This window comes from Toxotes jaculatrix, chromosome 19 (genome assembly GCF_017976425.1).
Source record: "Toxotes jaculatrix isolate fToxJac2 chromosome 19, fToxJac2.pri, whole genome shotgun sequence".
Lineage (NCBI taxonomy): Eukaryota > Metazoa > Chordata > Actinopteri > Toxotidae > Toxotes > Toxotes jaculatrix.
The window spans coordinates 8,185,189-8,329,367 of NC_054412.1; the positions used below are offsets into that span (position 1 = coordinate 8,185,189).

The 144,179-nt window shown below is 42.0% G+C and overlaps 6 protein-coding genes across 9 annotated transcripts in view; 4 read left to right on the top strand and 2 right to left on the bottom strand.

Moving 5' to 3' along the window:
* Nucleotides 1-6,132, bottom strand: part of ostm1 (osteoclastogenesis associated transmembrane protein 1) — an 11,798-nt gene extending 5,666 nt beyond the window's left edge. Inside the window, exons 1-6 of one of the 3 annotated variants that reach the window (XM_041065213.1) lie at nt 5,663-6,132; nt 4,825-4,939; nt 4,427-4,524; nt 4,214-4,324; nt 3,412-3,577; nt 2,592-2,661 (exon numbers count right to left, since the gene is read on the bottom strand). In XM_041065213.1, coding sequence (XP_040921147.1) covers nt 2,606-2,661; nt 3,412-3,577; nt 4,214-4,324; nt 4,427-4,524; nt 4,825-4,939; nt 5,663-6,049 — 933 coding nt within the window. In that variant the 5' untranslated portion in view covers nt 6,050-6,132 and the 3' untranslated portion in view covers nt 2,592-2,605. Of the gene's footprint in view, nt 1-2,154; nt 2,662-3,411; nt 3,578-4,213; nt 4,325-4,426; nt 4,525-4,824; nt 4,940-5,662 lie in introns of those variants that run through there. The other 2 variants (XM_041065214.1, XM_041065212.1) reach the window with 2 other exon arrangements.
* Nucleotides 6,133-21,054: 14,922 nt separating this feature from the next.
* Nucleotides 21,055-27,910, top strand: nr2e1 (nuclear receptor subfamily 2, group E, member 1). Of its 2 annotated transcripts, none has more exons than XM_041064608.1 (9): nt 21,055-21,115; nt 23,966-24,111; nt 24,890-24,977; nt 25,584-25,819; nt 26,350-26,496; nt 26,743-26,839; nt 26,995-27,144; nt 27,367-27,472; nt 27,748-27,910. In XM_041064608.1, the coding sequence occupies exons 1-9, from the start codon at nt 21,055-21,057 to the stop codon at nt 27,908-27,910; spliced, it is 1,194 nt and encodes a 397-aa protein (XP_040920542.1). The 2 variants fall into 2 exon arrangements, with proteins under 2 accessions (XP_040920542.1, XP_040920543.1); XM_041064609.1 differs by having other exon boundaries at nt 21,058-21,082.
* Nucleotides 27,911-29,646: 1,736 nt separating this feature from the next.
* On the bottom strand, nt 29,647-42,206 carry snx3 (sorting nexin 3). Its single transcript, XM_041064891.1, has 4 exons — nt 42,017-42,206; nt 34,167-34,262; nt 33,667-33,791; nt 29,647-30,459 (listed from the first exon to the last, which is right to left on the bottom strand). The coding sequence occupies exons 1-4, from the start codon at nt 42,176-42,178 to the stop codon at nt 30,354-30,356; spliced, it is 489 nt and encodes a 162-aa protein (XP_040920825.1). The 5' UTR covers nt 42,179-42,206; the 3' UTR covers nt 29,647-30,353.
* Nucleotides 42,207-43,046: 840 nt separating this feature from the next.
* Nucleotides 43,047-67,898, top strand: afg1lb (AFG1 like ATPase b). The gene is made up of 13 exons (XM_041064434.1): nt 43,047-43,161; nt 43,395-43,711; nt 46,495-46,546; nt 46,694-46,795; nt 47,048-47,175; nt 51,742-51,841; nt 54,371-54,429; nt 61,306-61,388; nt 62,155-62,225; nt 62,807-62,907; nt 64,115-64,255; nt 66,173-66,280; nt 66,658-67,898. Exons 1-13 carry the CDS (start codon nt 43,047-43,049, stop codon nt 66,802-66,804), a joined length of 1,524 nt encoding a protein of 507 aa, XP_040920368.1. The 3' UTR covers nt 66,805-67,898.
* A 2,725-nt stretch (nt 67,899-70,623) lies between these two features.
* foxo3b (forkhead box O3b) lies at nt 70,624-110,472 on the top strand. Its single transcript, XM_041064152.1, has 4 exons — nt 70,624-70,811; nt 71,184-71,911; nt 105,508-106,985; nt 107,139-110,472. Exons 2-3 carry the CDS (start codon nt 71,354-71,356, stop codon nt 106,954-106,956), a joined length of 2,007 nt encoding a protein of 668 aa, XP_040920086.1. The 5' UTR covers nt 70,624-70,811; nt 71,184-71,353; the 3' UTR covers nt 106,957-106,985; nt 107,139-110,472.
* Nucleotides 110,473-129,869: 19,397 nt separating this feature from the next.
* armc2 (armadillo repeat containing 2) overlaps nt 129,870-144,179 on the top strand; it is a 15,628-nt gene continuing 1,318 nt past the window's right edge. The window contains exons 1-15 of the mRNA XM_041063754.1: nt 129,870-130,087; nt 130,187-130,259; nt 130,640-130,805; nt 131,506-131,626; nt 134,609-134,676; nt 135,342-135,449; nt 136,479-136,663; nt 136,807-136,909; nt 137,120-137,334; nt 137,977-138,122; nt 139,293-139,392; nt 140,445-140,778; nt 142,623-142,745; nt 142,880-142,993; nt 143,335-143,467. Coding sequence (XP_040919688.1) covers nt 129,870-130,087; nt 130,187-130,259; nt 130,640-130,805; nt 131,506-131,626; nt 134,609-134,676; nt 135,342-135,449; nt 136,479-136,663; nt 136,807-136,909; nt 137,120-137,334; nt 137,977-138,122; nt 139,293-139,392; nt 140,445-140,778; nt 142,623-142,745; nt 142,880-142,993; nt 143,335-143,467 — 2,207 coding nt within the window. The remainder of the gene's footprint in view (nt 130,088-130,186; nt 130,260-130,639; nt 130,806-131,505; nt 131,627-134,608; nt 134,677-135,341; nt 135,450-136,478; nt 136,664-136,806; nt 136,910-137,119; nt 137,335-137,976; nt 138,123-139,292; nt 139,393-140,444; nt 140,779-142,622; nt 142,746-142,879; nt 142,994-143,334; nt 143,468-144,179) is intronic.

Consider the following 144,179-nt stretch of genomic DNA (forward strand, 5'->3'; position numbering starts at 1 on the left):
TTCAGCCCCGCTTAAGGACCCGGTGTGCCTCAGAAAAGCAGCGAGGCTTAGCGGGAATCAAAGCTGTCATTCTGGAGCTCCGGGGCCGCGCCGCACACGAGCCGCTCAACACACCTCACTGTGCGGGAGCGCAAATGACAAAAGCCCGTGTTTTCAGCCGCTCTGCTGGCCGCAACCGGATCATATGACTCGGCATATCCGTAATGCTCTTAGACCTGCTGATGGCCAGCAGTGGCTGCGCTCCATAAGACCAAAAAGCCAAAGGAGTTTAAGGGATGTGTTGCTGCGATTATTCGGCCAAGTATCTTTATCCCACATTTAGATTAGCTGCTAATGACGGAGGAAAAGCCGCGTTGCAAGAAACACAAGGCCACGTAACCTGAGAACAAGGGCCGTGCCTGTGTGAAGAAACGGCTTTAACCACAGTACAACACGGGCTCATTAGGCAGAATGGAGCCGCAGTCAGAGCACTGGTGCTGGCTCTTGTTGGTTTTGGAAAGGACAGTTGTTTCCAGTGATGGAAGAAGTATTTAGACCCTATAAGAAGCCTACCGATGCAATAATATTAAATACTCCAAGTTCTGCATTCAAAGAAGAGAGATATTATTATTATTATTATTAGTAAAAGGTCTCATTATGCATTATGATTGAGTAAGTTGTGTTATTTTACAGTCCATAATATTGCATAAATATTGCAGATGCAATAACATTTTAAAGTTTCGGTTGGTCAAGGTGGAGCCAACTGCAGCCTTCATACACTGTTAGGTACTTTAATGGATTCAATTGCATCATATTTTATAAGATAATAATAGGTCTGGGTCAAATTCTTAATTTGAAATGTAACGAGTAGTTGTTGCATAAATGTAATGCAGTAAAAAAGGGCAACTTGAAACTTGGAGTGGAAGCATAAAGTAACACAGAATGGAAATGCTCCAGTAAAGCACTTGAAAATTGTACAGCTGTCCTTGAGCAAGCAAAAGAAGAGAAGGAGGCCTATTTATAGCTATATTCAAACTATCAAAAGTACAAGTACACACTGAGCAGACTGGCCTCACTATATCATAATAAATCATTAATAAAATTCCTTTTTATACCTGTGGTTGGTGGAGCTGATTTTAATTAGTTCATATACCGCTGGGTAGTTTTATCAATAAAATCACAACTTAGTTTAAAATATTCTTCACAGGATTTGGATAAAAAGCTTCTGAAATGCCACCAGTAGGTGTAAAAAGTGCAATATTTCCCTCCGAAATGAAGCAGTATAAAATGTAAGTAATTTTGTACACAAGTACAGTTCTTGAATAAATATACTAAAAAAAATACCATCAGCACAAAACTGACTGTGGTTGAATAAGAGTACATGTACTATGCTTGTGACATAGCAATGTTTTTATTTGGGTTTGTGCATTCAAAATTAAGGTTTACATTACTTCACAGCAAATGCATTTTTAATAGGCAAATTCATCAATTCGACACTCGGAGCTCATAAAGGAGACTCCACCGTCATGAGGAGTCGGAAACTCTTAACAAATTAAGTTAAACATCAGTGGAAAATGGCAACAAAGCACATTAAAAGCTTTATGCAACCACAAAAAAACACTGCCTGGAAAACAGGTAACAACACAGTGTGGTACTTTGGAGTGCTCTTACATTATGTGTGTTATGTCTTTATTTACCCCCACCCACCCACCCCACCCCGCTGATGTGCACCCCCTCTTCTTACAGCAGATACATGTCACCACTAATGGACATCAAGTGCTTCCTTTTTGCAGCTCTCTTCTGGACATATATTAGAGACAGAAAACCCATTTCTCAACCCAGTCCCATAAATAGAGCACATGCACACATCACCTCACCTGCACACACACTCACACAGCATTCAAGCCACTCACTCTTTCCAGTGACAGCCGAGTGTCTCAGACCACAAGATGCGCTGAACAACCTCAAGATTGTTAATGAGTTGAAAGGAAAGGCAGGCTAGGGTCTGTCTGAGGATTAAGAGCGTACCGCACAGCAACGCAAACAACCATCTGATTAATAGTTTACAAAGTTAGATACACATTGATTCCAAAACAGGTCCCATCTCAAGTTTAAATCTGACAAATTTCACAAAACAAAGATCTTGAACTTTAATTCTGGCAGGAAAAGACAGACTCAAATACAGTCTGTGGAGAATTTCTATTTTTTTTTTGTCTTTTTTTTTCTGTAAATCTGAGAAAATCTGAAGCATCTGCATGTTTTTATTTTATGTTTTCCAAGACCATTTGCTACATTTTGAGACGTTTGTAAAGATAAGAAAGCAAATATTTAATGTGCCCAAAGTCTGTTTTGTGCAATACAAAAAGTTCCAGTGCATTTCACTTTTTGTTTCATTTATCTTGATCCTTGAAGTCCTTTCAATACTGATGGGTATCACAGCCCCCTGAAAGCAACCAGTAAAGCTGCTGTTGAGGGCTCTACATTCACTGAAGGTTTGTCAAACCCCAGGCACAAGGCAGTGAGAAGTCAAATCTACTCCCAGGTTGTAACTTTTAATAAAAAAAACAAAAAAAAACAAAAAAAACAAAACTGTCCTTCATTTCAGTGATTACCTCTGTTCTCTTCTTCAGCTCAGTTTATCCTGAATGTTCATCAGGCTGGTGTATGACCTTGCTCGCTTGGCTGTAAAGAGAGAATTCCGTTACTATACAACCTCTGAAAAAAATAATCAAAAGTGATCAAAGTTTATTTTGAGATATGCTAGTTGCTAGTCTGATGTTTAAATTAGTGTTTGTTAATCAGAAAAAATTCAAACCATTATGGTGAGGAAACATAATACTAATTTAGCATTCCGTTTATTTTATTTATTTATTTTGAAATAACTCCAAATTCATTTAGATTAAGGTGCTATCGTCTTCAGGTCAAGCAAGTGTTTTTCCTCTTGTGGAGCGAGGAAATCTATCTGTACATCGTTCAAAGGACAGACCAGACTACTCTGAAATTTTGTTCATACCACAGAGGAAATTCCAATTCTGAAAATATGCAAAATTCTCTTAAATCACTCAATGTTTAAGAATAAATGTATTTGTATGAGTGGTTCTTGCACGAGGGTCAATGTGCACTTGACCATCGCAAGCCATTTGTTGCACACTCAACAGCACCCCACCTAAAAAAAGTTCTCTGATCCTTCAAGGCACCTGCCATCCACCAAAATAATCCTGCAACTTAGTCTATGATCCAGAGGTTTGCAGGACTATTCTTTAGAGCAACCTAGAACAACCCCACCTCCTTCCTCATCCATCCCAGCCAAACTCCAATATCACAGTCATTCCACCCCCCCTCCACCCCCTCCACAAAGAGCCCAAACTCTTCAAAACCCTGTCAAAAAATCTCTCTGTGTGTGACAATGGGCGAATTAAGCTGGTTACTCACGGTGTATGAGCTTGCGTTTCTTTTGTTCAGAGTGAAGGAAGCTGCTCAAGTAGAAGATGATGGGCAGAAAGAGCATGAAGCTGGACACAGCGATGACAGGCACCGTCTCCTCACGGGGGAAGGAACAATTGAAATTCTTACTCCACAGTTTGCGTGTCACATTCATCTGAAATGAGGCAAAGTGCCAAACGCAACATAAACTTCAGCTCAGATGATGGCAATTACAGGACAGTGTTACTATTATTTCAACACTCTTGGGTTTCCGTTCTAAAGCATTTACTGTAGCCAGGGGTTTTTGGTTTGAGGACAGAATAACTTGATGCGCTTAGTGACACGTTTCCTGTGTTTATAATCACATTTCTGAATTAAAGAATCACAGATGCAAGTTCAAGTTTCCATCATTTTCATGTTATTATTTCTTTCATAACACTACCCTCTAATATGTAAACAGCAACCACTGGGACACTGTGAATCACCAAACTTAAAAAAATGGAAAAGAACGTCTAATTCCATAATCAAGGATAAAATATCAATTTTTGACAAAAAAAAGCATCAGGAAAGGCACACTTCTTGTCTCAACACAAACCACCACAGGTCAAGAGTGAACCATCAAGTTTAATGATTAATGTAACTCAGTACAACTTTTGTCCGTGACACAAACATTTCCAGAGCTCATCGTCTTGTCTGCAGTTAAATGTGGATGAAGAAGGCTCTGACTAATTTTCCTTTAGTGTTTACAGATTCCTCTAGGGGGTGCAGCTTCCTCTCCTCATACCTTAAGGAGGAAATCTCTGATACATACCTCATCCTCTATGTCGATACACAGAGTCTGATTCTTCTCCATTCTGCTGTACAGCTCATTCAGGCCTTTGTATGTGCTCTTGCAGTTTTTGCATAGCTCTGTGTGATTCCCCTGTGAAGAGCATTTGAGAAAAGGACAACAGTCCTCGTGGTCAACTTCTGAACATCAGCTCATAATAAACAGACCACCATTATTACCTTGTGTAGGAAGTACCTCTTTATATTTCTCAAAGCAGGTGAGAGTTTGATTGAGATTTGCCATGAAGTAGAGCGTGTCATTGGTCAGGCTCTGATATCCCTCAGTGATACAGTCTGCACATCAGGAAATAAAAACAAGTATCAGTTTGGTCAGTTGAATAAATGTGGACAAGTGAAATCAGATCCATGACTGCATTTCGTGAAGGTTTCACCTTTGTATAATCAATGACTTTCCTGTAATTTATCCATGATTTTAACTAACTTTAAATTATTTTGGTTTAACAATACAAGTGATAATTACATCAGCTCCTGCATACTGCTAAATGTTGTAGGAAAAGAGGGCACATCATCCAGTGTGTGTCAGAAGTTGAAACAGAGGCACAAAATTCCTTGCAACACCGACAGAAGACTTACTTTTACAGCCTGAATCCATCCACAGGTGTTCCAGGTTGATGTACAGCATATAAACCAGCATCAGCCGATCACTGCGCAGAAGACTGTCCTTGCAGCTCACATTACCAGGACCCATCTGAGGACACAGAGCCGCGGTTTAACAAGCAGAAAATACATATATTGTTGATTTTAAAATGAAAAGAAGCAAATTCAACCTCTGCAACAAACAGACATTAAAAAGTGAGCCTTTCTTCAAACACTAATCCATTATTACTTTTTATTTCATGAAATTAAAACATAGAAAACTATTAAAACAGCAATTGTGGCATGTACAAAAGTCTGGGCACCCCATTAAGACAGTACTTTGCCAACTGTTAAGCATGGGGGTGGAAATATTTAGCTTTAGGGTTGTGTGGCAGCCACGGGCGGTGAGGGAAGAATGGATTCAACAAAATGTCAGCGAACTGTGGATGAAAATATCCTGCAGTCAGTCAAGAAAGTGAAACTGAAAGGAGGCATCAGAGCTTTTCCAACAGGACCAATGATCCATCTATAAAAACTGTTAGCATTTAAAGAAAGGCTCAACAAAATGGCCAAACTTTTCCTTTCAACTGTATCTACAAAACCTGCTACAGGTGATTGCATTCCTGCTTGACTAACAGATAAGCTAAAAAAAAAAAAAAAAGGTGCTATTGATAAGAAGGCAGATAAAGAAGTGAGAAAGAAGAATTTAAAGTCGCATTTCCTCTAATTTGTCACCAGTCAGTCACATTACATGACTCGTGACTCTTGAGACGACTGCGCATTAGTGAAGGCCTGTCCTAAAGTGAACTAAAGTGAGCTTGTGTTTAGCTCGTACCTGGTCTGATGAGATGTTCTTGTAGATGTCACCAAGGCTGCTATAACTGGAGAAACAGTTCTGACACACTTTGACAGGCCGAGCAGCAGGCACCAAACACTTCGCATAGGCCTCGTACCGCTGTCCGAATATGTGGAGCAGCTCGCTGCAGTACTCGCTGATCTCCAGGTCCTCTGGAAAGGAAGACAGCAAACTCAAGGAGAGGGAAGAGTCCAACGCAGGCTTGAAAACAGGAGAGTTGACCACAACAGGGCTCAGAGTCGGGATTTGTCTCAGTTTGTTCGCTAAGTCTGAAGCGCCGAGGTTTTGTGCTCCGACGACGGACAAAAGAGAGCAAATGTTTATCACCAACAAAACAAAAAACGAGCAGTTTTTGGAAAGAGACATGGTTGAAAACGGGGATTTATGGCAACAGATCCTCTTCTTTCACTCCAAACAACCCATGATTTCCTGGTTGACCGTCTCCCAACCTGATCATGTGACAGCCCGGAATCTCGCGAGATCGCATGCCTCCGGGATCAGAACAGCACACGTCCCTGTGAACATGTTAAACTTGAACTATATGAAAATTAACATAAAAGGATGTGGCTTTTGATATGTTTAATTGCGGTATAGTTTACCATATACAATAATTACACCGTCTCCATAATATTTTATTACACTTTTATCACTTACCCAAAACCCATTCCTGCCCATCTCCTTCTACTTAGTTTACATTCATGTGACTTCTGCTCTGTGTCGCCAATGTGTCTATAAAATGTTTTCCACGAGAAGTCTTCAATTTGCACCACGTTTGCCACTTTTATTAGGAAAAAATGCACCCCCGTAAAAAACAGAGCATCTTGTCTTCATAATCATCACAATTTAAACTTAATTCATCTTTATACTGAAATCAGGTTCCGGTCTTTCCGAATTAATCATTCATTATTATCATCTTATTGAAAGAGAAACTGGTGTCCACTTTGTGCACTCACTGACTGCACAGATTCATAGAAATCAATCCGTCTTTTTCTCCAGGGCCATAATCACAAGGTCCCCTCCCATTGCCCCTTAGAGAATTCTGAGCAGACCTCTAAAATGGGTTCATTATTTGGATTTTCTTTTACAGTAAATGTATTCAAACCATTACAATTGTCTAAATTCTGTTTTAAACCCGTCTACACTGGAAAAATAGGAAAGTCTGTATCTATTTGTTTGTCACAAAATGTACACAGATTGAAGTATCATCTAATTTAAGCCACCATAAAATCTATCTACAACACAAGTTTATCTCAGAAGGAAAAGCTGATGCTATTTACGTCGTAGTGCAAGTCACTGCCTACAGTTTGTGTACGGGGTGTGCGTGTTGGAAAGCGAGAGCCGTTCGTCCTGGTCTCCTCATTATTTACGGGTTTTTGACACCATACAATTTTGCAATGTGCGCTCGGCTCGGAGCAAATAATCACGGAGTCAAGGTAAACGATCTGGGCTCCAATCCTGATTGTGAATATTGTCAAAAACCCCCTCGAATCAAGCAACCGCAGTCAATGGTCGTTAATGTGAAATTAGTGGCTCTTGATAACTTGCGGGCCGCATCAATTCCGCAGTCATCAGAGCCTAATGAAAATGAGGGGGGAGAGAGTGCGCGCAGCATTAGCGGCCTATTCTGATGCCTGCGCACAACTCCAGTGGTAAATATGGATTCTGGCCCCTAATGCTCCTCTCACTGCACATGGCACCGGCAGCTCATTAACTCTTCTTCTCCTGACCAGAGTTCACCTAATTGTTCAGATGTTCCCCATTCCTTTATTATTTTCTAGTGCGGCTCTCAGAAAGAGGAACTGATCACAACCTAAACCCTCTGCTTTTTTTTTTTTCAGCTTGTCGTGCAGTTATGGATGTCCACTCGGTTACGCCTAATAAATACCTCGAAGAATAAAGGAAAAAAGCACACATCTTTAAGATTATTATTATTATTATTATTATTATTATTATTATTATTATTATTATTATTATTATTGCTGTTGTTGTCATGCATGCGTCAATAAAACGTATAGGCCTATAGGTGAGTCTCAGTTTGCACTGATCACATTATTAAACAAGTTTTGGATGTCTGTCCTCTGAGGGCTAATCAGCAGAGCACTGAGTAAAATCGGCATATCATTACTATTTGAGATGACCGTTATTGTCAGATGGCAGAAAACGCCTTCATTAGCATGTGATAGATAGAGAAACCAAGAGGACAAAATCACTAATTAGGCCCATAAATTAAATGATGGTGGCGATGAGGGCTCTTCAGGAGTGATGGCAAGACTCAGTCCAAGAAGCTCCTCTTGATTTGAAGCACAATATAGGCTACAGTATGACCACGTAAAGAAGAAAGTGGTCAAAAGAATATATGTACTTTTACAGTATTGGGGGGGACCCATAGATCAAAGCTATATGGCCCCCATAAGCCTAAAACGTCTATATAAGCAAGACCTTTACCAAGGAAGTATTCGGATCTTTTACTCATGCAGTAGTAACAACACAACATGTAATAATACTCTATTACAAATAAAGATTCTGCATTCAAAATCCTATTTAAGAAAAAGTACATAAGTATTCTCAACAAAATGTACTTGAAGTCTCAAAAGATGCATAAAATGGCCCTAATGAGTGCCTCATTATTAATTGACCTGTAACAGTATTAAACTGTTACTGTAATACTGAGGCATCGGTATGTAAGCAGAATTTTGCTGTTGTAAACCGCAGGTCGTAGCAAGTCCATGTGGAGCTGGTTTTAACTACTTTATATGCTTATAGGTGTGTAGTTAATCCAAAAGGTCCCAACCTGGGGGTTGGGCCCCTCTAAAAGGACACAAGATAAATCTGAGGGTTTGTGATAAGGACTAATGGAGTATGGAAAAGAAGAAGAAGAAAAAAAAAAAAACAAAGTTCTGCTTCATAAATTCATACTCATTTACGGACTTTCCTCTATTTTTTTTCATGAAATATAACACTTTTATCTCTTTTGTTGTCATAAATTATTTAAATAAAGCCGTACAAAAAGTGTAGATTAAATCACTCTTGGAACTTTTAGTCAAAGATACCTGTAACATGTCAAGGGTCTTCAGTTTATTATGTGTTTTTTCATGTAAAATCTTAACTTGAACTGGTGACTAGTAATTGTGGCGGTATCAGACTGGACAATCACAAAGGGGTTAACTCAAACCAGTTCAGCCTTAAACTTGGCTCTTGGCGTGGGGAGAGAAAATAGCTGTAAAGTTATGCAGAAGTTATTCTTCATCCTTCGGGCCGTCCCTAATCCGCCAAAAACCTCATTCTTTCATCGGAGAACTGTGCCTCCTTTCTTGTTCCCCCCTCTCTATACAACATAAAGTCAGACTGCATTTAATGGTTATGTCGGGATGGGAGAGGGGCTTTCTTCTTCCCCTTTTCTCCAGAATATTGCCCTTTTCGTCGTGTGAGTCTCCCAACCCGCAGGGACCCCCATATTCTTCCCTCCGCGTCTGACTCGAATCACAAACTAACCCTGATTTTCACCACTTTGCTGGGAATTGCTGGGAGTGATAATAGAGATTTCGCTTTCATTTTATACGCTTGACTTGGTTATTGTTGCTTTTCTCCTCTCCCGTGATTCTCCCCTTTTCCAGGGATTAGCCCTGACTTCGCCCGCTATACTGGCCGCCGAAGTGCCCCTGAGCCCCGGGATGACAATTGATGCAGATCAAGGCAGGCCTATTCTGAGCCTTTGAAAGGCACAGATCTGAGTCGGGTTGAAATGAAAGAGTTTTAATGGTAGAAACGGATGCTCCTCGGTTTGCTACCCACAAGTTAAATGTTTAATTTCAGATTCAGAGTTTTTAGGTTGTTGTGTTGGATGATGTTGTTGGCAAAAAAAAGGAATTTGATAAAGACTGAGCTGTAAGTAGACCAGCATAGTCGAGATAGACTCAAGACTGTATGGTCACGATGGTTCCAGTAAGGATAGAGGTGGTGAGATTTGTGAGACACAAATCTGTGTCTAGTTGGGGCCCTTCTCATGTTTCAGATGCTCATCAGTTGTGAGCAGCTCCACCAAAGAGACATTTCCCCTTTAAACAGTTTGTAGCTCCACTGCAGCTACGACATTAAAATGCTGTTTACACACTGACTCATCATTACTGTCATTAAATGTCATGTTTAATAATGTGTCAATGACAGGGACAATTTTCTGCAAAGTGAGTACTTTCAGTTTTGATGCTTCAAGTACTGTAAACTTCTAATACTGGTGTACTTTTACTTATCTTAAATGTGGGACCTTTACTTTTATTGACATATTTTTCCATTAAACAAAGGATAAGAGTTAAAACAGGGTAAAGACAGAGAGTGTTGGAGGTGCTGACTGTGATGGTGATACAGGTCTTGCGGTCTATTAGCTCTACAGGTGTCACTGTCTCAGCAGTGCAACAGTCTGACTGTCTAGATCTGTTCATCACTGACATGTCACAGAAGAGAGGGTTTCGTGTATTTGCTGTGTCTCCCCCAATCAGACATCTCCGCAGCACTGTGAGAAGTTAATCTTTGTTGACGGTGTGTTGTGCACTCTTCCGTGGGCCGGGTTTGGTTGGGATCTCTCCTGGAAAGCCCGGTCTGTGCTCATATAGAGGGGGATAATTACCAAACACGCAGCCGACAGCAGCGACACAAAAGCCGCTTTGACTTCCTCACTGCTGGTCGCCTCCAGGGGATGGTCCCGCTCCCTGCTCACCCTGCTCACCCAGACCACTTCTCATCACTACTGAGAGGCAGAGACGTCTTGTTCCATAACAAGACACGAAACTGACTTCTTTCAGCTCCAGTGAACTGGACATAAACCCAGTCTGACAACCTCCAGTGCCCAAACAGAACAGAGAGAGGACGGGTGGGCTGGGACAGAGGACAAGAGAGGGGTGGGGGCGGCACACTCTAAATAAAGTTGTTATTCACTTTAATCTTACATCTTGGAGAAAAAAATTCCAAAAGAAATTTCCTTAAAATCGGACGTGCCATGTTCCAAAATGTAATCTGTGGCATCCAACATTTTTATCTGTCTGTTGTGAACCAAATGTTTATCAGCTTTTTTTCTCCCTGATGAGTAAATTTATGATTTCTCTTCACGGTCCCCTCAGAGCCACCTTCCCCCTTTCAGAGTTCAGTGTGTTACAGCACTGAAAGCACGACGTGCTGTAAATGTAATGGGCCGGGAGTGATTGTTTCTGACAAGCAACAAAATACGCTGTCCCTCCCCTCAAATTAGTCCCCCAGGAGGAGGTGGGGTGAGGGGTTCATGCCACAGGAGACGCATGGACAGGACAGCATGACAGCATGTAGTGTGAACATGCATGTGTCTTTCAGCATCATTTCTATTATGGGTGCATTTTCTTTGCTCTTTGATTGCTGCAGTGATTTAGTGTATAAATGTGGCTCACTGTGACCCACAGCTGGTGACTAATATTAAGAAACAACAACGACCGTAATCAAAGTCCGGCTAGTTTATATTTTTTCATTTTAAATGGCTGCTGACTGGTGTAGTGTTTTACAGTATATATGATGTGAAGGGCATAAAGAGTGTTCTTCGTAACTGCTTACTAAGAAACATCATTCTTCAACTCAAATTATCACATACAACGACAAAACAGTACAGCACACCACCATGGAGTCTTAACGAGTCACTTAAGGTAAAAATTTTGTGGTTTTGCTAAACCCCCAACGCCACATCAAGTCCACTGCCAAATTTAAGCTAATGCTCTCACTTTTAAGCATTACATTTAATACTGGTTTCACTCAGTTTATTCACTTTTGTTCTTCATTTAAAAATGAATGAATTCATTTCAGTCCTCTGGGACTGAAATTCAAAAGCGGAGAACAGATCCTGGGACGGCTTATGCCAGAAATTAAATTAATTTCTGTGGTAATGCATGCTGTTACAGAAACTAAAGTGGATGTTTAATAAACCTTTTGCTCCTGTAAGTATCTTTACATTTTGAATGTTTGAATGAAGACAACAACAGAATCCTAAAGAAGAAGTAGATAGCTGGTTATGAAGCTGTGTGATTTACAGTGGGCTTTGATATTTGGAAGTTCTTGGTAGAAATCCTTTTGTTTTTCAAAACTTGGGCAAGAAATAGTCTATAATAAAGTTGTCTTTATTTGAAATCTGTCCCAAATGCTTTAAATCTAATCCTGGTTTAAATACAGAAGATTTTTGACAAAAAAAATGTAAAAGGTGACGCTTGTCATGCCAAAGTTTGTAAAAGCAGAAGAGCAACATTACAGCTCCATGTGATCCAGCTAGATTATTCATAGTGGGCCAGGGATGAATAGGCAGTTAGCTAGTCAGTTAGCGAGGGGTTAGCTTTAAAGCAAGCCTTGATTTGTGAACGAGGGAGTAGGAGGAGTGGTGGAGGGCTTGGCGTTCAGGAAAGCCTCTCCTGGGCCAGAATAAAAGGATTTGGCCCAGATGCAGGCAGCGATGTTAACTTTGAGTGGCCCCTGTGGCTCAAGCTCAGTACCCCCCCTCTCCTTCTTACTTCCCAAGCCCCCAGGTTGCCTTTGCATGACATCATCCCCAAACTATGCCCCCCATACCCATGTGAATCTGAGCTGTCACAATCGGCAGCCACCCCCCCATTAAACTGTACTGCGCTGCAAACCCATACGTTTCTCTTTCCCCCCCCCTTTCCCTCTCTCCCTCTCTTCTTCTACCACCAATCTCCTCCCTTCTTCTTCTTTTTTAACCCCCAGAAAGGCATTGTTTGAGTCAGGGCTTGATCAAAAAACTGTTGCCCGCCAACCACAGGGCTTTCTGTAAATTCAATAAGGCCACCTTAAAGATTTTCCTAATTAATGGATGACATCTTTGGCTGGAGGAGAGGCGAGGCATTCTGCTCCAGCTCGCTCTTTGTTCGCCTCCTAATTAACTTTCCTAGGTCACTCAGGTCCCCGCAACCTGAGAGTGAAGAGCCCCCATTGAGGAGGGAGTTGTAAACTTACTTTTTTTGCCTCGGCACTTAAAAGGGGAAAGCAACTATAGGGAACAGAAAATATCCTATTTAAGTCCTTTGTGAGTGAACTGCTTGCACATGTTCCAATAAAGGAAGTCTTCTAAATAAGCTGCCATGTTGCTCTCCGCTCCCCCCCCTTTCTCCCTTATCCCACCTCTTTCACTCCCAGCTCCACAGAAAGGTTATGAATGATAGCTCTGGGTTGAGGGGGGTAAAGGGCCAAAGGACAGCATCTGGGCATTGTGGAATTGTGAGCATCTGAAACTTTGAGGGAATTTGAGGATGGGAAAGCACTGAGCTGCTGGGTGGTGGGGTGGACGACTGAGAAAATGTGGTGAATATGAGGGGGAAAAAAAATAAGTGCCTCTTTGCCCTCATCATTGTGTGGGTGTTTCTAAAAGACCCCATGTCTCCCAGCTGCTTTCATCACTTCTCATCTTTATCTTTATAAAGTAAAAAAAAAAAAAACACAACCACATGTGAAAGGCCTTCACATAACAACACAAACCAATCTGTTACTGCCATGTCCGTTTCTTTACTCATAATTGGACACAGATAGGGGCAATGTGCTTTACACTGCCTTTTGTTTAATTATGAACAGATATAATCTAAATTCAGTCATTACATTTGAACCGTGTGTACTAGGTGTGGTTTTAAGCCCAACCTTGATGTTATTAACAGCAGAATCAAAGCAATGAAAGCTGGAAAAGGAAAGCACTTATCCAAAATGATACACCTACATTATTCTCAAACGCTCAATCATTTTTAATTTGTTGTGTCACAACTCATAATCAGGCAGTGTATTTTTTAATGTGTACAGAGGTGTTCCTGTGTGGCACAAACAAGTGAATAGTTTAAGCACAGACCTTGATCACAGACAGCCAGATAATTAGTGCAGGAACGTCAGTCTCCCTTAGTACATCTGTAACCACACAAGGAGGGAACACTGTGTCAAAAATATTAGGAAACACATAAAGTATCATGGCATGTAACTTCAAAACGTCAGGTTTTCATAAGCAAAGAAAAAAAATCAGATAATCCAGTGGGTTTTTAGTTGGTTTGTTTAGTGTAAGCACAAGTTTCTTTAATTCTTCAGTTTATCTGAAAAAATCGAAATCATCAAATTTTGTGATTCATGATTTTCACTGTACAGCAGATGGAAAAATTGTACAGTAAAAAGATTTAAGGGAAAAAGAAGGGATGTGGGCTTCATTTGTCCTATTTGTTCTAAAAATCCATATCTATAGAGAACATGTTCACACTCCCATTATCTTTAGTAGAGTTCATTCACCAACTTATTACTCACAGAGGCTAAGGAACACTTTAAAAGACACATTCACGTTTACACAGTTAAACTCAGTTTGTATCTGTGGCTGGCAATATTGGTATTGTTAGATATGCGTCAGCCAGAAACTTTCAGTATAGAAATACTAAACTTGAGCTAATACCGGTCAAGCTGTACTATATACACAGTCACCCACCAGTGACCCATGCTCATCAATATTCTCATCATGTCACCTGACACACACTCACACACTGACCCACATCTCTTCAAAGAGCCTCATATGACACATTATGCCCCAGTCTGAATCCAGATGAGGTCACAGGCCCTGATTCTATCAATGAATTACCAGTCCCTGTGTGTCTTGGTGCGTGGGTGTGTGTGTTAAGACCTGTGAGGTGAGCTTGAGGGTCCTAAGACAGCTCCTGTGCATCAGGAGGGACCCTGAGGGTTAATGACGAGTGGAAACTGTGACCCCAGACCGTGACCGCTGAACCTGACCTGTGGAGCCAGCAGGACAACATCAGGAGAAGCAGGGCAGAAGGGAGGCTGACTGCTGAACAGAGCTGGATAAACAGCAGAGTGACTGCCGGAGTGACTCCAGGTGAACCACTACTTTGGAGGGAGCTGATGACAGCCATTCTGTGGTTAATCTGTCTGACGGCCGCGACCACTGTTCACACTGCTGCTGCTTGCATGAACGCCACATGGAACTTACTTTTTTTTGGTGATGTGCCTCTAAAAGGCAGTAAACTGTAAAAGTCCCCCTCCATTTAAAAAAAATGTTTTGCTTATTGTTACTTCATTGAGTCGTTTGAGATCACAACCATTAAATTAGTTTCTTCTGTCTGTTACTCTCTTTGATTGTAACTGAAATTCACAACTCAGAATGGACGACTCTGCCCACTACAGCCAAACTTCGTTTGTTGTGAGAATTTGCACGTTTGTCCTTTCAATTTGATTTAAATTGGCTTACGGATCTATGAAAACACACCGATCCAAAAGATCTTCTATATATTTCACCCACAAATCTACTCAACATTTACCTCTGCATGACTGTAACCTGTGTTTTCAGCTCTGGCAAATCCTGGCACTTTCACACACCACAGGCAGAATATTAAATGAACTGTAGATACATTGATCACATGTAGCTCTCACATGTTTGTCTTTGCAGTGTGAACAGACTAAGCCCTTCTACTCAGCTGTCATAATTTGTTAACGAGTCTTTTCAGGGAGGGAAAAAAGAAAAAGAGAAGACCGAAAAAAAGAAAAGAAGGCTCTTCACGACTGACTGAAAGCAGAGGTCCATCCAGAGAGGGAACCCAGGGGCGACATCAGACCGATTTCAGACCAGCCCGTGATGGCATCTCTGTATATTTTAATATTAATGACCCCGGCCGCAAAGCCGCCTCTAAGCCTCCAACAGGTGCCCCTGCCCCACTCGAGTCTGAAAACCCCAGGATCATTCAACATCCCACTATCCACCACCACCACCGGGCAATAAAGACTGCAAATGAAGAGGATGAAGGTAGAGAGGAGGGGAAAAAAGACATAAAGAGTGGAAGGGGAGTTAGAGAGTCAGCCATCTCTTGCAAATAAGTTTTTGAGTCACTTTCCCCAGCTGAAACACGGGTCGATATTTTTCCCCCCCTTGAGAAAGAGATTGACTTTTGTTTGGAGTTTGTGAGAAGTGGGAATCAGAAGCGGGACAATGGGACTCCCCACGGTGAGAGGCTGAGAGGAGCCATCTCAAATCAGTCAGCCAGGGGACTGACTAATCCGTCCATTGTCCCTCCCCAGCCACCGGCCGCACATCAACACATTCGCCCCCCATTGTCCCCCACCCTCATGCAGCGGGATTTGCTCTCCCCAACAGCCAGTTTTGTCCACGGCAGTTCGAGCGGAAGTTTCTCACTGACAATTTGCCCCAAATAGATTTGTCAGAGCGTCCAACTGCACTGCACCGACTTGTGGGTTTCTGGGTTTGGGTCCTGGGCCTGTAGGTTTTTTTTTTTCTTTTTTTTTTTTTGGAAGGGGGGACTCTAACATAGTCAGGCCTTAGCATGTGTGTGTGGTGTGTGTGTAAATGTGTGTAAAAGTGTGCGTGTGTTTGCGTGTGTGTGCACACAGAAGTGTGTCTAGATCCTCCGGTGGAGGAGATGGTGTGAGGCCAGGAGTAAAGTCATTTGGGTGATAGTCCTGAGGGATTTAGGACTTTGGGAAATCCAGTTAGGAGGGTTTACTACAACTGATGAGAAAAACTGACATGATATCTGTGTCTCTTAATAAATCAAGTTCTGTATGGCACCAACATGTCCAGGCTGCAGCTTTCAGTGACCAATGAAGCCACCATCATGAAAAAAAAATGCCCACTTGTTGAGTTACAGAGATACTGTCAACACTTTCAGTCTTTACACTTGTGGGAAATTATTTATTTATGAGCCAATTCACTGCAATGAACACGGCTTGGGTTATCCTAAAAAGAGTTTGTCATCACGTTTGGTGAAATAAAGTGAAAATGTATTCAATAAAGCTTGTTGTAACAAGAAATGTGGCACAGAAATGCTACATCAAAATGTAAAGTGTGTCCTTAATAAGAGGAAGTTACACAAAACAGACTCAGTGGAATGTAAAGAAATAAAAAAAAGTATGATTGTTTAGGATTCCCCTGTACTGATGGATGATTGTAACTCTGATGAGTCACCCTTTATAGATGGTTTATAAGCTGAAATGAATGATATAGTTGTTAATAAATCATTTACAAATGTTTCATAAATAAATAAGTAGTTAGTAATAATAAGAACAACCTTTGGGTTGTCAGCTTGTGAAATATCCCTCTCTTCCCTTTCTCTTTGGTAATAATGCATTTAGAAATGCTGGAAATCTCTTAATGAATACATGTGTGTTTTACTCTTTTTGACAAGCGATCAGGTCTTCAGTTATTCATGATAATAAGTTGTTAATAAATAAATTTTGGTCCAGATTTTCCAGAGGGTAAACAGTCAAGCATCCTGCAAGAAGAGAAACCACCAGAAGATTTGTTTTTTAATTTGGCAACCCAGAATCTGTTCTTGTTTTTCTATAAATTAAATGATTTATTAACTATAAATGAAGCCATTAAACAGTTCATAAAAAGCGACTTATTAGAAAGTGGCACCAGTTTTCTGTATGAAGTTGAAGGCTTAGTAGGCCTCACAATGCTGGATCCTGACTGACTTCATTCACAGGCCTGAGTGATCATCAGGACCAGAACAATCAGGGGAAATGTGAAGTTAGTCAAAGTTTGAAAGAGCTGGCTCTCTTATTGCAATAACGAAATCACAGCCAAATCTTAACAGAATCAAGGCCTTGGACCCCTGTAAACCCTGAACGAGCATGTGGACAGGTAACCTGCATCTGTTTAGTGACTCCTGTTGCAGAACTGTCCGTGGTGCTGAAACCAAGCTTCATGTTTAGCTCTCATTTGAAAACTTTAATCATGTCTAACACTATCACGTATTAATATGATCTCAGATAGGTCTGTTGACATTTTGTTAAAGTTTTTTTCTAATTTACCTTCAGCCCAACACACATCCCATTTCACTGACTGTATCTCTCATCAGAACACCCAAGGGAATGTTTCTTTACAGTTGAGACAATCATCTCCTGAGCTGAGTGTCTGAGGCCTTTGAGATGACTGGCTATGATCTCCCCGGTCATTTTAAAGGACGTATGGCTGCATGGGCTTTTAGTCGGCTTGAACTCTCCCCATTATTTGCTCTCTGGAGCTTAGTGACTTCTCCCTAAAGCCAATTGGTTTACGCCTGGTCGGTTAGGGGCCTGCACAAGTGATAGCAGGGCATAAAAAGATGGTTAAACCACGGCGTCCAGTCGGTGATTGACTACAGCAACAACAATCTCACATACACTGTAAATGCCAAAAAATTGGATTTTCAACATCTTTAAGGGCTGTATTGTTGCTATCATTTCCACATCATTAACATGTTTGTAAGAGGTGGAAAAAAACATCAACAAATGAGTAAACTGAGTATATTACAACATCCCATTTATATCTGACTGTTTTGGTTTTTTTTGTTTGTTTGTTTTGTTTGTTTTGTTTTTTTCTACTTTGTAGGATGTCAGGATATTCAGGACAAGTATGGTCTTTTCTGTATTATTTTCTTTTGACTTCTGTTGGACTCTCACTCGTTTGTCGTTGTTGAAGTCCATCTTATAGTATGTCAAGTATCAGCATACTGATGCAGACCACCACCCCACCCCAAAAGAACAGATACACAATCCACTGCCCCCTTTGTTAGCGTCATTTCATTGACTGCTGGAGGAGAACAGAGTCACTAATACAAAAAAAGTGAAAGAAGGCAACCCCGGCAACCATGATGTTGGTTATATTTGTGTAAAGGCTATCAGTGAATGACGAGGATTAGGACGAGTTAAGGAGATTATGTCACACATTCACCATTCACCCAGCTCAGCAGCCACCCACACACACATGCACACACACACACACACACACACACACACACACACACACACACACACACACACACACACATCACACACGCGCATTCAGGAATAACTGAAAAATGTTATTGACATGTGAGAATGGCAACGAGATTTCCAGTATTTGCAATTTAGAAACGTGAATTCTGCTGTTGGGAAGTTTACTGTATCATTTTGTAAATTAATCACCAATTAAACAAACAAGTGGTCGTTACCCACACAGAACTAATCATTAAAAAATAAAAGTTGGGAAAATAGTCCACATAATAAAGGCGCATTATAGTCTTTATTGTGCGGACTATTTATAGGAGATAAAAAAGCACAATATGTGGCTGCAAACGTCCCATTGAGGACCAAAGGCTTTCAGTGGGTCTCCGCAGGAAAATCAAAGGAATATCATAGTGATTTCTCCTCAGGCTTGTTAGTCTCCAGTCGTAGCTGTTCAGCTAAAGGGCAGGTTGAAAGACACAACAATGGCTAATTGCAATTAACTACGCCTCTCCGCCTCGCCCCTGTCCGCTTAAATCGACACTTTGTGAGTCCATATGGCCATCAGTGTACCGTGGGAATGAACACAATTAAAAACAGAATATGGATTTCTGGAGTTACACGGTGAAAGCGCAGCAAGCTGTCAAGGTCAGAGTGTCAGTGAGCGGGCCCTGCAGCCCGGCCCACGACCCTCCGGACAACCGGGCACGGTCTGCACCCCGGTGTCCAAAATCCAGTCACTGACTACAGTGTGCGCTGGGAGGTGTACAATGACAGGGTGAACGGAAAAAACAACTAAAACCAGTTTACGCACTAATTTAAGACACATGAGACAATGAATCCATTTTTAATGAGCATGCTCAGTGTTGTGTTGAAGTGTGGGTGAATATGTGTAGTACAAAATAGTAAACAAAAAACGAAACTGCACTAAAATAAAAGCTAAGTTTAAAAGTTATGACTGTTATTATTGTTATCACAACTATTAGAGCTTAAATATACTACTTAGATGTTTAATTTGTTTGCCCATTTTATTTATTTAATATGAATCATTATAAACTACAATATTTAAAATTAAAAGGGAAAAGTCAAAGGACAGCACAATGGGGGAAAGTCAACACTTTAAATTTTCTTTCTTTTTTTTTTTTTTTACTAACGAAATTGATTTTTAAAAAGTCCTCCGTTTTTCTAATCATTAAATCACACTCCAGGAGCAGGGTGGCAGTACTCTGTCTGTATATTACTGTCAAACTAACGAGCTCTAACTTCAGACTGACCGCATTAATCAATCGATCAAATCAAATCCTTTGAACTGATGAAGCCAAAGAGGCCAAAAAATAACAGCCTAAAACACCTGCAACAGGTTGGAAAACCCAGTGATCAGTGAAGCTCAAAACGGCTTCAAAATCAACCACTAACAAAGGAAAGACAACTTTCTTATGTGCGGCAACACCTCCCCATTCCCCCTCACAAAAAGGGTGGGACATAAAACTACGTTCCTGGATTGTTACGATAAGACTGAATATTTTTGATGTAACCAGTTCTTCAGAAGTATTTGGTATTTTCAATATCCAATTCATCTTTAATATAGCTACTTTTTTTTTTATCTGCACTATTTCTCCCTAAGCTGTTTGAATGATCAGTGTCTTTAGTGGGCCCCAAGCACTTCTCCTTATCCTGGAATCTTAAGGACTGTATATGTAACACAATCGTTTTTGGAGCTTGTTCTTATTTGTAGGAAATGACAAGCATGATACGGTTTAATGTCTGTACCCCTGGGTGACAAATTCAAATAAGTAAATCTTAGGGTTAAAGCAAATTTAAATGTTTGCAAGATGCAAGTTTTTTTTTTTTTTTTTTTTTTTTGCCTCTGGATCCATGAGCAAGGCACTCCACATCTCTCGCAAACACACACACACACACACACACACACACACACACACACACACACACACACACACACATTCACACGATCAGTCAGTCACACACACGCCAGTGACGTCAGGCTGGAGTTTGGAGTAGAAAGCCAAGTGGATGAAGGAAGTGGAGATCTCCACCCTCCAGCCTCCCCCTGACACTTCTCATAAATATTACCAAGGCTTATTTGGGGAACTCGCACCACAAAGTCACATCGTGTCCTGGTTTTAACAAGCTTTCATCTGTCAGAAAATCCGAAAATTGATTTTATTTTCCCTCTTCTTTCCCATCGGGTTGGCACCGTCGGATGCGCTCCAGGCAGCGTTTCTCCAACTCTTAACTTTATGCACCGGCTGTTGCTCCCCGAGCTGGAAGGCTGCTGTCGGCGTTAACCTGTCTCTGTCCTGCGGGCTGCAGTCTTCCTCTCCGCCCGTCAAGGGTCCTCGCACGTCGGAGGCGAAGACTGTCTGGTGCAATGTACCATCGAGTATCTTAATTTGGGCTCGTCGATCGGAGATCCACTCTGTCAAGTTGAGCAACTCGGGACTTTGATTTGCCGATCTCATCGCTGCCGGTGAAAAAGAATTCAAGGAAAGTGCTGCGGTTTCACAAATTTGATTGTTTTTGTCATCAAAGAACAAGAAGAGAAATAGGAGATTTTTTTTTTTTCGTTCTGAACTTTACTATAAAGTCGAGTATCCATGATGAGCAAACCCGCCGGCTCAACAAGTGGCTGCTTGGATATTCTGAATGTCAAATCAAGTAAGTGTCGCTTTTCTCTTTTCCTGACGCTTGTGAAGAAAACTGAGCGTGTGTTAGAGCAGGCCTGAGGAGTCTGCAACAGGCCTTTCTCTGGAGAAAACAAAATGAAAGTTAACATAAAGCTGCTGTGCGTGGACAGCACGGTCACTGACACGGCTTTATGTCTCTCATGTCATCAGAGATTCACCACAATAATTAAGTCGTTTCATTCCTCACGGTCTTACAGAAATGTGAGTAGTGATCCGTGGGGGATAGCTGTCGTCCGTTTATTTTTCCGAGCACACAGACACATACACGTACACACACACACACCTACACACACACTCACACTTGTCTGCGAAAACTTGTGCCTGTGACCAATAATTAAAGCGCATTCAGGCTGATTGGAAAAGAAATTTTCTTCAGAAATATAATTTCCGCACAGCAGATCACGCGTTTTAGAAGAAAGAAATAATAAACTGTGCCCATGCTCTGAACATTCCCCTTAAAGAGCTCCATTTGCGTCCCACTTGATGCCACTTGTTGCCTGTAATTTCATTTTCAGTAGCGTCTTGAAAAGAGTAATGATACAATAAATCGAGGGATATTTACTGTTAATTAGATTTTCAGATATATAGCTATAAGAGATTCTTCTCTTAGACAAATGAATAAAACAGCGCTCAACTGTCTTTAGAGGCGTGATTGTCTGCATGCGCGCGTTTCTACACTACTGTAAAAAAAAATTTAATTAGTTTAATAATCAGGGATCTATTTAAGGTTTTTAAGTTACATTTTTTAAAGGTTTTCTTGTGATAATGAAGAATTTCTTGTAGTTTAAGGGTTAGGTTTAATTGCAATAGGTGTCTTTTTTCTTAACATTTGCAATTATCCTTCTATTAGGCCTCATAACGAATTCAAACGAAATCACACTTATAACATAGGTATATATAAGTAGGCTATTGCTTTGCTTCAAAAGAGAGGAAATTATCTTTTACGTCTCCATTTGCCTGTGTTTCTCCTTCAGTAACCAAATGTGTTATTCAGGTCAACTTCTGTTATGTGTCATCCTCAAGTACTCACATGTATTCAGATTTCCGTAGATGACCAATATGATTAAATTAGAATAAAACAACTCAGGCTGCAACAGTGGAACTACTGTCATTCAAGTTCACATCCACATTATGGGTGGTCAGTAGAAACATGTCCTTCTCTCAGTAAAACGTAATTTCCAGTTCGTTTAGCAGGTTCTCGCCTTGATGGTGATTACGTTAATAGAATATGCCATATATCTTCAAGCAATTACTGCACACAATGGAGACGAATTGGACCCCCACAGGGGGAAGTTAAATACATTTCCCCCCTACACAACACAATCGTGCGTCATATTATTTAAGTGACTCTACGCAAACAGAGTTTTATATTTGTTCGAGCTTTTCTTGTTGAACTTCTGCGCCCTTTCCTTCATCCTTGATTTAATTACGCTTGAAACTTATTTTTGGGAGCGCGCAATTGAACTTGACATGCACAGCCTTGGTTTGTTTAATATAATCTACTCAACAAGTGACTCCAAACAGTACAGTCACGGGTTTTATTACAATTTAAAAAAACAAAACAAAAAAACATATATGTAGTATTTACCTAAACTATAGACATCTACGAATGGCGTTATCCCTAATTACACAGCAGTTCGATTTTTCTTTTTTTTTTTTTAATTCTTGTAACTAGATTATGACTTTCAACAGGACAGCTCTGCCTCATGAGGAAACTCCTAACAGATATAAATGCTACGTGCAAAGTTGTCTCTCCCTGTCTTATAGCAATTACACGGCTGTGGCCTACAGTTAAATAGCCTACATGGCCCTCTGATTCTTAATAATCCGGCAATTGAAGCCCTATAACTCTCTCCTGAAGTCATTGTTTTTGCTGCTGAGTAGTTATTCCCATGCTACCCTTTTTGACGGGTCACTGGTGAATCAGTGAGCAGGTGGCAAAACGTCAGTGTAATTACATAGACGGCTTTTCCCTCCAGAATAATAAAAAAGACTCCCTCATATGCATACAAATATACCTCTTCTTAATAGATTTGAATACAAAATCTTCACAAAAAATCACATTTTTTTCATCTACACCGGGGTCGATTTACATACACTTCATTTGAGTTGGTGAAACGAGTTGGTGCGCATTATTCTCATGGTGCAGTGTCACTCCCTAATCCTGGGGCCTATAGACCTGCGGGATAAAGCAGCTGTCGAGTCCCATTATGAAGGGGAGTTGGCAGCTTGTCGAGATCCAGGCAGTCAGACGAGGTTCAATGGGGGAAAATCATTAAGTTAACACTTTCCCCTAATGTCTCCATTGTGCGCCCTCAGGCCATTGTCTTAGAGAGCTCAGATATGACGCTTCCCACCGGACTTTATTCTTGAAATGTGCGCAGTGAATTCCCATGGTCAGACTAGGCGCGGGGTGCTGTCCAGTGTGTGAGTGTGTGTGTGTGTGTGTTTTGTGTGGTTGTCGGACAAAAACAATTTGTAGGACGATTGGTCCGTAGCTTCTCTGGGTGTCAAAACAAGTTCATTTTTGGCATTTACTGTATGTACACAGCGCCAATTCAAATAGTTGCCCAACTGCGAAACCCACTTCAAAAGGACTACAGAATTAAACTGCAAAACTCCGAACAAGCACGATTTTCTCAAGTTTTGTGCCAACTTTGAAACCTGTTCTTGCAATTTATCCACATTTCCAGTCTTCATGATGAAGCGACAATGGCGATTTTCAGTGAGATTCGTCTTCATTTGAAATTGAGCTGAGTGCCGTCCAGTGCTTGATAACTCATTGAACATGACATCTAATTGAAATTTGGGCCTTTCCCAGGTCGGATTCTGGACATCCCATGCAAAGTGTGCGGCGACCGCAGCTCAGGGAAACACTACGGTGTTTACGCCTGTGACGGCTGCTCGGGATTCTTCAAGAGGAGCATCCGCAGAAACAGAACCTACGTCTGTAAATCCGGCTCTCAGGTGAGGCCTCCTTACAGATCATTCACGTCCTGTATGCTCATTTATCCTTTTTTTTTTAACCTTGGCCTACAGTAGTTGTTACAAATGTGCCCTCGCCATAGACGAGTCTTAAATTGATAGTTTCCCTTTTATAATTTTAATCGAGGTACAAGCGAGAGGGGCACGGGGAACTCAAGAAAGAAACATTAAAACTCAAACTAAGTGAGCATTCAGTACTCACTCATACTGATATGCGTATAGGTATTTTTTTTACACTGACCAAATGATATCTAAGCAACCAGCACTGCATTTATCTCCAGGGAAATGTGTATGCTCTGGCTATAAGTATCTGGTTCACGTCCAAAAACCATCAGGGACTATTAGACTTTACGCACGGAATGCGGAATTTTACGCGCAGATTTGTGTTTGCTTTACTCCTCTGGCGCTGTGTTAAGTCTCTCTTGATGAGCCTAATTGTGTCATGCCTGGGCCATTAAGTGCTGGGCTAAACACCTCGCTGCTGTAATATATCAGGTGTAATCCAATCTAATGTGATGACTCGAAGGCGAGGATTTAGGTAGCAGAGGGCGGGATAGAGTACTTATCCACCGGGATGAGACCGCTCTGGAGCCGCAGGGGAGTAGGCCGATGACTACAAGATAATAGCACGATCTTTCACCTGGAGATTGGCCTCCCAGGAAGATAAATAGCACGAAGCTTTCTGTCGTGCACGCCGAGAGAAATTCAACTGAAAACTATAACCCCTTTCTTTTCTCCCGCTCTCTCTTTCTCTGTACAGGGCGGTTGTCCCGTAGACAAAACTCACAGAAACCAATGCCGAGCGTGCCGTTTGAAGAAGTGTCTGGAAGTGAACATGAATAAAGACGGTAAATGGACATAATCGAATTATCACTTTGGCCATAGACACGCCATGCAGTGGGGTTTGGACTGGGCAAAGTGTATTAAGGCTGTTAATCAAGGCTCAAAAGAAGTTGATAATTACCTAGTCTTTACTTGTTTTAAAGGGGATATTATCAGGGTTGGACTTATCCGCTGGGATGGGGGCGGGGGTGGGGGGGGTGGAGGGACACTGATTGGCCAGTGAGTCCAGTCCTGGAACAGGCACGCAGCACGCTCTCAGGCGCACCCCGAATAACAGCTACACATAAAGTACCGGTATAAAAGAAAAAAACAAAACAACTTAGGGATGTTTTTTGACAGTCCTCTGGTCTACCAAGATTTGTCCCCCTAAGCCCCATGGCCAGTCCTACACTGGATATTATTTTTGTTACTGTATAGGAGCAGGGCGCTGATGGATTACAGCTCATTTCTCCCTATACACAAACAACATTCTCACTTTGAATTTAATTAATTTTAGGAACAGGATAATAACAATCCTCTGTGAAAACCGCGATAAAGAAATTAGATAAACAAGTCACTACTCCTGCAGAGATCTTTCCGTCACTCTGTGCACCTGCTGTCCCGTTTCACAGCCGTTCAGCACGAGAGGGGGCCCCGGACGTCCACCATCCGCAAACAGGTTGCCCTATATTTCCGGGGCCACAAAGAGGTGAACGGATCATCGACCCATTTCCCGGGATCCTCTCTGCCCGGCCCTCCCTTCTTCACCACGGTCACGCAACTGGAGCCTCACAACCTGGAGATGAGCACAGTAGCCACCACACCAGAGAGACAGGCCATTGTGGGACTGGCACAGCCCACCCCGAAGGTATATTTTGGGATGTTTTTAACAATAAATTTTTAATAATTTAAAAAAAAAAACTCGCCCTGGATTTAATAGCTGCAAGCTCCACTTGACTCATACATAGCTGTCCACGTCTAAGTAAATAGAGATCACTGATCAATTTGTATAGTGTGCTTTTTAAAAAGTTTTTACTGTGGATTTATAGCATTTAATGTCATTTTTAAAATCTAGAATTATCAGAATATACAATCCCTAAACAGTTTATGATATTCTATGGATATTTCTATTATAGCCTTCCTAAATGTTATTATAGGATTACATTTTTTTTTTCCTAAGGGTGAGAAGTTGAAATTCTTGTCCCTATTTAGCAGCGTGTAAGAGCCTCAAATCCGCCAATTAGATTTTTCACTGTAAATCCACCACAAGCAACACTAATAATTATAAAACCAGGTGCAGGGGCTTGGAATTTGACCGTTGCTGTGTGGGCCAATCTCTGAACTGAGTTTCAACATGACACAAGCGGATGGTGACGATAACGATAATCTTTCTTCCAGTATCCCCATGAAGTCAGCGGTACCCCCATGTATCTCTACGAGGTCGCGACGGAGTCTGTGTGCGAGTCGGCGGCGCGCCTCCTGTTCATGAGCATCAAGTGGGCAAAAAGTGTTCCCGCATTCTCCACGCTCCCTTTATCTGACCAGGTACACTTAAAAAAAAAAGGGTCAAGAATCGATCTGATCGACAACTGATGCCTCTAAGATATTATACTAGATGTCAGATGATATTAGAAGCAGGGACTTTCACCAGCCTGCTGATAAAACAGCCTTCATGTTTCATGCACGAATGTAGCACTGGTACTTAAAAGGCTTCAAAAGGGCTTAAAACACATTAAATCGGTGCTTCATTCTGCTGTACAGTTTAACACCGAGACGACTCCTGTTTTACAGCTGATTCTGCTGGAGGACGCTTGGAGGGAATTATTTGTTCTGGGCATCGCGCAGTGGGCCATCCCTGTGGACTCTACTACTCTTCTCGCGGTTTCTGGTATGTACAAGGCACTACAGAACTTATCTGAACACAGGCCACTACAGGCCTCATGCAAGCTTAAATGTGTTAGAACAGTCAATGACTGCATAGGCTACTGCAGCAGTGTCATCCTGCATAATGACATTTTCCATATTCTCCATATTTACTAATAGGAATGAACACTGAAAACACAGAGTCCCAGAGGATGAATAAGATCATGTCTGAGATTCAAGCACTTCAGGAGGTGGTCACGAGATTCAGACAGATGCGTCTTGATGCCACAGAGTTCGCCTGTTTAAAATGTATCGTGACATTCAAAGCTGGTGAGTACTATTCTCCTTCTGGGTATTGTACAGTATTGTCATTAAACTTTACATGGGTTCTAAGTCTCATAATGGCTCCTTATTTCTACTAATATGCCCATGAGCCCCTTTCTGCCTGAGCCACACTCTGCAGAATAAGAGCAAATGTTTCTACAGCTGCTTAATTAACATTATGCCTTTATCACACCAGCACCTTTTTAAAATCCTGCCTCTGTCTTACAGTTCCTATGCATGGCAGCACTGAATTAAGAAACTTCCGCAACGCCAGTGCCATTGCTGCACTACAGGACGAGGCACAGCTCACTCTCAACAGTTACATACACACCAGGTAAGATTTAACTGAGATGATAAACCAGTGAAGCTGTACGCACACGTTGCACCGTCTCCCGCATCTAACTATAAGCAGCCACATTCATTATAAAGTTAATGAGGCAATAAGCCACTGTCATTTCCTGTAATTTTGCACAGGTGCAACAGTTGAACCACGTTTTTAATTGGCAGCAATTTGTCACAGATGTGCCTTAATTGGCGAGGCAGCGTCAGACCGTCTGCACAAAGACCCAGAGAAAACAGGCTGTTTTTGACCCCGGTGATGTGTTTCAGGTACCCGACTCAGCCCTGTCGCTTCGGAAAGCTGCTCCTACTCCTGCCGGCACTACGCTCTGTCAGCCCGTCCACCATAGAGGAGGTGTTCTTCAAGAAGACCATTGGAAACGTGCCCATCACCAGGCTCCTCTCTGACATGTACAAGTCCAGTGATATATGAATTCTCACTATCTGTCTAGTGCGCATGGAAAAGACCTGAGCTGAAGGCCTAGAGATCCACCCAGCAGTCGACAGAATGTCAAATCATAGCAGGTGTAACTATGGGCTGAATTTTTGCTGAGCACAAAATCTCTTTGGCTATCTTAAAATAGCCTGTTTAGGCCTAGGCTCCACTGAAACAAAGACTGCAACACAGCCGGAATTCACCAAGTAGCCTGTTAACAGTTGGTGTAGTTAAGGATTAGCTTGTAATTTTCATTATAGAATTGCCTGTATGATACTGAAAACTGCAGTCTCTGGTGTGGGCAAAGAGCCTACAGTGTTTAAATATCGCCTAAAGACTCTGGAGAGCATCTGCCAAGTATGTCTGACAAAGAAATGTTATATATTAAGAAGTTATTCGAGTGTCTGTGAGACCAATGAGCTTGAAGACCAATTCAATCTTTAATTGCTGTGTTCAATCCCAATGGAGGAAACCAAAAAAGATGGCGCATGCATAATGGGGCATGTGAGTCGCTGTCCCTCGATCCGGTGCTGAAACCAAACGCATGGGGCAACGACGAGGAGGTGGCAACTCTATGAAAAATTTGCGGGGCAGAGACTTTTTTTAAAGGATATGCTTGCATTGCCTCCTGACTGTAAAACTACATCCACCTGATGACGGTCTTTGTATTTAAGTGGTTACTGTCCTGTTTGTGTTGGTGTGTCCTGTCAGAGGCGCAGCATTAAAATGTTTAGGTCGACTTTGTGAAGTTAGACACTAACACTGGATAAAAAGAATATTCAGCACTTGGGAATGTTTTTGTGACCTGTGATGTTTTTATTCTGTTGTAAATACTTAGAGTTATAACTATTTAGAGTTGTAACTAAGAGAATAAAATACACTGAATTAAACTGTTTTCATATAAGATAGATATAAAACTACCAGCTGCAGTTACAAGGCATGTTTGTACTTCATATTCTTGCAAATACTAGTGTCACTCTACTCAGATTTAATTTTGTCATTAAGTATAATTTCAAAAGATTTTGCAGTAACATTTTATTATAAGAGTCTAAAACAAATGCTTAAGTAATTAATAACTAATGTATAAGTCATTAAGTGATTTAATGCATGATGTATCGTGAAGTAAGAAACAATCAAGTCACTATGAGTTTATGTGATGAGTTAAAGCATAATGGATCATCAATTAATGGCCATTCATTTACACTTACATTACATTATTTTTTATGCCACCAAATGAGTTTTTTTTTGCTTGTTTTTTTTTTATCTAAGCATCTTCATACATGTTGCTGCACGACAGTCCTCGATTTTTGAGGTGGCACATGAGTTTTTAAAATATTGTTAGAATGGACAGACATGTTTAAGCTAACAGCAGGGCCAAAGAACTACCAAATAAACAAATTTCATTGGCATTAAATTATTATACGTAATGCATTAGTTATGAATTATTTAAGCATGTCTTGTACCTGTATTATAAAGTGTTGCCGATTTTCCTTTACGATTAGTCCAACGTATTTCTAAATCAAAACTCAGGAGAGTTGAAATAGCCATAGGCCTTAAACGTCTTTGTAATGGAGATGGTAGATTATGTTATATAGATTATTTATTGAATAATAAATGTAATAACAAAGATAGAATAGCTGTGGCTGTGGCAGCTCGCAGTATATACTTGACTATCCAATGTGGAGTGTTAGATAGGTCAAAAGTCCAAATCAACAAATGTACTTATGCCTGGAGACATTTCACCTATTTTATTGGAAAATCTTCAAAATAAACAAAAATGGCACAGCAGTATACAAATCTCAAAATGCATATAGCCTGTAGAAATACTGCAGTTCCCTCTGTGTAAATTACTTCTTCCTTGCTAGAAAATCAGAGAAAATTGTGATAACTGGGCAGGTGCTGGTTGATGTACACACATGTGCTTCCTTTTGAGATTAGGATCAACTAAGTGTGATTTGAAAGTCAAGGCCCATCAAATATATGTGTGTGTTTAGTTGCTATTTATGGTGAGCAACATGCCATTATTGGATATATATGATGGGAAATGCTGTGGGTCTTTATAATAGCTTTGCATACATAGAACGCTCATTCAATGTTACTATATAAATGAATATATTCAAGACATAGCTAAATGATAAATACATGTTAGTGGCATTTCCAGACATAAAATTACTATAAATTACTTTGAACCACAGTTATGTGTCGAACATTCTTTACTCCAATTAGAAGGTGAAAACAAACACCAATCGGGGTCACTAATTGAACTAAAAGAGGCAGTGAACGATATAATTTTGGGGGGGATGCGAGGAGGGGAATTTCTCATTGAAATGTTTATTGTCTGAGAGAAACCTGGAGCAGTGAAGAGAGCTTTGGGTTTTCGGGCCAAGCTGAGCTGAGCGGGGTCGAACCAGACCAGGTCAAGCAGAGCCATCTTTTCTTTTCAGGCTTGCCTGACTTTGGATGGGGTGTAGTTCTTGTCCACAGACTCCTCCTGTAGAAACATGTGCAGGCATCGTTCATTCTGGGCTAGAGGGTGACCGGCCACTCTGAAACACACGAGAGCAAAAGGCAGGTTTGACGCCTGACTAGCTTTTTAAAGGCTTAGGCTTCATGACATTCAATTCAATTCAGTTTTATTTATATAGCGCCTTCCACAATCAAAATTGTCTCAAAGTGCTTTACAGAGACCCAGAGCCTGAACCCAGATCAGCACTTAAGGCGACAGTGGCAAGGAAAAACTCCCTTTTAACAGAAAGAAACCTTGAGCAGAACCCGGCTCATATGGGGTACCCTCCTGCCGATGGCTGGGCTGGGTGAAAGGAGGAAAAGGAGGAAGACAGGACATCAACGCACCTTTAGAAATAAGGACACACATGGATGGGACAAAACAGATTGACAAGAGCAATGGACTAACTTTAAGGTAAGAAATCTAAGAGAGATTTAGCATGAACGACCAAACTGCAAAAGAAAAAAATATATACTGGAATTGCATCCAATTTGTAATGCACAGGAAGTGAGATAACATTTTGAGTGTTCTAGTGAGAACATGTAGTCTGTATTTTTATTTAAATACTGGAGAATGGAAATTAGTCAAAACAAAAGAGATTCTGCAGGTTTCAGCTCCATTATGTCTTATGTTTCATTTCACTGATTTTCTAAATGAAATTTTAAGACAGTTTTGGGGGTATTACTGCCTTTATTCACTAGCTGACAGTGTAGATATAAATCCCTGCGTTCAAATTCTATACTATACACTATACTGTATACAGTATACAATATATAATCTTTATAGAACAGGTTTTGCAGTTATACAAGAAACTCTTAAAGTGCCACTGTAGTTTTTTTTTTCACTAATATGCACAATTAGTTTTAATTTTCTCCTTGTCCTTTGTGTCCATGAATAGCTCACTCAAAAATCAAGGTTTTGTGGCATCCTGACAATGAACTACAGCATCCCCTGTATCCAGATGGGAACCTTTGATGGATGTCACGCCCCATCTCTCTCGCTCTCCTCTCATTTTTCCGTCATCTCGCTACTGTCGCGATAATAAAGGTAAAAAAACTGCTAAATGAAAAAATATATATATCTATGGGGGTTTTTTTTGCATGAATATATTAAATTTGTTGCTTTCCAGAGTGAACACCTTACAAATTCAAAACCTGCTTTTGAATTGGTGTGTAGCAGGGATTTAGGACACAGCTATAGACAGGAAATGTGGGATGAAAGAGAGGAGGAGGAGGACATGCAGAAAAGGTCTCCAGCTGGACAGATACATGGTATTCATTCAAACACGAAGCTACAATGACACTAAAACTATAGGTTTTAACAATATATAACAAAAAGGCACAATAACCAATAATCAATATGCCAATTAGGACATTTTGTTAACAGTAATAATGAAAAGGCTGTGCCTACATGATGGTCTGAGTCATCTCATCACAACTGAAGAGTCTTATTAACATTATGAAGACTCTGACTATATATACTGAGCATAATGTAATTACTGTGCAATACAAACACATTTTACATTGACATTAGTTTATGGATGTGGACGCGTGGTTGTGGTCACAAGCTTTTCTACTTTGTGTTAACAGTGGTAACGATACATGGAGGGAATAGATCAATCAACCCAACCCATAAAGATACACGAGGGCTTTCAGTTTCTTCAACAACCACAAAATAAGCAAAATGACATGTCTCTTCTAACTTTTTGACAGTGAAGCTCCACTTCCATGAGAAATCACGGTTTGGAGCAACAGGTGTGGGGAATTCTTTTAAAAGGACTCCACTTAAGGTAAATGCTTTATTGGTTTTGGTGGGTGGGTCTTCAGAAAATGTGTTTTTCCCCCCAACATCGTACCTTTCCTGGTACGAGTTTAAGAAATTAATCTGCACTCCATCTCAACTTCATTACAGCTGTATGTTATCACTACATCCGGATAATACTGTATGTTTCAGACTGTGTTGTTCTCTGCTAAAGCCACTTTGACATCAGGCTTCCCTTAATGTCCCTGTAGATGACGCAGAGGAGCTTAATGAGAATGGGCTTGTGCACCTGAGACCCTAAAACCTCTCATTTTTCAAGCAGTAAATTTCTCAGAATAGCTCAAAATGATGACATTATACGTATGCAAGCATAACCTCTGAAGGGAAATATTTCAGACAAATTAAGCCACCCGGGGGAGGCACTGACAGGTCAAATACCAGGGCAATCACTGGAAAGATCAGGTTGTCCCAAACAAACCATGTTTAATAGGTTTAGGAAATGTTGACATTGATGACAAGGTGCAGCAGAAGAATGTTGAAATCTCAAGGCCTTGCTTGCTTTCTGGAGTTGGGATGTATGCCCCTCTCTCTCTCTCTCTCTCTCTCTTACCTGAGGCATAAATTATGTTTGACTAGGCTGATCAAAAACTGACGGTTATCTCCTCTCCTCCTTCTCACTTGTTTCACAGCGACAATCATGTTTACCATTCCAAAAGATTTCTTCTCCACAATGCTCTTAATCACAGATAAAACAATGCTGCCAGCCACATCGGCCAGTATGAAGTCTGAACAATGATATGATCAACAGCAGTGTTTCATTCATTGGAAGCAAGATGGAAAAAATCTTAATTGCCAACACATTCTCATCGTCTTTAAAAAACATATTTATGGATTTTAATTTTCTCAACTGTCTTTGCACACTTAATATTCCAACAGGAAACACTGATGCATTTGCACATGAAACAAAGATAATGGCCAAGTCTGCAATCAAAGCAAATAATTACAATCACACTGTAACTTTTATTGTTCCGCAGCTGAAAATGAGGACATGCTGGATCAAAAATAAGCAGAGGTGCACACACCATCCCATGGAACCACGCGCTGTAATTTGAGCTGCAATTATCATAAATTACACATCAACAATAAAACAAATGTGGGAAAAATTATGTTGTGGGGTGCCCACTTGAGTCCTTCTTGTCCTTTGCAAGGTAATTATAAAAGAGAATTAAGGAGGATAGTGAGAAAAAGACCTGCCTGTCTCTGTGGGTTCAGTTTGTTAACAATATGAAGAGAAGTGAAAAAGTTGAATCTACTTATTACACAAAGTGTTTCATTGTTCTTGAGAGTTAAAATAACATCTCGCTACAGAAGAAGCTGCACACGGGTGCGACTACAAAGAGGAAAAAATTGTAAAGAATAAATTGTTTTCACCTCATGGAAAAGTAGTGGAAGAACGGAGAAAGACAGAAGATGGGGAGAGGCTTACTTGTTGAGAAACTGCTCAAGACCCTGTCTCCGCTCCTCAATGAAAGAGTCATCAAATATCCCATCATCCCCTCGAAACGGAAGCTGTCGGATAAGAGCTTTTCCTGGGAGAGGAGGGACGACCACCTAGGACAAAAAGAACAACCACAGAAAATCATGCTGCAGCAGTTAAACAGGCATAAAATTATTTATTAGAGAGGGTTTTAGTACTTACAATTAAGACATGAAAAAATGACTGTAAAACAGTCCTTGTGTGAGTGAGCCTGTACAGTGTGACTGGGTGAAAACATACAGACGGTTTATTGGCTGCTTCAATAGGCAGGACAAGAGCACAGACAGCATATAGGTGATATCGTCCTTAACACACTGCAAGGGTTCAACAGATCTTTCAATAACTTACTGTGTGATACAAACACATTGCAGATGCAGCCAATGATGTATGTTGATTTGATAAGCCAAGAACTCAAGAGGCCTTGTGCTCAGTTCACCTCAATGGCTCACCTTGCTCTCCCTCTCCAGCTCCGCTCTGAGCCACTCAAAGTCGCTGTACCGCCTCCGAACACAAGACTCCTTCAGCTTGAAGATGGGGAGGTTAGTCTGTGGACAGGGACGGACACACACACACACTTAAGTTTTCTTCAAGGCACAAAGTAAGGCTCAAAAAGATGAGTTCAATAAAGCCAGTGCTTTCAATCACAGTCAGTAACATCAAGGATTGTATAGACACTTTTCTTCATGTCGTGTACTGTAAAATTATTATAACTATAATTTATTCAATACATTTTTTGTTCAGTCTATAAAATATCAGAAAACAGCAAAAGATCAAGGTGCCTGTCGCAATTTCCCAAATGCGACAGGCACGTCTTCAAATCGCTTGTTTCGCCTGAACACCAGTATAAAACCAGAAAAAGCAGAAAATGCTCAATTTCACATTTTTATTTGTCAAATGATGAATCAATTATCACAATAGTTGCAGATATTTTTTTTGTTCAATGACTAATTCATGAATTAACTGTTTTCATCATGGCTATTTTATAGCAGTAATAATGCACAACAAGGAGTGCCAGTATAATGGATGATTCCCTTTTGAGCTGAAACAAATAATCGATTGAAAGTCGCTGTGTCCAGATTCTCAGCTGTGAAGAATATGTAAAGTGAATGTTTTTTTTATTTAAATTGCTGGTTAGACAAGATTTGAGGATATATAGGAAACTGTGATGGGTTTTTTACTCTATTTTCTGACATTTTATATAGCAAACAATTAATCAATAACAAAAATAATCTTTGGTCGTAGCCCTCCTTCGCTTTGCATCATGGAGCTGACTACACTATTTCAGGTATAGCCATATGTTATATCCTCTGACTTTAATAAAATGAAAAAAGGAGGAGGACAAAAAAAACAAAGCCTCCTTCAAATTGAACCAAACTGAATAGAAAAATTGAACTGGCCTCCAGGCAAAGATAAAAAAAAGTTCACTCATGTTTTGCTCACCAAGGTCTACTGCACTAAGAATGTTTTGCCGTTTTTTTTTTTCGAATGTTCGTGTGTGCCAATGCACAGATGTGGGCATAATTCTAAGCTGCTGTTGACAAGCACTTGAGAGTGAATTTCATATTAAAAAGAGATGTTTCGACATTGACAGAGAACACTGAAGCAAACAGCACATTACAGCACAATGCCAAACCTCTTCACTAGTCCTGGCAGCACATGGCCGTCCCATGACAATGTACAAACAAGGAGAGAGTGAATGAGCATTTCATTGGCAGGCCACATTCAGAGAAGGTCAGAATTCATGGAAGGAGAAGGAATCACAAGAGCAAAGCAATTGAGCAAGAAGGTGCAGCATGAATACAGTATGAGCAGCAGACTGATCGATGAGCAGACGACTGTGTGCAGTAAAGGGGATGCAGAGTTAACTTGAAGGCTGAGTAAATGGCTGAACAAAAAAAGAAAGGCGGGGGTGTAAAGTAAGAAAAGAAAAACTGGAGAGGTTGGGAGCTTCATCTGGTCTGTGCAGGCCTAATTGAAGAGGAGGGAGAGCAGGAGTGGTCTTCTCACTCTCATGGTCTCTCCCTTTCAGTTTTTTCTCCTCTTCATTTCCCTTGCTCTGTGATAATAAGTCAGATTTTCTGCCCTTGAGACTCCTCTTGTGGTGTTTCAATAGGGACAACACAGGCATTTGTTCTCTGCTCTGTACTCCCCTCAGTCTTCAAAATTATGGATCACACCCAAATTTAGTGGGAAAGAGCAAACACTTCTGCTAAAAATGTTATATTGGTGAAGACAGCTGCACAATGCCAACATGACTGTTACAAACAAATGTTACTAATAGAAATTATTAAAATATAAAGCCAGTGGTTACTTTAGTAGGTACACCTGTAAAATTTAATACAATCCAATACAGCTCATGACCTTAGTAATAAACCTACAGTTGAATTAAAATCTATCTGACACAATCAGCGAAAACTGATCACAATAACTTTCATAAAGGTAGGATATGTGGAAGAGTTGTTATAATGGGTTGCATTAGACTGTATAGGTGATTGTAACTGTGTCCAACATGTCATTAAGAGATGGTAGTTAAGGGAAAGAAGTCAAGACAACATCTGGAAAACCAAGAAAACTTTCAGCTGGACAGAAAGGTGAAGCAAAACCCCCCATATGGTTTTGCTTTAACTTTCTGCCCAGATTGGTCTACCAGATCTTGTCTAGACAAGGTTTTCAAACTCTTACAATGAGTCCTCAACTTCAGTGTTAGCTGTAACATGAAAGTTGTTTCACTCTCACCCCATGACACGAGTTTAGTTTTTTCCACCGCCACTAGCCTTGCAGCTCTTTTTCTAAACAAACCATTTAGTATCCAGTTCAGTCTGTGAACTTTGCGGTGCCTGCATGGAATCAAAACACAGACAGAAACCACACTTTGCTGTACACAAGCTAAAACTGATTTATAGTTATATTACTGACTACCACAGCTCTTTTCAACAAGGTCACATTTACTGTGATTAAATCCTTAACACTGGTGAAATAGCCTGGTTAAGATAACAGATACAATAATAGGAGTAATACCTTACCCTAGTCATAATCAAATAGGTGCCAGTAAATTCAGAGTCTCTGCCACTCCCTCTTTCCCACTGTGTTTTTATGTAATTCACCAGCCCTGAAACCTTCCCTTTCCCACTTATTTCAAGTTCTCTCCAGGTGAAGTTGTCAATGAGCCCCTCACTCCTCCTCTTTCTCAGGTCACAGGAGAAGTGGATTATCTTAGCTTTATCGCCCCAGTGCTCTAGCATTAACTCCACTCTCCTCTCACCATGGTCTGTCCCTGCTGCGTCATGTTACCTCACAGCATGGAGCGCCGCAAAGTTAATCCCCACCACAACAGATCACAGTTACAGGTAATCTGCCACCGCCGTGACTCTAATCCCATCATGTGCACACAGAAAACACTTAACCGTGCGCAAGCACACACTGATGTACACGAAGCATTCAAGCACAGGTGTTAAGTATAAAGATCTGACCAGTCATACAGTTAACAATGTAAATATAATAGCCCAAAGCATTCAAGCTTGTTTGTACACACACAGTTGAACCATCTCCAAACAATGAGGTTAGCAGTGAGAGCGTAAGGAAAGAAAGTCACCTGGCCTTTCAATCCTCTCACCCTCTCAAACCCTGTGATTAAGAGATTGGCCTTGCAGGACAAGGGGAGGAACGAAAACGACAGAACTGAAAAATGAGAGGTCTCACTCACTCTTTCTCTCTCTCTCACACACACACAAAAAGAGGCGGTGCGTGAGAGCTCTACGAGTCAAAGATCAGGTTCCCCTGGCCTCTGTTCTCTTCATGGCTGGTTAGAGGTTAGGGCCCGGGTGTCTCAACTTACTGGCCCCTGCAGTGATTGGGACATGGGACCAGCCCAGACCCAGCTGGGTCTTAGCATTTCATTAATTGTCTAAAAAGGCACACTTTGCCTCTCTCACTTTCTAAGGGACAGAATAAAAAGATAAGAGGAAGGTGAAAGAAAGTAAAGTTAGCAGGACGAAACAAAAGAAATCTCCAAAGTTAGCAAAAGCCAAATAAAAATGAATGAGGAATTAATGGTAAGAGTATGTATTAAGAGCATATGAGCAGGTGTAAAAGAGAAAATGTGGTATCTTAAAAAAAAAAAAAAGGAGCATAAAGCCAGAGGTACCTCTTTCAAAGTAGACCTCCTAGCTTCACTTTTCATTTTGAGCATACAAGGTGCAATCTACGCTCCATAGGAAGAGCATGTGATTCATAATGTGTGGGACACAATACCTTAGGCTCATTGAAAATGGGTTGAAAAGAGGCAGAACCCTTAAAAACAGCGAGACAGAGAAAGAGGGAGAGAGGGGACAAAGATCACTCATCTCCTGAGAGAATAGTTCAAGGCCACCATGCATTAGCTTTTAGCAGGATGGATTAAGTCAAGTTTGAGAGTGCGCATCCTAAACCTCCCCCATTCCCCCCTTCTCACCCCTCCCATATACTCCCCTTTCAGAATAATAGCATTAAAAATGGCAACATAATACCATCTCATTGCATCATATTCCAAAATGGGGAAAAAAAAGACAGGGAACAAAAGCGTTAGGGCTATGGGTCTTTTGCTCTCGCCTCTCCATGTACTCTCCCACTCGTTCCCTCGCTTGCCGGCCCCTGCGGCCTGACAGCCTACCCTCTCTCCGACTCGCCTAGCTGGCAAAAAGCTGCTTTGTTGCCATAGTATCAACTCCCACTTTTGATACTGTCATTTCAAGTAGGATATGGTAGCCTTGATACAATATGTTCCCTATTTCCATTAAAATAGTTGTCGAAGAGGATGCTGTAGACTTTGGATTACACTTGACTGTGCCTGACAAGCGCCCCCCCACACACACACCCACTCCCCATCTCTCCCCATTTTATTAATGACCAAAGGCCCCCGCCCCAATGCCCAAATGGAAAAGAGAAAGAAAGAGAGAGGGAGAAGCTATGGGAGTAGCAAAGAGGAGGGGTAGAAGACTGAGTGAGACTGAGAGACAGAGCTATAAGAGGCCTTTTATGTACTCCTATCCATAAACAAAGTGAGATCCCAAAGTTCGCTCCCTTGAATGTGCTCTCTGGATGAGATGGGAACCAACTAAAGACAAGAAATTTTGATAATACCCAACACCCCCTCCTCCCCCCGCTCTCCCCTCACACACACATACACACACCGTAACTCCAACCCTGTGTTTGCTGAAGGTCCAAACACATACACGATGCTGCTTGAGGGGTTCATCTCAAACCAGAGACCACAAAACCTTTAAGGTGATATAATAGGACTCTGCTGAATAATTTTAAGAACCATGAGGAACATGGAAAATGTGCAGAGGCAGAAAAAACACACTTTTTCAATTCCAGAAACTACACTTAAATGAAGGGATTTAGATGAGAACAAAAATCCATTGTTTCAACACGACCCAGGACATTACAAGTCCACTCAGGCAAAATGAGATATCCGCCTCCTTTCACTATGAACTTAGCTTCCACTTCTTTAAAACCTGACTGAAAGAAGTGGATTGATCCCATTGATTGAATGAACAGCAAATGCAGGCCTGGCCGTCAACAAGTGACTGTGTAACCTGCCTCACAGCACACTGCTGGCTTCTCACATGATAATCCAGTCCTTATACAATTTATTTCACCACTAACTTAGTGAACATTCAGACACTATCAGTGATTCACAAGCTAACTGCATAAGCTGACATTCAATTAAATAGTCATGGCAAACTTCACAATATCATAGAAAGAAAAAGGCACTGAGCTGGTGTTTACACTACACAGTAAACCACATTTAGTTATCACGGGGACTAAGGTAACCACACTCTGAATCAGGCAACTGACTGCACACAGCTGGGAGTGAAATGGGATAAGTGGGCAATGGGATGAAGGCTGGTGAGGGGGTGGCTTTCTGCCCTCCCATGGGTGGGGGGTGTGGGGGGTAAGGATGGGGAATAAACACTCCAGCTCCCCCACACCCTGGCCTGTTTCATTCTTCTCTTCTCTCAATGAGGGGATTAGGCAGACTGTCTCAGTGCGGCCACAAGGGCTCTCTCGATTTCGGATGGATAGCGGAACAGCGGTGAGAACAGGGGACAAGGGAATGAGTTATAAACAGAAACAGCATAGCAAAATTATATAAGAAAATTGAAGTAGTTCTAAATATAAGCACGATAGAAACCGAAAGAGTGATGCAAATGCTATGCATTCCAGGCCTAGGCATTGTGGCTAACACTCTTAACATGCTGGAGATGGAGTAAAATACTTCTAAAGAAAGCTGAAGAAAGGAGAAGGAGAGAAGCAAAGCAAAGTTGACACCACGTTTGTTGAGAAGTGAGGGATGCGCCGCTTCTTCTGTGGTCTTATGCAAAGCAGGGTCACACAGGGCTATGAGGTGCACAATAATGCTGATTACACGCATATGCTAATTATTACACGCTAATCAAGTACAGTAGCCTTATATTCAACGCTAATGCCTGGCGACGGCTTCTCTTCCCTCAACCCATTTCTTTAAGGTAAAGGGAAACTATAAATACTTGAGGGCTGCTAACCAATCTAAATCCTACAGGCCACTAACTACAGGGGTGTCAGTCAACTGAAATAACAATTTAGAGATAAGAGATGAGGCAATCAGACAAGCCCAGTGACTGCCTGACAATTCCAGACTCTTAGTGCAGCCTGCACATTAAAAATGCATACAACAGAGTCCTGGAATGGTTGAAGTAATTTAAATTCATTTGTGGTGACAGACGTGCTGAAAAATAAATGTGAGTCGAGCTTGGCGTGGAAGGTCTGAACGGCTACAGTTTGATGACAACTGAGCAAATTCCATCTTCTGATGAAAACTATGTGATATGGTCGAAAGCTCCAAGCCAAGTTGAGAAGTGGACCTTGAGTGGAGATAGTTTTTGTCAATAATTTAGTATGATCATTTACTGTGTTCACTGTCTGAAATGCAGTACCGTACCAACACTGGTTAAAAGTGGTCCAAAAAAGATTTTCAAGTTGATCTGACCTTGACTTTTAATACTGTAGTGCATCTAAGATGAAAAATACTCATGACACAGGATCTGTGTTTTGCAACAGCTACGATTGTCTCACAGTCACTCTCAGCACTGATTGCTCAACAGTGCCACATTTCTGGACAGTAGAAGCTAACAATCTAACATTACATTTCACAACTATTTGGATAACAATCTTAGCTGAGTCTTTACATAAGCATTTAAACTCTCAGATAGCTCACCAATGGATGGCAGAAACATTTCTAAGAAGAAAAGCATTCGATCACCCCTGCAAATTCTTTAGTGGAGTAGGAGGAAGGAAATGTGTGTGTGCGGGTGGGGGGGCAAGGCTGGAGAGGCCCAGGGAGCATCCTGCATCCTGTCTACAGTTCTAGAGAAGCTGACTTGCTGAGCTATGTTCCCTTTCAGCCCAGGACTGGAGTGCACTAACCTGAATGATTTTTGATGAACAATCAGCCAAGCCAGGAAAGTCACAAACTAAAGCTTTCTTACACCAACCAACATCCCCCTTTAAAGTATGATGTGTGTATGAAGGTGAGAGCTGAGCTTTCAGTCACAGAGTCGTACTGTCATGTGAAGTGTGTCTTCAAGTGCGAACAATACTGTTATCTATTCTTTGCAGTCAGAAAACGGGGTGTGGCTGGAGTTGAACTATTAACAGTTTGGGAAGGCTTTAACTTTTTTTTGGGGGGGGTGGGGGGGGGGGGTTATTTAATAATCGTTTATTAGAGGTTACATAACGCGAACTTATTTGTAGACATGGCTTTGTTTAGGAATTGATAAAAACAGCTGCACTGTCACGACACAGTGGAAAAAGCACTTGAGGCTAATGTAAACAAATTCCCTCCTTTAGCAGAGCGATAGCAAACTGCCTGTTAACGTTAAAGCAAATATTTGCAGGTTCACAGTACTTGTTAACACTGTTGTCCAAAGCCCTTTTACAAATTAACCAACATCTAAACAAGTAACTTCAGTTCAACACCAGTAATTAAGGATAACACGCTAGTTTAATATCAGATAGCTTAATCACAGTTAATTCTGACGAGTCTCACTAGCCTGCTAGCTAGCGTTGGCTAACTCGTTTCGTAAGTAATCCCTTGTTCCTCTTTGACAGTCATTCATACGCGTAAAATGTCGACTCTGTGATAACATACGCGGATTTTCACTGCGGCAATCCCGATGTCAAGAAATCATAACTTTCCCTGACCACAGGAAAGACGGTCGCTAGCTCAGGTAGCTAGCGTACAAGCTAGCGTCATTAGCACTCGTTACTGCAGGCTCACCTTCAGTCTGACTTCATACGTGGTATATCTGCCCCTGCCAACCCCGACGGTCTCAGGATTGCTCACATCAATCTCTAGAAAATTACTCGGGGGTCCATAAGCGTCATTTAAGTTCTGAGGCTTAGTGAAGAGCCTTCTTGTATCAGCTATGGTATCAGCCATTTCTCCCCTGTCCTTCTAGCTGCTAGGGATAGCGTTAAGTTAGTCAGAACACAAACGTGTGCATTCCGCTGCTAACCTTCAAAATAAAACATTTTGCAAATATCGTGTCCGTTTAATAAAAAGTATAATGTTAAAAAGCGCACTGCTTTAGATGAAAGTCTACATTTAATCATACTGTATATGCGTATGCATACATTTCCACGTGTATTTGTCTTTCAAGCACCCAAAAATTGTAAGAACAAGATTTAATTTGAAGGCGAATCACCTAAGTTCCGGTGTCGCTCGGCCTGTCACCGTCGCTGGATTAAAGACTTCCGATCAGCTGAGGCTCAGCTGACGCTGTCCGAACACCTGCTGCTCGGTTTGTTTACAACCCGCCAGCGGGCATATTGGCCGGATTCATTTTTTAGTCTGTAGACACAAATGTATTCATTTTATTTGTATAGTCTGGACCAATCACAGTTCACAGTGTAAAGTAATGGCTGATAATATGTAATAACACAAATGATCCCACGTTCAACGCGCTCGAAAGGGGCAGGATTTGATGCTCAAAATTATTTTAGCTATCCAAAAACTTTTCTAAGAAAGTAACGTGCGGAATAATAATTTTTAAAAAATTATATCATATCATATCAGTGATGTTGTAGTCATGTAAAACACAGAGCTTTTGGCCGATCTATATCGGCCAAAAACGATTTGTTTCCATTCTTCTGCTGTCATGAGTTTAAATTTGAAGAAATTATATTCGACAAAATGTATTCACTATGCAAATCAATGGACTTGTCTCATGCAAATCCCCTTCATGCTTGTGCCCTGGGACTTGCATGTGTCAGTGAATGTCAATAAAGCTTGAGGGTTTTGAAACATCATGGCGGCTTGCACGGGTACCGCTGCTTTCAGATGCGCAGTGAAATTTATACTCAAAGATACTGTTCTAACCTCAAGGAAGATTTGTCGTCTTTCAGGCAGTTGCACGGGGAAAAGTAGGTGTTTTTCCGTTATTTTGAAGTAAATGGTGGTCCGGATGTGTGAGATTTGAGGTGTTACACCGCGTTTTAGGTAATACATGTTTAGTAACTTGCTGCCAACATCACCAGTAACCTCTGGATTACACTTGACCTTAGCACAGTCTGTGGTCTGTCACGGTTTCATTGCATTTAATAGAATTAGGGTGTTTTTAAGTGTCGGGATTAACACAGATCTGTTTTGCCTCAAGGTTACACTAGTTGGAGGACATGCAGTTCATCTGCATCTTCCTTCTTCTCCGAGTCTCCAGCAGCAGATGTTTCTACTTGTCCTATCGGACATTACGATCGCCTCGTTCAGTGTGGTTCCCTGAGGAAGGATTCTCAGCAGAGACATGTCCTCCAGCAGCTGACTCAACTGCAGCATACCCTGCAGAAATACAGTAACAGCATGTACCTGAATCCACCTCCTCCAAGACTAGACTCAAAAGATGACACTCAACTTCAAAAAGATAAAGACCCCTGCATAACTACAGCTGAAAACAAAGGTGGTGAATTGGATGCTAAGGTAACAGAGATATTACATTGATATGTGTCATAACACAGTAATACGTGGTCTAATAACCCTTGTCCTCAAAACTCTTCATACTATACTATACTCATACTGGCAAATCGTTTCCCACAAAATACAGTGAACAGATCAGTTTTACAAAGAATCTTTTCTCTTAATTTAATATTATGACTCTCATGCATTACCATTTTTATTTAAACATGAATTGTTGTTATTGTCTTCCTGATTTGGATTATCCCTTATTAATCCATTTTTGAATATGATTGGTGTCCAAAAATCTGTTCAAAAGACAGTTGATCGTGATCGCCACAGACCTAAACACATATTGCTCCACTCCACAGTCTCCACTCCTTCCTATCTGCCTGCCTCTGTGACATGTAAAGGTGATTTATCATGCATTATGAAACAAATGTTTGAAAGCAATATACTGAAAAAAAAATCTGACACTCAAATAAAATAGTGGAAAATAAAAATAGAGCACATGATAGAAAACAATAAAGCATTTTACAGTGTGGCATCTGGACTCTTATTCTGTTATAAAGCCCCATTTATGTCTAACATATGGAGGGACTTCACAGAGTCCACTGCAAGTACTGCAGTTGTATCACTGATGATGGCTGTGGGGCTCAGGTCAAAGGGAGGGTAGGGGTCTGGGAAGTGCATTGTGCATGTGAGTTTTGGAACGGCGTAATGTAGGGGGCTGTTGTTGTTTTTAGGTCAGGGGAGCTGACTGTCTAGTATTTGGTGGTGGGAGTGTTTTTTGTTGGTTGGCTGGCACAAACACATAGGGTTAGGCAGAGATTTTGGAAGGCAGCAGGGCAGACCTCCTGCTGGGCCCATCCCGGCACCCCTCTCACTCTCTCACCATACCCATGCAGTAATGAGGGGATCCCCATTGTCTGGGCCATTCTTGTCCTTTTTGCTTTTGATTTGGGACTCTGACAAATACTTTGGTGTTAGGCTATCAACACCGCCGCCACCCTCCCCTCTCCTTTTGCACCTTATTTCTTGCTCTGGCTCTCACACACATACACACTGACTAGAGTACTTATGCAATTATTCTGGTTTGAATCAGGTCATACCACTGTCCTTTCGGTGTCTGTTCTCTCTGTGAAAGTGCCGCCATTGTCCTCACTAACTGACCAAGTCTGTGAGGAGAGTACACTTGACTTAATATTGACCCAATGTGGCGTGGTTTTGCGGATGGTCGGCTAACAATGGGCCATTGTTTAGTGGGAGCTGCACTCTTCAAGTCAGACCTGCATCATAGAGTCGTCCTGTACACATTAAGCCTCCCCCAGACCAGTATAGTTATACCAGTTCAACCTAACTTGGACTCACAAAATCAGTCTATTAACCTTCCTAGTGAGAGACGTGACATATTGGCTATAGATAAACATGTTCAAACACAGTTTTCCTGAAGTCATTTTAAAGCCAAAGTGGTCATGTCCTGCATGTGAACTTTCCACTCATGTGCCAGTCTATATCCTCCACCAGGAGGTGAGACAAGGCGACAGAGCTCAGCTAGACAGAGCGGCTGAGGGACAGCCTTGTCCTTATCCACTCTGCCGAAGCAGAATGGCTACCAGCCACCACTGACAATTACCCCACCATGCCAGAGGGCAGCTTGGGAAGTCAGGGAGAAGTCACACACTGTTATGCCAGAGCAGACAGGAAAGGCTTGTTGCTCTTCCAGTATTTCACTCCGGCACAGAATAGGCGGTGGATGGAGGGATGGAGGGGGTTGATGGGGTAGAGAGGAGGGGAGGAGCGGGGAGAGGGTAGAGAGAGAGGATGGGTAACAAGTTTGTTTTTCCATTTAGTTTTCAATCGACCATTGTCTGCATTTACCAGAGTCAAGTGCTCCTTTTGCAGTGGACATCGAGTGCAGTGGACACCGAGTACCGTCCCCATGAAATAGTTACCAAATTAAATTTTAAGAGGACAGTCCTTTCTATTTAGTGCTGAGTTAATTCCAAAGCTATTTGGCGTTGCCCAGTTACAGAGATGGGCAATCATCAACCACATTGTTGTTAAACCCTATGTGACACATCTGTAACTTGTCCTCCTAAATACAAATATGCCTCAAGTTATCATTACATGTCATAATTAAACTGATGACACACATGTTTACGTGGCTTGGGCCCCCTTTAGACATATTTGGCTTTACTTGATATTCTCAGCTCGGTCACACAGAAGACTTTTTTTTTTTTTTTTTGAAGCAAGGATCTTTTGATGATAGGAGGCAGGCAGCACAATGACTTCCAGCAGCACCTCAATGCAACAGTACCGTATCACAATTAGCAGCGCTAAACAGGCTGCACAGACAAGTCCACTCCATCTTGTATGGAGCCTCATCCAGTCCTCTCCGTTTTGTCTGACAAATCCCCCCATTGTTCCTCTGATGATGCTTTTCTTTCGTGGGAACCCTGGCTTGTCTTGTTGATTAGATCCCCTTTGTCTTCCTCCCCTGCAGTGGGCTAGTCTGGAGAATGTGAAACCTCACACTGTAGTGGTGGCTTAATGCCTCAGCATACTTTGTTTATTAAACGATGATTCAGTCTTATATGGTAATGAATATAACGCAGTATATTTAGGTCACCAGATATAGTGTTTTGTGCTTTTACAAAGAATTAATCTATGCATTAAATTTGGATAACCCTGGTGATTTGTGGTTAACTGTTATGCGTAATTGTTTTTGAAGACAAACAGCTGTTAAAGTATTTAATATAAAACAAAATACTACAGTCATTTCTTAATGTTTCCTTCCCCTCCCAAAGGAAGAACCCACTCCACGACCACCCAAAGGCTACTATATCTATGGAGATGTTGGTAAGATCACATTCAGAAAATGTATTTTTATCATAGAAATACTTATCAAAATGACATTTTCTATAGTGCTTAAACTCTTTTAACGATGTCTGAGATCAGGGTATAAGTTGGAAAAATGACTTTTTTCCTAATGTCTCTTCCTTTCAGGCACGGGGAAGACAATGCTTATGGATCTGTTTTACTCCCATGTGGAAAACGCCCGTAAAAAGAGAGTCCACTTCAATGGCTTCATGTTGGACATCCACAAAAGTTAGTATTTCCCTCCCACTCCACTGCACTAAATACTGAATGTTGGCTTTCATGACTTTATGGAAGTTTTCTGACACCCCATTCGCTAAAGATCCTATATTTATCTCTCTGTTTGTCCTGAAGCCCTCCTGCTAATTGTCTACCATTATGCATACAGGTGAAATTACTGCTTTATTCAGTATTGTCAGCGGGTTTGGGGTGCCGATGCAGGTGTGCTTTAAGATGTGCCTGACGTTTGTGTACTGCTTAAAGGGATCCATCGGAGGAAACAAAGCCTGCCAAAACGAAGGCTCGGGAATATGTTCACCTATGACCCCATATCACCGGTTGCCATGGAGATAAGCAGTGAAACCTGCCTCTTGTGTTTTGACGAGTTTCAGGTGAGCGAGGGTGTCACAGGCACTGTTTGTGTGTGTGTGTTTGTCAGTTCTTAAAACCTGCTTAAATATTAGCTACAAGTAGCAAACAAGACAATACAGATTCTGAGTTAAGTGTTTTTGATACTCTTTCTATCAACTGCACAAATTTTCTTAAAACAGTGTTACTCTGAAACCAGTTCTAAATAATAGCTGATACTGGTAAATATTTTAGCTGATGTTTAAGCCTTTTGTTATAAAGAAACATTTGTTTGCTGGGAGAATTAGATAAATGCTAAATCAGTCTCTAAAATGCCCTGGGTACACCTTACGTGTACTGTAAATAATAAATACATTTGTTTTAAAAAAGAATTTAAAAGTTTTAACAAGTTAGCATATAGAAAAAAATCTCTCAGATTGCCATGCTGAAAATGTGAGAATATTGTACAGTTCTCATGTTTAAAATCCTGGTGTCTGATAGCACTGGTCTAGATAAAAACTTTATTCACTCTGAAGGCAGAACCGGGACAAGAGATTATCTATCAGTATGTACTAACTTCATTTAGCTTTATTTGGACACTTGCTGATATTAACATATTAAGTGTTCAATTGCAAACCAAGAGCAGATATATTTTAATGTATATTAGAATCCAACGCAGATTGATGGCCCATTGTCAGAAGATGGTCCTGGACGTAAGACTCTGGCATATACAAAAAGCATGAGGAAGGAAACAGTTTTGTTTGTTTTTGAATCTATGTAATTTTATCTTTGACCCTTCTTTGTTAAGAAACCAAAGAGTCATTTTAAAAAGTTCCTTATTTTTATATTCCTTATTAATATCTAGTCCCAGCCTGTGTCTTTCCTGTCTGGACAACTGGATGCTTCTAATCCTGATGTCCCCACAAAAACAGGACTGGGGACACCTAGTGGCCTTTTTGAATATAGTATAAATGTAGCAATAAAACATCCTCTCTCTGTAGTATGTAGTAAAGAGGTCCTTTATCAGTTCAGTAATAGTAAAGTTGTGTAATCTCACATGTATAAAGGTATAGCATTGTCAGTACCTTAAACCTGCAGCAGTCAGTTGAGTCAGTGATTCTCTGTTGCTTGTTTACACACCCACACGGTTAGTTTGCTCCCAAACCTTTACAGTCAAGTCAACCAGTTTTTGTACTCTGGATATACACAACTAAAAGGCACCTTCAGCCATTAGTGCGGCAGATTTCTCATTATTTTACCCTTTGGTGTCAGAAGAGAGAGAGAGCTCTTTCTATTCTGTGTAAGGTAGTCATTCATTCTGTAGAGAAAGACATGAGCTGTCTTTATTATAAGCAGCCAAACACATCTGTTAGCAGCACAATGTTGTTCCTCTTACTGATATCATTACAGTTAATGCCGGCAGGTCAAAGGTCGCAGAAGGTGCGGTTGCTCTCTCTAATCACTCTCTATGCATCTGCAAGGATCAAGAGCTGCTCCTTTCATCCACCCGTCTTTCACATTTTAAACTGCGGCGCTGTTTGTGCATTCTCATTGATTTGTTTTGTTTGCTGTCGCCAGCTTTGCTGTTTTCGCTTGTCGACTGTTGCTACCGGTGAATGGAGGGGAAACAAGCAGACATGTGCGCGTTGTTTGTGATGCATAAACAAGAGGTTGCAAGGTTGGGAGAGTTGGTGGGGGGGGGGGGGGGGTCTATACCAATCAGCATCCTCCTCCACTCAGCCATGCAAATGAGGCTCTGGGTATCAGTCGCACTCTTCTGCTTCCTTAAGTGAGTGGAGCTAGAAAGCGACTGGCGGCGGTGGGTCAGATGGATCTTATCCTCTTAAATGCTAATGACATTTCTCCATTCTCTTCATTAGCGCCGTGCCATTATCAGTAATTTGTAGCCCCCCTCCCTCCTTTTACGGCCCCCACCCGGCTCCCCTAATGAATACTCGCCATTGAGAGGTCCAAGATGGAAAGATGGGAAGAGAGCGAGAAAGGAAGAAGAAGAGTGAGAAGAAAGCGCTTGAGCATCATTGTCTCAGGGCCTCAGTCACTGTGCAGCCTCTGTGAAATTGCTCATAGGTTGTGTACATAAAGAGGTGTAACATCAAAAGAGGTTTAATTTGGCACCCGTGTGCCGTGCTGTAAACTGACAGCCGCTTGAGTAATTGGATGCTCATTTAAATATCAGCATTGGTTGACGGAGATTGCACCATTATTTTTGTGTTCCACAAGTGCTACATCAGCTCCCTCCACCTTTCTCATTCTGTGGGTACCCATTCTCTTTCCCTCTCCCCCTGCTCATTCAGCAATCAATATTGCCCCTCGTACTATGCCCATGTTGAGGGCACATGAATAAACAAATCCAGGTTGTATAAAAGGTCATTTTTAAATGATTCTTTTGAAATGAAAATAAAATCCTGCGGTCGGAGGAAATGGGGGCCCCTTCAGAGAGACACAGAGCCTTGGCTTTCTGTTGATTCTCATTACGAGCACACATGCAATCTCTGTCTCTCACACACACAAGTACACACACTCTAATTTGATGCCCCTAGCCACCTCTCCTTAGTGAAATCAAGGCTTTAACACAAATGTTAATCAAGTATTGGCAAGGGCAGTGGGGCTAATATGCAAAAGCAGAAGACTCTCCAGAGTATGAAAGGAGGCATATGCTGTGGGTATGGCCATCAGAAGTGCCTGTTATATACAGAAAAGTAGGTAAGAGGAGAGGGCGGGACAGATACATGACTGAAAAGTCTTCCTCTTTATTCAACACATCCTAATTATTGAAAGGTTTCATATTAAACTATGACAACTCCTTTCTTTAAATGGTAGAAAAGTAACTTAAGCATTTTCTCTAACTTAGTTAATTAATTATACAGTACATGAATGCATCTCTTCTTCTTCTTTGGTTCTTAAAATGTCAATAGTTTAATCTTCTATTGTTATGCTGAGACTAGGAATCAGGCCAGGACCCAAATGCAATAAACCCCAAGACAGGCTAGGAGTAACTTAAAGTCTTCTAATAAACCAAAAATCTGGAAGTGTCCAGGGCCAGGGAACTAAATTCAAACAACCAAAAATCATCCACACAGGAGAAAAATACTCAGAAACCAAACCAAACGAAAATACAAAACGTCCTTACATGCAAACAGAGGAAACCAAGGTAAGTCCGTGAGGTGGGGAAAAAATGCAAGGCACAGGTACGGGAACGAACACGGGGAAGACACAGACTCAGGTACAGACTTGGGTATCGACACAGGCATGGACACAGACGAACTGACAAGAACACAGGGAAACAACGAGACTTAAATACACAAGGCAATGGACAACAGGTGAAACCAATTAAGGAGGGGCAGACAATCACAAATGGAGGGAAACAAGACAAAGACAGGAAGTAGAACAAGACAAGATACACAAGGGCCATGATTTCAAAATAAAACAGGAACTGAACAAAACTTAACAAACTAAACAAGAATCTGAAAAGGTCCAAATGTCCACAAAATAGATCCAAACATAACAAAAGGGTTCAGAGAACAGCCCCCTTAGGGGCTAGCCATGACATCTATAATGTTACCGGAACATAATATTTGTCCACCACATTAGGTGCTGTCTTTACTGCAATAATTCTTGCAAGGGAAGGTCACTCTTTTTGGTTTACTTGTTGTTCATATTGGAAGAAAACTTAATTCATTAATATATTGAATATAAATGACAACTGGCATGAAAGTGACAAAGAAAGAGAGCTTGAAATCATTCATTTTCTTCTACAGTTTTCCTGTTGTGTATCGGTCAGTCATCATGCTTAATCAGGCGTGTTACATACGTGCTGCTTTGACGAGTGTGCATCACATGATAACATGATTTCTCCCTTCATGGATGCTCAAGAGAACAACAGAGGTGAAAGAGAGAGAGAGATGAGAGAATAAGAACAAAAGTGAGAGCACTGGATTACTAATAGAAAGGTCACAGCTCTTCATTTAACAGCCAGTGACTCATAAACGTCCTTGCTTCAGTGTTGTCATCGACCTTTGTTTATTGTGGACTCACGGAAATGATGTAGACGAAAAAGGCAATGGGCAGTTGAATTGGATTAATATATTATAACCTGGTAAAGCCTTGTGTCTGCAACACGCATTCATGCACCTCTTTATATGCCTTTTATGGCCATCTTGGACAGAAGCTTTGTCTGCCACTGTGACCCCTGTCTGGATTCACATTGCTCCATTTTCATTATTCTTTTCTTGCTCTTGTTTTCTCGCTTGCGTTCAGTCATTCTCACGTCTGCTCAGTTGATTAGCTCAGGTCCGCTGCCTTGCCTCAGCTACTTGTCCTCAGCAGAAAGCCGCTTCGTGACCATTTGCAGTCAGTTCAAGTGGTTTAGGTGTGTGTGTACGTGTACGTGCGCATGGATGTGTGCAAGTGTGAATGGCCATGACCAGACACAAAGGACTGAATGAGCACACCTGAATGACACTAATCAACATGGAGTGTTAATAGCATGGTTTGACCTCAGACACACACATGCAGTGTGGCAAGAAAAGGTAAATTATACAGTACATGAATGTGCCTCTTCTTCTTCTTCTCTAGTTCTCTTCCTTCAGGTGACTGACATTGCTGATGCCATGATCCTAAAGCAGCTGTTTGAGACACTGTTCAAGACCGGAGTGGTGGTGGTGGCCACCTCCAACAGACCTCCTGATGGTACGACAACCAGTGTCTGAGGACATACATGTTATACTTCTTATTTTTTTTCAGCCATTGTTTATCAGTTCTGTTGTTATTACTGAACATGCAGTCATATGTCCATGGTCATCAGTCACATTGCAATGGTATTTTTTTCTGTTTTCCAAATCCAGTGTATGCTCTGTGTCTCGTAAATAGTTAGTAGTAAAGGTAATTAATAGTAGCAGCAACAACTTTCAGTTCTACTAATATGCTATGAACCTTCAAACAAATAGGGTAGTTTTGAACTATATCACCCCCATAAGTGAAAAAGTACTTTACTCTGTTGAGCTTATTTGGCATCATAAGTGACCCTTTTATTGTGGAGAAAGGTTTCATATTAAAATATGACAACAAAGGAATTCTAGGCTTTATAGGAAAGCTCAGCTCAGAAGGACTGAGACCGCAAAAGACTAACAGTAAAATACTGTCAAACAGTGTCTTAGCCCTGAAGGTCCACTTAACTATTCAACAAACAAACAGTGTATACTCTGCCTGCAGCTAAAATAACAAGCAATATTCCTGGAACATCAGTGTTTGCTTCCCCTCCACCCGTACGAAAGTAACATCAACACATTTGACAGTTACTTTACATACATCTACATCTTTGACATAGTACTTTTATCCAAAAGTACTTGGCGCCAGCGAGAATCAATTGAGCTTGGCAAGACCAACTACTTCCTATTTACAGCAATTAAGCAGAGGGAAAAAGGCGAGGAACATTTGATACAGCTCTCACCTTTAGAGACGTGACACAGCCTTTAAACAGGCTTTGATGTTGCATTTACTGCAAGCAGGGTACGTTTGGAGAAAGAATGAGCAAGACGGTGATCAAGGTGGAGATAAATGCGTGATGTGCTATCTGATGTCTTTCTTCCTTCAGGAACATGTTGATGTCTCAAAACCTTGAGTGGGTACGAAGTGGATGGCAGCAAGATGGCTCTCGCAGACAAAGACGCGCGTCTCTGATATTTACTAGCTATTAAGAACAAAGCGCCAAACCATGCAAACTTGATAGAGAGCCTACTTGGTATTAATTACATGGTTAATGGAACACTGAAAGCCATAAGAGATAACTGGACATGAAAGGCATACATTTTCCATCTTTATTGATGTGGAGATGCTGGTATCAAAAAGCCCTAGATGTGTTTGGAGGGGAAATTTAGACGTAGGTTTTCGCTAGAATGGCTAAAGCAGTGTTTTGTTGTTTTTATATACTGATGGAGTTTAATGAGATTGAGGAGGGTTAGTGGGAGGGGTACATGGTGTCTTTCAGTACACCAGACCTCCCATACACTTTATATTAATGGACTGAGCTTATTTTGATTACCTTAAATGAATAATCATTTTCATTCATAAAGCATGTATTTGCATGTACTTATAGTAATTAAATGTAGTGTCTTGGGAAATAGCCATATAAAGTGAACTATAATTTGCTTATCTTAAGGGAATATGGTAAATACGCTTATTTGCTTTAATGCTGAGAGTTAGACATGAAGGTCAATACCAGTGTCATATCTCTATAGTAGATATGTCGCTGTCGTTAGCAGCTGGTTAGCTTATCATCAAAGACGGGAAACAGATAGCTGGGCTCTATCTAAAGACACCAAAAAAGGCTCTACTGGTACCTCTAAAACTCACTCATTACATCTCTTTCAGGAAGTTACTGCACCTGGCCGAGAAATAGTCCCACACAAAAACTGTTAAAAAATGTAATTTTTACACAGATATCGCATGTTAATTGGTGAGCTTTAGAGATGCTGGTGGGCAGATTTTGTTATCTTTGGACAGAACCAAGCTCTCTGTTTCTAGTCTTCAAGCTAAACTCCCAGTTCTAGCTGCATATTTACTGTGCAGACATGAAAGTCACATTGATCTTCTCATCTAACGCTTGAAAAGAAAGAAAGCGAATAAGTCTTGCGTCCAAAAATGTTTGGACTCTTACTTGAACACTAGTCATGTCTCCTTCATAGCACAGTCCATTACAGTGTAGGAGTTATCAAGCGAGTGTTATTTGTGTGTCAGGTCCTGCTGTGGTAAGCTTAAGCCCAAACATCAACAATGACCACCGACCACTTGTTTGCATTCGCAGCTGGAGAGAGCTAAACATCAATGTGTGTGTGTCTGTGTATGTGTGTCTTTGTCTGTGTTTGTGTGAATCCCTATCTGTTTTATCTGTCTATCAGGGATGCTACTTCAGATGTAATTTGTTCCAGCCGAGCTAATTGAAACCTCTATTCAGCGAGCTGCTGTGGACATTGTCCACACTGAAAAGGCGACAGTCCTTTCTCTCGCCACCATTGTTTGGGAATGTAATGAATTTTATGTTGCTGCCGCTGCCGGTAGAGAAATCCATTTTTCTCCCCTGGTCCCAGTCCTTTTGTCATGCCTCCCCACCCATCCTTCAGTTCATCAATAGCCACTTTATCTGCCAATCTGTGGCGGGGGAATGACATTATTAGGAGGCTAAACAGCAGCTCTAATACAGGCCCTCCCTTCCTCTTTCAGATCTGTACAAAAACGGACTTCAGAGGGACACCTTTCTACCTTTCATCGACATGCTGAAGGTAGAGACAAAGTCACCCGTCTCTCGTCTTATTAATTTATTCATTTGTTTATCACACACACATACGCACACTTGCATATGCGCCTCTGTCCCTCTGTGTCTGTCTTTTTGCAAGTTGCTCTTTAGTGGTTTGATGTTTTCTGCTTCCTGGATGCCTCACACAGTGTCACAAAGCTGTCTTTGATCATACCAGGGCACATTGAAAGACTGACTGAAGAGAAAGCAAGAGAAAGGTAGGGAGAGATGGAAAGAGCGTGAGTGAGCACAGGTAGTGCGAATGGGAGGTGGGCGGACAGGCTGAGTGACTGACCCAGACTGCTTGCATTTCAAAAGTAAGGGGGGGTGTGGAGGAGAGGGGAGAGGAGAGAGGAGCGATGCGGCAGTTAGCATTTCTAGCGAAAAATCTACTTTGCAATTTAAGCAGGTAGCACCATTATCCTTCCTGCATCTCAGATGATCATTGATGTGTTTGGAGTGATCATGATCATAAATAATTGCATAGTAATTTGTTGTCATGCATTTTGCAACAGAGGAGGGTAGCATTCTTGCACCTTTTATTGGTATTTAGTCTAAATAGTAAAGGCAAGCAATATCCCACTGCAGCCTATTATGCCATAAATGCAAAACTGCTTCCTTTTCACCGTTCATGAGAAAAAAGATTGACAGTGGGGATGAAAACAACAAGTAACATAAATTAATCCTCAATCCTCAAACACTAAACGCATACACTTATAATCTGGTGGATGTGAAGTGCAATAAGCGTCAGGTAAAGCACTCCACTAAAACTGAAATATGATAATTAGTATGTTGTTCCAAAATTATTACGATCCCATTAGATGAACCTCAGTGTGAGTGCTGTTGGGTGCAAAATTTAAAAAAAAAAAAAAAAAATAGGAAATTCCAGCACAAGTGCTATACTGCTGCTATAACAGGAGCAGTATGGTTTCTCCTGCAGTGTCAAGGCCACAGACAGTTTCAGGGCTATCAGATATCCACTGTAGCTTCAAACACACACATACAGAGGCAAACACACAAATGCTCCACAACCGGGGAGGCCTTGGAGTCACCCAGCTCCCCACCCACTCTCCCAGCAGCACCCTTGCCCTTTCTAATCCACCCTCATCGAGGTCCTGAATGCCTGTTGTCCCTCTCTGCTCCACACTACCTCCTCTCTTTCAGGGTCCCATGTTTCCCTTTGTGAGGCCATCTGGTTTTCGGGGTCGGGGGTTTTTTGGGGGTGCAATGCCTTCTCTATAGCTGCCTGTTCTGTAAAGTTAAAGCGTGTTTTAGCGGGGTCACGCTGCTAACTAGCTGACCCTTAATAGATTGAATTAATGCTTGCAGGGACCAGCAGTGTGGGTCCTTCTTCCCGACGCAGCTCACACTCACATGTGCAGGCCTGAGTGTGTTTCTATAGCGAGTGAATGAGGGTGTTAAAAAGTAAAAATAGCCTCTGACCTCTCCTCCCTATCACCTGAGCGAGAGTGGTAGAGGTTAATCCACCGCCTCTGTCCGCCTGGGTTGAGCTCTTTATTTAACCATTGACTTCTGATTAGTTGGGACCCCTTTTTCCGCAGCACCCCATCCTCCCCAAATAATGCAGTTTCCTAATTTTAAAAATCAGATCAAGCCAAATTTTTAAGCAGATCAACTTGCCAGGCATGGAAATCATACAACTTTAGTGAATCTAAAAGTCTCTCACCGCCTTTCACTGTTTAGTTTGTTTACTAGTTTTTTCATTCACCCAGTCATTTGTAATTTCTTGTCCTTTTTAGTGCCTCTATAGACTCCATCAGGGAACCTATTCAGTTTTTTAGGCTTCTTTTTCTTTGTAGCCATGGCAAAGCTAAGAATTGTGTAGAATACAGGGTTTAAGGGCTTTTTTTTTAATGGACACTGCCAGTATTGTAACTAAGACACTCTTTCTCTCCCTCACAAACTGTCCTCCCCATCCACTTCACTTTTCATCGGCCATCCTCTCAATTCAGTTCAGTTTTCAATTCAATTCAGTATGCTTTATTGGCATGAATGTCAGATGAACAGTATTGCCGAAGTGTTAAGGATAATACAATTCAGTAACGAGATGAGAAAAAAGTACAATTCATTAAATAAAATAAATAAATGGATAAAAAGAACAAGGAAACGGCAAAAAACAGTAAACGTGTTTTGTGTGTGCGCGCGTGTGTGTGCGTGTTCCATCTCTCTCTACCCCTCTGTCTCCTTTCTTTATTCTATCACTATCCTGTGCTGCTCACTGGCTTTACTCACCCAAGGTCAGGTCTCTGTATTTTGGTAGCAGAATAGTGACTTTATTTTCCGTCCACTTGTTCGATTGCAGTGCTGCTGAAGGGTGGGGGGGGGGGGGTGGGATGGGCACGACAACAACCCTGAGGCAACTTTGAGTACCTCTGGGCTTCCTGCTGTTTTTAACCCTTCTTTTAATCCACTCCCCTTCTCCTTTTTTTTGTGTCACTGTTAATAATTGCGTTGCAGTTGGTGATGAGAGAAAAAGCAATATATAAATAAAAAACAGGATGATAGAGAAAGGGAAAAATTGAGAAATGAGAGGGATGTGGTCCTCCAGTGAAGACCTTGGTGAGAAGGACTGCCTGTGAAGAGCTGGCTGCCTGCCAGTTCAAATCGAATGGATGTTGATATTTGATGACTGTCATTGTCTTCCAGAGCTTTTAATGGCAGGGCAGTGCCACTCACTGTGTGCCTCGAGGGTGTACCTCACTTCTTTCATATCAGTGTCTCTCGCCTCCAAAAAACTGAACGATTATTAAAGGACAAATCGATTTCCCCCCCCCCCCCCCCCCCCCTCATTTTCAACATTCTGGCTCTGTATTTATTGCCAAATTTTTTGACTGATCCAGTTACCTTGGCTTGTTATTTCCTACTGCCTGAGTTTTCATGGTTTTATTATAAGTGTGTGCACGTCAGATGTGTGTGATCGAGCTTATATGCACACTCACAGGTACAATACACTCTGCTGTATGTATTCATTTGTAACTCCATCTATTTTTCCCATTACAATGTTAACAGGTCTTGGAGCATACTTCTGCATATGTGAAAAGAGTTGTACAAAGCCTTTTGTGGCTCTAGAGGGAGCTATGCAAAATCTCTTAAATACCTCAGATCCTTTTTTTTTTTTTAAATTGTCCATCGTGAATTTGACTAAATCACTGGAGCCATAGCAGCATCTGTTTTAGTCTTCAAGCCAACTCAGAGCTTTTAGTACTGGAGTGATGCTCAGCTACACAGTGTCTGTGTGTTCCTACCAACATGTGGAGCCTCTGTTGGCCAGGTGCAGGAGGCACAGCCTCCGCCGGGTTTCGGAGAGGTTCGGTTTTGGGCCTCAACAGAGCTCGAGAGGGGCTGAGGGTGGGGGGTCCAGTGGGGTCCTGGATCACGAAAGGTGGGGCCTCCAACTCAAAAGATGTTTCCCCAAGAGGAGCAGCCGAGGCAGGGGGAGGTTGTGAGAACGACCCCGCAGAACAAACCATCGCTGGCCCAAGGCGGTCACACTTTAAGGGAATAGATCATTAGGTGTAATTAGGGTGTTCACATTGTCACGTACCCCCCCGACTGCCCAAGAATGAATAAAATCACCAGATACACCCCCCACTCACTCACACACACACTCACACAGCAGCTCCCCAGTTAGCGAAAACACTTTGATGTCAGAAGAGTCGTCCAGAACTTGCCAGCATAAAGGCAGTGTTTTAAGCTTTCTCTCTTTTCTCCCCCGTCTCTCTCTCTCTCGACCCCTCCATCCCTCCCTCCCTCTTTTCTTCAGTCCTTCCACACAAGGCTGTAAGACACACATGGTTGAATGAACGACAACCTCTCCCCTCCTCCGCTCTCCCTCTGTCTCCCCCTCTCTCCCCCCTTCGTCTCTTTTTCAGCCTTCCCACCCCGCATTTCTTTGAGGCCTGGTCAATTCTCCAGGCCAAACAAAAAAAGCATCAAATGTTTTCTGCTGCTGGGTAATGAGGGAGTGGACCTCATCAGGGCCCAATAGTCAGCTATCCTTGGCTTTTGTTGCAGCTCAATGGCACCGCGCTCTTTGAAAAACTCAAAAGCAACTTTTTGAGGAGTAAAGGATAGAGAAAGATATGTCGTAGAGGGAGTGGGCACAGAGGGGAGTAGAGGCAGCGACCAGAGAAAAAAAAAAAGCCACTCTGTTTTTATGCTAAACGGCTGTCCAGAGAGAGCAGTGGACAGCTCGGACAATGACATGATTGGAGCTACATGTGTTCGGATGACTTTCTTCTAAAGAGACCCTGATTCTCATGTCTGTCATCTCGCTCCCTCGTCAGTCAGCTACACTTAGGGCTAGTTTTCACACTAATAGTACAAATAACTAATATTAAGGAGTGACATGAAATTATAATAAACGTAGGGCGACAACAAACATTTTATTTTATCGTCAATTTAATGTGTCTTATTTTTTTTATATTCTATAAAATGTATAGTTTAGTTCCTCACATTTGAGAAACTGAAACAGGAACTTGCCCATGTCCACTGCAGGAACTTATCCAAATGCACAGAAACCGTTTGTCTTTTCCGCTTGATAAACAACTTTTCACTCTTAACACCGACTAATCCCTTCAGCTCCACAGTGTACACCACTGAGAGCAGTTTTATCCATTAAGCATACAAAAAATATAGGTAACTGTTGTGTGCATTGCTTTACAAAGTTAGCAGTGACACAGAGGAGTAAAAGAGTGACTGTTACACCAGACTAAAACTACAACTGATGATCATTTTCACTGTGATAAATCAGCTCCTTAATTTCTGAAAATCATGAAAAATTCCCTTCACAACTGCCCGCAGCCTGAAGTGAGGTCATTCAACTGTTTTGTCTAACCAGCAGGCCAAAACTCAAAGATGTTCACTTTTACAATGATATGAAAAGGATATATAAATCGATTAATCAGTTAATCAAAAGATTCATTTTTTAAATCAGTCTACTAATCGATTAATCGGCTGATCTTTTCATCACTAGTACCAGACAAAAACTGTGTAGCCAGTAGATATTTATGCTCCGCTAAAATGCATCAGTCTTTTTTACAGAACAAGGGACAGTGACAGGGAGATAAGACAGGAAGTTGGTGGTGGTGTAAGGGGGAGGAGGGGGGGGGGACAAGACCACAATGTGTGGGCGGATGAAATCTTGGAGGAGTGAGAACTTGACAATCCCCTCAAGATGGATAATCAAGTAATGACCCGCAAGGCCTCAGCCTCATCTGATTATAAATAGGCTAACCAATGGAATCATCATCACTGATTGTGTTTCCATTACTCCTTCTTTCCACTCTCTTATTTGTACCTCGCTCCTCCGTCAAGAAACGCATCAGCAGTCTTTACTGTAGGTAGAGACGGTTCACAAAGGGAGGGAGTAGAAGATGGCAGGAGAAAAGACAAACTGAGATTCTAATGATGTGGCGGCGATAGTGACAAGTTTTTTTTCCTTCTTTTTTTTTTTTTTTCCTTTTTGGAGGGACTATTTACCCGTTGGTGGGGTCACAGTAGGTTGATGAAATGACACCTCCCTTTTGTGCGTGGGGGAGGGCGAGTTTGTCAGGTTGTTATTAAGCCTGATTCAGCCAATTGGCTCAGAGTGGGAACCCCGTTTGTGTGAGCGGACACGGAGATAAAAAGTTGACAGCGGAGAAGAATAGAGTATTTCCGTCCCTTTGCTTTGTGATGATTACTAATTATCCTGCAGCTTAAGAGGGCCAGTGGCAGAAATCCACTGATTTCATAATTTACTGGAGCTGTCGTTGAATACTCAGTCAGCCAGGCGATGGCTTGGATGGGATGATATGCAATTCCTTTCTTTTCTTTGATAGAATGGTAGAGATGATTATAGTTTGCGCTGTACTCCCTGACATGAATCCTGTTGACGTTTTACACTATCTGGAAAAGTTTGAACTTTGAATGGCTACAGGAACAATAGATCAGCTCAATAAACCATGAAGAAGTGACACAAAATCCCAGAGCTGTCAGAGGAGAGTAAGACGTTGACGGCCTTCTGTGCTTCCTCTTTGTCCATTTTTATTATTTATACGGAGAGTATACAATGAGACAAAGTTCTTATCGTCCACATGAGCAGCAGAGATTAGCCGAGCAAAAGCAACTGTTTTAAAATGTTGGCGCTTACTATAGCATATCATAACAATCAGTTAAAAATAAATGGAAGCTTCAGCACAGATTCAGTTACGAATGGGACATCAATCTAAACGTGAAAGGTGTCATATAATCTGATAGACTCTTTAGGCATATTCCACTGATACTCTGCACATTAACAGTTTTTTTTCCGTATTTTCAAATATTCTCTATAGAAAGCAACAGCATTGCTCAGATTTGCTTAGAAAAATACAGTGAAATACAAGAATCCAATGAAAACCTCCACCTTTCTTTTTTTTAAAAACTACAATCAGAAGACTGTGAAAAATGTCCTTCATTCTCTAAAGCTCAAGGTGAGCTTCAAATTGCTTATTTTATAATATATTCAGTTTATGTTCACACAAGACAAAGAAGAGCAGCAAATTCTCACAATTGAGAAGCTGAATAAATTAGATTTTTTTGTGAACTTTGCTTGAAATAATATATTAGACCATTATATAAAATTAGATTCAGCCGTTTTACCATTGCATGTAGTAAGTATCAGTTCAGGAAAAGCAATTTGGCATCTCCTCAGTGCAAACTGCAGCCAAAGTGCTGTGTATATAAAGAAATGTATAGAATGAACAATAAACCAAACAAAAAATTGAGTTACATGAAACTAAGTATTCTGTCCTGCTCTTAAGCATAGAGCTTTGAACATTTTTTCATACTGTGTTTTGTGTATTTGTGTGCATGTGTACAGGAATACTGCCACACCATCTGCCTAGATGCTGGGATTGACTACAGAAGGCTGGACAAGGATGCATCAGGGAAACTCTACTACCTGTAAGACCCCCCCCCCCTTCACACACACACACACACACACTAATATCAGCCCCCTTTGCTCGGCTGTTTGCAGTTCAACTCAGCTCAGAGTCGACATAAACATGCTTCCACAACATAAACACAAACATTCACATACACACTTCACATGCACGCACACACACACACAGAGGAAATGTTTGTGCACATCATCTAGTTTGATTTTTTTTAAGGACAGAGAGAGAAGGCAAACAGATGGATAAATGGGGAGAACCAGACTGGGAGATTTATAAAGACCTACATTACCTTGAGAGATCCATGAAAAGACTGAAAAAGGAATCAATAGAATATGAGAAAATGGTGGAGCTTAAAAGCTAGTTTTCTATTTTCCTCATTACATATACACTGTTAGGAACAACACACAAGCAGGCAAACGCAGCATGAATGACACTGATGTTGCTCATTGCTGTGTTGGAGCTTTCAAGTGCTTTCGTCTTTTCACTGTATGTAAATAGAGCGCGTCACACCCTTTTTACCTGGAGTTAAAACACAAGGACACATACAGACACAAACACACACTTTACAATCTCATTTTGACATGCATTCACAGGCTAATGCTTGTGTTTAGAGCCTAACATCCTGTTTTTTACTGATGGAGTGAAAAGCTAAGTACCCCCCTCCTGTGCTCTTCTTGCTGCCACCGTTTGATGTGGCCACTTCAGCATTGTTAATTTCATATCCTATTATTTCTTCTCTCTTTCGTTGCCGTGTGTGTGTGTGTCTTTTGCAGCACAGGGGAGCCTGGTGCAGAGGCCCACTTGGATGCACTGTTCGAGGAGCTGGCTTTAAGACAAAAGAGTGGTAAGGAAGTTAAAGGAAAATACCCCCTTATAGGGAGATTTGTCCACTTTTCAGAGTGCTACGGTATATAAGGAGACATCAAAATTATGCATGTGTCCAGAGTAAATCATGTATTCCATTGCAGCGTAATAACACTTGCAACATGCACCATGCTCAGTGATAGCAGGCAGATAGCAACATACAATAAACTAATAAAAAGTGGGTTTTTAAATGTTTTTACACATATGAAAAATGAGTATCTTGTTGATATTGCTGAATTTATTTGTGGAATAGTGTATCAACTTGTTTTTGCTACACAAATTTTCCACATAAAGGGATAAGGCAAGCTTTTATTTTTGATATATAACAAATTCCATGAAAAGACAAAAACCAGCAATATGTTAGTCTGTCTCTGATTTCCCTGCTCTGTCTGTGGGCAGATCTAATCCTCCAACTGAAGACATAAAAACATGTCATGAATATCAGATGCAGTGACTGGGACGCCACTGCAGCAATGTAATGATTCAACTGTAAATATGACACTACAGTGGCATGATATGACTGAGGATCACTAATATTGTTGGGTGTGTGTGTTTCCATAGTTACAGGTCCTCGGGTGCTCACAGTGCTGGGCAGAGATGTGACTCTGGAAAAGACCTGCGGCTCTGTCGCCGACTGTACTTTTGACGAGCTGTGTGGCAGAGTGAGTTTTTTTTTTTTTTTATCCCAGTTAGATTTCGTCATTCCTAGCATTGTGTCATTAAAACAGCTGTTTCAAGAGTTACATCACAACACATATTCCAAACAATATTCCTTATCGCTGTCGTCACCTTTAGCTATGCATCACTTATCTTTTACAGAACATTAGGAATACAGAAATGGAGCACAGACTCTCACTCTACCCTCATTCTCTTTTGACTCACAAACACACACACACACAGTGCACTCACACACACAAAATCCACTCACCACTAATCAAAACTGCTCAATTCAAAGCGCTACTCCTGCCTTTTTTATTGCCTCTGTGTTCTGCTTCTTCCCTCCTCTGCGTACTTATTGTCCAAGCCTTTGCTCTCAAACTGAATCACCTTCCCTCCATCTCAGTCCTATTTTCTGCTCAATGTCAAAAAGCAAGTCTATTGACAATTTTGTGAATAGTTGAGCCCGTTGTACCTCAAATAAAGCATTGTGGTACAGTAATCTGCAATGTCTGTAAAGTCTCAAGTTTGATGGACAGCCGCAAGCTTTTGGAGGCATCTGAGCTTCAAGGCTTCTTTTGACATATGTTGGCACATCCACATGAGTTTTGAGAGCAATCATCCTGAATGGCAAAGAACCAAGGACAGGGACTAAAATGACATCAGCCTGAACCTTTTGCACCAGGTGCTGTCATTGTACACATGGCATTTTTTCAGGCCAAGCCTAGAGACTGCAATATTCACACATGTCCGTGCGTGTTTATGAAGCAACACAGGAACTATTTACTCTCTGCATTGTGATGTGCTGCTGTAGATTAGGAGCTCAGGCCCAACTTTGTTATGTGATATACTATTATTTGTCTCATTTATTTTTCTCCTTAAGAACTGTCATCCCTGAAAATTTTCCCCAAAAACCTCTTTCAACCTCTTTTAATTACCACAATTTTCCAACCTTCATGGACAATTTATATGTCAAAGCATAGATAAATGTGTCCTCTCTCACCCATTGCTCTGCCAATTTTACTGTCAGCCTTTTTGTTCTCTCCTAGCAGGAAATATCATAAATCAGATCCACACAAATATTCCTGGATGAATGTTACCATCACATCCAGCGTCTGGCTTCCATGCAGTGCTCCCTTACATCCCTTATATCCATCATCTAACAGCTGATTATCTTGGATATCTGTAACCAGCCCAGTTGTTGTTTTTCAGCCTCTGGGTGCTAGTGACTACCTGGAGATATCACGGCTCTTTGACACCGTATTTATCCGCCACGTTCCAGCTCTGACACTGACGCTGAAGGATCAGGCCAGACGTTTCACCACCCTCATAGACAACTTCTATGACAACAAGGTATACAGCTCGGGGATGGGTTTGTAACTAAAAAAAATTTTTACAAAAAACGTGTAGATCATATCATATCACTTGAAAAACCATTTCTTTGAGGACTTTGTTGAAACTTCTAAAAATAAGTCACACAGATGTTTAGACTGACCACATGCTGTTAATATCCAGCAAGATACAATACTAAAGCCAGAGAATGTTAACTATAATGTTTTTTATTAAAGGTTTAATACTGACTCAGAGAGGACAAGGACAAGAAACTGCTGCTGCACGACAGTCACCAGTGTCCTGGCTGGTGTTTGTGCCCAAATTAAGAATGGGATATGATATTTACATGATAATTTTTAATTGTAAACTTACATGTAAAACATTTGCTCACAGAAGTGGCTGATGGTGGCTCTAATAGCACTACTGAAACTGAGACAGTAGGTCATTACTCATTTCAATGCTGCAAAAAATAATATTACTGAACTGTAATACCACTCAACACCGTGCCAAACCTTATTTTAGCTCACTATAATTTTGTCAATCAGGTCTTTATTGTGTCAAAGAGGGGATATGATTCTTTAAACTTAAGTCAATATGCACTTAAATCATCTCAGGAAAGCAATAAAACACCTCAAACTGGCCAGAAATATAAGTACTGTCATTGTAAGGAGGCAATAAATAAATGGTTAACTGCCTTCATTTAATATTGATCACAGGAAATAGACTCTTAATCATTAATAATATAGTGTGTTTCCTCCATAAACAAACTGGACATTCCTGTGTCAGATCTCTGTCTTCTTCCCTCCGTGGCCATACTGTATAAAACATGGACGTAGCACCCGTGACGTCACCCATTGGTTTCGGGGAGTCGGTTTTGTGACCAAACCATGGACATTTGAGCTGCGCCATCTTGGATTTTAGTGGGAGTGTACTTTCCATACTTGGCAAAGAGACGGTTAGTCTACGGGTCAGCCGGGGTCAGCCGGGGTCAGACGGCCGCGAACCCGGCCACTTAGCTCCGAGCAACCGAGCTAGCTTAAGGCTAATCAGCTAGGCTAACAAGCTAAGCGGCAGCTACATCCACCACAGTCCCCGAGTCCGACCCGACTAGCTAGACCCCGTACGACCGCGACACACAGCATACAACAGCGATCATAATGTTGCCGCTGTGTTTTAAACACGACTGTTTCAGATAGAGAGGCTTTAGGTGGAGTTGTTATTTCTATCCACTATCCACTTATTGTTACAGCAACACACAAACAACAGCAGCTGCTTATTGACGGGGCTCGGACTTTTTAAACAGAAAAATGAGACGAAATAAAATTGTAGCAGGTATTACCGCAATAAACAGACTCTGAGAGCACAAAACACACCGCAGCAGCGTTCCTAACATTAGCTGCTCCGGTGTATCAGCAGCGACCATAAATCGGCAATTAAGTCATAAGCCAGCAACAAACATGCCAATACATGCTAATTAGTGCAAACATCCAGGTAAAATAGTGAGAAATTTACTTACCGAAAAAACCGCAACACAAACACGGACAGTGCATCGGCTGTCAACCGCTGCAGGTAGCCGGAGGCCTCTGGATGTAGCCGCCTAGCCCAGCCGATGCTTTAGCAAAGAGCTAACTGCCAGCGCCTGTGTATGGGGCTGTCACTCAACGTAATCATGCCCTAATTTATGTAAGAATTTTAAGCCTAAATAACACTAAAACGGTTGTGATACAAAACAATTCATCAATATAAACAAAGACCAAAAACAAAAAATGTACCAGACTGTAAACATGTTTTTTTAGGCTGTAAAGTCGGCTATTTTAACATGGGGGTCAGTGGAGAGTTGCTCATTTCCCCAGCGGCAGCCGAGGAACTGCAGCTTTTTTAACGCGGAAGTGATCCTCGCTGCTGAAACGTACAACTCCCCCCTTGTCTGTGTCCCAGGTGAGAGTGGTGCTGCTAGCGGCGGCTCCCTTAGACCGGCTGTTTGTCCACTCTGGAGGGGAAGATGAGAGGGACCGACAGCTGCTGGATGACCTGGGCCTCAGCGGGGTAAAATCACATCTGCTACAGCACAAGTTAAAACAGCAGGAAAATCATCAACTCCATTTCATGTAACTGGTGTAAGGAAAGTTCTTCACACAAAGCACAGGTTTTTATCACAGATGCGACTTTTTTCTTTTAATATCTCCATTTTAAGTTTTATTCAGTGTTTCAATTTTATACACTCAGGAAAGTTTCACTGAGAGTCAGGCCCTCTTTTTCAGTCTTCTCAGTAACGCAGTGCTCACACTTACATACCTGTCAGTCTGGTCTTTCAATCCCTAGCCTTCTGCTGTAAACCTTTCTTCTCCAACCCCTATTCAGTTCACTTTATTTTGGATTTAAGTGTGTTAGCTGCTAACCCTGATGATGGCTCCTTTCTTCAGGAGGCAGCAGAGCGTCTGACTCTGTTCACAGCCGAGGAGGAGATCTTTGCCTTCCAGAGGACCGTCTCCAGATTGATGGAGATGCAAACTGAGTCATACTGGATGGAGGGAGACCGCAGTTACAGCAAGAAACCCGTGAACACCTAACATCCAGTTCTGACTGCCAGGATAATTATATACCTCCACACAACACAGTACCTCACTAACTACTGACGCTGCACATGCAAAAGCTCCCATTTAGCAGAAACAGGAAGATAAGATCAAGTCTATTTTGGGGCAACCAAAGCTAAATGTTTAAGGGAATAAACAGCATTTTACTCCAATATGTCAGGGAATCATCTGACATCCATAATAAATATATAACTATGTAAAACCTAATACCTGCTTTCCTTTGGATGTGATTTCTCTTCATCATATGCATTATGTTATATCTTTTTGCTTTTTGGTCCTATTCTGTGAGGCGTACTCTCTCCCCCTTGAGGACTATTAATTTTGAGTAACGTAGAAAGCTCTCCAAAAGGTGTGAAGCCATAACAGGTGCTTATTTCAGAGAGAGAAAGGGGGCCAAGTGTCCTTCACAGTAGTTGGCTGCCGCCCTCTAGTGGTGAATTTGTAAAGGATCAACTATTCTTTAAGCTCAGTAGCTGTTAGGCTGGCATTGGTGTGCTCCAGGTCTGGGTTTAAAATCAAACAGAACTGGTCTTGATTTTGCAATAACCACAACCTTACAGATGTAATATATTTTAAAGGATCAAGGATAACCTGATTTATTGAAGACACAAAATAAACACCTCTCTTGTTTTCCCTCTTTAATTCAGTTGTAATTAAAGGGCAGACAATACTTACTCACTCTGTGGTGTTTTGTAACTCTGTCCTGTTTCTGCCTGTAGGTGGCAGCAGAGGAAAACCAATTGCTAAAAGGTTTGTTATTGCGTCCATCTAAAGATGAGGTCATCCTAGTGCACCACTCCAGCCTGGACTAGCCCGCCTTGACAACTACAGTCAGAACACTAAGCAGCACCTACACTATCTGAACAAAGACCATTGAATTAGATATGATGTTTGTACCAAGTCTTCAAGCAGGTAGTATCGTGGAACAAGCACAAAATCCCCAGAGTAAAGCTATAATCTTATTAGGTTCAAGGGACAGTAAATGGCTGAATGACCAGTCTGTGTCTGTGTGTGTGTGTTGGTGTGTGCAGTGATGCATGCACAGAATGTGTATCATTAAAAAAGCTTGAGTCGGTGGTAAGGCCCAGAGTCTATCCCACCATAACTCTCAATTAAACAAAAATCAATCACACCCTATGCCATGGCCCCTAATCCAATCAGAGCATTACGCTGTTTGGAGGAAACATCAGACACAAACAGAGATGGCCGCCATGCTTTGGGATTGTCTTAATTGGATGAATGACGTTGGCTTAGAGGGGTGGTCATAGTGTCCATCCTTTCTGGACCACAGTGGAAGAAGGAAAACAGTTCACCTTTTGTCTCTTTGTCATTGTCCTATCAATTAAAATAGGAACACAGGAATCTTATACCTGTGTGGTGTTTCAATGCTTTCTGGTTTTACTGTACAATTAGGTGACTTTTGAGGAAAGACAAAAATGTTCTGAAATGCCTGGAATGTGCCTTAAATTCTGATTTATAAGGTTGTAAGACTCTGATGTTAGAGGGCCTGTAAACAGAATCTTGAATACTTGAATGGCTTCCAGACATTGACCTGAAATAGCTGTTCAATCAGGTTTTCAGGCTGTTGGATTACAGTGCACCAACCTAATGTTATGTGGCTCCAACCTGGAAGAGGTTATAAGTTGTTCTGTGGGTGCACCTGATAAACAGGAAGCAAACTTCACGTACATGTACATAGGAGCAGAAGCAAAATGGAATGTATTCGTTAAAAAAAGCCTTTTATTAGTGGCATCGCTTTGTCTTGAGACCTCCAATTAAGTGATTTATATCTTTGCAGGTTGTCATTGGTGTACTACGTTCATTGTGGGATAAAAAGGAGATGCCACACTTGACTGAATCATCACCAATCGCAAAATACAGACACACACTAAAAAATTCTTTACATTCATAAATGGAAAATATAAAAAAAAGCTTTAAATCTGCCTGACAGTTTTTCTGCTTACACACACTCAGATGTTCTAACCTCTCCCTGTGCATCCAGTGAGCTGTTAACTCTATAGTTCTCTGTGGGGACCAAACTGCTGCATCAGGTATTCTCTTTGATGTGAAGGAAACAAAACCATCACACAATGTGTGTATGTGTAGACCGTGTAGATCTCCTGTAATCCTGTACAGTACAGACTCCAGACTGCTGCTGTAAATGAGTGTGTGTGTGTGTGTGTGTCTGCTGTACCAATCTGCCTGATTAAACGTGAATCAATGAGTTCGGTTCAACAATAGTGTTCATCCAATTTAGAGAGCATGGCTGTGACGCTATGTAGGGTGCCCCACAAGCACAAATGCAAAGGTGTAATATACGCTTGTATTTATACAAAGCTGTGTTTTTAGCAATAAATAAACTGCCATGCCAGGAATGCACTCACCTTTCAGGAGTGTTATAAGGACACAAATCACAGTATGATATGATATAATATAAATATATTATTGTGATAGGTCAAAACACAAAAAATTACAATAACAGACATCATGTCATCATATCATCATAAATCCATGCAGTAATGTTAAACGTATATCTTGTTATGGTCAGTTGTGAACGCGCATTCCTGCACAGAAACGACAAGCACGCGCATCTGGACGCGCACCTTGAGCGGCAGGCAGTCCTCGGTGAAACAAAGAAGACGTGGACGAGGCTGTTTTGATCCAGCCAAGGTGGAGGTGGAGGCGGAGGCGGAGGAGGAGGAGGATGGCCAGAGCATCACTTACAGGATGGAGAACCATCTAGGATTTCTCTCCTCTTATCTCTGGCTAATAAACGGGATGACGTAACCCTGGACTCTAGAGGGGGCGTGGCCTACGCGCCGTGACAGGCGTGATTGACAGTCTGGCTAAGTGATTAAAGGCACAATCAACCTCCACACAGAAGCAACTAGAGGATGATGGGAATTAATGTGTGAAACCAGAGTACATGTGAGAAAGTGTTTCATAGGCTTTTATTGTGAAATACTATCAAGTCAGTAACGTGCAGCCTAACAAAATAATATCACAGCCCTTCTTTTTGTACTCAGCATTATATGCTAAATAGTAAAATTAGAAGAGAGAGTAATATTAGAATATTTTGATCCAAGTGAAATTTATGTTGACATTGTGTTTCATGCCTTATGACTGTAACATTAAAATTTCTTCAGGGACTAATGTTTACATTACTTTAGATGTGACTATAATACTGTAATAACTGATTAATTGTTTCAATCTTTTTTGTCATCTATCATATTAAACTAAATATCTCTGAATTTTGAACTGTGACAAACAAAAACAGGTGATGTGACTATGTCAACGTGGGCTCAGGAAAACTCTAATAGGCTTTTTTTACAGACCAATAAATAATCAGTTAATCAATGATGGGCTTTACTGTAAGGCACAGGCCTAAACTTTCTTCTACAATCAAATTTCATGAACTCTAACAAAGTAGAAATCTGTGACACCTGTAGATATTATTTACTGACACCAAGAGACACCCTGCAAACTAAACTTATAAGCACCTCTATTACCACCCCATTCTAAAATGAATACACCATTCTCTATAATGGTTTTATTAACATGTCAAGACGTGTCCCGGTCTCCACCTGAGCACAGACAGTGTTGTCCTGTAGGGACTGTAGTGTCTCTTTAAAAGGCGATCCCATGCACAGGATCCAGGGGGCCGGCCCTTGATCGACTCACATGCGCGCGCGCGCGCGTGTGTGTGTGCGTGTGTGTGTGCGCAGCGATGTGTGGAGAGCAAATCGAGATACAGTAGTAACCCAGAGTGAGGTGGCAGTCTTATTCCACATCGACACTGACTTGCCCTGCATACAGCCTATCTGTCTCTGTATCGCTGAGCGCACTTGAGGAGTGAAAGAGAAAAGAGTCAAGATGGCATCGGGAAGTGGCTGTGGACAATCCGGGATCTAGTTTCTTCTGGCTTTCTTTTCTTTTTTTTTTTTTTTTTGGTACCACGGAGCGCAAGTGACTAGCCGTGCAAGGTATTTCATTTAAAGTGTTCAGAGGGGATTTATTTCCCAGAGTGATGAGGTTTGAGCACTTTCTCCTCCATTGATCTCCAGTAGGTGGATTCAGATCCTTGCACCGGGACGGGATTTTGTGTACAGCTCCTATTGATAAGCAAGTAGTGTTTTATTATGAATGTAGTGAAGCGCAGGAAGGCAACAGCGTAATTTAACCCCTTTTCTTATTTTTAAGAAGGACTTTATTATAGCTTCATTGACGGAAATGTGTTAAACTACACATTCAGAGGTAGTTGTCTGTTGTATATATTTTGTAGGATACGCTGTGTTTTAACTTGGCTCTAATCGGGTGTTTTGGTTTTATTTATTCTTTCTTTATGTCCTCAACAGGCGTTAATAACTTAGTTGCTCTTGGCCCTGTTGGGACTTCGCTGGTGTGGAATAGCAACAAAGGACGGGAGCGCGCATTCATGGGACGCGACTTTGACAGCTCTTCGTTTCTTGTCTTATAACTTTATTACCTGCCAGCGGGGGCAAGATTGTGACTAGAGTGGGTGACAATGGCAGAGGCTCCGCTAGCCGACCCACTCCCGGACTTGGACGTGGTCATCGACCCGGACTTCGAGCCCCAAAAGCGGCCCAGATCTTGCACCTGGCCGCTGCCACGACCAGACTCGAGCGCGGTGAAACCGGAGAGCAATGACACAGATATTATCCCCGAGGAAGAGGATGATGAAGAGGACAATGCCACCCCTACGGCCATTAGTGTCAATGGCTCTGGCGTGGCAACAGAGGACCAGAGCAGCAACAGCCCCGTTGCCGATGGAGCGCTCTCCTCCCCGGGCCAGGAGAGCGGAGGCTCCCCGCTTTCCACGCACTCCCCGACGGCCACCTCTGGCGCGCTGACCCCCAGCAGCTTGGCCGCCCAGCAGACCCCGAGGAAAGCATCATCTCGCCGTAACGCCTGGGGGAATCTCTCCTACGCCGACCTAATAACCAAAGCCATTGAGAGCGCGCCGGACAAGAGACTGACACTGTCCCAAATTTATGACTGGATGGTGAGATCCATCCCCTACTTCAAAGACAAAGGCGACAGCAACAGCTCTGCGGGATGGAAGGTAAGAGTCGTTCCGCTCACCCACCCAGCCCCCCTCCTTCCTCTATCAAAACAAAAACAAAAAGCATGTGGCTTGTAAACCCACTGACGTACATGCACAGACACTCACATGCACTCAATTATATCAGCGCGGTCTCATTTTTACGAGCGACTATTGGGAAAGTCTGGGTCTCATTATAGCTTTCATTATCATTCTAATGGAAATTACAGATCAGTCCGAAAACGTAGTGAAAATGAGAAAAAAAAAAAATAACATCGGGGGGGCATTTAAGATCATTAATCTCGTTAATCTGCTTCAGGGTTGGTGACCCACACATAATTATCTTACAAATAGACCAAAACATGATATCTTGCACTTATTCCCTGACATTTAATATACAAATAAGGTTGTGGAGTTTGACTGAATTTACACCAGATGCACACCCTTTGTGTTTTTTGTTTGACGTCTCTGATGAGTTATGTGCATAATTTCCCTCTGAGGCCGCGGCCACAGTCACATGTCTGGAATTAGAGCAAACAGAAACGTTGCAACCGGTTTGTCTGGAAACACAGTGGCCTATTTCAGCCACGTTTAAGACTCTCAGAGAATGATACAATTACATAAGACAGTTTACTGAACAGCAGCTAATCCATTAATGGTGGTGGTGGTGGTGGGGGGGGGGGTATGTAAACATAACCACTGAACACTAACACCATGTGGAAAAGTGTGAATCCTGGGAAGACCTCTCCTCCATGTGTAACCTCCACTATGAAGAATCCATCCAGTGCACTTACAGTCACTTAGTCTTTTTGAATGAATAGTGATATTATAATGACTTTATGACTCTATTACTTCATGTTTTTAGCTTTTATATTTAGAAGCCAAATTTCCGCCAGGCTACTGTAACCACAGAGGCATTGCCCTGTTTGCCATTTGTTATGTAAACCTTGGCAGGGATGTGTCGGTCTCTTGGGTCAGGTAGGCAACTGCCAAGGTTGCTGATCCTGCCATGGGGGAATTACATAACTACTGTGTTGCCGTGAGTTTGTGAGAGCTGTTAAGGGTAAAGCTTCCTTTGAAGGCAGTGATTTGGTCACCCAAAAGACATATGGGACCCGTGAAAGGAGACAAAGGAGGAGGGGGGCACAGAAGGTCAGAGAGCAGAGATTAACACCCATCAGAAAGTGAAGGACCAGTCCCATGGGGCATGGAGCCTATAGGCCATATTTTGTAAGGGCTTCTCAAGTTTTGCTATGTGATATGGTGCAGTGAAGAGCACCACCAAGTCAAGGCCGGGTTCACTGTCACCACGCAGGGCTGTTACTCCTGGAATTTCGAGCATGAGGGCCAGGCTGTCGGTGGTTTAGTGTTACGCATGGTCTGTCAATAAATGTTCGCTGCAGCTCACAGCCCTTTTTTTTCTTTTTTTTTTTTTTTTTTAGTTTTCTTGTAAGACACTCCTTACTTTACAGACTATAGTTGTGTCAAACACAGAGTTCTGGCACCATGAAGTGTAGATGAAGTTCATTAACAGAAACTTTTCTTTAGGATGTTACATCTCTACATCTCCAATGTACAATGTACAGTGTCGAACAGGTTCCTCTGTATTTAAGACCTGAACATGTCACAGGCCACACTTAGGTTTTAGCAAAAAGCCCATGAAACCAGAAGATGGCCCGCACAGCCAGGTGTCCACAAGACTACCTCAGTAGAGCCCCTCTGCTCTCATTTCACTCTCAGAGACTCTTAGGTTTCACCTCCACACACAGCCGGATTTGAACACCTACAGTTTCATGCAGCCAGGGCACCTTTGTTGAGGAGATTTGCTGAGCAAATCCTAGTAATCCCACTGGGTTTCTCTCCCAGGTTCCCGCTTACGTCATCCTGCTTCATATCTTTGTCAGTTAACCATTAGCCCTGGCAAAAGTAGGTTGAAACAGCCAAGAACAACACTAGGAAATCTTTTGTCACCTTAGATTGCCTTTGACTAAGAGAAGCCACTGAAAATGCTTTTTATAGAAACTTACTGTTCAGTCATTTACTTGCTCTTAGACAGTAAAGAGCTCATTATCCAGAATGTCATCTATGATCTGAACCTGATTTTAATGTATAATCTGTGTTTCTCAGGGCTGGATATCAATCTCAATCTCAAGCCTTTTTTGTACTGAAAAAAATATGCCTGTAGCACTGAGTGTCAGAAGATACATAGTCTTTTTGACTCACCCATGGATGCTAATTTAATTCAAAATTTTGCCAGTTTTGTTGGGCCATTCTGCCTCTTTTGGTATCGCAGATCATACTAGTATGTGTTAGAGTTTCTGAGCATAAGTTCAGTCCTGAAGGGGCAAGTGTGGTTCAGAGCTGCTGAAATGTGTGCTAAGAGAAGCTTTGGTATGGCGGGGGAGTGACGGGCTGCGTCTCTAAATAGCACCTGTAAGCACGCCTGTAACTCTCTGAGTGTGTGCGTCTTTCATCTGTGTGTCTTTGCATAATCGAAAGATTAGGTACACCTGTGAGTGCGCGAGTACGCAGGCAGGTGTGTGTGTCAGTGTGTGTGTGTGTGTGTACAAGTATTCCTGGCTTCAGTGAACCTTGTGCTCTAGTGTTACTTAACCCTTCTGTAACAGGCTCCCTTTTCCCAGCAGCTGCCCATCACAGGCCAAGACCTAGTTATGTCACAGTGACACTTGACATAATTACACACACACACACACACACTCTCATTTATGGTTTTGAGGTTTTAAGAATCACACATACTCACACACGGTACATACAGTTCTCCCTCCCACAGATAAAGTTGGCTTCTTGGGTTTCCATGTGTGTTTTTAAACCTGCCATACATTCCCACACAGATAGACATGTACAGACATATACAGCTCATTTGCCTGGTCATGTTCGGGCTTATCACCAAGATTCAGGGCTGAGTTTCTGCTGCAGGTCTTAATTTATACAGTGGTCTGAAATTAGTTTAACTCAACAAAATTTATTAATTAGATTACTTTATCTTTAAGAGCCCTCGGGTTGCAGCGAGCAGTGTTTATTGTCAACTTGAGGTTGTTGTTTAACACTTACATCAGTCTTAATGTCTTCTTATAATTAATGGCTAAATACAGGTACTTAATGTTCAGCTGAAACCACCAATCAGTGAGTAATGACCACAAGAGTTGAACACACCTTTTCACTCAACAGAGAGTTTGAAAGAATCAGAATCAGAGAATCAGACCCATGGCACAAACTTCACACACACACATGCACAGAGGCCACCGCCCTAACTACATTCCCCCATCTGACTTTGTCTGCAGGCGTATGGAAAACAGTCCCTCATAAGCCCACCGGGCATGTTGATTACCATTTTAATGGCCTTGCAAGCTCAAAGTGTTGATTCTGTGGGACTGAAATTATTTATTGTTCCAATCAGAGTGGGGACGCAGTTGACAAAAGGGAAGGGGTTGACAAAAAAAAAGAAAAGAAGAAAACAACATTAGTCTTTTCATTGGCTGTCCATCAATGCAGACTGAAATGAGCTTTATGTGGGCAATAAGATCTCAGTGTCAGCCATGAATATTATTGCAGGACTGGGCTACTAGTGGCTGGAATTTAAATTTGTAAGCACTATCTGAGCTCTGCATTCGATGACTGGCTAGCGAGGAAATTCTTATAATACTGCAGAAAATACCAAAAAAGACTAGCCTGGAAACAGAAGCTGTCTGTGTGTGTGTGTGTGTACGCAGTCAGGTACTCAGAGCACAATCAGGAGGCCTCTCAGATGCAGCTGGCACTGTGCCAAGCTGAAGGAACTGAAGCAAAAAAGGCAATAAAAAGGGGAGTGGAGGGGAGGGGGGCGTGGGGGGGGGGCTGTCAAGACAGTAGAAGGAGGAGAAGGGAGGGGGAGCTGAGGGAGTAAATTAACAAGCTTTGCTCTAAATTGGTGTATTACAACTGCCCTCTGGCTGTGATTCCCAATGGAGGGGTTTGAGGGTGTGTGAGGGTAAAGGGGCGATGGGTTATGGGAACCCACCAGCTCCAGGCACCCCTCCAAGTCTGAACGGTGTCAGAGCAGTCAACCTCTGCGTGGAGGAAAACCCTCAGGCTCTGTTCTAGTTCCATTTCCAATCAATGGACACATTTTTTTCTTAGGATGCCTGAGGAGCTTTGTTGCACCCAGTTTTTACATCTGAAACGTACCCTGTATGGCCAGAAATATGTGGGCACTTGAATATTACCATCCCTAACATCCTATTCACAAATGTTGGGCACTAATGAGCAGCTGTAATGACCTTCTCATCACCACTCTCCTGGGAAAACTTTCAACAAGATTCTGGGACCTCGTTGGTCCCATTCAACCCCAAAAGCATCAGTGAGGTCGCCTCTGATGTTGGGCTGTAACATCTGGCTTGTAGTCAGCATCCCAGTTCAACTCAAAGGTGTTGGAGGTCAGGGATCTGTGCAGGCCAGTCAGATGCTTCCACAACAAACTCAGAAAATCATTTCTGAATGGACCTCTCTTTAGGCACATGGGCACTGTCACGTTGAAACAGGAAAGGGCCTTCTCCAAATGGTTACCACAAATCTGCAAGCACACAATCTAAAATATCATTTTATGCTGTAGCAATAAGATTTCCCTTAATGGAATACTTCAGTATTTTATTATAAATAAATATATAAATACACCTATTTGCTTTCTTGCAGAGTTAGATGAGATGAAAAGGCCCATACCACTTTCATCTCTGTACAGTAAATATAAAGCTACCACCAGCACTTAGCTTAGATTAGAACACAGACTGAAAACAGCAGGGAAACAAATAGCCTGGCTCTATCCAAAGGAAAAACAAATCTGCCCAGCAGCATTTCTAACGCTCATTTTTAACGTCCCATATCTCAGTTGTTTATTCTGTATGAAAACAGCACAACATGGTGTTACAGTGGTTTAGGGGGTTTGTTGGCAGATTTTGTGACTTTTGTGTGACACAGCACAGCTAGCTATCTCCACTTGTTTCCAGTCTTTGTGGCTACCTAAGCTACTGACTATACAGACACGCAAATGGAATCAATCTTTTCATCTACCTCAAAATACCCATCTTCATTTTATTGGCAACTTCAGACCACGTATGTGTACAGGTCTGTCCACATACTTTTGGCCATCTCATCAGCATGTATTTTCCTTTCTCTTTGTTCCTCTTTTTCTTTTTCACTATCTCACTTTGTGTCCATCTTTGAAAGTTGGCACATCATTTATCAAATCTCCTTTAGTCCAGAATTTGTGTGTTTGCATAATCTAACATGTCCTCTCCTCCTTTGAACAAATGGCTTTGGTTTTTCACTGGTTTTCCCATCATGTTCTTCGTCCTCACCACCCCAGCCATGTCACACGCCGCACGATCTGTTCTCCTCAAAGACACTTCTCAATTATTCAATGCGCTCGGGATGAATTCAGATCACTGTATTAATTTTTAAGAGCCTGTTCTTGGCTAAAGGCTAACCCTCTTTCACGGTTTCTGTCTCTCTTTCATCACTCGAACTCCTTTTTTTCACTCCACTCTCTTTTCTCTCTCTCTCTCATGCCATCCCTCATTATTTTCCTGCCAGCTCCCTCATTTGTCTGGATGTAAAACACAAGCAAAAACAAGCTGTCTCCCTGTAACTCGCTGCTGCTCCTCTGAAGCACAACTCTTGAAATCTGTTGTGGGCTCTAATGAATGGAGATAAATCTTGGGCCTCTCCCCTCGTTACACTATACTCCGTACTCCCTCGACTCCTTCTCGTCTTTTTGTGGCCATCATGTTACACTGCAGCATTTTTAGGGCCTGAGCATGAAAAAAAATTGAGACTCTTGAGACTTTATGGCAAAATTGTTGTTGTTGTAGTGAAAATACTCAGATTGTAAATGTGACCCAGCTGTAGATGTGACCCTGCTGCCCTGAGCAGAAATCTCATAGTTGAAGGCAGATTTTAAACACTTCTTTGAATTGCTATACATGATGATGATAGTTGAGGGGCAGACAGGTCACAGGATTTCTCTAGTTTTTTTTTTTTTGTTTCTATCTGTATGTATTATACAGAGACACACACACAGCAAAACAGAAAGCAGTTGCCTGTACATGCCCAGTCCCTGATAGCATCTAAAATGCAAACACTCACAGTGATTACACGCTAAAAATGTGGGCTCGATTTAGACTGGCATGTGTACTGCAACTGTCAGATCTTTTGCCTCATGTGTGTTGTGCCTTCGCAGGACATAATTTATACAAATTGTGTGTCCTGCAAACATGTGCTGGGAAAACTGCATATTTGCTTTCTTGGCCCTGTCTAAAGCTTTTTACACTTTTTTTCAGTTTTTATTTTTTTTACAGTTTAAACAAATGGCATATAACATATTTGTGAGCTTTAGAGAGGCAGATTTTGTTACCTTATTTGGACAGGTCAGGCTAGCTGTTTCCTCCTGTTTGAAGTTTTTATGCTAAGCTAACCCGACTACTGGCTGTAGCTTTAGAAGTTAGTCTGGTATCAATCTTTTCATTTAACATTCAGTGAGAAAACATAAAAGCAAACTTTCCTTTAAACATGTTATTTCTCTTCTACTTGTGTCTTTTAAGGCAGCAGTGGAGAGGCATATTAGCTTCTGTATTAGTCACTATTATTCATCTCAAACTGTGGTGGTAAGCAAAAAAAATCCCTCTGGGAAAATATCACATTTTGTAATATTGAGTTTATTAGCAATAGTGAGCCCGTCTGGTTATACTGATGTTGTAATTTTCCACAACCTGCATCACAACAAGTCTTAGGTGGAATTTTCCCAGAAGATTAATTTTAACTTGTTCACTGAGTATGAAGACTAGAGATTGAAGAACAAACATGTTTCAGTATCTTTCCAGAGCCTGTTGAATCTCCACCATTTCTGATCCTGCTTATCAGAACAACCTCACACTGCAAAAGCAATTGCTCAGCAGTTTGTACAACATCAGATTACACTGATATTCTTCAACTGCTGGTGCATGAAATTAGTGTTTCGGCCAGATAACTGTAGCAAAGAGCACAGATGAAGTTGCAAGAAGTCCTCGAGAACTAATGGCCAAAAATTATGCTTTGTGAGGTCACAGTGACTTTGACCTTTTACCTTTGACCACCAAATTCTAATGAATTCATCCTTTAGTCCCATTAGTGCCAAATTTATCATGTTCTCAAGAATGGGATGGCCAGACAACCATCCGGACGAGAGGCCTAATAAGGGGATATACAGGAAGCGAAGATCTCTTTTTACACCTAGAACAAACACATTTTAGTTGACCCTGACCTTTGACCACCCTTGAGAAAGGTTAAGCAAAGAACAATTTTCTCTAGCAGAATCAATAAATTATATGGAGCAGAAAAGTTACAGTTTTGTGGGAGAGAATACAGAAACACCGGTCTGACTGGAAAATCATGCTATTAACGTGTCACTCCAAGACATGCTGTCTGTCTGTCACTGGAAAAAAAAATAAAACATCTAGGAAACCAGTAATTACACGCTCCAATCACCACCGCCCCTCCCTCCTTAGCCCAGTTTACTCCGTCTAAATCAAATATCTCTGCAAATACGCATACACAAAACAAACATTTTTATGAGTAAAAAAAAAACCATAAGGTTACACATTACAGTGTTTGCACAAGTGTATTTTTGTCTGTACTACTATATCAATCAGTTCAAAAAAGCAGTATTTACCCTTTTTCACATGCTTACAGAGATACTTCAGTGAAAGTGAATTTGCTGAGCATAATGCCGATGCATCAACACTCTCATCAGTGCTCAAGTGCCTCTGAGCATCACATTCAGCTCTAGGGACCCTTTGCTGTGGCCTTACTTACACAATGAAGGTGTAAAACTTAACTACAGTTATTTGCTTTCTTGCTTAAAGTTCTACATAAAGATCAATGCCATTCTCATGTCTATATCGTAAATATGAAGGTACTGCCAGCAGCTAGTTAGCTTAGCCTAGCATAAATACTGGAAACAGCTAGCCTGGTTCTATCCAACTGTAACAAAAAGCTCACTGATGTATATGTAATGGCAGAAAAGGAGAGAGTCGTTGGGAGTCAAGTACTGTGTGTGTGTGTGTGTGTGTTCATATGTGTGCTTATGAAGGCATGCATACTTGTGTCGACAGGGCAAAGCAAGGGAGGGGTTGTGACTTGTTTGTCTCCATAGCAACTGATAACTTGTCAAGCAGGTGGGGGGGCAGCTCAGAGTTTGGGTGACAGCTGATAACAGAGTGACCCACTGAACGCATCTGCCCTCCCTTGTCCTTACACACACACACACACACACACACACACACACACACACACACACACACACACGCACGCACGCACACACACACACAGTCAGACGGCACATACCTCCCATTCTGGCCTTGCTTCTCAGTTTCTCCGATAACCACATTGCTGAAGTGGGCCCCCTGCCTCTCTGCCTCCTCCGCCTCTGTAATCGACTCCTTCTACCAACACACACACACACACAACAGCATAATCATATACACGCCCTCTGTGTGTGTTGTCTAGCCTAGTTTTCATATGTGATTAATGGTGCATTTATTGTTTGAGGTAGGAGTGAAAATTATGAGCAGTGTTTGTTTTTTTTGGGTGATGGAGAAGCTCGTGTAAGTCTGAGTATCCCCCTCTCTGTTCCCCTATCATCTTCTGAGCTCAGTCAACAGTCATCTGCCCGTGGTTGATTTGAAGTTATCATCTGTGAGTTTGGCTCGCCGATGCGACTCATGGCTTTTAAACTTTAATTTGTTTTCTTCTGAGCCTGTCTCTTTCAATTACAACACTCCACCTATCTGGCATCACTGAGTCTGCAAAGGCCGGGCTGAACTGCAGTTCCCGATTAACATTTAATTGACTACAATAAAGCTTTCTGTGTCACAGGAGGGAGACAGGAGAAGGTGGGGAATGGCGGCAGGTTTGGGGGATAGATTAAAGTTATGTGCTGCTGCCATATCATGGGGGAAAAATCACTTTCACAAGTCTTTGTGTTGCTCTCACTCGCTCTTAAAACCAAGATTATCTGCTTTCCCTGCACTGTTTGCCCCCCCATCTCTCACCCTTGATCCACTCATACCCCTCCATCTCAGTCAGGGTTAGTCCAGATTGATGACAGCAGATTAAACAGGGATTATGTTAGATTAAGTATTTTGGAAGCTATAGCCACAGCTAAATTGAGCTAACCCACCTGCGTGTGTGTGTGTGTGTATGTGTGTACAAACATGTGTCATGTGTTCACAGATGTGTGAGTCACAGATTTAGACACTTCTCATAAGTGATTATGATTAGCTTTCAGAGTGGTGCGATATATTGTGTCAGCGTCTGAGCCACTGATTGACATTCTCATTTAACTCCACGTGGAAATACTTCCTTTAGCAACAGCAAACTCTGTAAATATTTATTTCTACCAAATCCCCATATCATGTACATGTATACAATGCTATTTCCTATCTCTGAAGTGTTTTAACCTGTCTCACCAGTAAGATGTCCGTGTAAAGCCACCATCTTAGTCACTAGTCCACCATGGCCCCAGGTAAGAGAAGGTTTTAACGTGGTTGCTGTAAATCCTTGGGACACAGGAGCAGATGCATATTTGCTTCTGACAGAGACCACTGGGTGTATGAAAGAGAAACAAAGAACACGAGGAGTTATGGGCATTACAGCAGAACAGACAAGAAAAAGGGCACCACCTGCTTCATTAATGAAAAAGGATGACACAGCACTGGACATGCTGCTTGAATGGCATTAGATCTGTAAACAACAACAGCACGAAGGGGACATCTTCAAATTGCTTGTTTTGTCAAACCAACACTGAAAAAAAGACTTAAACATATTCAGTTTACAATAATATGAAACAGAGAAACGTTGTAAATCCTCACATCTGGGTAGTTGGAACCAAAACATATTTGGCATTTTGCTTGAAAACTCTTTTGTCAAAACAGTTACTGGTTCATTTTCTTTAGTAAGTGATTTCAGCTCTAGTTTAGTCTAACAGTAGTGAAAAACCCTTCTGAGAATTCAACAAGTGTTCACAGATTTTAACTTGATTCCCAAAGTGTAGTCTGCTGTGTGAAAAGATCAAAGTGTTCTAACATTTTGTGTAGTCAGTGTGCAGTTTTACATGCCGTATAGGCTCAGGGTTACAGGTGGAAGCTCTCCAACCACAGAGCTGGCACTCCCAGATTTGATAAGCAAAGACTGAGAGTGCCATCAAGCAGCCAGCCTGCCAGCCACCTGTTTAACCCACAGGCTTTCAATGTGGACACAGGGTTCTCGTGACTCTTTGAAATACTATAGGTAAGAGTCACACATGCAAAGCGTGTCAGTTTCTGGTGTGAATTACACAGCTCGAGATGTTTTGCTTTACACATGCTGGGGTCGTCCATGCATCATTAGAACAAGGGAATGATGTTTTTAGTTCTCTCTGGGCATCTGATAATAGTTCCCATAATGTCCCCACAGCTATTTTTTTTTTTTGCAAAAAAAAAAAAAAAAATCTTCTCATGTGCCTGTGTGTGTGTGTGTGTTAGCCTTTCAAGGCCTCCTCAGATGTTTGCGTGTAGCCGCCGGTTCGGAGTCCATTGTGTTACTCAGCCTCAAGGTCCCACACACCCCAGCCTCTTAGCACTAATCCCACTCTTCATGAAGTCACAACTATGGGCCTGGACTTCAGAGGTTATGTGTGTGTGTGTGAGTGTGTTACTGTGGGATGAAGGCAAACCATTGTTGAGCCTGCTTTAGCCACTGAACACTGAAACAGAAAGACGTGGCTGACGGCAGCAGCTGAAGTTACATCAAAGAGCGTGTGTGTGTTTATGTGTTCGTTTCTGTTCATGTTTGCATCTGAACGCAATGAAAGGTTTTACACAAATGAGAAAAATCCCTTTTGTTTGTCTTGTGTAATTTACGCTTTTCATATGTATTGGATGTGGAAAAAAATCAGTTTTTAGTGTTTTCCCCGCCTGCTCGCACGAGAGGCTAACTGCGAGGGTACAGAGAAAACACGCAGAGGATAGAATTTCAATTAGGCAATTTTTCTTTCTCAAGTCTCTCTTTAAAAGCTGGAATCCATCTGTTCTGGGGCAGTTCGAGCTAAAAACTGGATCCACTCACTGTCTTTCGGTTGTTGGCCTTATACTTGATGCCTTATATCTGGATTCCAGCCTGTGACTTTCTGATTACATAGTAGATACCACTTACAAGTGGCGATAAGACCCTTTCATATCTTCAGCTTATGAGGCAATAAGTGACCTTGCATCTGTGCAAGAGCATCCAGGTTTTCTTCCTCTTGTCATCTTGGAATGAAAAAAACTAGGCCAAGTCACAACCCAGATTATGGGAGGTCACTGAGTATCCAAGGAGCTGGGCCTCCTCCCCTTTTCATTTCTTCCCTCCTCTCTTCATATCTGTTATCGTTTATGTGACCTGGGTAAACCTTTGTGTTTGCACACCTGGGTTTTATGAGAGAGAGTGGAGGAGGGGGGGGGGGGGGGGGGTGATAAGGGTCAGCAGATACGCCTTGCAGAGCACAGCAGCAACAGATACCGGTCAATCTAATAAGCATGTCCCTATGTGTTTGCTGACAGTGCACAAACTGACTTGACCTTTAGCCAGATCATTTCTGGACAAGTTTCTTTGATTGGGAAAAGACTTGAGAGCTGAAGAGCTGACAGAAGAATGTTGCAAATGAATTCAGCTCTTTCACGGCGGAGCTTGAGACTGTGGAGTTAGTGAAATTTGAGTCCAGGGTTGTGGGTTGGGGGATATCTACCTTAAGCTGACAAAGGGAAAGTTCAGAACTTGACTGCTGGCCCAGTAACCCAGAGAGAAAGGTTTCTGTAGGACCTCTCACCCACAAACCTATAGCTTATGTCTGACTGAGCACCAGGTGGGCTGTAAGCAACGAACCTCCTCCACCTTCTCTCTCATATTCTGCCCTGCTGAAATTCAACATGAGAGTGTTGCATTTGATGGCCGGGTCTAAAACATAGATGGTACACTGAGGATATGAGACCAAGGTTACTAGGTCATATCCTTGGACCTACTGCATGTATATGAAAGGGAAAATTGAAAAAAAAAAAAAAACAAACTCAACAGCCACTGTGGAAATATACTTGAGTGAGACACTGAACTATGTTACAGTCCTTGTCCTTGTCTTCTTTAAGAGCTTGCTTGCATTGTAAGCAATCACATGCTTTTATAAGAACCTCTGAGCCTGTGTGTACTTTGAGGTCATTTTTTCCTGTACAAAGGTTAAAAAGGTATGAACTACATTCTCAGAAAAGACTGTCCACACTGACCGAGGAACTCTGGATCTGTATTCTTAAACCAAGAACATGGAGAGGATACTTTATGAATAGTTAGAGCACTCTGCTGCAACCATTAGTGCATGCATGTTGTAGCATATTTCTCTCTCTGCTTATCTTTGTTCTCTCTGTCTCTCACCACGTGCCATGTTTTTTTTTTATCTGACAAGGGGAGTTGGGCAGAGAGAATGCCCAGCGGTGTGTATGCGTGTGTGTGTGTGTGTGTCTAGGTCTGTGCATTTCATTGCTTATGGGGGCATGAAATCTTTCCAAAGCCCCAAGGCACATTGGGCACCGCTCTACCCAGACACAGAGCCTTCCTCTCTGTTTTACACACACACACATATACACTCTCTCCTTCATCCCTTCCTTCATCTTCACCCTGTGTGGCAGTGTGTTTGTAAGCATTATGGGTGCACGCATGTGTGATTCCTTTCTACTTGTGGCTCATCCCTCTGTTCCCACGGCGACCCTCATCCCAACCAGCGAGCCATCTGCCCATCAATCACTAAGTCCCTCAGTGCTGCTGAGGAGAGTAACCGATACCCAGAGACACTGACCTCAAGACCTGGAGGGTCTCAAAATGGCTCCACAGCAAGGACAGACTGCCAAATACACATAAACACACATGTACACTTGGAGGGAAAGAAGCATGCACCAGTATACATACAAATATACACATATATTTGGAGTATTTGGAGAATACATGAGGCAAGCAGCATACACTCCAGAAGACATTCGCCAGTGCACATTTCTTATTTCTGTGCTCTGCTCCAGGCATCTGAATGCAGAGGGGCCCTGATATAGTAAAGGCTTTGTGCTCACTGTGACCATATAGGCACGTGCATGTGCAGTACTGTACACAGAGGGGGCTGGGCTAATAATGCAGGGGAAAGCCCTGGCCTCAGCTGCTGTTGTGCTTTTTCCCCCCAGAGAGATCCTCGCTCTCTCCGCACACACAGTCCTTTCTAGAGGAGGCCTTCAGGTCAGCGTGACATGTGAGGACTTAAAGCAAGAGAGAGCAAGAGTTGAGAAGAAGAAAGTAGGCCTCTCGCCCTCTGCTTTTCTCCTCCTCCTCCTCAATTTCCCTCCTTTTCCTCTGTCATTGCCTCAACATATTGGTGTGCGTGGGGGAGGGGTATGTACAGTGTTGGAGCTCATGTGATCTGGCTGGAGAGTCAAGCGAGCAGACAGTATGTGCTGTCCCACCCTGTTACGCTGTTACTATCTACATAAAAGACTCTACACACTATAAGCGACTGTAACCAAGGACAATTAAAGGGAAAATAGAAATCCACCCTCAAGAACTGTAATGTGGTTTTACAAAAACAACTGTTGATATACCTTACATCTCTACAGCCTCATAATCTTAACTTTTATGTTTAACAATAACATTGTTGACGGAGTTGACGGATTGTCAGTTTCAAAACGCTGCAGAAAATCATGGATGCAGCCTTTTTAATTCCAATTCGGAAGGGTGTGGGAGAAGAGGATTTCAAGTACTGTTTGACAATCCAACAAGCACAACATTCGAAGCATACCTTCTTTACAAACTTTTGCCTGAACGGTACTGTGGTCCCAACACCCGTTTCACCGTGAGAGCGCTCTGCTATGGTGCTACGTTCATACTGGAGGGTCGCGCCAGCCCCTCCACCCCTCTCACTTTCACAATACAGTATAATTATCCCGGACCCCTCACTCTGGAGAGAGCTTAGCGGGTCGAGTGCTGCTCGTGTTTTTTGTTTCAAGTAGACGGGTCAATATTGGTCAGGAATCCATTTTCATATGAGCACTTGAGTCAATGTGTGAATTATTCATGAAGACCCATCACCTCTGATAGGCTCAGCTGACCACTGAAAAAGATGGTGGTGGTGGGGGGCGGTGGCGGGCACGTATGGACCACCAGTGTGAGACAGACCTGTGCTGACCACTGTACCCTCAGGGACTAGATTCTTGATTATTGCTGTGCAGTGACATCACCGTGTGGTTGAAAAGCTTTTAGTCTGATTAATGTACAGTGTGTGTGAACCAGATACAGATCTGGTGTGGAAGAACATTTTTGCATGCGAATGTACATTTGCACCTATGTGTGGTGTAACTTTGCAAAGGCATGCGCACCCAATGATTCAAATCCCATCTTGTCCCTGGGCACCATATCATAGCTTTTGTTGCCTTCTCTCTTTTTCCCATAATCCATCATTTCCAATGCGTTGGCTCTGTTGTGGGAGCTGTGTAAGCCTCCATCTCTTTAAATATAGGTTAGTGTGCCTCACGCTGCCTCTCTGCACCTCCCCGCTGCCCCCTCTTTTTCCTTCAGTTTGCTTTTCTAGGCTTTTTTATTGTCTTGCATTTGAGACTCTTTTTCCTTCCTCCCCTTTTTTGCCACCACAGCAAAACGGTGGCGTGGTGTTATGTAGATCCTTGGAAATAGAACAGAATAGAACAGAACAGAGCACAAAGACATTATCTATGTTGCACGTAAATATAAACGCTTATGTAAGCTTTTCTCTTAGAGCCTGGGGTTAGTTGGCGGCAGATTGAACTTTCCATTTCGCTTGTTGCCAGGGATGCCCTCATCCTCTGTGTGGTGGCATCGTGCTGTCAAAGGTGTGTGCGTGTGTTTGTTGTGTGTAGCTTGGTGTGTGTTTTTTTGTGTGGGTGAATATTATCTCAGTATGTCTTCAGGCTTAGATGAGCTCAGTGTTTTTCCTGTCAGTGTCAGTCACAGACTTCTACAGTAAAACTTGTACACTTTAATTAATTGTTTTATGTCCATATAGATGTGTGATGGGTTTTTTTTACTTTTGAGAGAATACTCAGACATCTTTGTGAAGAGACACAAACACTGAATGCATCTCCCCTCTTCATAATGGGATTATGAGGTTTAGCAGCTACTGTATAAGCAGTCATGAGGTGGTTAACTGCTAAAACCATAACAAAACAGGTTATGTCACTGGTGTTGGATCAAAACCATAAAGCCTGTCAACTGTTGAGGATTTTGACATTTTTAAACTTTAATTACAGGGTTTCAATAACTTTCATACGAGTCACAAAATCAAGTTCAAGTAAAAACATGATGATCATCAAAACCTTAGTTCATGAGGTGTCGTGGAAACAACAGCAATAAAAATTTACCATTACCACTTCTGATATTTTTTGGTGGCTCCTAATTATATTAAGGGATATTAAGGGAGCAAAGGCATGACTTCTCAGGCTCAGAAAAGGCTAGCCTGGGCCTTGGGCCGGGAAGGGAGCAAGGACAAATATGGGGCACTAATCCACTCTTTAGCATTAGCCAGTATTAGCTTTCATCTGTCTCCAGTTGTAGCACCATAAGCAACACTGAGGCCGAGAGCAAACATTAAAAGCAGCCACCGTATATTTTTGTCTGTCAGAGCCACATTTGCCTCCACGCATTGCCTTTCTATTTTTTGTCTGTCAGCCTCACCCTCTCCCCCTTCTGTCTCTTTCTTTCGCTCGTTTTCTGTGACTCTCTTCTGTCAAGCTCACCCTTTCTCTCTGTGCCTCTCTCATTCTCTCTGACCCTCTATGATTACTGAAAACTGTATGGAGACAGTGCAAGAGCTCAGCGGAGAGCGGCCGATGCCATTGGCTGGCTGGCTCTCCACCCCCACTCGTGATTGGCCGCAGGCCTCAACGTAGGATTCAATCAGCTGGGTGGAAGTGTATGTAGGTCAGTGTGTAGCGATGTGTGCCTTCTCTCTCTCTGTTCCCCTCCTCCACCACCTCGGTTTGGTGAACCGGCTGTTGTGTTAATTGGCCACGTTCCAACTTTCAAACCCAGAGACACTTGAGGCAAGAGAGGAAAGGGGGAATAAAGCAAGGAGGTTAAAAGAGGAAGGGAAGTTGAGGCGGCGAGGGGGAGAAGAGGAAAGCGGGCAGAGGAGCGTAGGTGGGGGAAGGGAATTATTTAACATGGAGTGCCCTGTTGCACTCAACAGTGCAATAGTACAGTGTGTTAGTCAGTCAAACACATGCACACAGACGCACACTATCCAAACAGACAACTGCTGGCAAATATAGCAGAGCACAGTATTTATTTTCTCTCTGTTTAAATGTGGGAAGCGATGGAGGAGAGAGAGAGAGAAAGGGAGAGTGTCATGAATAAAGAGTGGAATGGAGGAGGGAAGAGGTTGGCTTGATTTTCTTCTATTTCAAACCCTGCTTGTGTTACGTTTCCCAACTGCTGTCTCCTCACATGGACGCTGATGGCAGGGTGTCATCACAGAGCTGTGAACCACAAACGACTTAGATGGGGGAATCGTTTGGTTATCTAATCTGTTGGGCTGTGACTTTGTGGACACAGTAAACCCATTGATAGGCACAGGCACAGCAGTCCTGCCTCAGCCACCCCACGCTTCCTATTCCAGCTTTTAAAGTGAGTGCGCCGCCCGAGGAGAAGCCTGTTCAGCGTTGCTGTACTCGGCTACACCAGTGAATAATTCATGCTAACCCAAATTCTTCTACAGTGCTTACTCTACCCCTAAGTGCCCCCCCCCCCACATACACACACAGAAGCACACACACTCTCAAGCACCCCCCATAAGTGGTGCTCCCTAGGCGTTGCCCATAGTAGGCTAACCCAGACAAGCAGGCTGTGAAAAGCAGACAAAATAAAGTCTTGTACACTTCACTTTACTACTCCCTCTGCACCCATGTCTGTCTGCATACCTCACATTAAAAGCACCCCGCAGCAGTTTGTGTTCTCTGCAGCCCTCCCTCTCCATGTCTGTCTGTCTCTCTATCTACCCATCTCTCCTTTTACACCCGCCTGCATTTTCTTTTATTAGGAACCCATCATTTCGTACAGTAGCACTCAGTGCATTTCAGATGTAGGCCTGCCCACATGAGGTAAAGTACATTCCTGCCTGTCTGGTTTTCTCTATTTCCTTTTTTAAATCTTGTCTCTCTTGTCTTCTTCTCACTCTGCCCTAGCTTTGAACTTATTATGGTGGATGGTGGACTTTTCCACACCCACCCACAGTGATGCGCACACACTCTCACTGGGTGACTTTAGCCCGACTTTACCCTCTTACTCAGCCAGCCACTGACCCACTTAGTGTGGAATAGTGCACCAGACAGACGACAGCCTTTTTACTCCAGGGCACTCTGGGAAAACTAAGCTAAAAACAACAAAAGATGCATATGCATACACACTCACACACTCACTCACACACACACACACACAGCGGACAAGCTTTCTCAGAGTCTGACAATACAGACGATGGAACGCAGTCTGCTATGGTCCCATACTGGTTGGTCCAGTGATGTCATCAACTGACTCCAGTCTTTATGCTAAGCTAAGCTAAGCTAACTGCCTCCTGTCTCCAGCTGTATATTTAATAGACAGACATAAGAGTGGTGTCAGTCTTCTAACTCTCCCCAGGAAACAAAATTTTGGGATTATTTCCCAAAATGTTGTACTGTTTCTTTAATGTCATGCTTCTCCACTGGTTCTTAAAAGTATTGAGGATATACTGTAGTATGTAACAACACTCACAGAAACTCACACACCCAATGACGCATGTAATATATATCTATATATATAGTGTGACCACACCATGAAATTTAAACACAGTCTGATCGTTGTGCACCACAGTGAGAGATTAAAAGGAAGACTTTCACTGACAGTGATGCAGCGCAGATGTACAACAGAAATGCCACAAATTTTATTTCTTGATGTCACACGAGACACACAAGCATCATCCAGATTGCAGAGACTGTTTTTCTTGTTATGTTACAACATAAGGGCAGAGCTGTAGCCAGTTGTAGTCTTTCTTCCTCCTCGATCTCGTGATCAGCCAAGCAAGCGACAGACCGACCAACTAATGTAACACCACAACTTCCCTTATCCTCTGGTTATTTCAGGCAGAGTGAGGCCTGCGGCTGCTGACTGCACGTGCCACGCCATGGCGGCTGGGGCGAGTTCAGCATGTGGGTTCAGAGGGCTAAAAGTCACGAGTTGGATTTCGCTCTGATGTTGCACATTGGAAACCTGCACCCGCTTTTCTTGTTAAGGCTGCAGTATGCTCTACGCTGCCCATCATTTCACTTATATCTGGATTAGTTTTTCTCTTATCATCACCTTTTCCCTCCTCTTTTTTGTTTTTACTCCGTAGATTCAGACTCGCTGTCTGAATCTACGCGAACTTTGGCTGCGTGAGTAGCATTCATAAGCAAGTCTTTCATTACTATGTGCATGTGTGTGTGTTTGCGTCAAAGCGCTGTCAATCAGCTTTGAGGTGAGGTTTTCAGAAGAGTCCTCCATGAAAGATTCACACACTCTATGGTCAGTGTGATGTGTGAGCATATGTTTCCTTTTTTTTTTAGCATGTGGAAGCTGTGACGTTGAGCCTACTATCAGAAAGAGGCCAACTCTTTTGAAAAACCTGTCAGCGCTTTCTGTCTCCCCTCTTTTTTCTCCCTCCACTCTTTCTTTCTCCCTCCCTTTTTTTCCTCTCCGGTTTACAAGGCCTTCACACACAAGCTCCAAAAGGATTAGCAGACACACCCCTTTCAGAAGCGCTGAGCCCTACAGCTCCACGCTCACCTCACAATGTGCATATGTGTGTGAAAGCGAGCATCTGAGCATTCAAGATCTCACACTTTCTACCCACTCTGCCTCCACAGTGAAAAGAAAGTAGAAAGTAGAGGAGAAAAAACAAAAAGAGTGGTAAAGATGATAAGATAAGAGTTAGAGAGATGGGGGAAGGAGATCGAGGGATTGCTGCTAACCAACACAGAGAAGGAGAAAAAGCCAGAGAGGAGAATTTTGGCCTGCCGCCAGCTAGTGCCACCATACGGCTTTTGTGCGGAGAGTTGACTTAGAAAGGACCTTTCAGAGAGGGAGAGAAAAGAGTGGGAGATGACAGAAACATACAGAAACGGTCAATGAGAAAATGTCAGAGCAAGAGAAAAAGGGACAAAATAGGAGGAAAAATAATCACAAAAGGGGAGCTCTAAGGGAGAGGACAGACAAATAATGAGGAAAGAGAGAAATGAGGAATGGGAGGAGGGTTGAAACCAGACGATAGAGACTCATTCATGAGTCTGTACAGTAGATTAAAGAGATCAGGCCACAGCTACACCCTTCTGTCCTTCTAACCCTCCCTTCCATCTCCATCCATCCCTCTTAACCATCCCCCAAACTCAGTTTAGTCTGGAAAAGGTCACAAAGAAACTCCAGTTTACATGCACTCATTTGCTTATGCATCAGGGGAAGTGAACTGTTGTCAGTGTCACTGAGTAGCGCTGTCTGTCACAGCTAGATGAGGCGATTACCTGCTTCAGTGAGACCATTGTTTCCTGTCATGCCAACACATGTGCATACATGTCCATCTCAAGATAAGGGACCTTTAAAACAAAACTTAAACATAGAAGTGGCTAAATAAAGGAAACTGTACTTGTGGTGGTTACATATACACAAATACACACACAGAAGACAGAAGGGGTAGCTGTGTGGTTGCCAGTGGTCTATTAATAGCGGGGTAATATAAATACAGAGTGCTGCATGTGGGGAAAAGAGCTGTACTGGTGGGAGGGTAAGGTGACGCGGTGGGGAGGGGACATTGTGCGATTCATTAGGGGCCACTGTTCACCTGACTATGTGTGTGTGTTTGTGTGTATCCTCACGGGGTGGGTACAACATGCTAGTGGGTGTAAGGAAATACCAGCCTGACCTGTGAACGTTAGTAAGTGTGTTTGTGTGCGTGTGTATTGTCATGTATGAAGCACAGCACTAAGCCGTGAGCGCCTGAGAGAGCCGGGACAAAGAAAACGGTGAGGGAAATGAGAGGAGGGCCTCTTATGTCCCCACTGAACCCTCTCTGCTCTGGTTAAACTGGGGCCCTGATGCCCATACTCATACCCCCAAATAACCCCCTATAGGATGAGGGTATTTAAGTTCACGCCGCACATGGGCCCAAAATAAATACTGAGACCTGATAACAATATACAGCCTGCTTGGACTAATGAAATTCCAGAAGAGTCACCATGGCAGTGAAGTTCACTTCAAGCAGCGCGAACATACAGGAGGAGTGTGGAGTTTAGCCAGGCGATAATGATAACTTTCAGTGTATGAAGATAAATAATGAGTTTAATTTGCTTCGCTGCTTGTTTTTATAAAAGAAACAGCTTGGTTTGCAAATGGTCAAGATTTCGTTGGTTATATATTCTGCGAAGAAAGAAAGCTGAAGAGTGGGCGAATAAGAAGTGGAGAAGGAGTGGTGGGTCCCTTTGGACAAAGATGCATATTTTAAAAATTCATTGCAGTCTGGCTCATAACCTTTCCAACATGTCCTCTCTCCCCCAGACTTTCTGTCACTCTCCTCTGTGTGCTTTTTTTAAATAAAAACAAAATGCCATAAAAGAGTAGCATAGCTGAGAAGAATTAAGTATCCTGGCAGCACAGTTGCTACAAGGGCCGCTGACACCCTCTTGCTTTGGAAAAGAGGAAAAAAAAAAAGAAAAACAAGATTTTTTCACCAGAAAGTCTTAATGAAATGTGCAGAGAGATCAAAAAAAGAACAGGGGCTGACTGCGTGCAGGAGTTTATGATTTTTTTTTTTCAGTAAACAAGCTAAAAGAGCAGAAGTGACATAAAAACAGTGTAAAAACTGGACCTTTCTGTTCTTTAACAGGGAGATGTAAGAGAGAAAGTAAAGTTAAAAAACAAAACCAAAACAGCCAAGAAGCACAAAATAAAGTGGATTTCGGTTACGTGCTGCACAGTGCACCCTCCTACGTCTGTGGTTTTAAGTCTCTGTTTAGAGTTCATGTCCTGTCTCAAACAACCACACACAGATGAAATCAGGGTTTAGTTTTAAGTCACTCACTGTTTCGTTGTATCCAGGAGATTGAGATTTAATTCTTCATTCAATACTGTGAAGGTTTTTAAGTGTGTGGTATGAAGGAAAATGTCAAATCTGTGAATAAACTGTGCAGAAAAGGAACCTGCACAATGCGAACTGCAACTTCAGTTTACATTTATGTGAATTTATTATAAACATGGTAAGACATGGAGATGAAAAGTCACACATTGTGAACAGAAAAAAAAAAACAACTCAGGCGTATACAACAATGGCTGAATTAAAGCGAGGAGGACGTGCAGAATCGAGCTGACACAGCAGAGTCGAATTTGGCACCGTGGCTACGTCATCATCATCTCCTTTGGCAATGATTAATAAGCTTAACAGAAACGTGCTCCACGCACACAAGTCGGCTTGTATAAACAAAAGCTTGGATGCTCACGTTTGCTCATACACACACACACAAGCTCCCATGCAGTGATGCACACATGTGATCAGGCATAATCATATCGGACACACGCACACACAGAGACCGGTGAACTGGGTTATGCGGTCATGAAACAATAGCGTTGCTCTAGAAACCGGGATTTCAAAGGATCCTGTTCTTTTATCAGTACACTGTGTGAGATCAGATTCACAGGAAATGATGCAATAACAAGAGAAGTGAGAAGGGGGAGGGGTGTAAGAGGGGGAAACAGGCTGGTGGCAGGGGAAATAAAGTGTGGAGAGAGACTTGTTTTTTTGTTTGTCTTTGTTTGTTTTGTTTTTTTCAAGCTGTGATTCAGCTGTGATTCATGATTTCAGTTGTATTTCATGAATTATTTTACACTGATGTTAGGAAGTCATGATGTCCGGTAGCTCTGTCTCAAACGTTTTGTGAAATTGCAACAGTCCTGAGACAAACCATGACACGCACATGTAGAGATGGTCAAACCCGGGGCAAGATAAGAGAAGAAGCGCAGAGATCGAGGGCAAACTGCTGTTCTCTTTCCTTTTGTCTCAGAGCAGGAAGTCATGTGATTCCTCAGAGGGGTGGGGTCTGGGGGAGCTGAGGAAGAGGTTCACTGTTGCTGGGAGAGAACTCTCCCAAGGTGTGTGTTTGTGCAGTTAGTGTGTGTTTTAACAGTATGCGCCTGTGTCAGCCCCCGAGTGTTTGCCTTGCAAAGGTTAAGGTCTCGCCCCGTGCTGAAACATGCACATAAAATACACACTCAGGACACAGATTCACTGTGTCAGTGTGGGTGAATTCAAAAACCTCCACCACCACCTCCATCCCTCTCTCCAGCTGCCCAGCTGGTTGTGTAGGAGGAAGAGAGCCAACAGGCCTGGAAGTGCTGACATCAGCAGCAATACAGACACACACACACACGCACGCACAGTCAAACAGAAACACTTTCTAGTGCAGATCACTTTAGGCAAATTAAACTGACCAACCAACTCTGAGCCTGAGAGAAACAGAGATGGACTGAAAACAAAGTCCAGTTTGCGGTAGTGGTGTTCTCACTGGCTCTAATATCACTGTATTAAACCAGAAGGGTCAGAGGTCAAGACAAAATGACCAGCATCTTAGGATTTAGTTTACAGTTTAAAGGAAAATCCAGGTTTATTTCAAATTAAGTCTCATTCTTGCAGTTTTGGCTTTCAATCCTATCAGTTATAGTAAAACTGTCTGATGACATTGCTGATGTAAAATTAGCTGGGGCAGACACACAAACTGCCAGAGGTTGACGACCAGAACTAAGTAAAATAAAACTCACAACTAAAGTTGTGATAAACCGGAATTATCCTTTAAATGTGTGTCATGGTAAAGCATATGGTAAAAATCAGTGGCCTGTGGTCTGATGGATGTGTGTGTGTGTGTGTCAGAGCGTGTACTGTGTACTGTATCTGTTTTTAGCACCATTAGAGTGAAGAGCCCCATGAACACCAGCGGGGCCCCGACACTAATCCGGACCAGATGTGAACTCCACTGCTGGACCAAAATTCAAATCACGCACACACACACACACACACACACACACACACACACACACACACACACACACACACACACACACACACAAATACACAAATACACACACAAACAAGAGACAGCATGTTGCTGGTTCCAAACAATCAAGCTCAAACTAGATTTGTAGCCTACTGTTTAGTTAGCCAACATGATTATGTGTAATGCTATTATCGCCATAATCTGTCTCAATGAGATCATAGCTCACCTTCAGCAGAGTTAATTGAAGGTTTGAGAGGTTATCAAACCGCGTACGTCAACAGATAGAAAATGAGTCGACCCTTCTTCAACCCAAACCGTGTCCTGTGGGTGTAACCTGTATACCTGAGGCTTTAAGCAGGCTGTGTTGTGGAAACACCGGATCAAAGAGGCAGCACACCTTAGTGTCTCACACACACACACCAGAGCAAAGGGAGATCAAGCAGACAAGAATAATGATAAAAGACATGCGGACATACTGAAATGCACAGAGGGAAAGTCAGTGGCAAAGGTGCACGTGTGTGTGTGTGTCTTTTGGATTTAAAGTGCGTGTCTGATTTATTGTTAATAGGCACACAGTTTTACACTGGTGCACTTTAAAGTTGTGTGTCCCTAGTGTTTTTTTTTTTTTTTACTGTGCATTGGTAGAGGAGTCAGTAGGGCAGTTTGGGAGGCAGGCACTGTATGCTGCAGGACACAGACACATGTTTGTGTTACACAACATGAAGGGCAATTTAGTGGCTTTAATTCACTTACAGCTGTCATTAACCCCGACAGCATGCCTAATGCTAACACCCCTACTCCAACAGGCTGTTTTTCACATCGGTGGCACCACATGTCAGCACAAGGTAATCTTTTAAATTTGACTCCACAGAGATTATGTAAGGCAGTGATTCCCAACCATTTTGGCAAATGGCCCCTTAAAATGAAGCAAAGTCTATTTTGTGACTGCTTCTCAGAGGCTACAGCTTTAACGTGGACATGAGTTACAAGAAGCTCAACAAAAATCAGTGTCCTCAGTTCGCCTAAAAGCTACCATTTTGTTCTGTGCAGAACACATGCTGCTCCTCAGTGGAAACGCAAGTATGTGCACGGGGCAGAGTGGTGTTAAGGGAGGCGATAAACCTCAGTCAACCCCTCACGCAAGCTACGCACATAAAAACAGCATGTCCTCCTCCCCACCCTCATTTCCTCCCTCTGTCCCTCCACTTCTCTTTCCCATGACCTGACCTTCTCTTCTTCTCCTGCTTTTCGTCGTCTTCGTCTGACCAAAGCAAAATGACCCCACTCTCCTGGTAAACACGAACACAATGTTGGGCTGAATGAATAAAAGTTAAATGAAAAGCAAATTCAGCCTGGTTATCAGGCTTGAGTCAAACAAAGCTTCAAATCTACGTGGGTTTAATATACTTGCTTTTTCTTTCACCACAATTGTTCAGTAGTTTAACCAGGAGATTTTCGTGGCTCCAGCCACCCATTCACCTGACATGGTCTATGCAGAAAATGAACAGGATTTTTACTTTCAAATCCTGGATGCCAAAAATAAATCTTCCCACTTCAGTACTCTATTGTCCTTGAGGTGTAGATGGCAGGCTCATTTCCCAAACGTAATCCTTGTCACCTGCACCATATCTTCCCGCAGGAATAGCAACATTCCCCTTTCCTGATAATTATGAATGATTCTGCCCTTCCCCCTTCTCCATCTATCCCTCCGCTCCCCGATGCTTCTCATATCGCACAGAGATGTAATTAATCATGTAGTCACCCTGTTAGTCTTAATACTAAGGGTGCCCTCTTTTCCTTTATCTCTCTGTCTTTCCTCTATATTTTTTATCCAGCTCTGCCTCCTGAAATCTCTCTCAGTGTCTCTCAATCTCTGCCTCTCTCTCTAACACACACACACACACACACTCACGTAGTTTGAAGGTCTCATTAATCACCTGTTCAAATAGAGAAGCTCTGTAATGCATACCAGTGGGATCATTTGGTGGTTGCCCTGTCTATTTTACCCTTGTCTCTGTCATGTACTTTATGCACCACCACACCACTGCGTGTTCTCAGTGTGTGCTTTCGCGTGTGTATTAGAGTGTGTCTGTCATCGACGCAGCTCATGCACCAGGATAAATACGATAATCGTCGCTAGCAGACTTGCCCTCTGGTCCCTCTCTATTTTTAGACGTCAGATGTCGAAATAGTTCAAGTTCTTAAAAAGGGCAGGCTGCGAGCCACCACGGCATCGTCGTCATGGCAGAGGATCTGTCAACCCAACCCCACAGACAAACCCAAACAACATTCATTTCACACAGCAAATTAATTATTTTAAGTCCACCAGCAGTTTATCACCAAACATGTTAAAGATATATTTCCTCTGGTTGTGTTTATAGACTGGTAGATGGTTTAGAAGCTTATGTTAAGACTTATGTATGATGTGCAAATAAGGTTGGCCATTATGTTGATCTTTTATAGCACCTTTTTTTTTTTTTGTTTTAATTACAATGTATTTTCAGTATGCGCTGAGTGTATAGTAAAGTTGGCCTTTACTCACTTGTTTTTCACTGTAGTTATTTTGTAGTTACAGAGAATTCAGGACATATAATAAAATTGTCCCTTGCTCACCCCTTTTTCCGCTGCACATAGAGTGGAGGCCTTTTATGGGCAATGTTGCAAATTCACAAGATTTTACAGGATCAGTGTGACAAAGTACCTGAATTTGCCAGCCATTTCAATGGCTTGGTATCTAAAACAAGTTATGTTATATCCTTATTTCATTTCTCAATTGAATTTCCCAATGATTTAAATGATCCAAATGGTTTCTCTTGCGATATGCAAACTTAATCAGCATGTGTCTGACCAAGTCGTCTTCTCTGAGATGTTTCTGTTGTCATTGCACTTGTGCGTGAGTGTGTTTGTTCTTGGCAGGCACAGTTGCTCCGTAGTTTAAGGACGCCGTGTCCTGGAACTCGGGTTGATAAAACCCAGCAGGGATGTCCTGTGTCTTCCCAAAGCAAAGCATGGACTTTGCGTACTGAGTTGTAATAAACAGTGTGTGCGTGAACGTACACTGTATGTGTGTTTGCCTTTTAAGCTCATTCGTTGTTTTTTTTTTTTGCACCGAAATTAGATTTTTTTGTTGCTGCTTTTTTCATGAGAGTATCTAGTGATGTATTTCTCTCTCACTCGCTTCCTCCTGCTGTTCATATGCCTGATCATCCCTCCAGTGTGTGTGTGTCTACTCAACTTCCCACCGTGACCATGAGCCACATGCTCTATAGGAACTCAGGTGACAGTCCAGCACTGATAAAAACACACCGACTCTGTGAGGTCTTACTAGGATAATGTGACTAACCATGCCTTTGCTCTGGCCCGCACTGATTGGCTCTTTGAGATGGGATGGGTCGACCAACTCCCCCACCTCAGGCTAACTGATTGGAGGAAATGAAAGAGTAAACAAGGAGTTGTTTGAGCATGTGGCCTTACACAACGCTGGACACACCAGATCCAAGCAAAGAATGAGAGAAGAGAGGAAAGACAGAAAGAGAGAGAGGTCGACATTGCAGTAGTGAAGTCCCAGTGATGACAAGAGCTGGCTTTTTCATGCTTTAACAAGGTCACAGCTCTTGGAAAGCAGTGTGTGTGTATGTGTGTGTGTGTGTGTGTGTGTGTGTGTGTGTGTGTGTGTGTGTGTGTGTGAGTGTGTGTGAGTGTGTGTGTGTGTGTGTTGTGTGTGTGTGTGTGTGTGTGTGTGTGTGTTCACCTTAACAGCAATTTAATTCTGAGAGGAACTTGAAATTGCTGTTCACACCGTAATGATGGATTTGTCAGTCTCAATAAAATATTATAGATTGGATATGAGACCCTTTTCATGACAAAAGATGAAAATCTATTTCCTGAATTGATTTGACGTTTAAGCGTGTGTGCGTGTGTGTGTATTCCCATGAAAACCTCAATCTATTCACAAAAAGAGGAGCAGAGGGGGAGTTAGAACAGAAATATAAGCAGAGTGAGGAGTAACAGGATTCCTTCTGCAAAGCTCCAGATCCCTGTCCAGCGCACACGCACACACACACACACACACACACAAATACAACTTAAACACACACAAGCTGGGAGAGACACCCAGCCGCTGGCCGGGAAACGCACATATGATTGAAGAGAATGGAATGTTCTGTCTGCAGTCCAGAGCTCAGGGCTGCTGGGACCCAGACCAAATGTGTGTGAGTGTGTTTGTGTATGTGTATGTGTGTGTGTTTGTGTAGGGTCGCAGTATAAATAACTATCCTCTCTCTGCAGTGTTAGTGCAGACCAGCCAGGCTGTTTATTTATAAACCGCCTTATACGTGTCAAAGACCTGCACGTCGTCTACACCTCTACCTCGCACTTTCACTGTTCACCTCAGCGAAATACACAAAGGCAACTCGGCTCTGCATGCATATATATATATAAATATACACACACACACACACACACACACACACACACACACACACACCTGCTGCCACAATCTTTGTCACAATCTTTGCAGGTGACATTGATACAAAAGCCAGATATTTAATTCACTCGGGTTACATTCCCTCCTCTCAACAGTATATCACAAAAAGTCCAGGAGTGCATTTTATTTTTTGCACTTTATGAGCTGATCTTTACAAATACAGAACACAACTTTTTATCCAGTGTACATTATGTTCCATTAAACATTAAGTAATGTATGCTACTCTTGATAATCTGATTTTTACAACTACAACCTGTTCCCAGAGGAGTTACACATGTTTATTCACACTTTATATTTTGTATTATTGATTAGTTTTTCTCTTTTTTTTTACTACATGAGTTCAAACTCTCTTAAATGGTAACTAATGTTGCACAAGTTGTCTGCTTGACCCAGCAGCAGTCATTGTTGACATTAGACTCAGATTAGTGCTGGTTTACATAATGGCTGATAAAGTGTGGTTATGTTTGGCCAGGACTCACACACATATACACAGTGTCAGTGGGTGTTTAAGTACACCAGAGGTGTGAGTGTCAGGTCACAGAGTTTGTCCAATCACAGCAGTGGAACCAGGGTTAAAGGGGAGGGGCTAGGGTGTATGAGCTGAGAGCTGCAACCTAAAAGCACTTTGACCTTTAACTCAGTGCTGTCTCCTGGCCCCGTGACACTGTAACCCCCTGACCTAACGCCTTCCTGCAGCAGAACACACGAAGAGCTTTGAGGGTGTGTGTTTTGTGTTCAAGGGTGTGTTTTGTTGTGTATTTCCTGACTCCCAAAGTCAGGGAAGCTTGTGTCGGGGTCGGGCTGACCAGTAACACGTTTCTTTCAGGCTCAGGCAGAGTAAAGGAACCTGACAAAGTGAAACTGAGCCATTTCATACATTTGAGAACAGATATGTGCTGTAGCTGGGTGATGAAATACACTTGCAACACAGTATAGACCCTCCCTTCTCTGCACTGCCTGGCTACGCAAACCAATTTCCATCCACCAATCACCACTGCTGGAACTAGCACAGCTACAACCAATTAGAAGGCGTTCTTAGAATCATCTGGACCAATCAGAGGAATTTGCTTCTGAATGACCTTGTGGGTGTTAATTTCTATGTATTTACAATGTGCATCTGTGGTAATAAATGGATCTAATTCCCTCAGAACAGACTTCAAATCTCCTTAAAACACCTCCTTAAAATTTTGTACACACACCTACTACATTCTGATTCAGAGACAGTAAATGCAAACATATGAGTTCCCACCTACGCACCTTCAAAAATCAGAATAATGAGAGAAAGGAGAGAGAGAGAGATTCCTAGCATGGTTGCTGACAGTGATTAATTGTTCCCACATGTTGCTGACGGACAAAAAGGCCTCTGTGTTCCTGAGCTCCGGCTGCAGCTGGTGCGCACACACACACACACACACACACATACAGCTGGGGCCTGTCTCACAAAGCAAGTTCAGCTTTGTCAGGCTACTTTGAGTTAGCTGGCTTCAAAAACGGTGAACCTGGATAACCGGTCTCATGAACGCGCAGTTGAGCCTCTGACCCAACAATTTCAAATTTTCTCAACCAGTGGTGGTGGAGTTTATAATATCCAACCAGTTACAGAGTACATCAATAGACAGGCCCCTTCATTTGATATCAGAAAAGACAGATCAGTTCAGCTCAGTGGTGAAGTTTTCAGCACCAATAAGTGAAACAATTCAGTGAGGTATAAAATGTAGAGTGTAAACACAACGTTCAAACAGTGAAACAGAATAAATTTGAAGAATAAATTTCATAAAACAACCAACGTGACTGCAACTGGCTTAGTGGTCATCTCTGTGTGGGTGTATGAGCAAAACAGATGACTGGTAACTTTGTATTCTTCTATCCTGAGGAACAAACTATTATGATGAAGGAACACAGTGTAAATTGTGCAGAATATAAAAACACTGATAACCCCACTGATTCTGTGAATGTGTAAATGAGAAGGCTTATCATAACACCGTGGTGAAATGATTCATTGAAACAATGTGCGTCACCTGAGTCTGTAAAGATTTTATATTAACAAAGTTACATTTGAGCTGCTGATATAAAACAGTACAGTTTATTCATGATCAATAACTACAATCAGCTAGTTTGCTCATATTAGTTAGAAATTCTTTTTGAGCACTTAAGTGGGCTAACCTGCTCAGTCTTTATGCTATGCTAAGCTGGTTGGCTGCTGGCTGTAGTTTCACATTTACTCAAAAGATATAAAGGTGAAATCAGTGTTCTCATTTAACTCATTTGTTAGGGAAAAAAGCAAGGGGTGTATCCAAGGTTTGGCTCACTAACCTACATTCGAGACAGGACTGTCTTAATTTAAGTCTCAGAGGTAAACAGTCACATGGGAGAAAAGGAGGAGGAAGGTACAAAACAGAAAAAATGGAGGGAAATATAAGGTCAAGAGGGAAAGAGAACACCAAAAAAAAATCCCTAAAATTAGCCAGGCAGTGTCAACAGCATCATTATCCCTTGGAAGGCTGTTGCTGCAAGCTGTAGTAGTGTATGTGTGTTATTTAGCTCTCGTGGCTGCATAGTAGGAGTTATGAATCAGAGCTGCTGTCTCAGTGAGCTGTTTTTATTAATGGGCTTTGGGAATACCCCAGAGGAGCTACAGTAGTAAGCATACAGTATCCTACTCACACAGAGATGTGCCATGTACACATGCAAGCCCACACAGGGCATGCATTCCTCCTGCTCCGTCCCAATGGAGGTGAGGCAAATGTTGTATGTGGTGATCAAAGTTTTAAAAAATGCCATTAGAGAAAATAGTTTTTCCAGAAAATGTGTCTTGGGAATCTTGGTATTATCCAGAATAACAGGGTTAAGTAGTAAAGGGTTTGTGAGCAAGTAAGCTGGAGGATCTGCTTCTGCTATGCACACATACATACATCTAATGTAATACTGATATATAGGTCACACATTTTTCTTTCTTTCATCTTGCAATCATCCTCTTCTCACCCTCGTTCTCACCATCACTCACTCACACTTTCATTCGTCACCCAATTTTTTTTTCCTTTTTTTTATCGCTGTTCGTGCTTCGGCTGCAGATGTCTGTTTCCTTTTATTGCTGCTCCATCACATCGAGTTCGAATTATCTCACCTGACATTTGAAGGATACGAGCAGTGGCACGGAAAAGAGAAACATTAAACAAGTGGCTTTGTTGGAGGAGGGAGCGTGGTGGGGGGGGAGGCTGGGATAAAGAGCGTGTAGGAAGAAGCGAGGGAGAAGGATTGATGAAGTGTCAGGAGCTGGCAGGTAAATGTTTACAGCAGCAGGAGAAGGAAACTCACATTCCATTCATTCTGTTCTCATTCATCCCACCAGAAGTTCTCTTTTTTCCTTTACAAAGTCTATCTTCTGCCATATTTACATCTCCCTGGCAGCTGGAAACATTTAGCTAGTGTGTGTGTGTGTGTGTGTGTGTGTGTGTGTGTGTGTGTGTGTGTGTGTGTGTGTGTGTGTGTGTGTGTGTAAAATGTTCTGTAATAAAGCAGCATTACGTCATGCCTCAAGAGATGCTGCCAAAGGATAAACACTGGTCTCCCTGGTATCTCTTCTCATCTTACCTCATTTCACAGCATACACACCCGCACACACTTGGGGAACATTCACATACACACACCATTCATGATTATATGCAACTTTTTATGGATTTGCTAATGCACAGCAGTGGCCACAAAAAGCGCACAGCCATGCAGAAACAACTTTTGCATTAAAATTGCAAAAGAGTGAAGAGGCTACAATTACAAAACTGAATCTCCACATAACTACCAATAAACACACATATACATGTTCAAATACACGCACACTCACATCGGGTCAGAGGTTCAGTTAGGCCCCAGAGATCAAGCTTTTTGACTCTGCCTATGCAGCTTTCAGAAACGTAACTTAAGCCCACTCTTTCTCCTCTCTGATTGAACTGCCTTTGACCAGAATAACAATCCAAACGAAATTGTCTGTAAACTGTTGCCCAGGAAAGATGGGACTGCTTCATGGAAAACAATATTGTGATTCCCACAAAAACGAGAAAATGTTGGCCTTCGCTGGTTTGAACCCAGAAATCTGTTCTGTTTTAGGGAGTGAAAATATACATAGCAAAAAAACAGAGTAGGAGAAATGCGTGCATGTTGTGGATGGCGGTTGAGTTGTTTATATGGGAGGATATAGCATAGCCCCAGAGTCCCTCAGGGCCCATAAGAGCTATGTGTTTGTGAAACAACAGAAACTGCGGAAGAGGGAGGGGGAATGGAAAGAGAAGGAGACTGAAGAAAAGTAATGAATTCAACAAGGTCTTCAGTGGATTGTGGGGCACATGAAGAGGAAAAGAGCTAAAGAAGGCAGTCAAATTAATACTAGAGACAAAAATCAAGTCAAAAAGGTCAAAACAATATGTGCTAAATATCCACAACATAATGGTTTTCTCAAAATGCAGTTTTATATATGTTTTGTAGTTAAGTCCCATTACTCTGAGTGGATACTTGAGAATGTAACTGAGCATATTTGTCTCAACATTTGTGCATCTTCATTATGCTGTCATATAAGAACCATGAAATTATGTCTTTTTAAATGACCAGATGGCTGCAAGTGTGTGTTTGTGTGGGTGTTTGTGTGTGAAGGGGGGTAGTCCAGATGGACATGTGCATGGGTGTAATTTGCAGATCGAGTGAAGTTGGAATCTCGAGACTTAAATAGCTGTAAAGCCAGAACTCAGATCATGCAATCCTTCATTTAACCTACACTGATCGATTAGAGAAAAAGAGTAGTGACTGAAACAAACTGACATCTCCGCAGTGTAAATATGCTATGTGAATCCTTTATATTGTGCAAATGGAAACCCTTAAAGATATGGAACAATAAAACTTACAAGACCTAATCTTGTATACATAGTGCTGTTGCTTCATGAAACATTTCTTGGCTTTTGTTTCTTTACCTGTGGTTTAAACATAACTCTATTCTGTGACATCAAACTGAAATCTCTGATTGTTCCCTAATGGTTCCATCCATCTTCAAAACAAGACAATCCTTCATGTTTTCTAACTATAGCTATTAAGTCCAGAATTAGCACTTCAGTAATTAGTTGGACTGACATGCGACAAAGGTTGTAAAAGTTACATGCACTGTTACCAGAATGCTTGTTTGATTTGTGAATGGAAATTTGGCTCTTTAGCAATCCCTTTAGAGGGGCTAAAATGTGTCTAAAACTGCCAAATCTGAGTGTAAAATATGAGCAATTGTCCATCTGATTACTGTGTATGTCAACAAAGCTAACAGCAAGGCAACAAGTGGTTCAACAGGTCTGTTATATCGCAGGCTTGACCTTTAATGTGTACATATATCTCTATGTTGTGAGTAAAACTCTTGATCATTATCAGGGGCTGTCATGTGCACCAGTTCCCCCACAATGAGCCTCTTGGGTTCGGACAAGGAAGGAGCTCGGAGTTGATCAATACACACCAGCCAAAGCTCACACACAGGCATGCACAAACACACATGATCTGACACAGAATGTGCTCCTTACGCAACACAGGCTCTTTGTATGTGTTATTCATAATCGAGGAGACGCTTGATTATAGACCACTGTCGCTCTTTTCTCTTTAATACTCACAAGACAAAAGCTACAGTGGGAACAATGCAGACATCAGCGCTAAGTGCTGCTACACGCTAATGTGTTCCTGTCTATATTTAGTGGATGAACAATTGAAACAACAGGCTTTTTGCTTTGTTTGCGTGTCTAGTCACCAAGAGCAACTGTTTACTTTACTGCAGAATCAGTGGTAGTGGGTGGTTTATGGATCGGTATTGTTGGACTTAATGAGACGTATTCATTGAACGTTTCATTGGCAACAGGAAAGAGAATACAACAGATCAATATTGATGACAGTCATTGTTTGAGTAATTGTTTCAGAATGATTTTGCACACATCGCTCACCACAATCTCCTATTTTTTTCTCTTGTGTTACAGAACTCCATCCGGCACAACCTTTCCCTCCACAGCCGTTTCATTCGTGTCCAGAACGAAGGAACAGGGAAGAGTTCCTGGTGGATGATCAACCCTGAGGGAGGGAAGGGTGGCAAGGCTCCTCGCCGCCGTGCAGTCTCCATGGACAACAGCAACAAGTACACCAAGTCCGCCCGTGGCCGTGCTGCCAAGAAGAAGGCAGCTCTGCAGGCTGCAGCTGCTGCAGCTGGTGAAGGCGGCGGAGACAGTCCTTCAGGTCTCTCTAAGTGGCCCGGCAGCCCAACGTCACGCAGCAGTGAGGAGCTGGATGCCTGGACAGACTTCCGCTCCCGCACTAACTCCAACGCCAGCACTCTGAGCGGTCGCCTCTCACCCATTCTAGCCAACCCTGAGCTAGACGAGGTGCCCGATGATGAGCCCCCTCTCTCACCTATGTTCTACTCCAGTCCTGGCAGAGCCCTGTCTCCCGGCAATGCCACAACCAATGGGAAAGCTGTGCCGACTGAGCTGCCACGCCTGGCAGACCTGGCAGGTACAATGAACCTAAATGATGGACTTACAGATGACCTGATGGATGAGTTGCTGGATAACATCAACCTGGTGCCAACCACTTCCAGCCAGACCACTTCAAATGGTTCCTCAGGGTTCAATTTTGGGTCCAAACCCAATGGGCTAGGCTCAGTTTCCTCCACCTCCTCTCCATCCTCCAACTCTTCTTCTAACGGTGGAGGCAATGGCTACAGTAACTCCATCTTTGGCCCCCACACAACGGGTTCCTCTCTGCGTCCGTCCCCCATGCAGACCATCCAGGAGAACAAGCAAACCTCTTTCTCCAGCATCAGCATGTCTCGCTTTGGCAGCCAGACACTACAAGACCTGCTCAACTCTGACAGCCACAGCCACAGCGATGTCATGATGACCCAGTCTGACCCGCTGATGTCACAGGCCAGCGCTGCTGCCGTCATTTCCCAGAGCTCCCGCCGTGGCCTCATGCTCCGCAATGATCCTGTAATGACCTTTGGGACCACCGGAGGACTTCAGGGAAGCCAAGGGGAGATGCTGCAAAGTAACAACCACAACCAAAGCTCCCTGAGGTCCTTAAATGGAGGCCTGAACCTCGCTAACGAGGCTAACACTCTGGCTAATGCCAAGCAGCAGCTCTTGCTGTCACCCTTGGGAGGAAATGGGTCTTCTTCCATGCAGATCGACACCTCGATCTTCCTGAATGGAACAGTTAGCAGCAGTGGAGGGATCTGTCAGGACCGTTTCCCCACAGATCTGGACTTGGACATGTTCAATGGCAGCCTGGAGTGTGACATGGACTCCATCATCAGGAACGAACTGATGGATGCAGATGGCCTGGACTTTAACTTTGACTCTCTGGCCAACATGAACGGAGTCGGCAACTTTACTAGCACCAAGCAGACCTCTCAGAGCTGGGTACCTGGCTGAGAGGGTCAGATCAGGAAGGAGCAGAGCAGGTTTGTAGGTTTAAGTGTGTACAAACGGGTAAATCATGTGGCATTTTTAGGAATATCGTGAGTATGAATATAGACTTCTGAACTATAAGGGGACAAGTCTATACATCAGCATACTAACTAGGCTTGTATCACATTATCTCTTTTTTTCTCCAGGTCTGAATTGTGTAGTGCAAGAGAAGATCAGACACACAACATCCTTTTTGCCAAACCTGCCATCAGCACAACATAAAATACAAACCCTGTGTTTACAGAAGAAGACTTCCTCTCGAGAGCTTTACCTTTGCTCCCACACTGGTGAACCATGAACGATCTGACAGACTCTAGAGATGCTGCACATAAGCCCTCAAAGCCTCTTGTGAAACAACAACAACAACAAAAAGAAAGATACGTCAAACAATCACAACAAACTCACAAATCTTAGAATTATGCAATTTTCCTTTGACACCCAGTCTGTTGATATCAAAGAGACTTTGCTAATCAGAAGGGGTTTCAGGTGGAATACAAGGACTAAATATCAAGCAAAGATGGAAGGAGTGCACGGTGCAGTTGTTCCCACTGAAGACAAAAAAAAGACAAAAGTGTAAAATGAAAAAAATCAAGAAGTGATGTGGTGTAAATCCTGGGATGTGTTATGTTGGGGGGAAAAATCCCTCTGTTCTCACTTAGTGATTTTAAATGTTCAGTGTTTGTTTTTTGGATTTTCTGTATCTTACTCACTGAGCAACCGCGCATTCAATACATGCAAATACACACAGAGACAAACCTACACTTTGCCCCAGTTTGCAAGATTTTAAAACCTTAGAAGTTAAAATTTCTTAATATAATGCCATGCACTTCCTGTTTTGTTCTGATAAATTGCTTGAATTTAACTTAACTGCAGCATACTGAGGGTTATATTACAATTAGCTGAATACTATAAAATATGTTTTCTCGTTTGTGTATATCTAACTGTAAAAAAAAAAATGAAAAAAGACTAGAGGAAGAAAATCTTTGTCATGGATATTTGTACAGTGCAGGGCAGTGGAAAGTTCAAGAAGGAGGGGGTGGTGGAAGATATTGTCTGTCTTTTCTTAGTTTTCTTAGCTTCTGGTGAGGTCGTTTATTACAGCATATGATGTAGCCAAAATGAATACCTGTGTCCTAGGGTTGTGAACATTTCCACACCACAACAGGTGCTATGTAAACAGTGTTGAATCCTGTCCTGAGAGCAAGCCGTGCTTTTAGTTTGTTTCTGTTTTTTTTTTTTCTTTTTTTGGTAGTTTTTTTTTTCTGTTTTTACCCATGACCTGCAGAAGCCCAAAGCTGCAGCCACTTGTAGCACGGCGAGGTTGCACCTGTAGACGGCGGGAGGAGGGTGGGGGGCAAGGTTTTAGGCTCATTCCTCTAGAAGCCATTTGTTTCTCGAGTAAAACAATAAGCTATCTCTGTATATTGCCAAATTACTTGAAACAAACAGTAGGATATGCTGGCAGCCAAATCACAGCACGCACATGCACACACACGCACGCATATATTACACACACATAGACAGTAAAAAATAATACCAGGGATCTGTGTTAAGCTCTGCTGTTTTCTTGTCATGAGCTTGTGGGGCTTGTTATGCATATATAGAATCACTCAGGGGGGAAAAGGGAGGCTTCCCGTTTAAATAACATCAAGTCACATTCTAATGGTATTTTAACATGTCTTGATAAAAACAGTAATGCTTTGTGTTTGTGAACTTGTAACCTGTGAACTGTTGGCCGTCAAGATGAAGAGGAGGAACGTCAGGATTAAGGCTTCACGCGGTCTGTTATTTTTGGTTTTGCTGTCATAGCTTTTTCTCCTCTTGTCGGACTCGTGACACGCATACACACATCCCCTCATGGACACGCCTGGTGCTCCTGCAGGTGACTTCCTGTATCTCCTGAGTATGTGTGTGTGTGTGTGTGTGTTTTTATCTGTCGCGTGTATTTCTGTTGAATTAATCTCACAAGGATGTGTAATCCTTCACTATCCCTCATGGTGCATACAGCACAGCCGACTGTATGCATGTATGTATTTATGCATTATGAATTGTGTGAAATGCATATATACTCGCTGTATGTCTTTATATACTCATGTAGTACTTGACCCTTGGATTTTGTGATACCTCTGAAGGTAAAGTTGAAGAAACAATGAACAATGTTGTGTGCTGGGTGGGAGGGAACACTGTTACCAGCGATTTAATTGTTGAACCAGATTTTGAAAATGGTGGAACGCACCATTGTTGTAGCATCTGGAGACCCTGGTGCCCCTTCTCTGTCTGGGGTAGTGACATGAAGTGTGTGCCCCGCTGTGTATAATAGTGTACAGATGTGTGTATAACAATTTTAGGCCAAGAGAGAGGAGTGTGTGTGCATGGTTGGCTAGAATGATCTACTGTGCTATCTGAGGTTTAGTGCATGACATAGCTGTACCCCCCATTGACCCTGCCAATGGTGCCGTCCCTCGACAGAAATTGTAATATTGAGAGGAACCCTGTGTCTTTAGCACTCAAACGCACACTCTGTTTCAATTTTTAAAGTCAGGGCTTACAGAGCAGAACTTGAAACATCCTCCTGCATTAATGGGTTTATTTCTACGAGTGTGCGCACGTCTACGCAGGCACAGAGAAATCCTCCACCACGGACGTTCCTCAGCTTCACACTTGTTTTATTCCACGTGGAGTACTGTAGGCTCACGTTCCGGTGCTCTCAGTGAGCTGTTAGTTATGATTTTAACGTGGTTGAAGCGTCACCTGACAAATGAGCTGGAATTCCCTACATCTTGACACATATGAAGTTTCCAGAGCATTACCACCTTCCTTTTGGCAGGGAGAATCCTGAGCCATCACCTGAACTGCTAAGCATTTGAATTTATCTACACTGACTGTACTAAATATTAATTTAATCCTCCTGTGAAGAAGACTGACAAGGTGAATCCAGGGAATGCTGTAATCCTTTTTAGAAGGGTTATTGATCCCTGATAAACCGCAAAGGGGATCTCAATCGCAGGAAAGTGTTGCTAACATTTTGTACATTCAGTTTAAAATGTTTTGGCTTTTCGGGGAGATAGTTTACACTTAGTCATTGTGGAGCAGGCCTTCCACACAGTCACTCAGTGCTACTGCTTCATTCAGGCACAGATTATCTCTTCTTGTGCTCAACACACACACACCTGCGGCACAATGTGCAAATTTAATGCTAAGGAAAGCAAAAAAAAAATATTAGAAGAGACATACCACTAGATACCTTAATCACCTCTTGGACATTTCCTTTTCATTGTCTGCTCTTGAACCTTTTCTATCCTTGTTAAGAGGCCCAGGCCAGCTCCCATCCATACGCCCTCTGAACTTTGCCCTTTATTAATCTTGCTTCTTCTCAAGTTGATGTTAGTGGGTATTTTTCCTGTGTATTCCATTTTGAATTGTAATCTAGTTTGTATAAGAAATGGCGCGCATGTAAATAAAGCTTGGTGAGGCTCCACACCTTTCCGTGTCCTTGACTTAACTCATTTTATTGCTGTAAAAATATGAAAGTATTAGAAGTACATAAATTTCACAAGTGCTGTGGAAGCACAGGGCCACTGTTAACAGCTCATATTGCCGTGAGAGGAGTTTTGAAGCCAGCAAGGAAAATGTTACAGTCCTCGTCTGCCTTACATGTGCTGTTAATTCACAAGTTAACTTGCCAACTGTTTTCCAAAACGGTGTGTGTTTCTGAACACTTGTGCATGAACAAATTTAACCTCACACTCCGTTCAGAAGATAAATCTCTTTCTCATGTCAGTCTGGAGGGATCTAAACAGCAAAACAACTCCATGTTCTTCTCAAGTTCCTGGAAGTCCTCTTGCACAATGTTTATTTTGTATAAGGCAGCATTTAAACAAGACCAGACGTACAGCAACCCCCTGATACCTGACACTGGGCAGGGTACTTTTCCTCAGTTCTTGCGAAACATGAATAGAAGGGGAGAGGGGGAACAGTCAAAAATGGGGTGTTGTCAAGTTACTCTACAAAGCCTTTACTTGCGTGTCTGAAACCTCCCTCAGGCCTCTGTACCAAATATTAACACAGGCCCTGGCCAGGCCGCTCTGCTGACAGTCTTCTCCTTACTCCCCTCCTTGCCTTCCCTCCTGTTCAGAGCAACTTATACACCACTCCCCCTCCCCATGCCTGAGGTCAAGCTTGTTATCAGAAAAAGATGATTCTTGGTTAACCTGTAAGTTCATGTGTGGGTTTTTCTGTGTGTGTCTAAGTGTAAGTGGGTTAGGTAACAGGAGAATCATCCATGAAAATAAAACACTCTTGGGGAACCTTAAGAGAAATTTTAAGACTGCAGCATTTACAGAAGAGTTAACATCAGTTTTATCTTCCTAGGGAAAATATACTAAACTCAACAATGTTAATTAAAGTTTGGCTGCTCAGTCAATCAATTCCAATCAGTTTCTCAAGTAAGGACCACTTACAGGATTTAATGCCATAGTGCCATTTTGTAAGACCCAATTATATTTGTGGCATTTTGTAGGTAGTTCATCTACCAAAGGTTTCATCTCTTCTTGCTGTCTGACCTTTATAGAGATGAGTGCACTGTCTACAGGTGCATCCCACAGCTGCCACTACAACACAAATACAAAACAGAAAAAATACTAAGGTGTTCAAAAGTATATATTTTTCCATAAGCCACAAGGATACCATATGATCTCAGTGTTTCTAAAATCCAGACAGTGAACCTGCTAATCAAGACCTGCTAATCAAAGTTAATTCCAAAATCTACAAGAACACATTTGCCTTTTTTCTAAACCTATAGCTGCAACAAATAATGTAGGCTGAGTTAGAGCCACAACCACCATGCATCCACATTCAGTGCAGCCATGTGCTTCATGCAATGGACATGCAATTACAGAAACACTTCAGATCTTCAAAGTATATTCACGGTACACCAGAGGTGCCTCCATTTCTTGGTCTTTTCTATTTGTCAAAGTAAAACCCCATCTGAATGATTTGTGAAACCCAAGCTTTGTTGTCATATACAGTATGGTACATTCATAACCACAGTGTTTGTCAGTGTTACCAAACCCAGGACATGATTCAGGTACTCTCGGTCTACCAGCGTGGCCTTTTCATTTGTACTCAAACATACAAAAGAACCTCAAACAAACAGAAAGTCATTTCTGTTTGCTTGGTATCGTCAAGCATTCTTTCATGAAGAGGAGACATTTTAGAAAGGATGAAAGAATTGGAAGGGAAAAAAAAAATCTACTGTGCTCCTCTAAATATCCAATCCAAAACTAAGGGCTGACTGCAAACTCAAAATATTCAAACATGCTTCATGACTGAAAGAGCAGGCTCACCACAACCAGAAATACCAAAGCCACATTTCAATAACAGTTCCCAGTCAGCTGGTCACCTGACTGACTAAAAGTCTGGCCTGGCTGCAGTCACACCAGTCTGTACGAGGTCAGTGAGGTTACTGAATGGTTGGAAACTCCTCTGAACTTATTCCTTTTTTCCTCTCTCTCTCTCTCTCTCTCTCTCTCTCTCTCTCTCTGCTTATTTTCGGGCAGCAACATCCAGATCCAAGAGGAGTCATTTTGAGCCAAATTATGTGCATCATCTTTTACCCTAGCACGATGACGGGCATTATTTTTAGCTTTAATTGAGAGAAAACTAAATGTACTGGTAAAAATTAGAGCATTCCAAGGGTATATGCTAATATCTTTACATGCAGCAAAATAGGTACCATTCTGTTCTCTCTCTCTCGTTTCTGCTGGTTGTCTCGTTGGCTGGTTTCATGTCATGTCATAAGTAGCTGACTACATCTGTTTGTTTGCCAGCCATCTTCATCTCCACCCACGTTTTCAGGTTCTTTTACTCGCCTCTGCCTTGTTCCGTGTCACTGGGCTCCTGTTTTGTAAATGTCATCTTTGTTTTAATGCAGGAAGCAATTAACCTGTGTACTCAGAGCGTACTGTATGCCAACCCCAGACATCAACACACGGAAGATAGGCTGCAACTGTTCTTCACGTGAGCAAATGACTGGGCGCACAGGTGTGTGCCGATGCACTGTTTGAGGATGTTTCTGTATTTGTGGTTTGGGCTGTATGTCATCATTGTCCTCATAGCTCCAAACCTGTCAGGAACTGACACCAGTCTTCACATGACAGCAATATGTAGCTGTATGTGTACATAAGGTTCCATGTCTTTCCATGTGGGCTTGCTTTTATCTGAGGGTATGCAGACTGAGATGATAGTAGCTGAGACACAGGTGATGTTTAAGCAACAGCGTGGTTAAATTACTCTCAGAGTCAGATTGGGATGTAATTCTACCTGAGAGGGAGTGGTGCATGTTCAGTGTTATGTGAGTCTTTCCATGCATGCGTGAGCCTTTGTGTATATTTACATTCATACAGCGGCTAATGTTATGAGTCAGCACTCCATGTACATAACAAGCAGTAAAAGCCTCAAAAACCTTCTGAAAGCTGAAATACATTTGGCAAGAAGACTAGAAAGCTTCTGCAAGTGTTTGATGTACACTCAAGAGTTTTGTTTGCCACACATTTAGTCAAAAAAAACAGCTGATGCTCTGAACCATTATACATGGCATATAAAAAGAATTTGCAGTCTTTTGTGTATAACAGAGCCTGATATTCAGGCTGAAATGCCATGTTATTTCACTTCATTCATGCAGCCTGACATTACATCAGTGTTAGCTGATTCCTTGTCGAAAAGGGAGGTTGTGATTTTTTTTTTTTTAGTTTCGCTCTATCCATCATCATTAGTAGGAAGTGATGTGTCCGTCCAGCAAACATCATTTTCAGTTGGCACAAAAGCCGCAGTAGCAGTTGCCAGGAACGGATAATTTAACATTTGCTGATTTAAAAATATCAAAGTAACAACAGCTCGTACTGCAATGTCCGTGTCAAACTATGCCATTTTCCTGTGACTATTTTTCACGATTGTATTTAAGTATCTTGCAAGCAATGTCGAATAATCCTGCCTGCTAAGCTCTGATTGGTCAATAGTTTCTCTAACCTGTGGAAACAGTGTCAACAGACACAACACCAAGCCTGTTTAAATCACTATACAAATCAGAGCTATGAGCTATTGTCCACAGAGGTGGTCTTTTGGCCATCTGGCAATGTGGCACAGCACATAACAGCAACACTGACAGTATAAATACTCTAAATGATTGAATCCAATTCATAAAATTTAAGAACAGTTAATAAAAACCTGAAACAAAGAAAAAAATAACATAAAAATTAAATCCCTAAGCCAGTATACTGCCACATTAATCATTGTAATACCTTGTAACATGTCCACCTCTAATCCTCTCTTATACCTCATGACCTATGACTAAATTCTGTCTTCTAATCCTAGTCCATGCACTGATGGACAATTTCTTGCCCCACCTTTGGGTTTAGCCATTTATAATAGGTATGACCAACCTGACTGTTTGATGTGGTCAGACAGCACATCCAACAAACTCTGTTTGAACCATAACAAAGACTTAAACATTAATAACTCTGCCATTTGAACAAGCAAAAGGAAAGACTACAGCCCGGCCAGACAGGAGGGTGAGGAGTCACTGTGGCTTCTGGCTTCCAGCGCTATTAGTCATAATGACAGGTTGGACAACAAGTTGATCCTGATATGAAGACACAACAAGCTAAATACAAAGTAATCGGTGACATGCGGGATGTGTGTGCACTCACGTCAGACCTTCACACCCTTTAGTACAGTTTCATATTTTTCCAGTATCTATCTATCTATCTATGCTTGGTAATACCTATCTTTTCTTGCCACATACACACACAAATGGAGACACCCGATGCCATGCACTCACACAGACTGAGGTGGCTAATGAGAAGTGAGTCATCAGTATGTGGTGTGGGGTTCAAAGTGTAAACAAGATGGAGATGTGCTGGAGAGAGCTGTTGAGATATGACCATTAGTGGGCTTCTTGTTCCCCTGCACTGACACTGCCTCGTTCACGGATCTTAATCTCGATGGCTCGCTTCCCATCTGATCTCTATACCTTATCTGAACTCCTGCTCCACACACAAACCCACGCAAACATGCACAAACACACATGCTAATTGATGCTGGCCGCACGAGGACGGATCCATGACAGTGGAAAGACCTGAGAACTGAGCATGATACTTCTGTTTGTGTGTGTGTGTGTGTGTGTGTGCAATGCGCGCACTAAGTGCTGCAGTGGAATGATGTCATCTCTGTAATGGCACACTGGCACAGAGCGGTTGAGCATTGTCCCGCAGCACCTCCATTCACAGGCTGTGATCAGCGTCATCAAGGCAGATTATAGCTCAGACTCACAGCCTGTGGTGGGACGACAGATTGCTTGCACAGTCCTTTTGTAATTACAGATTCACACACACAAGAGGCATGTACCAACAGATAAAAAAAAAACAATCTTCATCATCAGGGATTTACACATATTGCTCTCTGTAATGTGGGAAAAATCTCTGTGGAGGAGGAATTTATTCCCACATAATCACAGGCCTTCCGTTCCTTCTCTTCTTTTTGCTTTAAGATTTTCAGTACATGCATCCATATGGGCACATCACAAGTTCTAATGTGTGAGGATGTGATCCGCAATATCGGTGTGAAAAGTGATAGGCAGAGGTGAGGTGCAATAAAATGGCAGAAATAGAAATAGGAGAGGAAGTGAGAATAAGAGGTTGGGTTAATAAAAAGAGATAGAGAGAGAGAGAGAGAGAGAGAGAGAGAGAGAGAGTCAGAGGTGGCATGGTGCTGAAGCTGGCATATTTTAAAATGATAATATCAACATCAGTAGAAGTGCTGTAGTTAAATATGTACAGTAATACAAAGGAACTGAGCCTTGTCTCCTATGTATGTCCCACATTTCCAAGGCTATTTAGTTACACTAAAGAACAAATTCTGAAATCACACCCACACAACATCAGAGAGAGACTAGCAGCTCCTACAAGGACGGCAGCATCTGCAGCACGCTTGAAATGTAAAAAGAAAAAATAAGAAATAAGAAATCAAGAGGGATATGGATAATATTTGACAGTAAGTGTAAGATACCAAACAGAGTTATCTATTTGTTACCACCATGTAAACAGAACTATACATTTGGGTGATTCAGATTTTTTTTAAATGTGATTCCTTAAATACCCACATGTTGCAACAAACGTTGTTTGTAAGTTGAGAGCTTTGAGAATACCAGTCTAACTGTATTTTCCTTTGGCAGCTGGAAGTCTTGAAGTGACTGAAATGTCTTTCCAAATTGAGTTTTACTTTCATGAATTAGTTTCATACAGGAAGCAGTATTTTAGATGTAGGTGTTTTCATCTGTCTCATCGTGGTAAAACATCAAATACGTTAAAGATTTCTTCAGAGTTGTGCAAGTGGATGGTGTCGCTATCGCAATACAACGCATCGCTCTCCTCGCATTTCATCTTTTCTTTATCTTGTTTTGTTGAATCCCTGCCTGTTCTCTCTGTAGTTTTCCACCTCTCTCGCACATCAAACATATCTGAAGGTGAAAGGGGGGAAAAAAATCACATGTGGATGCAGTAAAGCATGAGACTCTCACGCTCTTTAACTCCACAGACACATTTTAAGGAAAAACATGAAAAGAACGAGGAAACGAGTGTGAATGAAATCAACATCTGAAACTTGGGGAATGAGGACGAGGAACAGAAGCTAAGAGGTTTAGAAAAAAACAGCAGTAGAGGGTGATGGGTATTCCCGCTCTTTCTCGTTATCAACCCTGGTGAAGCATCACCATGGACTTTAAATGATTTTGTTCCTTCTGTCTCAATCGATGGGGGTTTGACCATTGATGGGATTGAACTAGATAACCTCACGCTCCAGGAGTGCAGGAGTGGACTGTTAGAAGAGGGGAAATCATTGTGTTGATTGATGCTTTTCATTTGTCACATTGATTTGTTTTGGACTGTGAGAGGTTTGAGCGAGTGATGTAATCTGAGATATATATGATAAACCCAACTTTTATTTGACAGTGTATCGCAATTTATTCAATAAGGAGAACAAATGCAAAATGAAAGAATGCACATTACACAATAAACCCTTGTTAAAATCTCTTTTCCATCATAGTCATTTGCTTAGCTTCTGCCTCCCCCTCCTGCTGTCTTTTCTCACCTCCCCTTCATTCATTCTCACACCTCTTTCCTGTATCATTTTCTGTATATTTGCTCTCCTATTTCTCCGCTGTCAACCCCACTCTTCTTCAATAACAGCCCCACACAGAGAAAGGGAGAGGATGAAGCTGGGCTGGATGTAGAGAGGGAGATGAGGTGGAATAATCATGCAGGAAACAGAAAAGCTGCCTGTCCAACCTTCATCTCCTCCTTTATATCGGGCCAGTAGATACCGAGTTCATCTCTCCTGCGTGCTCTCACACACACATACCAAGGTTGTGTTATTTCCCCATGTGACAGGGCATCGTGCTCAGCTTGCTCTCAATCCATTTGCTGTATAAGCCCACTAACCCCCATCGTGTTCCCATCCCCCACCACCCTCCAGGGGTGGAGAGCATCACCTCCCACTGTAGCATGTGGCTACATGTGACTGCATTACATGTGTGCGCACTGGGTCACAGGGCGCAATATACTATAACGGACTCAACCATGCTGCCTTTTTACAGTGAACAGCTCTTCATGAAACGTCTGTGTGTTATACTGTGTCTTACATCATCCACTGCTGACCTACATGGAGATGTGTTATCTTGCAGAGTGTGTGTTCATTACTTTAATGACTAACCCACGTTGTTCCAGTAAGTATGGTGTGTGTATGTGTGTGTGGGGGGGGGGTCCCAGGGCATATCACGAGATATTTTACAGTAATATTCTAAACACCAGCTCATGATTTCTACCAATTTTGAAATTGCTGGTGGAGATATGCTAGTGTATTCTACACATTTTTTGTGTTAGTTTTGATTTATTTTTCAAAATTGATGTACTCGTGCACAATTATAATGATTCATAGATGGGTCTATTTGGTGCACAGTCAGTTTAGACCCTTATCCACCCCCATCCCACACACACACCCAGAATGTCAAGGTCACTCTGTTCCACACATTCATATATCTTCTTTACACTGGCCTAAATGGAGGGTAGGACATACACAAAGACTCAAAGAGAGAGTCAAAAGTATTGCTCTGGGCATCTGCGTGCGTGTGCACATGCACACACATGTATGACTGCGCATTCATTTGTGCTTGCATGCGTGTGCGTTGGAGTGAATTATGGCCTGCACTCACCATTAAAACCACCAGGGAAAGCACATACATAGCTTCATTATTCCCTGTCTCCATCTTTCCCTCCCTCTCGCCCTCCTTCCCCTGTTTTCTCCATGCGTTAAGTAATGGTGGTGATGGTGTGTTGGCTGGCGAGACAAAGAGGAGCTAATCTACCATAAAGAATGAGCCAATGGGGGGTGAAGTCAGCATCCAATGTGACATAAATCTAACATTGTAGATTCTTATTTATCATTAATATGTTTCCTAAAAGTTTCCAAAAATGTCTAAATGATTCAAGAAGCAATAGCCTGCAGGGATCAAGCATTAATATAAATATATACCAGCATGGTTAATGCTAACATACAACACGCAACCAGTTCACCACTTCACAGCCCAGACACTGCCTTGCTCTAAATGTGGAAATGGAGGACATGATGCTTTGAGAAATGATCCCTAATTACTTTAATTTGCATTTTGTGTCCCGTCCATCTTGTGCCCCAAAGTCTCTTTGTCCTCAGCATATGCGTGAAAGCATGCTCATATGTTTGTGTGCACGTGTTTATGTGTTTATGCTTGTGTGACAGTGAATAATTTCTCCACCCTTCTCTTAAAGGCCTCTTTCCCATCTGTGTTACATATGTGTTTATGAGTGTGTGTTCTGGCTTTGACATGTACAGCTGTGTGTTTACATGTTTGTGTGTGCATTTTTGTGTGTGTGAGTCCATGTACAGTAAAACTTGTGGCTTTGGTCTCTGACTTTGTTTATTAAGACTGCAGCGGTGTATTCCAGAAAGCAAGTTTAGTGAAAACTTTGAGTTTGTTAACCCTGAGATGAGGGAAACTCTGGGTTTTCCACTCCAGAAAGAGAGGTAAGTCAAACTCTGGGTCAGTTACCATGGCAACTGACTCTGTGAACTCTACCTGCTCGGAGTTTCTTCCTGTCAGCTGTCGGACAGGGGGTGTCCTTTCCTTGTTTACCTGATTGATCCTGAAGCCAATTTAATTCACACAGCCTTACTTTGGGATAGTCTAGTCGGGATAATCTTCTCATTTATCTGAACAACATTCTGCAGCCTTAAATCTCCAGTATCTCTCATCTGCTTGAACCATTTTTTCATCTTTTATTTTTCAGCTGTTTCCAAGTGTGCTTTGTGCCCATAGGATTGCACCTAAATGTAAATAAAATTTTATTCAATAACATCCTCCATTCTTTCCCAGTGTGGTTAAAAGTTAAGTGAATAGACTACTGTATTCACACTTATGCACTAACTTGGGCAGCAGTTGGGCAATTGTCTCTCCTCTCCCGCTGCAGCTGTGTTGTTTTTTTTTTCTGAAAATGTGCTCATACTCGCCATAAGCACGTAATAGAACTTCTAACTTCAGTGGGGTGAAGTAGGACGACCTTTAATTTCTCGCCTGTTGCCATGGTGAATCGTAGTATCAGAGCTCCATTGATAATGGCTTTTTATAGTCCTCACGTACACACTCAACTCTGAGTGTATATTACTGGAAGTTGATTGAACTAACTCAGATCAGCTGTTCTGGAACCAAAAAGCCAGAGTTTCCCATCTCAGTGTTCATCAGCTCAGAGTTTAGTTTGTTAAACCTGCTCTCTGGAATAGTCTCCAGATCTCGCAAATGCCCACAGCTGAGTCTAAAACATTTCCAACGCATTGTTGTTTATATGTTTGTGAATATTTATTCTCATGAATGAATGCTGATGAAATTTTCTCTCAGAGACCTTAGCAGCTTGTTGACTGATTAAGTGTTTGATTTGGAAAGTGTGTTTTTGTTTAGTTTTTTTTTTTGTTTGTGTGTTGGGTTGCGTGCAAGATCTAAGTGAGAGCAGACACAGAGAAGTCCATCACCATTAATCACTGGGAGGTCATGGCAAGATTTACGAAAGAGAGCAATACAGTGGGAGAAAACCAGGAGAACAAAAGACAGTAGGTTTTATTGTAATGCTAATAGGAGGACAGTTATGATGGTGCAGTCATTCAGTGGCAGATATCACCCAAGAGGGATGGATGATCCTCACAGTGGAACAAAGGAGATGAGGTCTGGGGGAGGGGTGACGGCATCATCTGTAAGAAGACCTTACAGATGATGGTGATATAGTATGTGTGTGGTAGTTAATATACTGCAGGTTACCATAGAGCTCCATAAAATACCCTGCGGAATGACCTGCAAGAGAAACAGCAGGCCATCCATGTGGGTTCAGTCTCTTTTTCATACTATTTTAGAATTTGATGACAGAGTTTACTTGACATTTAGCGCTGGTTTAAAAAATGTGGTCTGGACTCAACACATGTGGTTTGTACAGGAATGCTCAATGTGTGCCAGGGACAACTGTGTCCTGTATTTTTTCCTGTTTTGTGTTCCACTTGGCTCGGACTGTCTGTGTGTGTCTGCGAGTACAGCAGGGGTCAAGGGGGTTTTCCCATGTGATGAGCAGAGTTGCACACCTGTGAGCATGCACCAGTACACTTTGAAAAACAACTCTTTATTGGTATTTACCTCAGTTGTTGCCCTAAGGCACTGATGCACCTATGTGCCTGATATTTTTCCCTAGCATTCCACAAATGCAGCAGTAACGACCAAGTATGCACAGTGCTCAATCTCTTGTTTATCCTAGTGTGTCTTACTATTAAAAGTAAGTATATAGTGCATTTCTAAATTACTACACTTTTTTTTTCATTTGCTGCTGTGAGAATTTGTTACATATAAAGACATAAAAAGAGGCCATGTTTAATAAAATGGGCATTATTATGGCCAATAATTGGGATTTTCTGACATTTTTAAAGACAAAACCACTGAATTACAAACCAACAATAATCAACAGCTTATTATTATGACAATAAATTAACTGTTGAGGGGTTCAAGCTAAAAATGTAATTCATCTTAAAGCATCTTGACAACTTGAGAGTGACAAAAGACCAGACTGAAAGCTAACTCACCATTTCTTATATAAACGTGTATTGCTCCTAATAAAAGAGCATGATTGCACCATTGCTTGTGTAACAGAAATGAGCAAAAGACATTCAAGTAAAAGGAGAAGGTTAGTTATTGTCGTACATGTGCAAAAAGACACTCATAGGCACTTACAAGAGTGTGACCCTGATAAACACACCAATGCCTGAAAAAGAGCGAGGCAGGCACCAATGGCCTTCACCAGCCCCCATGTGTACTTGTTGAGAACAGTCTATTGTGAGAGCCCCGAACACAGACATAGAAATTCACTTTTCAATCTGAATCTGTTTTTTCTTTTTTCAGGCCAAACAACATGAGAGGAGAGCAAAGCACAGAGCGCAGGACATTACACACTCTGCATTAGCATTTAATTGCTTCACAGTTTGAGAAACACTGATAAACATAAGGCCTGTAATGAGTGAGTCGGTGGATATGTGCCTTTGAGGATGTTTATGTGTGGTCATATGGCCTTGGTGAAAAGTGCTGAGAGGACTGATGCAGGGGAGGAACGTGGTGAAATGCACACAGACAGGTCAGCACACACACACACACACGCACACGCGCGCACACACACACACGCGCACACACACACACACATATCTATTCATAGAAACAGACATAAGCTCCATCAAGATAGGGCTGAGTCGCCTGCATTTTGATGAGCATTCAAAATGAGATGGATATGCATCACTGGGATCTGTCAGGGTGATGGTAATCTCAGGGGAAACAAAATACAGTCTCTCTCTGGGCCTATGTCAAATTTTACTCCTCAACGGAACCTCTTTGAGATAAAAAAAAAAAAAAATGCTGGATTAAAATGGTTTAATACATAACTTAAGGAAATACACTCATTCGCTTATTTCCTAAGAGTTAGAAGAGAAAACTGATACCACTTTAATGTGTGCAGGATAAAGCTACAGGTAGCAGCTGGTTAGCATAGCTTAGCATAAAGGCTGGAAACAGCTTTTTCTTCAAACATCTGAAAAAGAGTTAATCAATCATCCTTCTTCGAGGTATAGATATGTATATATGTATACAGTACTCCATTACTTGTTGATGCTTACTTTTAGGTCAAACACACTCTAACCTACTCTCAGTAAAACAGAAGATTTTTCTTGTGAGAAAAAGTCCTTCTCATAAAAGTAAATGAAAGAGGTTTAATGGGATAATCAGCCTTGCAGTGAAAAAGCAATAGAGAGGATAAGTAAGGACATTCCCTCAGTTGTTAATGAACCATGACTCCATCTTATATTTCTATTTTGTGATGTTTGTTGCTTTACCATACACCTGCATGCCCATATGTTGAAGCATCTGTGTGTGTGTTCTTAATGCCTGGGTGAGGCTCTTAAACAGCTCATCTATGCGTAATATGAGTGTGTGCGTGTGAGATATTTTTTTTCCGAGCACACAAAGAGAGATGATAAGACGGCGACTGTCTGGCTGGTGTGTCTGCTTTATTTTAAATGTCTGTGTATGGTGTCAGTTCACTCTTACTCTGTACAGACAGCGGGAGAGTCTGGCTTTCTGCCCACTTCTGCCTCTGACTGAACAGTGTGGAAATACGCTTCAACCTCTTGACATAAATGTGGACTGAATGACATTAAAAAAAAAAAAAAACTACTGCCAAGGAAAATGATTGCATGGATAAAATGCACTGACTGCACAATATTAAGTGATTCTATATTTCTTTTGCCTCTCCTTCTCTAATTAAACGGACAGCCACCACTGATCAAGTGAAAAAAGTGCTTGCTGTCAAGAAAGAGAGGTTACTGTATCATCTTTTTATCTGCACAAAATATGCAGAATACACAATGTTCTTTCCTGTCCTTCCTGTATGAGACATCTCTCCTTATTACAAACTTCCTTTGAGTGTATTTCATCTTAGATTTTCTGACTATGTACAAAAAGCTGAATCTGTGAGCTTCAGCTCTGAAAAGTTAGGAGTTGGATTTTTCGTGTCAGAGCACAAGTGCCATGTCTGTCAGAAACAAGCAGACGGCTGACTGCTGACTAAGAGCAAAACCCAAGAGCAACTCACTGATAATTTCTGTCATGGGCTAACGTCAACCTGCTGGCTCCTAAAAACTTTACTCAGGCGGTTTACTGTGTCACTGCTGGAAAAGCTGAGTGAGGAGTTATTAAAAGGCTACAAAAAAAAAAGAGAGCATGAGATGATAAGACGCCTGGAGGAAAACAGAATAACCTCTGTTCCATTAGGAGCTCTGTGGCCTTATGAGTCAATGAACGTAAGAATTTTGTTTTAAAAAGAGATAACCATCACTGAGTATATGAAAGTAAAACGTCACCATGAAATAATATTTAATTTACAAATATTTTTGCTTTTCAAGGGAAGTATAGGCTTCAGATGAAACAAGTAGTGAACTAATAAGTTAAATGATGGACAGAAAATTAATTTACCAGCAATTATGATGATAATGATATTTTTTTTAAAAGAAAGAAAGAGAAAATAATCTATAATGCAAGTAAGACTGAATTGCAGAATACAGAAAAAACAAAGGGTTGAAGAATTCAAGGATTCACATTTGTAATACACAGAAATAATTTCATTGCACAAATGCAATGAAATGAAATGTGCCATGCTACCAGTGTTGCATGGCACAATGATTGAAAAACAGAAATATAAAGGACAAGAAGGACAGAAAACACTGACTCCGGGGCAAAATAGGTTAGAGGAAAGGATGACGACGGAAGGACAGAGGGAGAGAACCACTCTGGTAGGGGTCAAACCAGGACTGAATGGCGATCAAGAGAAACTAAAGAAGCTCCTGTCCGGCGAGCTGAGTGCTCTCTGTCAGTCTAAGCTTCTGGCCAGAGATGGAGCTGGTTGCCAAGGAGACACACCACCTTCAAGCAGGACGATGGCTCTCACAAATCAACCCATTCATTCCTGTGACGTGAGCAGCACCAAAAACAGTGACGTGGGTGTACAATGAGCTCGTGTGCATGGGACTGTGTTGCTCCTGTTGAGAGGAGCTTCATGTTAAGAACCGCCTCGTGCTTTTCTTTCCTCTGCAACGCTCTTGATCTGGTTCCACAGGTTACCTCAGACATATACACTCTTACTATAGAGTCCACTGCTTAGCATGTTAGTGCCAACTGTCCTGGCAGTATGTTTCCCCCTCCCTTAGTGACAATGAAATCACAGAAACCATCTTCCTCCTCCCATTGGCTGGTAAGCTCCATGGTGATGCCCTGTGATTGGGCATGCCCAGCATGCGCTCCTGGCCAATCAGGTTCACTGTATCCAAGAGACTGAAGCATGTAAGGCTATTTAAATCCAACCAGAGACTCACAAGATTGTTCAGATGTATATTTCACAGTGCAAAAAAAAGAAAAAGCCAGGGGGAAAAGGTTTACGAGTGAACGAATGTGCAAATCCAGACAGACCTGATTGGTGTTTAAAGTGGTCAGCCCATCTAGACAGGTTAAAGAGACCCAGAGGGAAGCGTGCATTGAATGAACGAACTTCTACATCCTATACTCCTCCTGAGCTCTGAGTTTATCCACGAACATCATCAAATTCTACTACTTTTCTGCACTGACGCATGAGTTGCAGGGATGGCTTGGTTAAAATCAAACGGACAGAGGAAGTAAAAGCTGGTGGTCTTCACTTCTCCTGTACAACTACAGTACGTGTCAGGGGGAGGGAAGCCAACTACTGGTCTTTCACGCGGAGCAAGAATATTGCATCAAAGACCAACTTGCCGTGGACCACAACTCCAGAATGAACCTCGCTGACGAACACAGCGTAAGTCTGCGTGCAGCCATTTTGTGTCCACTCACTTTTTGAAACGTCATACTTTGTGTAACTACAAAATGGCGGCCAAACCGACAACAAAAAATTTCCAACAAATAAAATCGAACAATTTTTAAGTAAATATTTAACTGTAGTATTGTAGTTGATCATAATGTTGTGTATACTGCTGATATGAGAAAGTATCATTTATTTTTAGTGATGTCTGTCTGTCATCCAGGTCATGGTTATCCAAGAAGAGTTGAATTGAGGGCAACTGGACTTGGATAAAGCACTTGAAGACATTCCACCTCTCTTTATAGTGGTGAACTTTACTCTGGATCCTTTGCTCTAATACATTTTCAGCCAGTATTTGGCAGGGATAAATAATTTTGTAACGTTCAATAAAACTGAAATTAAGTTCCCAAAATGTTGTTGTTTTAATTTAGCTTTTACTGTACTCTTTTCCCACACATGTTGTCCAGAATCATAGAGAGTAGATATGTCAAGAGAACCAGACATCTGGCTTACAGGATTATGGAGAATGACCCGATGTGTCTTTAGCATGAATTAGAGCAGAGGTTAAAGTAGGCTACAGCTACAACCACTGGCCCCCAACAACAGTATAGCCATGAAAACAACAGAACTGCACTGCACTGAGTGATGGCATCTTTAATAAAAAAAAAAAAAAAAAGGAGTACTAAGAACATTAATAAACCTTGAAGTGTGGGTCATTAACACAATTGAAGATATGCAATATACTTTCCGGTGATATCTCTCACTGCTTCTGTTTGAAGTCATTTGTAATCTCTATTCTTCAGAGTGTTTTTTAGAGAGCAACACTGATGACTCTTACTGACAGTTACACTAGGTTTACAGCTGCACTTGAACAGCAAAGTAATGATAAGCTCTTATTTTTAAATGAGCCAAATGTTGTCTTTTTTTATTGGATCTATTTGTTTCTCCCTTCAGTGTGATACTGACGTGATATTTGCTAACAAGCTTTATCAAATTATATATTTGAAATATTCTCAGGTTTGCACGAGTTTCTTTTTCTGATAAGTGAATGTTAGGAGGCACATTGGAAGATATGAAGATAAAAGAAGATAAAAAATTATGACCTTAAGATTTTAAGGTGTAAAAGTGATTATCATATTTATCTGTTCATGATGTAAGAACAAGCATATAAAAATTCATGGTTAAGATTTGTAACCATAGATAAAAAGCTAAAAAGAGACTCATTACAAATAAAAGGGTGCAATAAAAGAAAAAAAAAAAACCAAACATTTACAGAAACTTGAACAAACTCTTTTACTAGGATGACTAACACTAATGACTCTTTGACCTTTCATGCCTAATGGATCCAACCGACAAAACTAGACAACCTGACTGAAAGAAACTGTGCAGAACTATAAACTGCTTCAAGTATTGAAACAAGAGAAACTGAACTCTGGGTTGAAATTCTGATATGAAATTCTGTTGATATCATCGACTGAGTTGATGCTCATATTACTGGTTTCATAAAAGTTCACTAATTAATGTATTTGCTTTTATTAGAGATGCAGGCTGCTAAGTTACTCATAATTTGTATTTTTTCTTCCACAAGGTATTCTAATACAAAGTGTTCTCCTTAAGTTCATCCCTGGGTCTGTTTTTCACCTTTCTGACTACCACACAGTATCTTTGTTATCTTATTACATCAAAACAGATCAATTGCATTGTGTTATTATTTACATTTGTGTTGTTTTGTGGGATTTAATGCCCTTCTGCTCTTAATGTCAAATGAACTAAAACTGAAAATACCTGTGTCAGTGTACTTCAATCCAGGACCAGGACTGGTATCCATGCAGCTTTACACATCCCACCAGTTTGTCAGTGACCTCCACAAAATAAAAAAAAATACTTTAGATGCAACTTATTCAGCCTCCTGTCAAACAATTTAAATTTCATTTAACATGGTTATTCTTTATATACAGCGTCTGTGTGCATCAGGATGATCAGTAACAAATCTGAAATCAACAAAATTGATGGAAATTAACGCAGGGTCGTCCTCTGTTGAAAATTTGCATCCGATCATTACCTCCACAACTTCTTCTGAACGCGCGTCATCGTATCGCGTGAACCTGTTGCTGCTCGTGCACGAGTCCTCCTTAGGCCGTTTTGATACAAGCTCGGAAACTTCACAATTTTCAACAAATTTCAGCTGTTACGTTTTTTTCCCATGTTGGCTGTTGGAGTCGACTTCAAGATTTGGAGTGATAACTGTCCCAACATATTTTCTGCACGAGATTTTACCGGGGTTAACGGTAAGTTTCCTAATTTACTTAACGATCCGTTTAACTAGTGTATAGACTTTCATTCTGTCCTGCCTTTCTAAACGCTTTGTGTTTCTCAGCTCCTCTCCGTCTGCTCATGTGAAAGTTGGGTAGACTTACTGCAGAACCTAAGTTTTCCCACTTTTCTTACAGCTAGTTAGAATAGAAATAGAAACTTCAGCTCGCCTTCTTTAAGTTTATTTTATTTCTTGGGTTTGTTGTCCAAGCTATCACCGCGGCGTTTGGTCACCATGGAGACGGAGCGTGAACGCGCAGAGGGACTTCTCATTCACACACACATCTTGAGTCGAAAAATCCACCAAATTTAATTATTTAACAGGTAGTAACTGTACTGTTGGACATATTCTTTAAGTAAACAAACCAAAACCGTTATTTTTTCGATTTTATTGCATTTTAACCACAGCAAATCCAAACATCAGCCAAAACAATGGTCAGTTTTTGCACTCTAATCCAAAGTGACAAACCATGTTGGACTGCTCTTTTTCAGTCCTAGAAAAATTGTATGTGGGCTGTCACACTTTACATTTCAGAGAGAAACGGTGTTCTCTTTACTCCACTACGGTCATCTGACACGTAGGGCTGCAACTAATGATTAATCTTTTTCTTTTTAAATATAATAATTTAAATTGATCAGCTAATGGGTTTGCCAATAACATGTCAGAAAATATTGAAATATACCTGTTATACTTTCAAGTAGCCCAGTTGCCGTTTGCAATCATATAAACGTCAGATCATCGACATTGGGGAACGAGTGAATATTGGAATCTTTGCTCACAAAACTCTTTGAAGATTAAGATTTCACAGAAAAAAAATCATGATCGTGCTATGAAATATGATTATGATATGATATGTTATGTTATAGGAACTCTGTTTCATATCAGTGTCACTCAGTATTTTTGTGAACTGTGAACTAAACGCATAATTTTTCCAACTGTGAGCGTAGACGTGAGTTTCTCAATCTGGAGAACTGTGATAGATAAAACATGGACGTAGCACCCGTGACGTCACCCATTGGTTTCGGGGAGTCGGTTTTGTGACCAAACCATGGGCATTTGAGCTGCGCCATCTTGGATTTTAGTGGGAGTGTACTTTCCATATTTAGCGAAGAGGCGGTTACTCTACGGGTCAGCCGGCCGAGAACCCGGCCACTTAACTCGGAGCAACAGAGCAACATCAGCTAGGCTAACAAGCTAAGCGGCAGCTACACACACCACACGACAGTACCCGAGTCCGACCCGACTAGCTCGACCCCGTACGACCGCGACACACAGCAACAGAGATCATAATGTTGCTTCTGTGTTCTAAACATGACTGTTTCAGATAGAGAGGTTTTAGGTGGAGCTGCAGGGTTTGGTGGAGTTGTGGGGGGAAATTTATTTCTGACGAAAATACAATTGTAGCCAGTATTCCCGCAATAAACGGACTCTCAGAGCACGGAACACACCGCAACAGCGTTCCTAACATTAGTTGCTTCGGTCCTGTCTGTATCAGCAGCGACCCTAAATCAGCAATTAAGTCATAAGCCAGCGGCCAAAATATGCTAATACATGCTAATTAGTGCAAACATCCAGGTAAAATAGTGAGAAATTTACTTACCGAAAAAACTGCAACACAGACTCCCTCGACGGTCGGTTAGTACAGTCTACACTACAGCAAGCCATACTGTCACAAAAACCTATCCGAACCTATCCGGACACCTTCGTGGATAAACTCACCTTCAGCTCCTGTCAACCAACGGTTGACAGGAGCTGAAGGTACCCGGTGGCCTCTGCCTAACCCAGCCGATGCTTTAGCAAAGAGCTAACTGCCAGTGCCTGTCTATGGGGCTGTCATTCAACGTAACCACGCGCTAATTTATGTAAGAAATTAGGGCCCCCACAGTGTTCACGGAGGTGGAAACTATCAATAGAGACCGAAAACAAAAAATGTACCAGGCTGTAAACATGTTTTTTGGGGCTGTAAAGTTGGCTATTTTAACATGGGGGTCAATGGAAAATTGCTCACTTCTGGAGCCAGCCCCCAGCAGCAGCCGAAGAACTGCAGCTTTTTGAATGCGGAAGTGATCCTCAGTGCTGAAACCTACAACTCCCCCCTTGGTGATAGCCTGTACTTTAGGAAATTGTGATGAACGCTGTCCACTATTTCCTCATATTTTATAAATTAACCAATTAATCAAGAAAATATCTAGCATACCAGTTGATCATGAAAATAATCTTTAGCTGCAGCTCTGAATCCAGTCATGTGATGATACTAACACAGGTCATTCTGCTGGGCGTTGGGTACTTTTACTTTGGATATTTCAGTTACATTTTGTCAGTAATACTTCCATAATTTTAATTAAGAATAAATTTAAGGATTTTAATTTGGAAAGGAGTAATTATGTAGTGCAATGCTGCTACTTAAGGACCTGGATAGTGGATGTTTCATAGCAACCTCAGAAGCATTTCACACCTACTGTTCATTTTCTCTTTAGGCATTATCCAAATCAGTGATGCACCCTGCAACCACTCACATAATGAAGTCAAACCACTGAAGTCATTTGCAGTCTGTCTTGGCAAATGTCACAAAGGCCTTAATGGCCTCTATGGAGAGGAAACATGAGATCTGCAGCCCCTTCATTCCACGGCGCAACGCTTTGCTGAAAACAAGTGCCGAAATTATCAGTGAAGCCAGACAATCCTTGCGAGTTCAATCCACCCAGCGACCATTTACTCCCAGAGATGGACACAGGCAGCTTTTTGGAAAGAGCTCTGTTCGTGCCATTCATGACAACAGGCCTCCATCTACTTTTAGGTTAGTCACAACCTCAACTTAAATCCTTTTTCAGTTTGTCAGGTTCTGAGATCAACTGTCACATGTAACATGAAAGAGTAACCAGCCATTTTGTTACAGTCTTCATGCTCAAAATTTTGATGCCCCTGATTCAAGGCCAGGTTCAGGGATTCGCCTCTCTCCACTGGACCATGTAAGTTCCCTCACACATATGAGCACACTAAGTATCATGGTCTAAGTAGATATTAATATCCAGATTAAGGTGTTATTTGTTTGTGCATCTAATATTCTCAGTATTACTATGGAAACGTAATTCAAATTCACTGAAAAAAGCAGTAAATGGGATAAGGTGTGTGTATGCCTCTGTATGCCTACTTAGCATCAGCACTGGTGTTTTTACAACCAAGATGACAACTTATCTGGTTTTAGTAAATGGGAGAACTAAAAGATAAGAAGTAATGAGTAACAATAGTAATAGGATCTCTTTTTGGACATAAGTATTTTCACTTGTGGATCAAGTATCTGGCTTATTGTTCGCACCATCATGCTGCTGATATGTTTATGCTTTATCAGAAGCCAAAGTTTCCAGTCCTCTGTGATGCTGAGGATGCATTCAAAGCCTTTCCCAAACCCCCCGCTGACCCACTGGAAGTGAAGAAGGGGCTGGCAGGGGCACGGGCACGCCTTCTCAGGGCTGGATCTCTCACCACATTGCCTCCTATAGAGAGACACACAGATGGTAAAACTAGAAAAAAAATATTGATGCAAGTCTGGATCAATGGAGAAAATATGGTAGATAAAAGAAAAAAAGAAAAGGTGCACAGTTACTGAATGTATGACATAATTACTATTAGGTAATCATCCATTTTGTGCTTACAGTAAAATGCTAATGTCAGAATGTGCATCTGGTAAGCAGGTAAAAAATGAAAAAAAAAAAAAAAACAGCACACCATTTATTTTAGTCTTTGCATCGTTCTAAATCTTCTGTGAAGACACTTGCGCTAAAGCAGCTTTCTCAAATGGAAATGAATAGAGCCATTCACATGCTGACATTATACCTGATTTACATTCTCTGTGGTTGGGCTGGGTGAAAAACGAGATTTACTGCTGCTGTTTTGAGGGGGAAATGACTGCTCCCTCTCTCTCTCTCTCTCTCTCTCTCTCTCTCTCTCTCTCTCTCTCTCTCTCTTTCTCTCTCTCTCTATCTCTCAAACCTTTTCCTGCAAAACTGCTCTGCTGTTTACAGCAATAAAACAAATAATGGAGTTTGACTAAATTATTTTACCTATACACAAATATTATATGTGTGCAATGTGTGTTTGTGTATGAATGGGCATTTGTACTTTTGGTCAGTGAAAGAAGTAGAGATGTTATTGCAGCATACAGCAGCAACCTCTAACAAACTTCTTGCCACATCCTCTCTACGTGTTTTGCGACAGAAAGATTAAACCCAGGCCCGGGACAAAAGCAGCTGTCAGCTAAACAACTCCACAAAACAGAACACACCAAGGTCCACAGGGGCCCCCACAAACCAGGTCCACGCAGAACAGCCAGTGAAAGGTACGCTTTTTGTCCTTCTGTTTGACTTGCAAGATCTGTCCTTCCCTCTCATCTGCCCTCCCACCCTCTCCACTTCCCTCTGTTTGACTGAGGTGACAGTCCAACAATGAGCTGAAGATTTATTGGTACACAAAGGTTGCAGTGGTAGCCATTACTAGATGGAGTTTGTGCCTTTCATTAAATCCTCCTCCACCTCCTTCTATGCTTTCTTCCCTCTTTCTTTTTGCATAGCTCCAGTATATCGAATTTGTAGAGTTTCTGATGTGTATTTTTGTTCCTGTCTTGGTCCACAACTTACCCAGACTACTGGAAAGTGAAAATTGTAACAGAATATCTTAGTAAGACTGATATTATTATAATTGTTAGTGCTTTGTTCTGCACTTAAATGCACAACCCCTATTCCAAACGTTATCACTCTCAAATTGAATGGCAAGAGTAGACAAACTCAAATCGAGGGTATGTTACTAGTGTTGGCTAATGGTATTTAAGGGTTGCTATTATATTATATTATAAACACATCATTTAAAGAGTCGAAATGCTCATATCACATCTCTAGGCTGGATTCTGTATGGTCCAGGAGTTGGATTGTTCTTTTAATTACAACTACAGTGTATGACTTATGAACATTTTCCAAAGTGAAACATTTTCAAACCAATAATTTACTTGATCCAGAGCCAAAGCCCTTTATTCAGCTACCAACCCTGACAGCTGAATATATGGAGTCAGTAAGACCAGCAATGGTGTCACTACCTAATAGATAGAACAAATTCTTCAACTTGAGACATGCGACCCCCATTTTAAACCGTCACATACTTTACTGTACACTATATCCACGGTCACAGTTAAACCCAACTTCTTGGCGCGCTTCATTCCCAGTGAAACTGCCTCTATCTGTCATTACTATCATGTGTCAGCTTTTACACCTTCACAGTGCAGAGAGGCTAAAAGCTCTGCTTTTTTCTGTCGACCTCATCAGCTGTGTGTCAGCACGAGGGGCATAACTCTGAGCGTGAGGTCGGGGGCTGTCGTTACAATCCATCCGCCTATCGATTGGGTGGGGCAGCTGGGGCTATAGAGGGGGGACAGACCATAAAACACTTTTACAGGAAATCTGGGCTATCGCCCACAGCACATCCTCCTCCCTCTAAAGCCAAGTTTACACGCAATGTTTGTATAACTTGTTGCTGACACAGAGAGGTCCCAAGAGATCAGACTGTGGTCAATTTATGATTAAAGAGGATAAGTTTAAAGACTTCCCCTTCTTGATTAGTGTTAGGTCAGAGGTTTTGAAGCACTTTTCTTTAGTCTTGCAATGAACAACATAAAAGGTGCTTTAGACAGAGACAAGCAGAGTGAAAATTGCAGAGATAGTCAAACCAGAAGTACACTAACTGCAAGTGGAAATAGACGCAGCATGACAGATTAATATGATGAGTTGGATGAGATATAAAGATAGGGGAGATTAGACATCCACTAGGTTCTTTTTCTCCAATAAGCCGGAGCTTTATAGCTCCAAATGGCTCTCTATTAGATTTGGGTACCCATCTGGGCAAGGCTGGCAGCAGCGTGTGTTGTGACTGCAGTGCACTGGCCAGGCCTAAGACGGGGATGAGGTCATGTCTCAGAGAATGCAGTATCACACAAAGAGGCCTTATTATCAGGCTCTTAATCCTATCATACAGAGCCAAAGCCCCCTCTCTGACATTCACTGCAACATGCCTCCACCAGCACTCCCTGCTGCATATGCCCTGCGTGCCAGCTTATACCAATCACTAAATCTCCTTCAAAGTGAAAGTGCACTCTATAGTAACATCCACACACTGCAAACTAATGCTTGTGTCATCAAGCAACACCTTCTGCTGACACTCCAGTGGAATGAAAAGGAAACATTTTTGCCATAGCTGGGGTCATTTTCTGTCTCATACCTGTCAACAAGGCCGTGAAATAAAGCTCACTTGAGTGTTAAAGCTCAAAGAAATATTCCATCTTGACAGTCAGCCTTTTGTACTAATGTCACCTTAGAAACGTCAGGCGATCCTGATAATATAATAGTGATCACACCTTTCCATATTTTTTTAAGGTGGATTCACGCTTCTTTGTGGGATTTGTGAAGTAAATAGAGGTGATTAGGCTGACTCAACATACGCTGCTTGTGTTTATCTCTGTTTATTATACATTTTTTTCTCAGCTGGTCACGTAGTGATTAGTCATAAGGCACACTACCTGTCATGTCGCACAGAATTTATCGCAGCATTGAGCCATTCTCTGTGTGTGTGAGTGGAACAGTGCAGCCTTGACAGAGTCATGCAGAGATTAAGATACAACAGTCATATGCAGAGGGCAAGCCGCAGCACATAGCATGGCATGACACAGCGCGTGTTTTTTAGACCTCTTTACAGCAGCAAGACTGTGGCGACAGCTCACATTGACAAACCATGAACAGTTTGAACCAGACTGCCCACAAAGCTAAGATCTTAGTTCCTGTCTGTTGGAGATTGCACTTTGAGATGCACTATGGCGCATGCACACGCAAGCGCAGACACAAAGATTCACACGAGCACAGAGGCGTACAAGCAGTTACACACAAACAAACGGACAGACACATCTACGCACATGTTTTCATGTGAGTGCATATGTGCCTACATAGACACCCACATTACAGATAACAGCGCCTGCACACAAGTCTCAACCTCTGCTGCAACAGGGACACCTAGTGGCATTTGATGAACATACACCTATAGGCTTATATTCATAATATCAAGTCAGCAACTTTTCATTGAAATGCAATTGTTGTGCTTTGTCACAACAAGTCATCCTTTAGATCTTTTCTGAGCCTCTTTGTTCAGGTTTTTACTGTTATCCAAACAAACTGAAACTCCCAAAATCAGTGAAGTTTAACAAAACAAGCCAGTAGTCACGTCTCATCTCCAAAATCTGATGTAACCACACTCTTTGTGTTCTTGTGTTTCTTTGTACCAACAGTAGAATCATTCAGCCTGGTGTTGACTCAGGAGTTAGACCCACAAACTGCTCGACAGGAGGGAGAACAGGTATGTCCAGATCTACTAAAAGAACCTCACTGCAGTTATGCATATTTAACAGAAATGGTGCATTTTGTATAGCATGTTGAAATGAAAGTGTATTTGCAACTGTACTCAATGTAACATATCACTTATTCCTAAAATACCCAAACCCAAACCAGTGTAAGCATGCCGAAATATAATCGCACAGTATATAGTCCTGGGCCTAGAAATGTTGTTGCACCAGTAACATAGACACACCTCTCTCTATGTAACTGAACAAGACTTTGTCAAACTTTGATTGGGGTGTTGTTGCTAAGGGCCTAATTTCCACCACGCGAGGCAGCCAGCCAATAGCTGAGAGAGCTGTTGGTTTGTGCAACCACAGTTTCCTGCATCACACCAAGCAAGGGGGTATGCAAATGTTCAGCAAAAAAGGTATATGGTGTGCGAGAGACTGCAGACCTTTGCGTGCACAGACACACGTGTCCCATGCCCACATGTAGACTATTTCAGATCAACACAGAACCAAATCAGAGGAAGTTTAGCTGTAGATGGTGACCTTTCATTGTGGCATCAAACTTCCTGCTGTTTTATTTTAAGACAGTGAACTTGTGAACCATGCTTGCCACTTGTGCTCACCGCTTGCACTTGGAGGTGGTAATTGGCTAACTGCAATTCTTTCTGCACATCAGAGCTGGGGAATGGAGACAACACCACAAGCACAGAGGAGGATGCAGAGTCATTGATGTGGAATGATACGATCGGTCCTCTTCTCCAACAACTGGAGACTGTGGCTGCAGGTAATGTAACCAGTGCAAAAGGGAACCTCAATGACAAAGTGCAAACATATGACATATATCAGTCCTGACCAAATTCATTAATTTGACCCCGAGAACATAGTTTCTGTCACCCACTCCACTCAGTATATTACATTTTCCTTTTGGGTTCTGGTCTTTTTTTATTAGAACTAAGCTTCTCTTTTTAGTGTCTCCTTATTAGATTTTCAACCAGCAGGCTGAGAAATAGATTTTTTTAGCACAAGGAGATAGCCACAAAATGAAAAAGCACTGTCATTTCAACCACTGAAGAAAGGCAAACAAAACATAGTATTATGTTTGGCATCCATGCAGAATTGTCTGAGCCTGAAACTGCAGTCTGGCACCCATGAAGTGAAATATATGGCTGTAAATATTTTAACACTCTACAAATTTAATGGAAAATTCATTTGAAAGATAAATATTAAATATTTATTGTACCAAGTGCCTTCTGGCTCATGCATAAAACACCTTTCAGATTCAGTGGGAAATTGCAGCGAAGTGTTGAGTGTGAGACTACGGCCAACCTTTTTTAGAAATGGCCAAACCCTGTTATTTATGCAGGGAAAACATTTATTTTACCTCAAAAACAAGGAAAAAGCTCCACCCTCTCTCTTCCTCTGCGCCAAGATTGTAGCTGCCTGTTGCAGAATTGTTTCCCTGCATCAGACCATTGAAACTCAAAGCTGCTTCTTAGAAAAGGAAGGGGAATGTTGTTTTACTGCTGACCAAAGTATTATTGATGTTGATAATTTAACCTCAAGTTCCTCTTGCAAATAATAAATGTACACCCTGCAGAAGAGCCCATGTGTATTATACATACATACCACAACATATACAAACTATCACTCGTGTGTATTTATATGGATAAACACTTTGCCAACACACACACAAGTGTTTTCATTTTGGGATGTTTACTTTCTCTGTGAATGTTGGCCATGCTGCCCTGAACTTGACCTAATTTTTCTTTTTCTTTTTTTCTTTTGTTAAATATCCTCTTTCCTGCGATGCCAGGCAGCTCTGAGGGCTTGGTGGACCGTCTGTGTGATTTGTGTGACGGTCTCCATGGCACCTTGGCAGAAGCGGACATGCTCGGCCGACGCTGTAAGAGGAGGTCAGGGATTCTTCGAACACTGTTCCGCCTCATCGACCTCAACTCTGCCCAGCTCAACCTGCACATCGCCAAGCTCTGCCTCGCTGTGAGTCATATGCGTGTGTGTGGGTGCATGTCTGTCTGCATGTCTGCCACTAAGTCTCTATCACAAGGGCATCCAGGGCCCTTAAGTGCTTTATACAAAAGTTATGTGAAGGCCTTTTTTTTTTCTTGCATCTTTCTCTTCAGCTGTTTGTCAGTGGAAACAACCTGCTCAACATCTGTAAGCTCATCTTCCAGATCAGCCGCAGTGAAAGCAACGACATCCTCTTCCAGAACAACTCTATTATAGGTCAGGATGGTCAGAATAGTTCAGTGGTTTCCTATTCTGCATCAAATCCTGTGTTTTTACATCCATTTCCTTATTGGTTAATTTTTATCTTTCTGGTCTTAATTGATGCCATTTTTGTGACCCCTGAACCCTATCATTAAAAATGGCCAATGTCCCATCCAGTGTATATGTATGGTAACAATATATTTATATATTTTTGTCTGTGTCTAGACTCGTTACTGGGCGTACTGAGCAATGCGGATGTGTCAACATCTGGAGAAGCTCTTTTGTACTGCGTTGGTACTCTGAAATTTCTCTCAGGAAACAGTTCAATCCTCAGACTCCTGCTGGACAAGAACTGCATTGGTGTGGCTCGGAAACTTCTCCAGAGGCTTCACACAGTGGAGGAGACCCACTTCACTATATCAGGACACATCCTTGTACAGGTGTGACAGACTTGTGACGCATTTGATGGACAGCATCTAAAAGAACACAAAGTTACTCTAAGTCAGTATAAAGGAACAAAGTGTTAAATGTTTTTCTTAATGTAGTTGTTGGCTGATCTAGATTTTCCCACTATTAGACAGAAACATTTTTGTTTATGTCTGGCATATAAGCTGCTCCAAGAGCATAATGTTCTTAATGTTCTGCTGGCTTGGACATTTCAGTCCAGAACACACCCTGCTTCACTCTTCCAAAAATGATTGCCGTTAACCACACAAGTTGGCTCAAGCAGACATGTTGAGCCAGCGTATTCGATATCTAACACTCATTATGCTGTTAGAGGAGGGAAATAAGCAGACCATGACTTTCGAGAACTTTCAGTGCTGCTGTATGTTGGAAATTTCTGTTTCCCTCTTGTGATAGAATGATTTATGAATAGTTTCCGGTCGCTCTGCTGCATGGCGTCCTGTACAGGCCAGCAGCCAGCCTTAATGAGCATATGACCGACATTGTGTGCGAGCCACAACACTGACACGCAGTACTGGCCTAAATACAGACCCTTAAGGTACTATGTGTACCACTAGCTAACCCACACTCTCGACCCTTTCTTATACTTTTTGTCTCTCTCTGTCTGACCCCTGTAGCTGACAGCGACCCTGAGGAACCTTGCTGATCACCCTGATTCCCGTCCACTCTTTGTGTCCTTCTCTATACTGTCAGAGCTTTGCCTGGTGCTGCATCATCACGGCAAAGACCAGGACATCTGCACCAACATTTCCAGAATATACAGGTATCACACAAGCACTTCCATATGGTTATAATAATTTGACTCATTGTCTCACCCCAGTTGTGGTTTGGAGTCAAAATTGTCTTTGGTGTTGTGGATAATTTCTCCCTTGCTTCTTCTTCCTTCCCCTCTCCTCATCTCACTAATGTAAACCATCACAACCTGTAATGAGCTGAATCAAAACAGACCATCATTCACTTCTCATCCTCTGTTCTTTGTTTTCTCTTCTTTCTCCAGCAGTCACTCTCACTCTGCAGTAAATCCCCCCTTTATTTCACTCTCTTTCATGATGTTTTTGTATGAAGCTGGGTCTCACAAAACAAGAGTTATGTAACATTTATCAGAGGGGATGTGGTCATACATCTGTATTTGCATCTACACAACTGCAAAAACAGCTGTTTTCAGTTTTATGTACAGTTTTTAACTTTTCAGCTACACATTTCTGAATGCACAAATGACTTCTAATGCCAAAATAAACATACACAGCAACATTTTTAGTGCAAAGTTCAGTATAAATATTCAGTATCAGTATTCAGTATCAGTATTTAAAACTGTGGCTCATACTACTGTATGTGTGGTTCTTGAAAAAAAATGCATGGATACCTGACTTGAGCTCAGCTGTATCCACCCCCATCATACAACTTACTCCACAGATGAAGGGTACTTACTGAGCATGCTTCAGAATAAATGTTGTGCAATAAGTGCCAGCTGTACTTTTGAACTTTCATAGAGGTACATGGGACAATTGTTCGATGTAAAACCTGGCACACGACTTTGGCACGAAAGTTACCCAGTGACTCTTCACTGGCAGCAGGCCACTTCCTACAGGCTCAGTATCCTCTGATCTCAGTGCCTCATCTTCACATTCTGTCGCCAGGTCTCCAGCCTCAGTCTGTGAAGCACAAAATAGAATATGTTATACTTTAGTGTGTAATAAAATCTGTTATTTCAATGAAAAATGTAAAGAAAAAAATCTTCATGTTTTAGTGCTGATGAAATATTTACTATCTGAATGTTTTTGCCCAAGATAATGAATACAGGAAAATTAAATCCCAGGCCAGGCCTACTTATCCATTAGCAGTGCTGATTTAATATCTCCATATTTAGTCAGCAGAGCGGAGCAGTCAGTAAGTTTAATGGTCGGTGTTATTTGTTGTCCCCTCTCTTCCCCAGTAAACTCTCCTCTTACTCAGAGTGCCGCCTCGCCCTGGCCCAGACCCCCGACTGCTACCGACTATTTTTAGAACTGCTGAGCAAACATCACCAAAAACAGGTGAGTCCACGAGCCTCCTCTGTTTGCATGTGTGTGTTTGAGTGTGTGTGTGTGTGTATTAGAGGGACGTGAAGACAAGCTTTTCCAGTGTTCATAATTTAACTCCACTAAGCATGTTTACCTTCAGAGCAAGTTGTTTATGTACATGAAGTCCAAGCACATTTACGGGACATCGTGCCCATCTGCATGAAGCGTTCGTGTTTCTGTCTCTGCTCTGCTGTGTGTGTATGTGTGTGTTTTGACATTTAATCATCTCAAGAGGGGTTGAGTAAGTCAAGGAAAGGGAGGGAGGGAGGGAGGGAGGGAGGAGAAAAACAAAAAAATAAAGGAGCTGAGCCTGAGTGGAGTGGAGGTGATGCAGAGGTGGAGAGGAGGAGAGATAGACGCCTTCAAATACGCACACACACACACCTGACAGTAAGACATGTGATGAGCAACGAGTCCTGGGACAGCCTGTCCTGTCCTCATACCAATGTCACTGAACATTTATGGGAGAACTGACTGTGGTCCTGGCTCAACTGTTCTTCTCCCTTCTCACATCTGTTTACTTAGTAGAGTCAGGACACAAGTGTGACATACAGGGTGATACTTGTCACCTTTTTTCTCGGGAAGCAGGTTGAGGTCATTGAAAAGATAGGGTGTAGTTACACTCAAACACGTTTACACTGCTCCGAACCCTCTAGGGAAAATGGCTGACACGGATAATAGTGCTACTTGACAGGGCAGGCTCACTGTGCTGCAGGTGAAGTTGGTGTTGATCTTCAAATCATAAACACAGTCTCAGAGCATTTTATGTTGACTGCTTTTCATTTTCTAGTCAGAGACAAACAGAAAATGAATAGGCAGTTATTTTGATGGCTGACAAACTGCCTCAGTCGAAATGCTAAACATTTCCAGAGTCCAGCTTCTCAAAATTGAGTCTTTTTCTTTTTTTATAAATTGAATATCTTCAATTTAGTCTTCAGTCTGGCCTTTCAACCAAATTGGTTTGCTCTCATTCAGAAGCTTGAAAAATATTTGACAGATGCAAATTGACCACTGATCTCCCACAGGACCTTGTTGTGCGCCTTCTCTTCACCCTCGGGAACCTCACAGCCAAAAGCAACGATGCTCGGCAGCAGCTCTTTCAGTGCGAGGGCTGCATGGACACGCTCCTCCAACTGTACTACACCTACCAGCGAAGAGATGCGTTACCACACACACCCTCGCAGGCAGGTGGCCTCTCCCCCAGGAAAAAACATCCGGCTCCTTCCATGAGCACACAGGAGGAGGACGACGTGCTGGTGAAGCTGGTCAGGGTGCTCGCGAACATGTGCATCCACCCGGCTGTAGGCCCAGCTTTGGCAACCAACACAGCCTGCATTCAGCTTCTGATGGAGACACTTGGTGAGCACAGAGCTGGAGGAGCTCATCACCATCCTCCTTAAATTATTCACTTTTAATTTATATAGTTTTTATAAATGGCAAACAGCACAGTCAGTAGCAGATTAACAGCTGTAATACTCTTAGATTTGTATTTTTGTCCATATTGTATCTCTGTCACACAAAGAAAGCAGTGTCTGACAATCTGCAGTTCTGATAAGTTTAAAAATAGCTGTTTAGTGCATTGTAAGTACAGTACGTATCTGCTCGGTACCCAACCACTTCCCTTGTGCTGGGAAGAAGACATGACTTTGGTCGAAAAACACACTCCTCATTTGTCTGCTCATTCCATCGCTCGCCTTCCTCTCAGTGCTTTCTGTACAATACGCAGCACATCCTCTTTTGGTTTACCTGTTTTTTCAAGTCTGACAGAGCGAAGCACTCCACTGCATGAGCAGGATGTTCTGTTGCATCTCACAGCCGGTTTGTGTGTGTGTGAAATTCTCCCATGTGGTTGGATGGTTTCAGGACAGGTTGAACTGATACGCAGGTGGGTGTGAAAATCTCAATTTCTATGCTGCACACCTCCTACACATGCTTCACGACAGTTTGGAGAGAGAATTAAATAAACAAAACACAGGTCAAACTAGTGTAAAAAATCTTTTTTTTAAAAGATAGAGGGGTGTCTGACTGAAGCCAGTGAGTAAGATAGGAAGTAAACTAAGTAAGTGAAGACAGAAACATAAAAAGAGCAGTTGAAGGAGAATATAGAGCTGGTGTGACAGCTGGAGACAGAAAACAAAATCTCAGCAGAGGATGAAGGAGCAGGCTTGGCTGATCGATGAACTGTTTTCATCAAGTTCATGACTGGTTGCGCTGCTTTGCATTACTCTACTTTGAGGGAAGTAAGGGTTCGGGGAGGGGGAGGCACAACAAAGCAGCATTTCCAGTCAGACCCAGAAACAAAATTCTGTGTGACACAGGCGCCGGTTGACAGTGCAACCGCAATATCTGCGATTTATGACCGAGCACACGACATCTGCTGCTATATCAGGAACAGACTCGGTTTCCAAGCTGCTCGCAGTGTCACGGCTGCTTGGACTGGGTCACATTGACCTTTGTATGCAGCTCATGATCAAACTGACTATTTCAGGCCAAAATTAACCACAGATAACAGCTGCTTTTGTGATAATGTCACACTGTCACATCAGTGTGATGGAGCTTTAATATGCAAAAAGGCTGAAAACCCAGGGTGCTCAGTGTATTTCTGCATGTATTTATCTTATTTAAACAGTTCTATAAGTCTTCTATCTTTAAATGATCATATGTCTACATGACATTGACATTATCATATATTTCTACACTTGAAAATATGAAAACCAGTGCCATCCACTTTACATATGTCGCAGTTTTCAGGGATTAATAATCTACCCTTGCTTTATCTTCTCCCCTTCATCAACATAAAAGGAAGTGATGCTGTCACCTGGATTCATCTGGTTTGTTATAATCAGGCCAAGAACAGTTTACTCTGAGCTCTTTGTGAAAACAGGTATTCTCTACAAAGCAATTAAAGAAGCTTTAAATTATAATTTCTTGCACCACATTGAGACTAGTCAACAGAATGAGGGTCACTTCACATAAATGAAGAGTGAGCAGTAATATCTGAGGAGCATCAAGGCCTGTTCCTGTCAGCTATGCAGTGTGGATGCTCCCTCTGTTGGTTGTATTTTATACAGGAGGATTTTTAGGGAATAAGGCAAAAACTTTTTCGATATCTTTGCTAAAAGTAATGTTAATTAAAGGTTATTCTTATTCTTACTCATGATTATTTTCTTTCTGGTTTTTCTTTTCTGTGTGTGTGCACACAGAGTTGCGGTCTGTGCAGGAGAGCGAGGAGCTGTTGGTGAATGTGGCTGCCACCATCAACAACCTGTCCTTCTACCAGGAAGAAAACTCTGCAATCAAACTCAGTCAGCTGACCATCGCAAAGCGTAAGACTGAAAGAATGTAGAAATGAAAAATAAAAACAACAGTATCCTAACATTTGTTTTTCAATTTCTTTTTCAATGATCCTCCCCCATTTACTCCCTTTTCCTCTTTTCTCTGCTCACTCTTTTTACTTCAGTAATGTTGAAGTTGGTGCTCAGCTCCAGTATGGACGCCATGCTTGAGGCCACCCGTGTATATGGAAACTTGTCACAGTCCAAGGATGTGAGGGACTTTATTATGCATAACAAAGGTATATGGTGGACACACCTACAGACAGAAAAAACAGGGGACTACACCTGTGTCATAATATTTAAGCTATACTTTTGAAGTCAAAGCTGGCAAAGTGGCCATGTAAACTGTATCTTCCAAGCACTTAACTTTACAGAAAGCTGAGTTCTTAGCCACAGAACAGTACGCACCTCTGCATACTGTACTGTCATGTTTGGGCTGGACTTATCTGCAAGGCCAGCTACAGTCAGTAAAAACATGCCTGCTGACTCTGGCGATAGCAGCCCTCTTATCTTTGCCCTGCTTTGTCCTCGTCCGCTCGATCACTCTGTCATCTTTCTCTGTTCTCTCTCTCTCCCTCAGTGCACCAGTTTGTGGTGACGCTGCTTGACTCAAAAAACACTGAGATGTGTTTTTCAGCCTGCGGGGTCCTCACCAACCTGGCTCTGGACCCTCCCAGCCGGGTCAGTCTCTCACTAGAGGGGGCTGCAGCCAAGTAAGGACAAATGCACTTAAAGAGTTTAGTCACAAGAGTCCAATGAGAAGATCAATACCAGTGCATGAAAATGAAGGAGACTGCACAATAAAGTACAATGGTTTTATTATTATATGATTACACTACTGGCGTCTCAACCACACCTTGGTCTTTCTCAGGGCCTTGAGAAATACCAGAACTTGAGTGTGGTTGCAACATAGGTTGGGGCCTAATGTGTGGTCATTTCCATTTTCATACATGTCATTACCATGACCAGCACCGAGATTCTGCATTCACCAGACCTCTTCCTGCATGTCCATCCATTCAATAGCTGGAGCCAGACATCTTTTAGCTTAGCTTAGCACAGAGACAGAGAGAAACGGGGGAAACACCTAACCTGGGTCTCAGCACAGTGAGCCAGTGGGTTATGTGCCACGATTAACTTTTCACAGAGCAAGGCTTGCTGTTTCTCACTGTTTACAGTGTTTGTGCTAAATTGGTATCAATCTTCTCATCTACCTTTACACAAGAAAACAATTGAGTATATTTCTCAAAATGCCAAACTGTTCCTTTAAGTGTTAACTGAGCTACAGCTTTCTGTATTTTTGGCAAAGGTAGCTTCCCCTTTGCAACAAAGAGTAATCAGGGTTTTTTGGGAAACATGGTCTTCATTTTGACAAACATGAGCACAACAACTCCACTGGCATGAACAAGATGCTACTAATCATCTCAG

Coding starts and splice junctions, on each gene's coding strand:
- snx3 (XM_041064891.1), bottom strand. CDS start 42,178: ATGGCTGATACCATAGCTGATACAAGAAGGCTCTTCACTAAGCCTCAG. Junction 34,263..42,016: donor CGTATGAAGTCAGACTGAAG/GTGAGCCTGCAG, acceptor CCCTGTCCACAG/ACTAACCTCCCCATCTTCAA. Junction 30,460..33,666: donor CTTGAGCAGTTTCTCAACAA/GTAAGCCTCTCC, acceptor CGTGTGTTTCAG/AGTGGCCGGTCACCCTCTAG.
- nr2e1 (XM_041064608.1), top strand. CDS start 21,055: ATGATGAGCAAACCCGCCGGCTCAACAAGTGGCTGCTTGGATATTCTG. Junction 26,840..26,994: donor TACTCTTCTCGCGGTTTCTG/GTATGTACAAGG, acceptor ATTTACTAATAG/GAATGAACACTGAAAACACA. Junction 27,145..27,366: donor TATCGTGACATTCAAAGCTG/GTGAGTACTATT, acceptor TCTGTCTTACAG/TTCCTATGCATGGCAGCACT.
- afg1lb (XM_041064434.1), top strand. CDS start 43,047: ATGGCGGCTTGCACGGGTACCGCTGCTTTCAGATGCGCAGTGAAATTT. Junction 43,712..46,494: donor GTGGTGAATTGGATGCTAAG/GTAACAGAGATA, acceptor CCCCTCCCAAAG/GAAGAACCCACTCCACGACC. Junction 54,430..61,305: donor CTTTCATCGACATGCTGAAG/GTAGAGACAAAG, acceptor GCATGTGTACAG/GAATACTGCCACACCATCTG.
- foxo3b (XM_041064152.1), top strand. CDS start 71,354: ATGGCAGAGGCTCCGCTAGCCGACCCACTCCCGGACTTGGACGTGGTC. Junction 71,912..105,507: donor ACAGCTCTGCGGGATGGAAG/GTAAGAGTCGTT, acceptor CTTGTGTTACAG/AACTCCATCCGGCACAACCT.